Source organism: Camelina sativa, chromosome 19 (genome assembly GCF_030686135.1).
Source record: "Camelina sativa cultivar CO46 ecotype springtype chromosome 19, ASM3068613v1".
Classification (NCBI taxonomy): Eukaryota; Viridiplantae; Streptophyta; class Magnoliopsida; order Brassicales; family Brassicaceae; genus Camelina; species Camelina sativa.
The window spans coordinates 10,478,646-10,616,141 of record NC_141898.1 but is presented as its reverse complement, the minus strand read 5'-3'; the positions used below and the strand labels follow the sequence as shown (position 1 = coordinate 10,616,141).

At 36.4% G+C, this 137,496-nt stretch overlaps 19 protein-coding genes and 11 pseudogenes across 39 annotated transcripts in view; 16 read left to right on the top strand and 14 right to left on the bottom strand.

The window, feature by feature from the left end:
• The window catches only part of LOC104766017 (4-coumarate--CoA ligase 2), a 3,411-nt gene extending 2,473 nt beyond the window's left edge, over window positions 1-938 (top strand). The window contains exons 2-4 of the mRNA XM_087502676.1: window positions 1-363; window positions 473-575; window positions 663-938. The exon at window positions 1-363 is cut by the window's left edge and continues 50 nt beyond it. Coding sequence (XP_087358802.1) covers window positions 1-363; window positions 473-575; window positions 663-782 — 586 coding nt within the window. The 3' untranslated portion in view covers window positions 783-938. The remainder of the gene's footprint in view (window positions 364-472; window positions 576-662) is intronic.
• Window positions 939-6,292: 5,354 nt separating this feature from the next.
• On the top strand, window positions 6,293-12,755 carry LOC104766016 (ABC transporter C family member 8-like; annotated as a pseudogene). The gene is made up of 12 exons (XR_015591385.1): window positions 6,293-6,667; window positions 7,014-8,968; window positions 9,067-9,387; window positions 9,461-9,547; window positions 9,646-10,255; window positions 10,343-10,507; window positions 10,597-10,891; window positions 11,035-11,249; window positions 11,331-11,636; window positions 11,714-11,777; window positions 11,870-12,109; window positions 12,216-12,755. The product of XR_015591385.1 is annotated as an ABC transporter C family member 8-like (transcript).
• A 2,317-nt stretch (window positions 12,756-15,072) lies between these two features.
• Window positions 15,073-17,897, top strand: LOC147920395 (uncharacterized; annotated as a pseudogene).
• Window positions 17,898-19,781: 1,884 nt separating this feature from the next.
• On the bottom strand, window positions 19,782-24,034 carry LOC104766014 (uncharacterized; annotated as a pseudogene). Its single transcript, XR_015591384.1, has 12 exons — window positions 23,670-24,034; window positions 22,484-23,365; window positions 22,164-22,353; window positions 21,637-22,067; window positions 21,452-21,553; window positions 21,277-21,363; window positions 21,110-21,163; window positions 20,903-21,001; window positions 20,703-20,801; window positions 20,488-20,589; window positions 20,056-20,381; window positions 19,782-19,970 (listed from the first exon to the last, which is right to left on the bottom strand). The product of XR_015591384.1 is annotated as an uncharacterized LOC104766014 (transcript).
• A 3,748-nt stretch (window positions 24,035-27,782) lies between these two features.
• On the top strand, window positions 27,783-31,890 carry LOC104766013 (4-coumarate--CoA ligase 4). The gene is made up of 5 exons (XM_010489812.2): window positions 27,783-29,022; window positions 30,911-31,106; window positions 31,199-31,412; window positions 31,503-31,605; window positions 31,701-31,890. Exons 1-5 carry the CDS (start codon window positions 27,961-27,963, stop codon window positions 31,818-31,820), a joined length of 1,695 nt encoding a protein of 564 aa, XP_010488114.2. The 5' UTR covers window positions 27,783-27,960; the 3' UTR covers window positions 31,821-31,890.
• A 542-nt stretch (window positions 31,891-32,432) lies between these two features.
• On the bottom strand, window positions 32,433-34,288 carry LOC104766012 (mitogen-activated protein kinase kinase 5). The gene has a single exon (XM_010489811.3). The coding sequence runs from the start codon at window positions 33,950-33,952 to the stop codon at window positions 32,912-32,914; it is 1,041 nt and encodes a 346-aa protein (XP_010488113.2). The 5' UTR covers window positions 33,953-34,288; the 3' UTR covers window positions 32,433-32,911.
• A 952-nt stretch (window positions 34,289-35,240) lies between these two features.
• On the top strand, window positions 35,241-37,849 carry LOC104766010 (uncharacterized). Of its 2 annotated transcripts, none has more exons than XM_010489810.3 (9): window positions 35,241-35,617; window positions 35,772-35,951; window positions 36,049-36,124; window positions 36,259-36,388; window positions 36,507-36,621; window positions 36,906-36,997; window positions 37,117-37,186; window positions 37,277-37,359; window positions 37,459-37,849. In XM_010489810.3, the coding sequence occupies exons 1-9, from the start codon at window positions 35,447-35,449 to the stop codon at window positions 37,559-37,561; spliced, it is 1,020 nt and encodes a 339-aa protein (XP_010488112.1). In that variant the 5' UTR covers window positions 35,241-35,446; the 3' UTR covers window positions 37,562-37,849. The 2 variants fall into 2 exon arrangements, with proteins under 2 accessions (XP_010488112.1, XP_087358801.1); XM_087502675.1 differs by having other exon boundaries at window positions 35,352-35,617; window positions 37,277-37,363; window positions 37,463-37,849.
• A 1,119-nt stretch (window positions 37,850-38,968) lies between these two features.
• On the top strand, window positions 38,969-40,637 carry LOC147920394 (uncharacterized). The gene has a single exon (XM_087501055.1). The coding sequence runs from the start codon at window positions 39,162-39,164 to the stop codon at window positions 40,635-40,637; it is 1,476 nt and encodes a 491-aa protein (XP_087357181.1). The 5' UTR covers window positions 38,969-39,161.
• Window positions 40,638-41,218: 581 nt separating this feature from the next.
• LOC147920393 (uncharacterized) lies at window positions 41,219-46,534 on the top strand. Its single transcript, XM_087502674.1, has one exon. The coding sequence runs from the start codon at window positions 41,983-41,985 to the stop codon at window positions 43,312-43,314; it is 1,332 nt and encodes a 443-aa protein (XP_087358800.1). The 5' UTR covers window positions 41,219-41,982; the 3' UTR covers window positions 43,315-46,534.
• Window positions 46,535-46,550: 16 nt separating this feature from the next.
• LOC104767700 (casein kinase II subunit beta-3-like) lies at window positions 46,551-48,353 on the bottom strand (the record flags this gene model as incomplete). Its single annotated transcript, XM_019240614.2, has 5 exons — window positions 46,551-46,907; window positions 47,016-47,076; window positions 47,237-47,343; window positions 47,771-47,863; window positions 47,957-48,353. Coding segments are annotated over 5 exons (717 nt in total), but the record flags the coding sequence as incomplete, so codon positions are not given.
• Window positions 48,354-50,795: 2,442 nt separating this feature from the next.
• Window positions 50,796-51,756, top strand: LOC147920392 (uncharacterized; annotated as a pseudogene).
• A 1,708-nt stretch (window positions 51,757-53,464) lies between these two features.
• On the top strand, window positions 53,465-55,437 carry LOC109130818 (uncharacterized). The gene has a single exon (XM_019240872.2). It carries the CDS (start codon window positions 54,140-54,142, stop codon window positions 55,337-55,339), a length of 1,200 nt encoding a protein of 399 aa, XP_019096417.2. The 5' UTR covers window positions 53,465-54,139; the 3' UTR covers window positions 55,340-55,437.
• A 1,687-nt stretch (window positions 55,438-57,124) lies between these two features.
• LOC109130817 (salicylate/benzoate carboxyl methyltransferase) lies at window positions 57,125-59,797 on the bottom strand. 2 transcript variants are annotated; one of them, XM_087500353.1, is made up of 6 exons: window positions 59,597-59,739; window positions 59,282-59,414; window positions 58,183-58,405; window positions 58,013-58,098; window positions 57,663-57,914; window positions 57,125-57,561 (listed from the first exon to the last, which is right to left on the bottom strand). In XM_087500353.1, exons 1-6 carry the CDS (start codon window positions 59,605-59,607, stop codon window positions 57,202-57,204), a joined length of 1,065 nt encoding a protein of 354 aa, XP_087356479.1. In that variant the 5' UTR covers window positions 59,608-59,739; the 3' UTR covers window positions 57,125-57,201. The 2 variants fall into 2 exon arrangements, with proteins under 2 accessions (XP_087356479.1, XP_019096416.2); XM_019240871.2 differs by having other exon boundaries at window positions 58,013-58,405; window positions 59,597-59,797.
• A 2,729-nt stretch (window positions 59,798-62,526) lies between these two features.
• Window positions 62,527-64,388, top strand: LOC104766008 (uncharacterized). The gene has a single exon (XM_087502673.1). It carries the CDS (start codon window positions 62,573-62,575, stop codon window positions 64,334-64,336), a length of 1,764 nt encoding a protein of 587 aa, XP_087358799.1. The 5' UTR covers window positions 62,527-62,572; the 3' UTR covers window positions 64,337-64,388.
• A 21-nt stretch (window positions 64,389-64,409) lies between these two features.
• On the bottom strand, window positions 64,410-66,600 carry LOC104766007 (glutamyl-tRNA reductase-binding protein, chloroplastic). The gene is made up of 5 exons (XM_010489807.3): window positions 65,951-66,600; window positions 65,746-65,826; window positions 65,240-65,344; window positions 64,965-65,114; window positions 64,410-64,848 (listed from the first exon to the last, which is right to left on the bottom strand). Exons 1-5 carry the CDS (start codon window positions 66,320-66,322, stop codon window positions 64,600-64,602), a joined length of 957 nt encoding a protein of 318 aa, XP_010488109.2. The 5' UTR covers window positions 66,323-66,600; the 3' UTR covers window positions 64,410-64,599.
• A 4,282-nt stretch (window positions 66,601-70,882) lies between these two features.
• Window positions 70,883-73,525, top strand: LOC104766006 (protein MANNAN SYNTHESIS-RELATED 1). Its single transcript, XM_010489806.3, has 6 exons — window positions 70,883-71,303; window positions 71,715-71,868; window positions 71,961-72,031; window positions 72,140-72,225; window positions 72,313-72,892; window positions 72,976-73,525. Exons 1-6 carry the CDS (start codon window positions 71,202-71,204, stop codon window positions 73,252-73,254), a joined length of 1,272 nt encoding a protein of 423 aa, XP_010488108.1. The 5' UTR covers window positions 70,883-71,201; the 3' UTR covers window positions 73,255-73,525.
• A 103-nt stretch (window positions 73,526-73,628) lies between these two features.
• Window positions 73,629-80,732, bottom strand: LOC104766004 (calcium-transporting ATPase 9, plasma membrane-type). Its single transcript, XM_019241439.2, has 32 exons — window positions 79,941-80,732; window positions 79,716-79,832; window positions 79,582-79,621; window positions 79,382-79,494; window positions 79,154-79,285; window positions 78,972-79,061; window positions 78,818-78,887; window positions 78,607-78,677; window positions 78,442-78,525; window positions 78,276-78,353; window positions 78,122-78,193; window positions 77,944-78,027; window positions 77,767-77,849; window positions 77,573-77,681; window positions 77,445-77,500; window positions 77,318-77,360; window positions 77,153-77,236; window positions 76,904-77,041; window positions 76,754-76,819; window positions 76,567-76,665; window positions 76,321-76,431; window positions 75,982-76,149; window positions 75,665-75,889; window positions 75,468-75,584; window positions 75,262-75,360; window positions 75,001-75,138; window positions 74,780-74,880; window positions 74,641-74,686; window positions 74,423-74,557; window positions 74,240-74,347; window positions 74,065-74,156; window positions 73,629-73,968 (listed from the first exon to the last, which is right to left on the bottom strand). The coding sequence occupies exons 1-32, from the start codon at window positions 80,127-80,129 to the stop codon at window positions 73,863-73,865; spliced, it is 3,264 nt and encodes a 1,087-aa protein (XP_019096984.2). The 5' UTR covers window positions 80,130-80,732; the 3' UTR covers window positions 73,629-73,862.
• A 670-nt stretch (window positions 80,733-81,402) lies between these two features.
• LOC104766005 (GATA transcription factor 24) lies at window positions 81,403-84,237 on the bottom strand. Of its 5 annotated transcripts, none has more exons than XM_010489801.3 (8): window positions 84,050-84,237; window positions 83,017-83,325; window positions 82,782-82,877; window positions 82,572-82,705; window positions 82,352-82,483; window positions 81,924-82,029; window positions 81,747-81,812; window positions 81,403-81,652 (listed from the first exon to the last, which is right to left on the bottom strand). In XM_010489801.3, the coding sequence occupies exons 2-8, from the start codon at window positions 83,308-83,310 to the stop codon at window positions 81,578-81,580; spliced, it is 903 nt and encodes a 300-aa protein (XP_010488103.1). In that variant the 5' UTR covers window positions 83,311-83,325; window positions 84,050-84,237; the 3' UTR covers window positions 81,403-81,577. The 5 variants fall into 5 exon arrangements, with proteins under 5 accessions (XP_010488103.1, XP_010488107.1, XP_010488106.1 ...); XM_010489805.3 differs by having other exon boundaries at window positions 81,403-81,646; XM_010489804.3 differs by having other exon boundaries at window positions 82,788-82,877.
• Window positions 84,238-87,052: 2,815 nt separating this feature from the next.
• LOC104767699 (putative F-box protein At3g21170) lies at window positions 87,053-88,723 on the top strand (annotated as a pseudogene).
• A 260-nt stretch (window positions 88,724-88,983) lies between these two features.
• Window positions 88,984-95,248, top strand: LOC104766002 (mannosyl-oligosaccharide 1,2-alpha-mannosidase MNS2-like). 8 transcript variants are annotated; one of them, XM_087502662.1, is made up of 17 exons: window positions 88,989-89,207; window positions 89,302-89,413; window positions 89,511-89,617; window positions 89,690-90,677; window positions 90,797-90,844; window positions 91,054-91,215; window positions 91,454-91,566; window positions 91,984-92,049; window positions 92,198-92,369; window positions 92,912-93,001; window positions 93,241-93,365; window positions 93,469-93,534; window positions 93,777-93,884; window positions 93,978-94,079; window positions 94,227-94,307; window positions 94,409-94,579; window positions 94,705-95,248. In XM_087502662.1, exons 4-13 carry the CDS (start codon window positions 90,501-90,503, stop codon window positions 93,874-93,876), a joined length of 1,119 nt encoding a protein of 372 aa, XP_087358788.1. In that variant the 5' UTR covers window positions 88,989-89,207; window positions 89,302-89,413; window positions 89,511-89,617; window positions 89,690-90,500; the 3' UTR covers window positions 93,877-93,884; window positions 93,978-94,079; window positions 94,227-94,307; window positions 94,409-94,579; window positions 94,705-95,248. The 8 variants fall into 8 exon arrangements, with proteins under 8 accessions (XP_087358793.1, XP_087358788.1, XP_087358787.1 ...); XM_087502667.1 differs by having other exon boundaries at window positions 88,984-89,413; window positions 91,984-92,062; XM_087502661.1 differs by having other exon boundaries at window positions 89,160-89,413; window positions 89,492-89,617.
• Window positions 95,249-95,485: 237 nt separating this feature from the next.
• On the top strand, window positions 95,486-96,586 carry LOC104766001 (B-box zinc finger protein 32). Its single transcript, XM_010489798.3, has one exon. It carries the CDS (start codon window positions 95,761-95,763, stop codon window positions 96,469-96,471), a length of 711 nt encoding a protein of 236 aa, XP_010488100.1. The 5' UTR covers window positions 95,486-95,760; the 3' UTR covers window positions 96,472-96,586.
• Window positions 96,587-97,019: 433 nt separating this feature from the next.
• LOC104766000 (uncharacterized) lies at window positions 97,020-99,726 on the top strand. The gene is made up of 9 exons (XM_010489796.3): window positions 97,020-97,441; window positions 97,640-97,825; window positions 97,939-98,041; window positions 98,400-98,479; window positions 98,559-98,636; window positions 98,731-98,822; window positions 98,924-99,035; window positions 99,162-99,287; window positions 99,407-99,726. Exons 1-9 carry the CDS (start codon window positions 97,163-97,165, stop codon window positions 99,518-99,520), a joined length of 1,170 nt encoding a protein of 389 aa, XP_010488098.1. The 5' UTR covers window positions 97,020-97,162; the 3' UTR covers window positions 99,521-99,726.
• A 227-nt stretch (window positions 99,727-99,953) lies between these two features.
• Window positions 99,954-101,051, bottom strand: LOC104767698 (putative F-box protein At3g21130 pseudogene; annotated as a pseudogene).
• Window positions 101,052-101,733: 682 nt separating this feature from the next.
• On the bottom strand, window positions 101,734-102,912 carry LOC104767696 (putative F-box protein At3g21130 pseudogene; annotated as a pseudogene).
• A 3,624-nt stretch (window positions 102,913-106,536) lies between these two features.
• LOC147920391 (putative F-box protein At4g10190 pseudogene) lies at window positions 106,537-107,663 on the bottom strand (annotated as a pseudogene).
• Window positions 107,664-108,969: 1,306 nt separating this feature from the next.
• LOC104765999 (putative F-box protein At3g21120 pseudogene) lies at window positions 108,970-110,091 on the bottom strand (annotated as a pseudogene).
• Window positions 110,092-110,813: 722 nt separating this feature from the next.
• Window positions 110,814-112,170, bottom strand: LOC104767695 (putative F-box protein At3g21120 pseudogene; annotated as a pseudogene).
• Window positions 112,171-119,172: 7,002 nt separating this feature from the next.
• Window positions 119,173-121,294, bottom strand: LOC104765997 (kelch repeat-containing protein At3g27220-like; annotated as a pseudogene). Its single transcript, XR_015591239.1, has 7 exons — window positions 121,112-121,294; window positions 120,823-121,014; window positions 120,485-120,703; window positions 120,164-120,334; window positions 119,946-120,051; window positions 119,638-119,844; window positions 119,173-119,552 (listed from the first exon to the last, which is right to left on the bottom strand). The product of XR_015591239.1 is annotated as a kelch repeat-containing protein At3g27220-like (transcript).
• Window positions 121,295-121,500: 206 nt separating this feature from the next.
• On the top strand, window positions 121,501-124,659 carry LOC104765998 (phosphoribosylaminoimidazole-succinocarboxamide synthase, chloroplastic-like). The gene is made up of 13 exons (XM_010489794.3): window positions 121,501-121,639; window positions 121,905-122,267; window positions 122,388-122,489; window positions 122,579-122,708; window positions 122,815-122,907; window positions 122,999-123,087; window positions 123,250-123,330; window positions 123,499-123,588; window positions 123,713-123,802; window positions 123,898-123,948; window positions 124,045-124,091; window positions 124,268-124,325; window positions 124,417-124,659. The coding sequence occupies exons 2-13, from the start codon at window positions 121,929-121,931 to the stop codon at window positions 124,480-124,482; spliced, it is 1,236 nt and encodes a 411-aa protein (XP_010488096.1). The 5' UTR covers window positions 121,501-121,639; window positions 121,905-121,928; the 3' UTR covers window positions 124,483-124,659.
• Window positions 124,660-124,750: 91 nt separating this feature from the next.
• LOC104765996 (zinc finger CCCH domain-containing protein 55-like) lies at window positions 124,751-128,588 on the bottom strand. 5 transcript variants are annotated; one of them, XM_087502326.1, is made up of 9 exons: window positions 126,982-128,585; window positions 126,607-126,780; window positions 126,303-126,482; window positions 126,085-126,188; window positions 125,725-125,970; window positions 125,536-125,644; window positions 125,271-125,433; window positions 125,162-125,183; window positions 124,751-125,068 (listed from the first exon to the last, which is right to left on the bottom strand). In XM_087502326.1, exons 1-7 carry the CDS (start codon window positions 127,842-127,844, stop codon window positions 125,277-125,279), a joined length of 1,833 nt encoding a protein of 610 aa, XP_087358452.1. In that variant the 5' UTR covers window positions 127,845-128,585; the 3' UTR covers window positions 124,751-125,068; window positions 125,162-125,183; window positions 125,271-125,276. The 5 variants fall into 5 exon arrangements, with proteins under 5 accessions (XP_087358452.1, XP_087358449.1, XP_087358451.1 ...); XM_087502323.1 differs by having other exon boundaries at window positions 126,085-126,191; window positions 126,982-128,525; XM_087502325.1 differs by lacking the exon at window positions 125,162-125,183 and having other exon boundaries at window positions 126,085-126,191; window positions 126,982-128,588.
• Between the last annotated feature and the right edge of the window lie 8,908 nt (window positions 128,589-137,496).

Sequence of the window (137,496 nt, the reverse complement as noted above, 5' to 3'; positions counted from 1 at the left end):
CGCGAAAGAGCCGTTTCCGGTTAAATCAGGAGCTTGTGGTACAGTCGTGCGGAACGCGGAAATGAAGATAGTTGATCCAGACACGGGAGATTCCTTGCCTAGGAACAAATCTGGCGAAATATGCATCCGTGGCCGCCAAATCATGAAAGGCTACCTCAATGATCCCATGGCCACCGCTTCCACGATCGATAAAGACGGTTGGCTTCACACAGGAGACGTAGGATTCATCGATGATAACGATGAGCTTTTCATCGTCGATCGGTTGAAAGAACTCATCAAGTACAAAGGCTTTCAAGTGGCTCCGGCTGAGCTAGAGTCTCTCCTCATCACTCATCCAGAGATCAACGATGTCGCCGTTGTAGCGTATGTGAACTTTAAAATATGTTTTTTTTTTCCAACAACATGCAAAAACCATTAGGTTATTGTTAAAATTTTGTTATTTATTTCCCCAATTTATTTTCTTAATGTGCAGCATGAAAGAAGAAGATGCTGGTGAGGTTCCTGTTACGTTTGTGGTGAGATCAAAAGATTCAAATATATCAGAAGATGAAATCAAGCAATTTGTGTCAAAACAGGTTAATATATTAGTTGGTTCATTTTTTTTTTTTAGTGAATTATCGAGCTTGACGTTGATCATAGTGCATGTGTGCGTGATTCATCAGGTTGTGTTTTATAAGAGAATCAACAAAGTGTTCTTCACTGATTCCATTCCTAAAGCTCCATCAGGGAAGATACTGAGGAAGGATCTACGAGCAAGACTAGCTAATGGATTGATGAACTAAGTTTTAAAATGAGCCAATTATGTATACATACTGTATATCATATATGCATATATATATATATATATGCATGTAATATTATCTGCAGTTAAAAATGAAAACGAAACGTCTTTTGTGAGTAAAGGAAATAATTAAACTTACAGGATCATATTTTTGCTCTATGTTGTCAAGTCAGATTCCATTCTCATTTGAGAATCCATTAGAAACCCACGGGAAACTCTCCTGCCATATATATGTTAGTTTAGTTTATATGAATGTGTTGTAAATCGATAAAACAACTTTAGATTCAATCAAGTACTGATTGATGGATCTGACACAAGGTTTAAACACAGAAATATAGAGAACACATAAACAGAGAACACAACGAGATTTGGTAACCCAGTTCACTGCATTAGCAGCTACGTCTGGAGAGAAAGCAGAGTCCTCAACATCCATTATAGATCAAGAGTTACATATGTATTATGGTTACAACATACCTCTCACACTCGTCTAACATCCTAGATCGAGTCTCAAAAGAACAACATATGAAAGAAGAATAACAAGAGATTGAGCCTAGATACATCGAGAATCTACATCTCTCTCTAGTTCTGTTCACCTCTTTAGAACCGCCTGAACTAGGGTTCGGCGCCGCTCTTTTGCTCTCTCTCCTCTTCATATGTTTGACCTTATGTATTTATACTTAATACATAGTCGGTTCTTGTATGGGCTTCACACTAATATATGACCCAGTTTCTGACAGACCAAACAGGCCAATGTTAAACAAACATAGACCCAGTTTCTGACAGACCAAACAGGCCAATGTTAAACAAACATAGACAATCTTCTGCTCCACTACAACTTCCTATTTCAAGTTGGATCACATCTCAACGCATCCTTCTGTGAATAACCAAACAGAACCCTGAACCTCGACAATTCTCATGTCCATTCCTTCAGAGATAAAACCAGTACTCAAGACACTCTTGTGTCATCCTTGTCATGCGTTTGACATCTTCATAGCTTTGATCATGAGATTCCCGCTCATAAGCTATACAATAACATGTTAACAACACCAATAACATGTTCACTCAACAGATCACTTCATAAGCTAAACCACTTATGAGTTAAACAATCACGCAGTTTTCATCATGGTTTCTGTCAAACACCATATACCTGTTTTAGTGATTGAATTTCATTCTGCAACACCTGATTCTAACTTGCTATCCCTTGAATTTCAACTCTTGTGCGCACTGAGACAGAAAGCAAACCTTTACTTGAATCAACTACAGAAATATTGAAACACCCTTGTTTCAACCTGAACCAATTCTCTGATTCTAACTTATCATAATAACAAACCCTCCTTATCACTCATATAGATAGAGTGAGCCGGTTACAACTTGAGCCAACCAAATAACAACCACTTAACCAATGATCTTTAATCGACTCTTTGTACTTGTTTGAGTTACAACCAAACCGGGTTAACTCAAACCAAAAGTGTTGTCTCTCACATGTATGATCATACACCTTGACAACAACACCTTCTTGAGCTTGTTAGACATGTAAAGAATCTCAACATCCAGAAACACCACTGTATAACCCGAAATTACCCATTACAACCATATGTCATAACATATCAACATGAACCACTTCACAGGTTCAAACATCTTGGTAAAATAGAATTACCACCAACAGCTTGTGACACGCTGTCAATCACTTCAACCATGTCTCATATCATAATAACATATGATATGTCTGAGACAATACCTTAAAGCTTCTTCACATCAAACCTTAAGCTCATGATGTGTTACTCCAAGTCTGCAACACATTCACCAGTATGCAGAATCCACAAAACAACTTGGTACAACATCATAAATCTTCTCAGGCCTTCAACAACCTTTTACCAAGGAGATTATTCAAACTCCACCTTATGATGCAAACATACAACTTACAACTTCTCAAGTAGTTGTCTTCAACTGATCAACAAATGCAATTTGACTCTCTTGCATTATCATCCTTTCTATGACTTCATATCAGTTGCAAATACTTCAAGCCTTGAGATAAAACATGTTTCCATGCGAGATGCACAACAGACTTTCCTGATATGAATTACAGAGACCATACCTACAAACACATGCAATTGTCTCTAAGATTTTTGTTCAGAGGAAAAAACACCTTAGTGTTCATTCTTATTTCACAGAAAAAACCTTGTAACTTACTTCAATACCAGAGATCACTCCATGACTGAATACCTCAGACACAACACAATCACTTATGTGTCTTCAAATCAAACAGTCTTTCCTCTATGGTTCTGACTAACTCCATAGAGACTAGTGACTGAATCAAAACCTTTAAATCTCTGCTTACTAAATCATAAAATCCTTCTGAACCACATAGCAAAACTCTAGAATCAAATATGTTCCAAACACCTGAAACAGTCTTCGGTTCAACAACAATTTGTATGACAACAATAGATTGAATCCCAAAATGCATCGTTGTTATTTCCAACAGGTTACACGCCTAACGTCCTAAGGCTAGGAAGACATTCGACACAAAACTTCGTTCAATCCACTACACATAACAAATATTCAGCCAACAGTTTTGACAATCACCATATTAGCTTACCTTTGTTCAATTCACACTGACCTCTGATACACTCCATTGTGTAGATAAACACCTCATGAATGCGAATTTCCACACTCTTTTATCGTTTCAAACAATCTTGACTCATTCACATACTCTCTTGACTGCTATTATCAAGAATTTGTATACTTCTGCACAAGTCGCAATATATACCAGAGTGAGATGCCTGATACATTCTAAGACTAATCACATGATTCTTGATTAAACTAGCTTCCAACTGACATTACGAATCCAATTTAAGCTACACAATCATATTGATTTCTATCACCAAATGTAAACTCCACCTTGATGACAACCAATCTGATCAGCTACCAATTATCAATGCAACCTCATGTTTTCTCTTGATCATCATGTCAAACCGACAATGATGGCCTACTATGCAAACTTTAAGACCTTGAGTCTTCCACATCTGAATTTCACTATAACCATGTTATCTCATCTCTTTTGAAATTGAAGCCTTTAGTCATCACATCACTAATTTTTCCTTATCAGCTTTCACCATGAGTCGGTACATGTATTCACACAACTCATGTGTCACATCAACTATATCCTGAGCTTGATCAGTCTCTGCAACATCCACAGAAACCTGAACAATGACTACACACTTACATGTTATTCCAACATAACATCCATCTGTTCCTTCTACTTCAGCACTCGTGTGCCACAGAATATCAAACAACAGACCTTGTAGTCTTGAGCCAATTTCTTCATACTCTTTTCAGCTCTCTGATGATCTCCTTTAACGCCTGATCATCAACACTCTGAACCTTTCTTAGATTCACAAGAATCTAACAATTGACACTAATACTTACATCCTGCATTCAACTACACACTTTCTCAAATCTTAGCCAGACTTAAATTTCCTCAAAGATCCTAACATGTCTTATTTCCAACAGATTAACCTGAAACTGTTTCATGCTCATCTGCAACTTCTTCTTTGATCTGAACCAGAAAACCTTATTGATACTCAAACAACCATTAACACGCATAGGAGTTCAAGCTTTTATGGTGTCCTATTGTAGTAGAATCCTATTCATATGGATTGTTCAAACTTCTGAAACTCGCACACAAGCTGATCAGACCTTCAACAAACTGAATATACCAAAACACAACCTGAAACCCAGCATTGAATCTTGGATAATCCCTTGCAAAATCAATAGCCAACCTTTTGTGCTATACCAAGATTTTGATTCTCTTAACTCAAGCAGATCATCAACAAATAGAAACAACTGTTCAGAACATCACACTTTGACCTTGTGACTGTAGAGGATACAGACTTGACGTCTTCAATATTTGAGCCTAAAACAAGTAGAGGTTAACTCCACCTCAAACTAATCTCCAGTTGGTTGCGCAACCTTAAATCAAGAACAAGCTCTATGGATGAGCGCTCTTGTACCAGCCTCAAGATATATCATATAACTGATATCAACATCATCACTAGTGAATATCTTGATCTAGAACTCACATTGATGTTTAACTCTCGAGCCATTGGAGGAGACAAGTTGTAGATCCTTCAGAGTTCGTAAACCTGAAAACATCTGATCTTATCGGATCCGCTGTAGTGAATCTTCCTTCCTCCAACATCGACGTTCTAAAACCCAGAACAGCCACCATCTTCTTCTTTCATGTTTTTGTAGCACCATCTCTCTGTGAACTACAGATCTGATATAAAGCTATCACTTTCCTTCACAAATCTGAAAGCTTTCTCACAAAGCTTGCTCCTCAAGAACCTGAGGCTCTGATACCAGTTGTTGTAACTCGATACAACAACTTTAGATTCAATCAAGTACTGATTGATGGATCTAACACAAGTTTTAAACATGGAAATAGAGAGAACACATAAACAGAGAACACACCGAGATTTGGTAACCCAGTTCACTGCATCAGCAGCTACGTCTGGGGAGGAAGCAGAGTCCTCAACATCCATTATAGATCAAGAGTTACATATGTGTTATGGTTACAACATACCTCTCACACTCGTCTAACATCATAGATCGAGTTTCACAAGAACAACATATGAAAGAAGAATAACAAGAGATTGAGCCTAGATACACCGAGAATCTACATCTCTCTCTAGCTCTGTTCACCTCTTTAGAACCGCCTGAACTAGGGTTCGGCGCAGCTCTTTTGCTCTCTTTCCTCTTCATATGTTTGATCTTATGTATTTATACTTGATACATAGCCGGTTCTTGTATGGGCTTCACACTAATATATGGCCCAGTTTCTGATAAACGAAACAGGCTAATGTTAAACAAATATAGACAAACTTCTGACCCACTACAACTTCGTGTTTCAAGTTGGATCACATCTCAACAGAATGGTTTAGTTCTGTTTCCAGAATATTTATTTTGTTAAAAAGTAATGAATAACATATATTTTTTAAAAATCGCTGGATACAAATCGTCACAAACTATTATGATATTGTTAGAGAACAAGATTTTCACTTCGAAAAAGTTATACGATGAAGTCAAAATACAACAGTTTTGTCATGAACAACAACATATGATGATGATATCTTTAGAGAACAAGATTTTTCAGGTATGTGTTTTAAGTTTTTCTTATAATCAAGTCTTCACTGGGAATTTTACATATAGATTTACACCAATGCTTTATTAATTTTGTTAGTTTTTTTTTCCCGTGAAAATCTACTAACGTTTTCTTATGTGAAGTCTTAAAACGTAAATTTTATTAAAAAATCAAAGAAACAGTTCATGAAAAAAAAAAAACAGAACACTACAGCTCATAACAACGCACAAATGTTTTATAAAAACTACAGAAGATGACTAAAATTAAAAAGAGAATTAGTCCAAATGATTGAGTAGTATATTTTAAAAATGATTTTCGATTATTTATTCATCATATTTAGTTTGTCAACTAGTCCAGATTCTTCTGAATCCGCCTCGAGACGATGCGTCTGAACTCAAACCAAAAGTGGCAGATTTGTTCTATCTGTTTTTTCAGCGACAAAAATATCAGTAAACACATGTCAGGAAAACAGAGTTTTTTCCTATTTTTTCTCACCTTCCCCTCCTCCGGGCGTGATTCTCGTTTTGGATTCACAGTCATACGGGGTTGTTGGGTTTATGACAGTGACGAGAAGTCGTATAATTCGACTCAATCATTTAGATGCAGTGGACTTGGAATACGTCGTTTAGCTTTAGTGAAACAACATCAATCAACCTCTCTCACTGTTTCTTTCATAAAGGCAGAAGCTTTTTTTTTTGATTGAGCTCTGTTGCTTGCTTTGCTTCTAATAATGGTAGTTTCGATTGGTACGACTTTACCCTTTTTTCTTAATCATTGGTTCTTTGTCTTCGTGCTTTAAATTTTTCATTTTTTTTTGGGGTGGTGTTCTATGTTGTGGGTGAGGTTATTGTATGAAAAAAAAAAAGACATACTTTTAGAATCTAACGAGTTTCAATTAATATGTTCAATCATTGATTCTATAGAATCACCCTACTTGGCTTCTTGTGTTCCTCCTCTACAAGACACACACACACAAAGAAAAAAATCTGTAATTTAAACTATTTACAAAGTAAACTGTATACACACTATATATAAAAGTGTTGATGATTTGCTCATTGTTATCTCTTGCGATGGGTTTTTTGTATAGCGCAGGAAGCTTTCCATGGTGTCATGTTGAGCTGAATTTGGCTTCTTCTTGCTTCCAAAGTACTGCCATAGATATCTTGAATCTGTTTTTCCTCAGCATCTTCTACTTGCTCTTGATAGCAGCTGGTTGTGTTTCCAAACATATTGTAGTCAGGCGTCGCAAGAAAGCATGGATCTTTGTCGCTGCAGCTATATGCTGTGCTGTCACCAGCATCGTTTTTCTTGGTGTTGGGTTAAACAGTCTGGTTCATGGTGCTAGTGACGTCTATGATATCTCCTGGGCTGCTTGCTTTGTTGAAGGGATCATTTGGGTCTCACTTGCCGTTTCGATGCTTGTTAATGGCTCCAAGTGGACTAGGATTCTTGTATCTGTTTGGTGGGCGTCTTTTGCTTTGTTGGATTTAGCAGCAAAGAGTGGGATGCTTTTGCAGGGAAATGGTATCCGAATCTTCGACGTCATTACCTCGCCGATGAGTCTTTTGCTTCTCCTTTGCTCCTGCATGAATTTGAGATCTTCTTCTGCAGCAGCTCAAGACTACAGTGACACAGGACTCTCTGATCCTTTATTAACTGAAAATCCTAGAAAAGAACCGGCAAGATTGGCAACAGCTGGATTTTTCAGCATGCTGTCCTTCTCTTGGATGAATCCTTTACTCTCGCTGGGATTCAAGAACTCGTTATCCCGAGAAGATATTCCAAGTGTAGTCCCTGAGGACGAGGCTGAAGTAGCTTACAATAAATTTTCTCAAGCATGGGATACGCTTCTTGCAGATGGAAGCTCAAGTAAAGAAAGAAACTTGGTGTTTAGAGCCGTTGCTAAAGTTTACTTCAAGGAAAACATATTTATTACAGTGTGTGCACTTTTTAGAACAGTTGCGGTTGTATCTCTTCCGTTAATGCTATATGTCTTTGTGGATTATACAAACAGTGACCACAGGGATCTCCACAATGGTTTCTTCAACTTAGCTTGTCTAGTTATGCTGAAGCTAGTTGAATCCTTGTCAATGAGACATTGGTATTTTGCATCAAGAAGATCAGGAATGAGGATTAGATCAGCGCTAATGGTAGCTGCATACAAAAAGCAGCTAAAGCTATCAAGTTTGGGGAGGAAAAGGCATTCATCTGGGGAGATTGTGAATTATATCGCCGTGGATGCATATCGTATGGGAGAATTCTTATGGTGGTTCCACTCGGGATGGAGCCTTACGCTGCAGCTTGTGCTTTCTACAGCTGTACTCTTTGGAGTGGTTGGAGCAGGAGCTTTTCCAGGTTTAATTCTTCTTCTCCTGTGTGGTCTCCTTAATCTGCCATTCGCAAAGATGCTACAGAACTGCCAGACCCAGTTCATGATCGCACAAGATAAGCGATTGAGGTCCACCTCAGAGATTTTGAACAGCATGAAAGTCATTAAGTTGCAGTCATGGGAAGAGGAGTTCAAGAAAAAGATAGAATCCTGTCGTGATGATGAATTCATATGGTTGGCTAAGGCTCAGCTGACAAAGGCCTTTGGTACTTTCCTCTATTGGATGTCTCCAACCATAGTTTCTTCTGTTATTTTCGTGGGATGTGCTTTATTGAAGAGTGCACCACTGAAGGCAAGCACCATTTTCACAGTTTTAGCTACACTTAGAGTTATGTCAGAGCCTGTTAAAATTATACCTGAGGCCATTTCTGCTATCATCCAAGTCAATGTCTCTTTCGACAGATTAAACAACTTCTTGCTTGATGACGAGCTAAAGATTGATGAAATTGAAAGAAGCGGTCTAGAGAAATCTGGAACAACAGTCGACATACGAGCAGGAAACTTCACTTGGGATCCAGAAACTAAGATTCCAACTCTTCGAAATATACATTTAGATATTAAGCATGGGCAAAGAGTTGCAGTTTGTGGTCCAGTTGGAGCAGGAAAATCATCACTGTTGCATGCAGTACTTGGTGAAATACCTAAAGTTTCTGGAACTGTAAGCAAAATAGCCACCAAGACTGACTTTAACTTTGTTTTTAGTGTAGATATTTTGTCAAAAAAATGTTTCCTTGATGTTGTCCAATTGGAAAACAGGTTAAGGTCTCCGGTTCCATCGCTTATGTTTCTCAGACTTCGTGGATTCAAAGTGGTACCATCCGGGACAATATTCTCTATGGGAAGCCCATGGTAGCTGGAAGATACAATGCTGCTATAAAATCATGTGCGTTGGATAAAGACATGAACGGATTTGGACATGGTGACCTCACAGAAATAGGACAAAGAGGGATTAACTTGAGCGGAGGACAAAAGCAAAGGATTCAGCTGGCACGTGCGGTCTATGCAGACGCTGATGTTTACCTCCTTGATGACCCTTTTAGTGCTGTGGATGCACATACAGCTGGAGTTCTTTTTCATGTAAGTGAGAACATTGCCTTCAAAGAAGCCTTTCTTGATGACTGCTTCTTAATATGTTGAACTGTGACTGCAGAAATGTGTTGAGGATGCGCTGAAGGGAAAAACTGTCATTCTGGTCACTCACCAAGTCGAGTTTCTCTCAGAAGTTGATCAAATTCTGGTAAAACTTGAGTGGCAGCAAATTCTGATCAGACATTATGTCTATGTCTTAACTGTTTAATTATTATTCATTGATGATCTTGATCATTGGTGATTTAGGTTATGGAGGAAGGAAGAATTACTCAGTTTGGAAAGTATGAGGAGCTCTTAATGTTGGGGACTGCATTCCAACAGCTGGTGAATGCTCATAATGATGCAGTAACTGTATTACCTTTAGCGAGTAATGAAAGCCTCGGAGATCTTAGGAAAGGGGGTCGAGACAAAGATAAAAAACATGACGGTTGTAGAAAAAATCGAAGAAGAGATCAACACAACGGATGTTCCAGGGGTACAACTTACACAAGAAGAAGAAAAAGAGAGCGGTGATGTTGGGTTGAAACCTTTCTTGGACTATGTCCGTGTCTCTCGAGGATGCTGTCTTCTATGGTCAAGTGTATTGGGTCAGGTTGGCTTTGTAGTTTTCCAGGCTGCATCAACATACTGGCTGGCTTTTGCCATAGGGATCCCTAAACTCACTAATACAATGCTTATTGGAGTCTATAGCATTATCTCAACTCTTAGTGCTGGGTTTGTATACGCGAGAGCTGTTACGATTGCTCATCTTGGACTAAAAGCTTCTGAAGCCTTCTTCTCGGGTTTCACAAATGCAGTCTTCAAAGCTCCGATGCTTTTTTTTGATTCTACTCCCATTGGGCGCATTCTCACTCGAGTACGACCGCTTTTCCTGTCCATGAATCATGTATATGAATACATTTACAGCTCAATGTATGATGTAGTTGAATGTAACATTTTGCAGGCTTCGTCTGATTTGAACGTCTTGGACTTTGACATCCCATTTGCATTCATATTTGTGGTATCAGCGGCTATTGAGCTCGTTGCAGCTCTTATCATCATGACATATGTGACATGGCAATTAATTATCATTGCTCTTCTTGCTTTGGCAGCCACGAAAGTTGTTCAGGTACATGTTGCGATTTTACTTCTTTTTCAGTTCGTTTATGCAGCAAAGAAGTCATAATTAACATCCGCTTCTTCGTTGAAAAAAAATAGGATTACTATTTAGCCTCTGCAAGGGAGCTGATTAGAATCAATGGAACAACCAAAGCTCCAGTGATGAACTTTGCTGCAGAAACCTCACTTGGAGTAGTGACAATACGAGCTTTTGGAACGGTAGAGAGATTCTTCAAAAATTACTTACACCTAGTTGATGCAGATGCCGTGCTATTCTTTCTGTCTAATGCAGCCATGGAGTGGGTGATTCTGAGGATAGAGACTCTGCAGAATGTGACCTTGTTCACTTGTGCACTTCTGCTTATCCTTATCCCCAAGGGCTACATAGCTCCAGGTACATGAGTTATTTAACTCGTTACATGACATCTTCACAACTGGTGTCAATATAGAATGAGCTTTTGTTTGAGAAAATCTGTTATATTTATGTTATTCATCAAACTGAAAGGTTCTGCATGAACTTGTTCCTCTGTGTTGCAGGCCTCGTCGGGCTTTCGCTCTCTTATGCACTAACTCTGACACAAACTCAGGTGTTTCTGACCCGATGGTATTGCACCTTATCGAATTCAATAATTTCAGTAGAGAGGATAAAACAATATATGAATACACCAGAAGAAGCTCATGCAATTGTGGAGGATAGAAGACCACCTTCCTCATGGCCTGCCAATGGTACAATTCACTTGCAGGAGCTTAAGGTTAGAAGAAAAACATAGGTGTTACAAGATGATAGTAATAATTATGTTAAGGCATTGATTTGCGTCATTGATTTGTTTCAGATAAGATACCGTCCCAATGCTCCGTTAGTTCTCAAAGGAATCTCTTGCACATTCAGGGAAAGGACAAGAGTAGGAGTTGTTGGGAGAACGGGAAGTGGGAAAAGCACTTTAATCAGTGCTTTGTTTCGTTTGGTAGAACCAGCAAGTGGTTGCATACTGATTGATGGCATTGACATAAGTAAGATTGGCCTAACTGACCTGAGAATGAAACTCAGCATCATTCCTCAAGAACCAACTCTTTTCCGTGGCTGCATAAGGACTAACCTTGATCCTTTAGGTGTTTACTCCGACGATGAAATATGGAAGGTGAAATAAGAAATAGGAATGAGATTTTATAAACCAAAAGATTGAAAACCTTCCTAATAAAACCATATCTTTTGCAGGCTCTTGAGAAGTGTCAGCTTAAGACGACGACTAGCAACCTGCCTAATAAGCTTGATTCTTCAGGTAATTGATAAACAGTTGTGTTTCATTTCACTTCACAAATGTGGCGTTGTACTTATGTTAATCTTGTGTTATTGGTGGGACGAAATTAAAAGTGAGTGATGAAGGAGAGAACTGGAGCGTGGGACAGAGACAATTGTTTTGTCTCGGAAGAGTATTGTTAAAGAGAAACAAAATCTTGGTGTTAGATGAAGCTACAGCTTCCATTGATTCAGCCACTGATGCAATCATTCAGAGAATCATAAGAGAGGAGTTTGCAGATTGCACGGTGATAACAGTTGCACATAGGGTACCAACGGTCATAGACAGTGACATGGTCATGGTTCTCTCCTATGGTAAACAACATTTTAGTCTCTAATGAACCAGCCAACTCTGTCTTTCAATCTCTAAAACATGTTATCATTGACCAATGTATGGGCTTTTGGTGTTGGTTTTGGTCAGGTGAGCTAGTGGAGTACAACGAGCCTTCAAGGCTAATGGAGACTGATTCTTACTTCTCCAAGCTTGTTGCTGAGTATTGGGCTAGTTGCAGAGGAAACTCTGCTCAGAATCTCCAATCATAGACCTCCAAAACGTTTCTTAATTACCATATATATATATTTTTTAATGAAAAGTTAAATGAATTATCGACCTTGACGTTGATCATAGTGTGCATGTGTGTGTGAATTCATCAGGTTGTGTTTTATAAGAGAATCAACAAAGTGTTCTTCACTGATTCCATTCCTAAAGCTCCATCAGGGAAGATACTGAGGAAGGATCTACGAGCAAGACTAGCTAATGGATTGATGAACTAAGTTTTAAAATGAGCCAAATGTATACATACTGTATATGCATATGCATGTAATATTATCAGAAAAAAATGAAAACGAAACTTCTTTTGTGAGTAAAGGAAATAAACTTACAAGATCATATAATTTGCTACATGATCTTCGTATGTCATGTTATATATGGAGGTATGATAATGGTTGTATACTTTTTGTTTTTGTTGTTAATTTGGTGGAAACTTCTTAAACCTTTATAGTATGAGTGTATGACTGTATGGTATAATATGCTTGAACACAATATCAATAATTAATTTGCCTTATAGAAAAAGCTAGCAAAATAACATTCGCCCGTAAGGATTAGGCATCTTATATTATCGGGGAAAAAGACTGCAGACATTCAGACAATATATAACGGAGAGAAGATGATACACTGATCACTGATAAAGATATCATAATTGCGGTACCTAAAACTAAAAGAGTTACTGAGGTTTTGTTGTCTGCGTAAACTATACAAATTAAAACAAACCGCACCGGCCGGTTAGTACTCTTAACTGTTAGGTGAAGATCTGTGTCGCTCTTACTATCCATGAGTAATCAAAATTGAATTTGAAAAATAGATATGATAGAGAAATGACAACAAAGTCGTTGGTATTTGACTATTGGCGGTTCAATAAGTCCTATCTTTGCAAGTCTTTTACGTCAATGTCACCAAATTCCGAACTTATTTATCTATTGGTAATTCCCTTTAGTTATTTTATGACACCAAAATTTTACTAGTACTGTACATTAACAGTTTTTGGGGGTATAGCCCATACATAGGTTTATAACATATTTTATTTGAGTAGGAAACATATTAAAAAATAGGGCAATTTATGGGTAGTAGCCAAAATTGATATTTTTTAATTACTTTAGGTCATAGTGATGTTTAGCTTTCACCTTTTTACCACCATAAAAAAATTGAACATTTAAGCTCTGCAACGGAAGTCACGCAAAGCAAAGAGAGAGTTACGGTTACGACTTTGTTCGGTTTGAGTAACCATGGCCTTTGTTTTCTAGTTGCTACAGTGAAAAAATTACAATATAATAAACTAAGTTAATCTCTTTATGTCACATGACCTTAAATGCAAAAGTGAAGACAAGACTAATACCAACCTCAATTAATGCACAATATCTTTTTATTCCTTTTGTATGTATAGATTTACATAATCGAAATTTAGAAAGGAGTAAAAAAAAGATGATGAACAAGTAGGGGATTGTGAAGAAGAAGAAAGTTGATTTTTGTTTATTCAGGTAATATATGCATTAGTTAATTCAAAGTTTTATGTATTCTATAAGAACAATAATCTGTCATGAATAAGTAAATTGTTAGGTTGTTTTGTTTTTTATTTTGGAAGAAAACAAAAGGAATGGAATTTGTTTGGGTTTAATGTTTGTTGTATGTGGTATGTGTGTTGTTGGGAATTTATTTGTGTATGGGGTAATAGCCATCGCATTTAATGTGTTTATGATGCATTTATGTTGCAGGTGTGTAATGTGTTGTAAATGTTTGCTTCATATGGGCTTATTTGGTCTGAACCATGAACTGGGTCTATATTGATGTGAAGCCCATAAAAGATCCGGGTTGTATGACATGCAGGACTAAACCGACATAAGCTCTAGGGTTTCACTATATAAGGGAAGCTAGGGTTGAAGAAGAACGCGGTAAGCACAAAGACGCACTAAAAAAGCTGGTGGTACGTTGGTGGCGGCTGTAGGGCACAACGTAGGGCGTTGTGCAGGACAGATGCAGAGACGCAGGGCACAGTGTAGAGAGCATGCGCAGGGCGTCGTACTTGGAGCTTGAAGCTGTGCGCAGAACCGTGATAAAAGAGCATAAGCTTGGCTGGGGTCGAAGGTCTGAGAGCCGGACATATCCTCGTCTAGGTATAAGGTGTCTTCAGGACACTCTGATGAGAGATGAAGGTGGAGCTGCTTCTTTGGGGTTCTAGAGGTGTTTCAGGGCTATACATGGATGTGAGAGCTGAACAAGAGACAAAGAGAAGGGAAGAAGAAAAACTAGATCTATTATGTGTTTTCTTCTTCAGGTTTCTTTGTAGTTAGTAGTTCTCTAAGCTTGTATATGAAACATTGTGTGTAAACCTTGGTTGATTGATAGTGGATGTTTGTGGGAGAAGGTTCCCACAAGAGATGTACCCTCTGCATGAGGGGAACTCGTTAAATCTCTGTGTTATGTTTATGTTATGCAAACTGATCTGTGAAGTAGACGAGGAGTAGGGGCAGAGTCGCGGTATGCAGTTCACTACAGAGGTGAATCGGGGTTTGCGATTCTCAACATAATGAATATTCCTGTATTTATTGTTCTTGGTGATTGGATATGTACAGAACAAGAAGAATGAGAATTTGAACCAGAGAAAGGAAAGTTTGGTAAGTGTCTATTACTGAAACGAAACATTACGTACACGGAGTTATCGTGTACGTTATGTGAGTTGTTCAGCATTCCGGCTACAGAGTTTACTCCAACAATCAGTTATTGGATGCTAGGACGGATGTCTATCATGATAGAACGTAAACGCCCTCCTGTGCACATTGACAATCAAATGAGCTTGGAAACATTCATTGTCATCTGTAGTGGTGATGCAAGTGTAAACATGTGTGTCTCATTTTCTCTGAAAGTTAATGTATGTGTGGACACTGACAGTCATGAAAATAACAAGTTGTCAGGGACTGAAAATCCAACAACTTTGATGTTGGAGTTAGGAACTGGAGATGAACGCAAGGACGGGGTAGGGGTCGAATAGAATGAGGGTAAAGAGGATGCTGAAGAGGATGATGCAGAGTATGATGAAGAGAATGATGTAGAGGATGATGAAGATGATGATGAAGAGGATGATGAAAAGGATGATGAAGCGGATGATGAAGAGGATGATGAAGCGGATGATGAAGCGGATGATACTGATGGATCAAGTGGGGGGGGGAGTACGCTTGATCCAACTATCGAAGGTAGTGAAGGAGATGAAAAAGATTATGATTACAACAAGTGGACCGATTTTGTTGTAAGAGAATGTGGGATTGGTCATACCGGAGACGGTGGCGACAATCAACCGCCAATGGGTACACTAGGGGAGTTTAGCCGCTTATTACAGTTGTGTACGTCTAACAATGCATGTGTACGTGATGGACCACTTCAAGGGAATGGTGATATTCAAGCGTCTGAGGTATGTACGTACAATACGGATTGTGTACCTGACGAAGAATTCGAACATGGTTGTTTTACGTACACAAATACAGAAGAAACTGCTATAGGAGAAGGAAATAATTTAGAGATTGAAATTGGAGAGGCATCAAGGGTTGTGATATCTGAATCAGGGGCTGAATCAGGGTGCATATTAATCACCTTGAAGGAGTCTTACGAAGTTTTTAATGGCTTCGAAGCGATGCGAACTGATGAGGTGACTTACTCAATATTGTTGATGCTCCACTGTTTGATGATTTACTCCATGTGAGAGCAGATGAGACACAAGTTGAAATTGGAACGACAGGGGAGTCACTTTATGTTGGAAGTTTGTTTCAAACCAAACAAATATTGCAGCAGACAATGTATTTCCATGCGATAAAACATTGTTATTGTTTCCATCAAATTCGGTCTTGTCCAAAAAGATTGGAATTGGTATGCGTCGACAGAAGTTGTCCATGGCAGTTGACTGCACATGTTGTAAAAAGATCTGCAAATTTCAAAATTAGCCGGTATGTGGATATTCATACTTATGACATCGACACCCGAAAGAATTATGGTAAACATGCAACTTATAAAGTTTTTGGGGGAGGCGATCAAGAGTAGATACAATTCTACGCAAGCAGGGCCTAGGGCTGTTGAACTTCCACATCTGATATTAAATGACATGAACGTTCGCATATCATATTCGACCACATGGAGAGCTAAAGAAGTGGCAATCAAACATGTTAGGGGTGATGATGAGAAAAGTTACAGGTTTTTACCTACCTATTTGTACCTCCTTCGTAAAGCAAATCCAGGCACAATCTATCACCTCCATTCGACATTAGAAGTTGATGGTAAACAAAGGTTTAAGTATGTTTTCGTTTCTCTTGGGGCATCTATTAGAGGACTGAAATATATGCGGAAAGTGGTCGTTGTTGATGGAACACAACTTCAAGGTCGGTACAAAGGATGCCTACTAATTGTCTCAGCCCAAGACGGTAACTTTAATATATTTCCCATTGCTTTCGGTGTTGTTGATGGGGAGACAGATGCATCTTGGTGTTGGTTCTTTGATAAATTAAAGGATATCGTTCCAGACGATGAAGATTTAATGATTGTTTCAAACCGACATTCTTCAATATATGAAGGGATTAGTGTAGTGTACCCCAATGCGCATCATGGAGCATGTATAGTCCATTTGGAGAGGAATATTTCTACAAGCTATAATAGATTTGGAGTATTTGGATTGTTTATAAGCGCTGCAAAAGCTAATCGGGTGAGAGATTATACAAAATATTTTGAGGAATTAAGGATTCGGAGTGCAGAATGCGCAAAATATTTAGAGGATATTGGGCTGGAGCATTGGAAAAGAGCATATTGAATGGGAGAGATACAATATAATGTCAAGCAACACTGGTGAGTCTTTGAATAATGTCCTCACAAAAGCTAAAACATATCTGATTGTGTACATGGTAGAGTTCATTAGGGATGTTATAATGTGATGGTTATGAGAAAGGGGGAAAAGCGGCCAAGTGTAAGTCTTTGGTAACTCCTGAAGTTGATGACAGATTCTTGCAAGAGCTTCCTGAATCTGGCAAGTTTTCAGTAATTATGTCAGGACAGTGGAGTTACCAAGTGACTAGCAAGTCAGGAGAGCATTTCCATGTTTCGACCGGTGTACATGTACATGTCTTGTGTACACAAGGTTAGGAATTCCATGTGAACATGCTTTAGCGGCTGCAATACATTTTGGTATAAATCTGAAGTCTGTGGCTGATAGGTGGTATCTGCTAACCACGATTTATGCTTCTTATCAAGAACCAGTTTTACTTATTGAAGATCCAAAGGACGTTGAAATTCCAGATTATGTCTCTGAACTTCATTTTATCCCTCCACATAGGAGACGACCACCGGGAAGGCCAATTTCAAATAGGATAGCATCAAAGGGAAAAAGCAGGGTTAGTGAATTCTGGTTTCAAATTTTATATTTCGATTATATCAGTGAAATTATATGTTTTTACTAGAAGTTGCACTTTTCCAATTATTATTCTCAGAAAAAAAAAGAAACGCCTGCTACCAAATAAGTGTAAAAGGTGTGGAAGTTCAGGGCATAACAAGAAGACATGCAAAAATCCGATTTAATTTCTATACTATTCCTGTCAACAGACCAATGTATGATGTATGTTGCTAATACCATGTTTAGATGTAAATGGTAGTCCATAAAAGTGCTTGACAAGATAGTGACAAGATTGCGATATGACATCAAATTACTAAATGTTGTTTGGTGGTTGTTGTAATAGTTCTTTCCGAAAACGCTAAGTGCATCTTGTGTACCTCCAATTTTCCATTAATGTATACTATGTACGTAGTATATCACCATGTATGTCCTTGATGAGTCAATTTAGTTGTGTGTACGTACATTGGCTTATTCGACCTTCGCTGCAAAGATACTTGCTCTATATAGTACGTGTATCCTGACATTGTACGCTCCCTAAGTACGTACATAGTGTGAACGATCGCACATAGGTAACAACTATTATAAATGAAGAGACCTAATGCATTTATATGTAAACCCACTTTATCGTTTAGAACACTCCAGACATCATGACTTGCGATAAATTGTTTCTGCCAGTCCAACCGGACTTCAAATTATGTCTCAAAATTGTTTTAGTTATAAAAAAAAAATTTGTTTTTATGTGTGTTTCAAAAGAGGTTAATAATATATTAATGGTTGAGGGAAGAGAGTGCAAGTGCAACTACCGATTTTTGTTTATTCGTTCATTGTTTTCTACTTTTGTTGCCGTGTAAAAGCATTTTGTTGTTATCTCATTGTCGAGTTTGTCCACATATATAATATACATGAGAACACTTATAACATTTGAGTTTTAATATTTTAATGGTTGGGGAATATGTGGCTAGATGTAAATGATAAAAATAAAAAGTGCTTGACAAGATTGCGATATGACATCAAATTACTAAATGTTGTTTGGTGGTTGTCCTACGGGAGGCAGCAGTGGGGAATTTTCCGCAATGGGCGAAAGCCTGACGGAGCAATTCCGTGTGGTTATTGTCTACCTCCAATTTTCCATTAATGCATACTATGTACGTATTATATCACCATGTATGTTCTTGATGAGTCAATTTAGTTGCGTGTACGTACATTGGCTTATTCGACTTTCGCTGCAAAGATACTTGCTCTATATAGTACGTGTATCCTGACATTGTACGCACCTTAAATACGTACATAGTGTGAACGATCGCACATTGGCAACATCTATATAGGTAGGGTGAGCAAAGTAAATAAATATAAAATTGAAGTCAAAGTAATCATCCCTAGCATACAATTTCGGAAATTAATAAATACAACAAATATATTGCATACTTAATTAATTGGGCCAACACCATGCTCGTAGACGTCCATCGCGTACTTTTTTTGTAAATTGTCAACATCTTTTTCGTTGATTGTCAAGTAGTCCGCCATCAGATTACCCATGATCAACAGTTCTAAGAACTTCATAGCAAAAGGTCCACAATCTCCATTCCTATCGATTTGAGCTAAAGGCTTGATCCTGGAATAGATAAATGGAGCGAGAGAGTAATTGATGTCAATTACTAAGTGAAGTAGGAACGGTATCATCTCAATCACTGGCTGCATCCGGGTCTTCACAGCAGGATCTCTCGTCCCACTCAGCAACAGATCATAAATGTATACAATCTTCGTTTTAAGAAGTATGGCCACTCCAACCCAATGCTCTAGTTTCCAGTTCATTAGAGCATATATGACATCAACATCTGTAAGCCACTGCAGCCTTGGTTCGTGGTGCATCCCTTCTTCATTGACGATGTCAATGAGGACTTTTTCCCATACAAATTCTCTTTCTTCTTGGTGTTGGAGAAGGCATGGAAACGTCGTGTCAGCTCGTAAAAGAGAACGGAGTCGATAATGACGCTCTTTCGTTTGATCATGTGTTGTCCGTTCTTGTGCCACAACATTAAGGCAATCATTTCCATGTGTTGCAGATGTAGTTAAAGAAAACTTAATGTACGTACATTATGTTCAATCAAGTAGCAAACAATGTACGTATTGTTTTAGTGTACCAAATTTCGTGTACGTAAAATAACATAATTACCAGACTGTTGACCCACTGTTGAGGCAATATAAGATTGGAGAAGAAGAGGTTATTTGCCTTGCACAATCCGAAGAGGTTGTGTATCCTGCACAATATGTTTCACAATTACAAAATTAATATAAGTACACATCTACTTATTATGCTATCCGAATAATATACACAACACTTACACATCATCTCCTTTTATCAACTCGGTGAATATGGCGAATTTACCATTATCAACATCTTCCATCGGGTCGTATGAAACAGATCCAGCTTTTACCATAATGGGAAGTGAGAGTTGCTTCTCAGGTAGCGTGATCAGCATCGTTTCTTCCTTGGCTGATTCATCGACAATAATAACTGACCGAGTAACCAATTTATCTGGCGCACTGGGAATCACGTCCATCCCTGAACTGTTATCTGGTGGACCTGTAGTTTCATTTTCTACAGGTCCTTGGGGTTTGTTACAATCCTCGACTGGTTCGGCTTCCTTAAGTATTGCGTCCCCTTCGCCCTAAAAACATGTACGTACATAGATTCATAAATACGTACAATAACTTAAATATGTAATATATGTGGGTAAAACAAATAATCAAATGTAAAATATGTTAGACACTTACTTGGAGTTGACCTTCAATTGTAGTTTCATTTTCTACAGGTCCTTCGGTTTTGTTATAACCCTCGACTGATTCGGCTTCCTTAAGTATTGCGTCCCCTTCGCCCTATTACCATGTACTTACATATATTAATATATATGTTCAATAAACTTAATAAGTACATATACCCTATATGTGCGTAAAACATATAAACAAAATCAAATATGTTAGACACTTACTTGGAGTTGAACATCCATTGTGGTTTCATCTACCGGTCTTTCGGTAGTGTTACAACTGTCCGCTATTTCTCCTTCCTGCTGCAGTGCTTCCACATCCACCTATTCAAAATAAAGAATATTTTGTTGACGATGGTACCGAAGACATACTTTCTAAACCATCACAGGAGACAAACAAATAATCGAATATTCAAGAAACTTACAGATGGAGATGCTCTTACGTTTTCTTCATCACCACCCATTTCGTTACACCGCTCATCAGCCTCCACATATTTTTGTGATGCATTCAGTTGCAGCAAAATCTACACAATGAAAGGTGTATAAAGTTGCAATAATAGTACACGTATTTATAATAAATATATATTGTCAAATACTTATATTGGAGACTGATTTAGTGGGTGATACATCACCACCATCACATCTTCACCCCCGAGATCATCTCGGAAAAACCGATCTCCAAAATTCTGACAACATACAAAATATGTGTACGTACATTAGCCGCATATGATACGTATACGAATTTCACAAATCATACTTTTATTAAAATTTAACAATACTCAAGTTTAAGTTTACGTACATTAGCTGCATCATGCGGACATGGTTGGTCCATGTCACAATCGTCATTCTCGACTTCGCACCCATCAACATGACTATGGGTTGTATCCTACGATAAATAAACTAAATGAAATTACAAAATAGTTTGTAGGGAGTCATATCAAAAGCTTTATACATAACCACTAACACCCACATACAAAATTGATGTCATCCATTAGTTGGGATCCAATGACGTCATCACCACTCACAGACTGCTCCCCATGTAAATCATCCTTCGAACCATGAATATTTCCAACATCCTGTCGAAACCAGGAAAACAACAAAATTAAATATATCCAAGATGTGAAAATCTTAGAAAACTGCTGTTAGTGCTCATAGCAACCTTAGCAGTGTCAACAACTCCAATGGTAGGAACCTTGACTCTTCTTTTTTTCTTAACTAGTAATGAACTCATATTCTGAAACTTCAACCGTTGCACAACTTTTATGTTTGACTTTGGCTTCGACTTCTTCTCTAAACCCATCTTAGAACCAGCAGAAGGTTCCCTATAGTCGTTTCCTCTAACCTCCAAAAGTGCAGCTCTTATCTCTGTACGGACGAAGCTCTTCATGTTTTCATTCATTTCCACAAGCAGTGCTTCTTGCTTCCTGAAGAACCGACTGAGTTCAACCGCATACCTTTCAAATCGCTCATCATCAAAAGCTTCATCAACATTGGGCGTATCACCCACTGCCACATTATCTGCCATTGTTGTCTTTGGTTTCTTATTTGACATTGTTGTTGTTTCCCCTCGTTTCCTCTTTTGACATCCACCTGTAACTATAAAACCCAATATAAAATCATTGAAATTCTTGGCATAACAATGTATCTCGGTATCAGTTTCGAACCATAACACAATTGTCAAGATACCTGTCTCTTCAGGTCGTATTTGCTTTGGGCACTCATCATCACCTCCCACCCATTTTGCCTCATCCCATTTGTGGCCAGCATTAAGGAGATTTTCAATGTTCTCAACTTGATGGTCTTCCTCCTCATCACGCCACGAGAAGGTTGCACGAGAACAGTGCTCCTTTGTATCAACCAGCCGGCTAATAACCACCTATAGAATGATACATGTATGAAGTAAATATACACTTAAACTTGAACTTTTCTATCATCTATGTACGTATTCTATTATTTGTGTATGTATTTTATCATCCGTGTACGTATTACACCAACAACATACATACCTCTTTAGCGGCCTTACATGCGAAGATGCTTGCTTGCAGTTTAGCCAGATTATGGATCGATCTTTGAGTAAACGTATGATCGTCTTCATCAGCCGGTATTAATTTTGCAAGTGATGGGACAGTCTGAAATGCCAGCAGTTGGAGTGCAAGAGGAATTCCATGAACAGCTAATGACCGTCGCTTGCAACTTTTCACTATATTGTCAACATCTACAGGAACGTACGTTCAAATGACATCCTTACCCATGGGTATTTGATGAAAAAATCAATATTCTTGGTCATCTCCACTGTTTTGGAAGAAGTTTTGACGGGCTGAGTAAAGCAAGTGAGAACACCGTCGACTATTATTATCAGCGATAAAGCAACTTTCTTCCATATTTCCATCTCTTCGGTCTCCAACTTCTGAACCAACTCGGAGATTGTTGGTTCCTTTTTTTTCCCGAATAGTGTCTCCCAAACAGTCTTACATCCTTTTTCCTTTTGAACCACTGCTTTCACATCTCTCTTTTTTGGATATTTACCACATTCCAGACCTGTCAACATAGCAAATTCTTGTAATCCAAATTTTATTGGATGACCACCAAAAACAATCCACATCTCATGCCGTTTTTTGGCCACCAACTGATGGCAAACTAATCCATGAATAATCTTCCCAGAAAATGAAGCTTTGTTCGCAGGGATACGAAATAGCTCCCCAAATGGAGACTTTAACAAGTTTTTCATTTCTTTTGTTCCCTTCAGCACTTTTGTTATTGTAGCCGGATACTCTGGTCTAGAATATGCATTGATCGTGGTTTCGACAGGGTAATGGTCAAGAGCAAATAACCTCCTCGGTAAATCCATACTCCTTGGAGAAACATTTTGTTGTTCTTCCGGATCCATCCTACCAATAACAATTTACGAACAAATAAGATTATACGTACACACGAACAATGGACTCAAATTCTAACCAAATTTCCAACCAAATTTCCAACATGTACACAGTTAGGGTTCTACTTTGTTGCCCCGCCCCACCAAATACAAAATTATTCATGAAATTCAAAAACTTTTGAATCAAATCAATTCCCAAATTGTATTTTTCGATAAACCATTCTCGCAGATGTCGGATTACGGTAACAATCTCCATTCAATCAAATGTGAAAGTCAATCCAATCACACACCCATTTAACAATGCAATTAGAGATTACCTTCTTAATCTAATCGATAACCCAGTGAAAGAGAAGTCGCCGTTTTTCTTCTTTCACGCGAACCTTCTTAATCTCTTCTTCTTCTTCTTCTCGCTCAGATTCTTCTCGGTCTCCTTCTTCTCGGTCTACTTCTTCTGGGTCCTCTTCTTCTACTTCTCAAAGAGCTACACCCTATTCAAATCGCAGGGTTCTTCTCGCCAGAGTTCAACAACCAAAATCGTCGGAGTTCACTCTCTTCTCTCTGTTTTTCGATTCTACCGTGAACGAAGACTTCTCTTTCTCCTTTATTTTTTTTTTTAATTAAATGAAACAGTGCAACGGTTGGATATTTTCTAATTATTTGTATTCAACTAAAACAGTCCATCAGCGTAACTAGAGTTATAGGGTATAGTTATCTTTTTTTTAACAGGTGGCTAATCCCTGGAAACCATTTTTTTCTTTGCCTTCCCGTGGGAGAAAAAGTGGTTTTGGAATGGTCAGTGAAAATTACTTAAAAAAATATCCTAACATTCTTTTAGGATTACCCATCCCAAATATATATAAATATTATTTAAGTATGAGTTATTGAGAATTTAGATTACCTCCTATGCATTTTTCTATTTTTTATTCTAAAATAAAATAAATCTAAAATACAATAAAATTTTCTGTATCACTCTATGTTTTTTTTTTTTTTTTTTTTGACAAAACTGTATCACTCTATGTTATACTCTAGAAAATAATAACACTAGCTAAAAAGCAAATATAACACCATGAAATCTATATATATATATATTTTTGGAGACATTTATAAAATAAATCCTGAAGTTGACACTTATTTACAGTCATGCCATTGGCATTAAATAATTAATTTACAATAAACAAATTAACTCTACTTATATTCGATTTTTTTTATAGAAACTAAGAGTTTTAAAAGGTAACAAACATAATTGTAAATGTATACAGATTTTATTTCTTTAATTTATAAGGAGGTGAGTGAAAAGCTATTATTGTTCTTCAAAAATTTGAAAACTTATTTGATAAAATGTGACTTTTAGCTTCACATATTATATTTTACTTTCACGGGTTTTGTATGATGAGTTTTTATGGATTAAAATCTTTGAACATGTTGCGTGATCCGCCTAGCATGGCGGGTTTGGACTATAGAACTAACACTAAAACTATTAGTTTATTTCATATACTATAAATTTGTAGTCATAGTTTAGAAAATTAACTTATAAATTATTTAATATATGAACTACAAAATATTACACATATTACAATTACATTCTTAATATTCCATATATATATATATATATACACATAAAAATATACACTAACATACCATATATGCATATACCTCTGTTTAATTATAGAAAACAGAAATAAGTGTTTTAAAATTTTATATTCTATCTAATAATAAATTTAATGTAATTAGGTTATAAATTGTATAAAACGTAAGAAGAAGAAAAAATATTCTAAACAAAATTATAAATTCATTAGATAAAAGTTAATTAATTAGGAATTTGAAAACTAAATAAATTAAAAATTATTATTTAAAATACAATAATTTATAATTTAGTCTTACACCGCAAGTGAAAACCTAATATGTTTGTAATCTTAGATCTTGAGAATTGTCTACAAGGAAATAAAAGCCCAGCTGTTCGAAAATTATCTATAAACCCATAAATTTTTTTTTTTTGTTAAAGGGTATTCTATTAAAAATATATGCCCAATAGGCTATTTCCGGATATAAGCCCATACAAAATCCCCTAAGGGCCCGACCCGTTACATCAAACCGAACTAAACCAATGAAATACAAAACCGACTGGGTTTACAAATGGAACCAAACCGAATGCTGAAAACCCTAATCTACAAACGTAGAACACTTTGTAGCCGCCGTCCAACAGAGCTGCGGATGCTTACCGGATCAGGACCTCCGCTAAGCCTGGACGACGTTAGCCGAACGGAGATGGTGATCCAAGATCCATTTCCATCCCGCCACCGTAGAGCCGCATTGAGGAGGAGGAAGAGAATCGAGCTCGTCGTCGTCGAGGAGAGTTCTTGCTCAGTCGTGAGGGAGAAAGACATTAGGGAGTAGATAAAGAGACCTTCGACGGTGGCTTAGCCTCGCCGGATCGGAGTCTACCTCCCCTATCGAGACCGATCCGGCGAAACCTCCAAAATCTCCGATCCCAGATCTAACTGTCTTCCTCACCCATTCCTCGCCGTGAATCTCCTTCTCCCACTCTGAGTCGCTATACCGCCGATAGAGCTCTTACCAGTGGAATCTCGCAGATGCTTCTCCCTTCCACTGCCCCTTGATCTTGTTTCCATGGTGTCGCCGAGAAGATGCGGAGTCGCGGATGAAGCGCCATGAGCCGTAGGGTCCTCATCATCACCGGAATTGATAGAGGACCCGCCGTCGGTGCAAGTGGTTGTGATCAGAAGAGAGAAATTTTTGGGAGAGAAAAATCGCCGCGAGTGAGTATCACGCGCTCGATTTCTCTCTCAATCCCTTTAGTTTTAGAAGCGTAAACCCATAAATTGACAACAATAGATTTTGATGCCTCCATTTCATCCCTATCATATCCTTAAACTTTAATTGCATCAAATGCCTCTTCTCGCAACATCATGCCTCTTCTCAATTGTTTTATCACAACTCACAAGATTTTGGTTATTCTAGTCTGTTTGTATTATTATCAAACAGTAATCAAACAGTAATTTTAGCAAAAATTAATTCAGTCAAGTCTATACATCCAATTTCCATATCCGGGGTCCATCAAAACTAATCCACTTGGTTACAATGACTTAAGACTTTGTGCTTCAAGTTCTTGTTTTGTTTGGTTTTCGAGTACGCGGTATTCGCTTTACACGCTTATGAATAGTTACTACAACTCTTCAATCTTCATATATGTAAAATTTATCTTGTCTCAAGCGATATCAAAAGGATGGGTTACGTTAAAGGTTGAATGCATTTTTCTTATATAAGATGTACATTATACTATATCAAACTATATACTTAAATATATTGTATGCATTCCTCACTTTTTCATATATAATTAATTTCCTTAAAATGTTTTTGACCGTTGTTGTAAATTGTATAATTATTTCTTTTGATGTATTTTTAAAATTGTCCATAACAGCGATACAATAATATCCTACCCAAAAAAAAAATCCTACGTACCAAACAAATACACATAAAATGCAAATATTATTGACCAGAAAATATTATCCGTCAAAGAGGAAGTCAAAATCAACTCTATATAACTATAAAATTTCCGTACAAAACTTATTGTCAGGTTTATAACATTAATTATTACATGAAGTGTTCATTTTTTTTAACGTTTGGTTTTCCGTACAAAACTCATGATTTTCAGGATTTTTGAAAATCAAACGTTAAAAAAACATTTAAAAAATGTTAGAAAAATTACAACAAATCTATAAAATAGAAAATTTTGTTTTTAAGTAATATTTATAAGAAATTACTTTATCTGTGTTAGATATTTGATTACACAAAGTCTGTAATTTATATATAATAGGTTGCTTAGCACAATATAATAGGTTGGGCGTATTACATTTCCGTAATATGCCATAAAGAAGATGGACGCGTCACGTGTATGTCGCGTCTCACATAACGTCTATGCGCATAGTATCCTGATTTATCATATGCATATCTTTTGTGGTAAACTGATGAAAAAAACTAAATATTATGACAATTTTCTTAATGGCTCTTTGCCTCTTTCAGGTAGTTTATGAATATTACATGTCGAATTATGATATACAAGTATTATCCCCAACATAAAAAAAAACATTACTTTTAACTCAAATTTGTCAATTATTCTTTTCAAATTTATAATAACTATTTTAAATATGAAATTTCTATTTGATTGTGATATATCAGAATAAATTAATTTACATATATATTAAAAATAAATTAGTGTTAAAAATTAATTTGCGAATCTTATAACATTAAGATGCTTAATTATAGTATTTTAAATACAGTGACAATTGTAAATTTGTTTCATTGTTTGTAATGAAGAAAAGGTGAAAAAAAACTGGCCCACTCTCACCAACTACGTAGCAATAGTTCATTTAAAGACAAAATCAATAATAAGAAAATCTCATCTCGTGGAAACAAATCACTATCAATGGATCAAAAAATAAAGAAACCAAACGTACCATTCCTTATAAAAACCCATTCAAAGGGAAATCAAAAATATATGCATATACGTTACATTTAGTAAAGAAAGTTTCTCACAAACAAAGTAAAAAAAAAAAAGAAGAAGAAAGAAGAATTAGAGTCTCCACACAAATGGTGCTCCAACAACAAACTCAATTTCTCACAAACAAGAAAGAAGAAGAAGAAGAACCTTCTCCTCATGGTTTCATTTTCCGATCTAAGCTTCCTGATATCTTCATCCCTAACCACCTCCCTCTCACCGATTACGTCTTCCAGAAATTCTCCGGCGAAGGAGACGGTGACTCAACCTCCACTTGTCTCATCGACGGTGCTACGGGACGTGTCTTGACCTACGCCGATGTACAGACTGATTCAAGGAGGATCGCCGCAGGGATGCATCGGCTCGGGATCCGCCACGGTGACGTCGTGATGCTACTTCTCCCGAACTCTTTGGAGTTTGCTCTGTCTTTTCTTGCCGTGGCGTACCTCGGAGCCGTCTCCACCACCGCGAATCCGTTCTATACGCAGCCGGAGATCGCAAAACAGGCGAAAGCCTCCACGGCGAAGATGATCATCACGAAGAAATGCTACGTCGAGAAACTAACTGACCTCAAAAACGACGGTGTTTTGATCGTTTGCGTTGACGACGACGTGATTTCATCGACTGATGACGGTTGCGTGAGTTTTACGGAACTGACTCAAGCTGACGAAACAGAGCTTCCTAAACCTGAGATCTCGCCGGAAGACACGGTGGCGATGCCGTATTCCTCCGGGACAACGGGACTTCCAAAGGGAGTGATGATTACTCACAAGGGTTTAGTTACGAGCATTGCTCAGAAAGTGGACGGAGAAAACCCTAACCTCAACTTCACGGCAAATGATGTCATCCTCTGTTTTCTCCCAATGTTTCACATTTATGCTCTCGACGCGCTGATGCTTTCGGCGATGAGAACCGGTGCGGCGCTACTGATCGTGCCGAGGTTCGAGTTGAATCTGGTGATGGAGCTGATTCAGAGGTACAAAGTCACGGTGGTTCCTGTGGCTCCCCCGGTGGTTCTAGCGTTCGTTAAGTCCCCGGGGACTGAAAAATATGACTTGAGCTCGGTGAGGATGATGCTATCAGGTGCAGCTACACTAAAGAAGGAGCTTGAAGACGCCGTGCGCCTTAAGTTTCCTAATGCCATTTTTGGTCAGGTCAGTTTCTAATTCCCTTAATTTCCTCTGTGATTTCGTAATTACTTTTGTTAGTTTCTTCATAAGTCTTAATGCAATCGGACACATAGACTCTAGTCAAATCGTACAGAATCCTATAAACATAACTATAATTGAGATGAACTAAGAATGTTTGGGTGAGTATTTGGATCTACATATGTTTCATCTCAGTACTTGAGAGTCAACTGTTTTGTCATCTTCTCTTATCTATGTAGTAAGAGATACGACGATAGTTAGTACAAATACTAGCGGTAGTTGGTCAAGATTCATCGCTGTGCGCAATTGTTTAGTAACTTGAGTAAGGGATACACTAACAATTCCGTGGTCTAAAATATTTATTAAAGAAAAATGAATTTAGTGGTTCACCAAATCTAAGCTTTAAAACTATTTATGTCATTGTCCACATCTTACGTGATACCACATTTACGAATATTTTATTGGTAATTGCGATGTTAAAGTACCAATATTTTGACTTAATAAAACAACAATATTTTGGCTTTTTTAAATGAAGACATGATTTTATGCAAGACATTGATTAATTAATTACAAATCGTTGTCCTTATCTTGAGTATACAAGTCGATCACTTAGATTAGAGTTTAGTGGCTTGTGGTAGGTAAATGATTAATACTTATTTTTTGCCGAAAGATAATTCCAAATCATTCCACCAATATTATATATTTTGTTTTCTTAAAAGCTAAAAGAACCAATAGGTATAGCTTCCACGTTGAGACGACCAAATAGAAAGGTTAATTCATTATTGGTTTTTCGCCATTTCTGATAGACTTTGATACTATTAAGAACCTTATTTGGTTTAGTTAGTGGAGTCATAATTTGTTTAAACTGAGTACTACTATATATATGCTTTAGTTTGTGCTTCGTCCAATTTGCATGCGGGGCTACTGGTATAGCAAAATAATTGAAATGTAGGTAGGTGGCTAGATTTATCTAACATGCTTTTAACTAAAGCAACTAAACTAAAGCAATAATAAAGGGATTCTAGTTATGTTTTTTTTTTTAATAAGGTTAGTTCGATTTCACTAAAGTACTTAATAATTGTAGAAATTTTCATGTGAATAGTATGAAAGTCAATTCAAAACATATGATAGTAGAAATTAGTGCCAATGTGAGACTATACCAAAGGAAAAGAAAAAAAAATCCAATTGACAATTTTTAAAAGCATATCACAGAATAAAATAACGGAGTTTAGGTCACACTGTGTGTTAGTGTCTGTGGAAAAACTCACTTCGGTCCCAATGCCTAGAGGACACCTTCTCCACTTTTACTTTAAGGTTTGGCTTGGCTGTGTTGCTTTAGTCTTATAACATGAGCTTTTTTAATTCCTTTTTGATAAATGCTTTTTCTTTTTTATTTTTTCTTCTTTTTTGGTTAAAAGATACTCCACTATTCAATTATTGATAAAATGCTTTTTAATAAAGTATTCACAGATGTTAATTATTTAATAACATACATATAATTTAGTTCCATTATTAGGGAAAACATTCATTGCTCGCCTCTTTATACGAATCACCCATCCAAATCGATCTTATAGTTTATTTCTCTAAGTAGTTTGACATATTCATTTGACAAGAAACAACAAAGTCTTGCCTTATTGATAGAATTGTGGGATCATACAAGAAAACGTTAACAATTCTTACCAGATACTTTATAATTTAATTTAATCCAATAACCACGGCCAACATCGCACATGCTCATGAACCTCATTGTCCTACATTATTTTGATTATAGTTTTCAGACTGCCATTTCTCAGTTCATGTCTTGGTCAGTGGGGATCTAATTATAATGAAAAATGTCAAATGTTGTAGTTTTTAGATTTTGGCAATGACTTAAAAAATACACACATTATTTCAGGGTTATGGAATGACCGAGTCAGGAACGGTGGCTAAGTCATTAGCTTTTGCAAAGAACCCGTTCAAAACCAAGTCTGGTGCGTGCGGGACTGTGATCAGAAACGCCGAGTTGAAAGTGGTCGATACCATAACCGGAATATCCTTACCGCGGAACAAATCTGGCGAGATCTGCGTCCGAGGTGATCAGCTCATGAAAGGTAAAAAACGGTCAAATGATCATGTTGCGTCCCTTTTTGTTTTAAGAGAACATACCTTGATAGGGAGAAAAATATTGGTGCGATATTGGTAGGTTATTTGAATGATCCGGAAGCTACATCAGGAACCATTGATAAAGATGGATGGTTACACACAGGAGATATTGGGTTTGTGGATGATGATGATGAGATCTTTATTGTTGATCGGTTGAAGGAACTGATCAAATTTAAAGGCTATCAAGTGGCTCCGGCTGAGCTTGAAGCATTGCTTATTTCTCATCCTGATATCGACGATGCAGCAGTTGTTGGGTGAGTTATAAAAAAAAAAAAAAAAAAAAACTGAATCTTGTAATTCGAAACTATAGCGTTTGTTGTTTCTAATGATATTTGAATTTGCAGAATGAAGGACGAAGTAGCTGATGAGGTTCCAGTAGCGTTTGTAGTTAGATCGGAAGGGTCTCAGTTAACTGAAGATGATGTCAAGAGTTATGTAAACAAACAGGTAATAATAATTCACTTTCGGTCTTTAAATACGAAACACACAAAGATAGAACTGTCCATGTCTTAAATCAATGATTGTGACGGTTGTTTATATAGGTGGTTCACTACAAGCGAATCAAGATGGTGTTTTTCATTGAAGCTATACCAAAAGCAGTTTCAGGAAAGATTCTCAGGAAGGATCTTCGAGGTAAATTGGAAACTGAGTGCTCTAAATAGACACAAGAGAGTTTGCAAATGTATGTGTAAAATCGAACACTAAAAGTCTCTAAGAAGTAAGCGTTTGATATTTGATTTGGTTTCGAGACACCACTCTTGTAAAGTCAACAGATCCAGGAAACCTAAGGCTAAACTACCCCGAAAGACAGCAATTCATTCCCTATAATCATCATTTCTCTATTCTCTTAAGTCTTTAGAACTATTAGTCTAGAGATTTAAGGAGCAGCAGACATACCCGCAATAAAAAGCGACAATGAGAACTTATGTTATGAGCCGCATTTTAACTTAACCTCCTCTGCAAGCTTGAATGCATAAAGAAATCAGGTGAATTAAGCAGCAAATAACCTGCAGAGAAGGAAGCAGCCCAGCGGAGAGGTCTAACGTGGTTGGAAGTCGAGACCAATTGATTACCTAACAGATACTTCGTCGCGCTTGCAACAGAGGTTTATCTTCTGATCCCATATCTGTACTGATATAAGTCGAACGTTATAAAGATGCTACAATTAGTTCATGAAACGAATAATCGCATTTGCATACACCTTGAAGAGAGAGATCACACCAAAAGTGGAAACTGGTAAAAAAGATCATCATATATGATCAATCAAAAGGTACTACTACTAAACAAGCTTTTCAACTATTACCGCAATAATTAAGAGTATAAATGGCAAAGCAAAAAAGAAAGCAGAAGTCTCTATTATGATTCACAAGACAGAAACTATAAAAGAAGCATAAATAAAGGGCAATAAAAGAAGCTTTGTTAATGAGAGAATTAACAAATCGAAGATCCTCCATAGTCCAATTTACTTCCTGATATGAACAACAACCACATGCAAATCCATAAGAATTCATCTCGTCCTTAATCCCATTTCTACCAAAACATTCTTCCATTACCAAAAAGACAAAAATCAAGCTTGAACAGCATAATAAAGAAGACTCAATAAAACCCTAAACACAAACTTGAGTTTCCTTCCCTGACGAACCATACCCCAATTCACACAAACCACATTGTTCTACTCTTTGCATTAACTTCCTTTGGGGGCATGCAAAAATTGTCAGGAAAAATATGTGAAAAAATTTGAAAACAAGAAAAGTTATTGAGGACGAGGCGGTGGCAACATTTGACCGAGATTAGGACCACCGGTTGATTTAAGAATGAAAGGATGCTGCAAAAGCTGTTGAGCAGACCATCTCTTAGGAGGATCACTCTGTAAGCAACAAGAAACAAAGTTACGAAACTCCTGAGACGCCGTGGCCGGAGCTTCAGGTGGCTGAGACATACAAATAGCACACATTAGACTCGCCCAATCACCTTGTCTACTCACAGCAAAAGGAAACCTCCCCAAGTAAAACTCCAAGATGCTAACACCTAAACTCCACACATCTCCAGCGTAACCATCGTAACGGCCATGGTTCAAATCAGTGTTGATCCTCTCAGGACTCATATAAGCAATAGTTCCAACAGAGGAGTTACAAGGATCCATGGTCTGAGCCAAGATCCGGCTCACTCCAAAATCAGCAATTTTCACATTCTTGGCCGAGTTTATAAGAAGATTCGAAGGTTTGATATCACGGTGAACGATGTGACGGCGGTGAAGATAAGCTAATCCACTAAGAACCTGATGAGAGAGATCAGCCAACTCCTCTTCTTGCCACACGTGAGCTCCTTCGAGAGATCCTTGATCCATGAACTCAAGCAAAACCTGGATCTCGCCGTTGTGATCAAACATGTTGTGACATTTCACAACGTTTGGGTGATCCACGCTCCGCAAGATCTCGATCTCTCTACAGATCTGGCGTCTCACGGTGTCTTCGTGGTTCCCGTATATCACCTTGAGAGCGAAAGGGAGCGATGAAGGACGGTGGATTACTTTGTAAACCGTTCCTCCGGCTCCGCTCCCGATTCGGTTTACGCGTTCTAGCTCGGATAAGCTTCTGGCGGCGGAGATGTTTGTTGATATGGCGGATGAAGACGCCGGAGCGGAGGAGGAGGAAGAGGAGGGAGGTGGGAGAGGGAGAGGTACGGCGAGAGCGACGTCGCGGTGTGGGAGTGGTAAGCTTAAGTCAGGACGTTTGCGTAAACGGTTCTTCATAGGTGAAGAAGCTACTCCAGGAGGCGATTGAATCGGTTTCATTGCTTTTTCTTTTTTGGTTTTTTCAGCAGAGAGGAATCGGAAGTTTATTATATAGTATGAAGGAGTTCGATTCTTTTGTCTTCGTCTAGGGTTTGTAGTTTGAATCGTCGTCGTCGTCGTCGTTGGAAAGGATCAAAGGAAGAATGAAGAGGAAGAGAAGGAAGAAGAAACTTCATTAGAAGAAGAGAAGAGATCGTGAAGAAAAAGAGGAGAGACAACAATATCGAGGGAATAGGTATCTCTACGCGCTTAAGGAATGAGTGTGGGAGACACTCGCGGAGTTTTTGGAAGCACTTGTGTGGCTCTGTGTTGTAACACGTTAACCATGTTTTTTCTTTGTTTTTTGGTTTTGGTCTTCTCTATTTTATAATATGGCCCCTGGGGGGCCATTAGTTTTGGTTAATTAGTTAATACAACAATATGATAAACCAAAGCTAATTTATTATTAGTATTGGGTTCACACACTTCACATTGCTAATTTGTTTTGGTTTTGGTCTTGAAACATTGCTAACGGCAGCATGATCATCATATTCATACATTAGGTTTTTGTTCACCTCTTCCGGAGAAGGAGTTGTTAAAAGCAAGATTTAAAAAAAATGATTTAATGCAGTTTTTTATTATTTTGTCAACAAGATTTAATGTAGTTGATAACCATAAAAGCATTAACAATTCATCAAGTGACCATTAAAAAAAAAAAACTCAGGTTACGATATGCTATATTAATTGGATTTTGGATTATGCTGTCCATATTTTAATGGGCGCTTGAAAGGATTTCTTTTTAAAAATAATCCTATCCGTGGTGATATTTTAAGTTTCTTTATAAATTATAATTGACATATTTTCGCATCTAAATCGTTGTCGACGGTTTTGACTTTTTTTCTCTCTAGCTCTTCCAGTCACCATCATTTCTCTCCATAACACTCATATCGTTCTCTCTACCGACTCTACGGTTCTCTATTTTATGGCCAAAGCGTTATTTGTGTTGTATTCAAAAAAGTATCTCACTTTTTTTGTAATTAATTTTATCCAAATCATCAGAAGTAACCGAATCATACCGCTTTAACCGAATTTACTTTAATTAAATCAATTTAAAAAAAATCAAAAGTTATTATTTATATTGATGGTAAAATAGTTAACTATAAAGTAACCAAACATTTTTCAGTTAAATTCGACAAAATTTTAGAAAACCCAAATAAAACGGGAAACTAATACTGAACTGACCCGAAGAATCGAGAGAGTATAGGTCCTTCATATGGTTTGCCGTGTGAGTCCCAAAAAAAATATTTTTGCCAACTAAAGAAAAAAAAAACAGAAAAAAATAAAAAGTTGCACACAGTGTTGTTGTTCACGTGCGGAGCATGTGACTTAAAAAATAAGTCTGCCAACTATGCGCCGTCGTCGATTCTTCTTCTCTCCGCACAAAAATATTTAGAGCAATCTCTCTCTCTCTCTCTCTCTCTCTCTCTCTATCTCGTTAATTAGGGTTTCGATCTCATGGCCGGCGCCGGAATCCACCCTTACCACCAGCAATGGCCAGCGGCAGGGGCACCGCCTCCTCCCGCCGCAGTTTCCACAGCTGCTCCACCACATCCCCCGCCCGTTCATCACCATCATCCTCCTCCTCCTGTTTTAGTTGACAACCATAATCGTCCTCCTTATGACGAGGTTACAACTGTCTCTCTCTCTCTCTCTCTCTCTCTCTCCTCTCTCTCCCTCTCTCTTTCTCTCTACATATCGGTGATTCTTGTGATGTGCTGTCGAGAAAGTTCTTAGCAGTTATGTTAGTTGGAGTTAACGATTTTGAATCTGTTTGTTTCAGCTTCGGACAATCTTCATCGCAGGGCTTCCTGATGATGTAAAAGAGAGAGAGCTTCTCAATCTCTTAAGATGGTTGCCTGGTTACGAGGCTTCTCAGGTGAATTTCAAGGGAGAAAAGCCTATGGGTTTTGCTCTTTTCTCCACTGCTCAGTTTGCAATGGCAGCCAAAGATACCCTTCAGGTCTCTCTGCTTCTTATCATTGATTGACTCAACTCCTTTTTTGCCTTTTCACTTTGTGACTTATATTGTTTTTTTTTTTTTTTTTTTTGCCATATAGCATATGGTGTTTGATGCTGACTCGAAGTCTGTGATACATACAGAGATGGCCAAGAAGAATCTCTTTGTTAAAAGAGGTTAGCTCTATCTTAGCATCGGTCATGTTACTGAAACAATGTTTGATTCAGTTTTGTGCATTTATATGAGGATCTCATCACGCTCTCCCCCATTGGTAATATTCTCACCTTTGAACTCGATTGTTATTGTGTAGGAATTGTTGGGGAGTCAAATGCTTATGATCAAAGTAAGCGCCTACGAACTGGAGGTGACTGCACACATTCTGTGTATAGTCCATCTCCTTTCCACCCTCCACCTCCTCCAGTGTGGGGACCTCCTCATGGGTGAGGCCTTTGCTTCTCTTTCGTATTTCAGATGCGGTGTAGAAACTGAACGATGTGTATTTGGTACACGGTTCTCTGTTAAATTGCTTAGTTGACTACAAGATAAAATTTGGTTCAGGTATATGGCACCTCCACCTCCACCATATGATCCTTATGCAGGTTATCATGCTCCCCCTGTACCAATGCCTGCGCCCGCACCTATAGCAGCTCCTAGTTCATATGTGCCTGTCCAGGTATAGTTGCTCTTTTTTCATCTTTTTATTGATAGGTTTTGCTATATTCTACCCGGAATCCATGTTGTACTTGCCTATCCTTGCCTAATATTTACAAACTCGAAGTTCATTCTGATTAGCGCACATGCTATACTCTCTGGCAATTGTGTTGTGGAACAATAGTTGTGGCCTAATTTAATGCATTGTGTACTGAAGTTTCTGATTGTTTGATAAAATTTGTTCCCTGTTTGATGTATATTTAACTGATATATGTCTCATGCTGTTTTCTATTTTTTCAATTGCAGAATATTAAGGATAATCCACCTTGCAATACCCTATTTATTGGTAATCTTGGGGAGAATATTAACGAAGAAGAATTGAGAAGCCTCTTGAGCGCGTGAGTATCTGTTTGCTTTGGTGACACTCCTCCTGTCCATTTCTTTCCTTTAGATCTTTGCTCTTTTGTATCAGTGTGTTGTTAAGAGTTATGTGGTAAGCTGTACTTTCATTTTGCAGGCAACCTGGTTTCAAACAAATGAAGATTCTGAGACAAGAAAGGCATACAGTTTGCTTTATTGAATTCGAGGTTAATTCTGAAACCTTCACCATCTGTGGGTATAATTGCCAGACAATATTCTTCTAGCATATTGTTAAATTGTTCTATCTGGACTTGCAGGATGTCAATAGTGCCACAAATGTTCACCATAATTTGCAAGGTGCTGTCATTCCAAGTTCTGGTTCAGTTGGCATGAGGATCCAATATCCTTTACATATCACTCTCTCTCTTCTTGTTTTTATATTCCAATATGCCCAGTTCTTTTTTTCTTTTCTCTTTGTTTCTTCTTAAACCAATGATACATATTCAAAGAATCCATATGGGAAGAGAAAGGAAGGTGGCGGCTATTCTTTCTATCCTTCTCCGAATGCAAATGGAGCCCAAGGAGCTCTGACATATCAGTAGGCCTTGAAGGGGGACGTACTCTCTTCTTTATCTCGCAACAACTGCACGAATAGGATGCATGTTGCTGGCAGTCCGCATTGCATCCATTTTCATTCTCGACATTTTTAAGCATTAGCATTGCTTCTTTGTCATGTGATGGATGCATATAGTGTGACCTCATCAACATAACATGTTTCAGTTCCTATTAGCTTTGCTACATGCATTCGCAGTGTGGTTTTTGATGATTGTTTTGATTCTGTAGGAGTTTGGTTTGCCATTTATTTATCTTATTACGGCGTTGACACATCACTTTGTGGGATTCATTTTCATCATTCTGATCGATTCATCCGATGAAACTCCAATTGCTATGTTAGCTAGAAAATAACATAACATTACATTAGATCATAACATGATAACATCCAGAGGCCTCTCATCAGCTTCGTGTCACTGCATGGATATGGAATGTTGCTCTCATGATCGATTTATCCTAATGAAACTCCATTTGCTATGTTAGCTTGATATAACAAAACATTACATTAGATCATAACATGATAATTTCCAGAGGCCTTTCATGAACTTCGTTTCACTGCATGGACATGGAATGTTGCTCTCATGATCTATCACATCGGTGTCATTCAGCATTTCCCATGTCAATCAGCTCTGTTCTTACTTTGGCTGATGAACAAAGCGCATCCATTTCGTCAGTTGTTGAGTTGACAGCTAATTTAACATTTGAAGATAGGCACGCCATTACATTGTAAGTTAGTTGAGCAAACATATAGACATTCCCAGCTCTGGCGTACCTTATGCAGGGACAATCAGTAAAGAGAAAGCCAAGGCTCTCGAATAGAGAAGTGTTTCACCTACCAAGTTGAGGTAAGATCATCTTCCGACGTTCAGGAACAGAGCCAGGAGTTCCTAAGAGCCTAGCATTTTTCAATGGAGTCTACTGATCCAATGCAACTATCTCTTCTCTAACTGATGTTACTGTACGGCTTTGGGCTTACTTGACTCTGGATGTGAAGTCAGAAGAATTTAGTGACTCTTCTTATTGTGCTTTCTTTAAAATGAGCAGAGTTTCTTCTCCATTTTCATAAAGAACATTGTTTTAAGCTTGTTTTATGTTTTGTTTCTCTGAATTAGAGCCATGGTTCATTTGCAGTAAAGAAAGGTTAGGTCATAGTTAACACAAGAGACAACCGAAGAATAATCCATAAATTGTCTTACGCATGAACCGTGTTTTTTCATTATTAGGATCGGCGAGTCTCAAACTTTCTTCGTTGTAGATAACAAAGAAAAAGATTTGTGCAGAAAAGGGTTTTTACATTCCTTATCCAACTTTCAAAAAGATTTGTGCAGAAAAAGAATCTGTATATTGTAGCATTTTTCCTTGTCAAGAAACTTAGTAACATTAGAAGACTTGATATAAATGCAAAGGGAAACGCATAATAAGTATAACAACTTTGCGTGAGGAATTTTAGAATGTATTAAAAACAAGAAACATTTGCATTCGTTACCAAACCCTATATACAGTATATTATTATAAGCATGTAAGCGTACCAATACTCTCAAACCATCTATCCATCATAATTTCATATATCTTCTTTGTTCCGTTTTAGCCATGGATTCTTGCAAGTCAACCCAGCAATATGCTCCTCATCTTCTCCTTTGCCTTTTTGCAGAATTTTGGAATGAGGAAGACGAGTTTCGCTGGATACAATTCAGAGAATTACCAATTCGTTTGCCTATTTTGTCCGATCCCCAATACGAATCTTGTCACATCCGTCCCTTAGATTGGTGCAACAATATAGAGGGTACATACGACAATATTTCATGCTGGATTTGCGAAAATCCGATAGTCTGTAGCCCATTTTATTCATGCAAACTATGTTCTATTGGCTTCCACAAAGAGTGTATCGAGCCGATATCAAAGCATCCATACCATCCTAAACACTCTCTTCGGGTGGTTCAACGTATTCATGGTTTTTACTCACGTAAGACATGGTTATGTTGTTTAAATTATAGTTTTCGGCAATATGTTTGCTCTATATGCGACTCTACTATATGTGACGACTGCGCGACAAAGCCACCACTCCTTGTAATAGATAATCCAAAAAGGCATCAACATAGGCTCTTCTACTTTCCTAGGAAAGCATCATCGATTTGTGACGTTTGTACCTCAAGTAATCATAGATCTTTGATGTATTCATGTCTTCAGTGTGATTTTCTAACCCACAAAGATTGTGTCCTCGACATGCCAAGTATCATAAGCATATCGCGTCATAAACACCGCCTCTCTTTCAATATTTTGCTTACTCCTGAAAAATGGTTTTGTGGAGTGTGTCGTAGAAAGATAGACACAAATTATGGAAGATATACATGCGTAAAGGGTTGTAGTTTTGGGGTTCATTCTAGATGTGCAACACGAAAAGATGTATGGGATGGAAAAGAACTTGAGGGAAAACCAGAAGATGCATTTGAAGATATTAAGTCATTCGACGAGGTAAGTGATGGAATTATTCAACATTTCAGTCATCAAAATCATCATATGAGACTCGACGATGAGACCAATAGAGAATTTGACGAGAACAAACGTTGTCAGGCATGCACACTTCCTATATGTGATGATATTATTTACAATTGCATGCAATGTGATTTTATTCTCCATCAAGACTGTGCATATCTTCCTCGGAAGAGACATCATTTGACTCATCCTCATCCCCTTAGTCTACAAGTAGATCATCAAGGTGATTCATTCAAATGTATAGCTTGTAATCGTTATGGCAATGGGTTCGCATACGTGTGTTCTAAAAGGGATTGTGATTCTAAGGCGTTCACAACTGAACTGAATTGTGTTTATAAGTTAGATGTATGTTGTGCTTCTATAGTTGTGCCATTGGATCATCCGTGTCATCCACATCCCCTATTTCTTACATTTAAACCCCTATCTCTAGAAGTCTGCTCGATTTGCCAAAGACTTCGAGGGCATCGTCTTAACTGTGAAGAATGTGGTTTTATTTTGTGTTTTAGATATGCCACTTTTCCCAATAAGTTTAGGTACAAACATGATGAACATTTTCTCACTTTTTTTTCATGACAAAGACGCTAGTCACAACAAAAATTGTATCGTATAGTTACGAAAATTTGTGTAGGTATAACGCGTTTTACTTAGCTAAATAAAATTTGTTACAGTTTTGAGACAAAAATGATTTGTAATTATTTGGTCGTCGCAAAATTTCTCTTCATAACAAATTGTCGCAAATTGCCACAAATTAGATACAAATTAATATGTCGCAAATTGCTACTAATTGTTATATATATATATATATATATATATATATATATAGCTATTTGTTACAAATTGCAACAGAAATATGAGTAACACCTAGCTTCAAAAAGCCACAAAATTCCGTCGATATGTTTGTGGCTTAATAGTAACAATGGTAAGGATCAATTTTTGGATAATTTGACAAATTAAACAAAAAATACCAAAATTTTATTATATTTATATACAACAATAATACAAAATATCATTACAAAGTAAAAAGGTAATACTAGAAGTTCAAACCTTCGAGAAAAGTAAAGAATATCTAAAAGTAACAATTCGTAAGGAGTAGTGTTGAAGCAGACACATTTTTGTCATGATACAACTTTGGAACTAATTTGCTCGGTAGAAAAAAAAGTTGGAGTACAACGGACAATATTTTCCTCATAACAAACACTCCTTTCTTCTCTGACCCGATCAACCAATGTCATGGCAGCAATTTTCCGTGGTTGTGTACAAACAATCGACTCACCGGCATCAACTCTAGAATCAGCAAGGAACTGAACCAACTGAGTGCTCTTCCCTGAGCCAGTTTCTCCAATTAATATTGTTATCTGCAAACACCATGATACGATTCACCAAGCTTATTTCACGAAGCAGAGAAAGTTGCCATCTCAGCAGGAATTAGCCGTTGGAGGAGCTGACGTGGCCGCGAGTGGAACTCAAATCGAAGACTCTGAATGAAGGGGAGGCTTTGCTGTTAAGCTTTTGGGAATTTGAATAAATAGAGGAGGATGAACTCGAGACTTTTTATGTTGTTTGTTATTCTGGTTTTAGCCTAGCGATGTGCTGGAAGAGATCTATGTTGATCTATTTGTAATCTCGTTGCTCATACTCTTGTGTAGCGATTCCTATTTCGGATTTGTGAGTTACAATCTCTGTGATTCATAAGTTCAATCTAATTGCATATCGTATTCTGTTTGAGAGAGTTCTTAAATCTATCATTGGTGCGGTGAGCGTGGATCGAACACGCGACCTTCAGATTGGGAAACTTCCGATTTACGCTGAATCTTCTCACCAGGCTCAGCAGGTTTCGTATTCTTCAGATCCCTATGTTCGCGAGAATCATGATCACTTACCGTTAGAGAATCGTTCGAGTTTGCTTCGTAAGATTGAGATGCTTGTGTTTAATGGTTCTCATGTGTATGATTGGTTGTCTAAAGTGGAACGATTCTTTCGTGTGGGTCGCTATTCGGATCATGATAAATTGGATCTGGTTGCTTTGAGTTTAGAGGGAGATGTATTGAAATGGTTTAATTGGGAGATGACTCGCCGTGAGTTTCATTCATGGGAAGAGTTCCGGCGTCGTTTGTTTTTACGCTTTGGTGTCGCTCAGGAAGACACTCCAGGAAATCGTCTTTTTGCTATCAAGCAAACAGGAGCGGTGTCTTCATATGTGACTGAATTTGAGGATTTATCTGCACAAGTTCTTGGTTTAGATGATTCGCACTTTGAGCAGATTTTCTATAATGGTTTGAAACCTGAGATGAAGGAGGTTCTGAAGATGAAGGAACTAGTTGGATTGGATAATCAGAAGGCTATTGTGTTGTGTATGGAAACTAGCTTGTTTTGTCAACTGATAAGTGACAAAGCTAGCAAGTCCTTGGTTACACAAAAACCGTTTACCTCAAAACCGGTGACTACGTATACTCAACCACGTCCCTTGTTGCTACAGAATGATGGAGGTCAAGGTGCGATACTTCCGGTTACCCCAAAACCTGTATTCCAACCGCGACAGAGGCACACTGCAGAGGAGCTCGATGCAATGCATAGCAAGGAAATCTGTTTTAAATGCAAAGGGAAGTATGTGCGAGGACACGTATGTCCTCTTAAAGAACTGCAGATTTTGACAGTAGTCGAAGGACTCGAACTAGAAGTGTTGGATGAGGAGTCTTGTGGCACAGAAGTGGAGCAGTTTAACCAAGAGGCAGTCTTATGTTGCTTATCTCTTAATTCATTCATTGGTCGTCACTCTCCTAGGACCATCAAGTTAGTCGGGTGGATTGGTAGGTCGCGAGTGGTGATTATGATTGATTCTGGTGCCTCACACAATTTTATCACCCCAACGGTAGCTGCTAATTTGCGTTTGAAGGTGTCAATGGATAGTAATATGGAAGTGTTGCTAGGCAATGGTGCCTCGGTTCATGGTTCTGGTATTTGTAAGGATGTACAATTCCAAATATCTGGTGTTCAATTCAAGACTGACTTTGTTTCCTTGGAGTTGGGTGGTGTAGATATTATTTTGGGTATGCAATGGTTGGAAACACTTGGTACTTGTGCTGTTGATTGGAAGAACCAGGAATGGTCTTTTGTCTATGATGGCAAGCCAGTGAAGTTTGTGGGAGACACGTCTTTACATGCTCCGCCACTATTGATTAAATCTTTTGCAGTATCTACTCAACCACGGGGTTTGGAAGGAGCCTGTCACATGTTAGCTTCCGCACCCTAGCTTAATGCGCCAAAGCAGATTCCAGCAGCGATAGCATCAGTGTTGGAACACTTTGCTCCTGTTTTTGCGTTACCAACATAATTACCTCCGTTGCGAGGTCAAGAACATGCGATTGTTTTAAAGCAAGGGGTACATTCCATTACGGTTCGCCATTATCGGTATCCCCATGCTGCAAAGGAATTTATGGAGAAAATGGTGGATGACATGCTGGTTGCGGGCATCATCCGTCTGAGTAGTAGTCCATTTTCAAGTCCTGTCTTGTTAGTAAAAAAGAAGGATTCTTCTTGGAGGTTCTGTGTTGATTACAGAGCTTTGAATCGGGCTACGATACTGGATAAGTATCCTATTCCTGTTATTGACCAACTCTTTGATGAACTTCATGTTGCTGTCATCTTTTCAAAGATTGATCTACGATCCGGTTATCACCAAATCAGGATGCGTGAAGAAGACATTGCTAAGACTGCATTTTGCACTCTAGAGGGTCATTATGAGTTTCTTGTGATGCCTTTTGGCCTTACTAATGCACCAACGACGTTTCAAGCTCTGATGAACAAGGTGTTCAAGCCGTTTCTCAGGAAATTTGTCTTGGTCTTTTTTGACGATATTTTGATCTATAGTGACAGTTTGGAGTCACATTTGGAGCATTTAACAGTGGTGTTGAAGGTGTTATTAGACAACCAACTGTTTGCTAATGCAAAGAAGTGTTCGTTTGGTGAAGCTCAGGTTGAATACCTCGGTCACATTATCTCTGCTGATGGTGTAGCCACGAATGCAGCTAAAACTGAGACTATGCTGAGTTGGCCAGTTCCGGCGAATATCAAACAGTTGCGTGGGTTTTTTGGGCTTGACTGGTTATTATAGGAAGTTTGTCAAAGGTTATGGAACCATTGCGAAGCCATTAACTGAATTACTGAAGAAGGATCAATTTGCTTGGTCAGAGGCGGCTCAATCTGCTTTTGATGCATTGAAACAAGCTATGGCTTCAGCACCTGTTTTAGGCCTACCTGCATTTGATAAGAAGTTTATTTTTGAGACTGATGCTTCGGGAACGAGAGTTGGTGCTGTCCTGCTTCAAGACAAAAGGCTGTTGGCTTACTTTAGTCACCGATTGACAGCTCGTGAGCAGCTCAAACCGGCGTATGAGCGGGAATTAATGGTTGTGGTAATTGTTGTACTTAAGTGGAAACACTACTTGATGGGGAATAAATGTGAAATCCACACGGACCAAAGGAGTTTGAAGTTTCCCTTGGAACAGACAGAAGTGAATCTCGAATATCAGAAATGGTTGACAAAGTTGTTGGGGTTCGATATTGATATTGTGTACAAACCGGGGGTGGAGAACAAGGCTGCGGATGGACTTTCTCGTATTCCTCACTCTACTTCCACCTTGTTATTGGCTATTACTGTTCCCTCAGCGATTCAAATGGTTGATCTTTACCGTGAAATTGATGCTGATGCTACTATTCAAGGTATCATTTCTCAACTTCGTAATGGTATGTTGTTAGGGACTCATTACCATGTGTTGGACGGTCGTTTGTGGTACAAAAAACTTTGGTAATTCCTAAAGGTTCCAGTTTGATTCCTGTTCTTTTACATGAGTATCATAATAGTAGTAGTGGCGGTCATGCGGCTGTGTTGAAAACTCTTAAGCGAGTACAAGAATCTTTTCAATGGGAAGGGATGCAGAAGGATATCCAGAAGTATGTTGCGGCTTGCTCTATTTGTCAGACTCATAAATATTCTATACTGTCTCCAGCGGTCATGTTGCAACCCTTACCTATCCCTAAAGCTGTTTGGGAGGATGTTTCTCTTGATTTTATTGAGGGCTTACCGACGTCGGGAGGTATCAATGTTATTTTGGTGGTGGTGGATAGGTTAAGTAAAGCAGCTCATTTTCTTGGACTTAAACACCCTTTTAAGGCGTTGGATGTGGCTAATAAGTTCATTGCAGAGATTGTACGTCTCCACGGGTTTCCAAGGACAATTGTGTCTGATCGTGATAGGACCTTTTTGGGAGAAGTGTGGCGTGATTTCTTTCGATTGTCAGGCACAAAGTTGAAGTTTAGCACGGCGTATCATCCACAAACTGATGGTCAGACAGAAGTACTTAATCGGTGTTTGGAGACTTACCTCCGCTGCTTTGCTTCGAGTCACCCTCGTACGTGGCAGCGTTATTTGGTTTGGGCTGAGTTCTCTTACAATACTTCATTTCACTCAGCGATTAAGACTTCTCCTTTTAAGGTGGTCTATGGCCGAGACCCCCCCCCCCCCCCGCAGTTGCTTAAGTTTGAATCGGGATCTACTGAGAATTGGGATTTGGAGGTTCAGCTGCGGGAACGTGACTTGATGTTATCTCACATTCAGCACAATTTGCAGCGGGCGCAGGACATTATGAAACACAATGCTGATAAGAAACGTCGTGATGTGGTGTTTGCTGTGGGTGATTGGGTTTATCTGAAGTTACATCCGTATAGACAGATGTCAGTGGTTCGTCGTACTCATCACAAGCTCGCGGCTAAGTATTTTGGTCCTTTTCGTGTGGTGGAACGTATTGGTATGGTGGCTTACCGTTTGAAGTTGCCTGATGGTTCGAAGATCCATGATGTTTTTCATGTTTCATAGATTAAGGCGGTGGTGGGTGATCATCGGCAAGTGCAGTTTGTTGCTCCGCCTGAGATTGTGGAAGAAGAGTTGTTGATTCCTGAAGCTATTATGGATGTTCGGTTTGATGAGGTGGGTCGTCGCGAGTTTTTGATTAAGTGGCAAGGTCATGACTCAACGAAACACTCTTGGATGCTTTCAAAGGAGTTTGTGTAGATGTTTCCTTCTTTCCAGCTTGAGGACAAGCTCGTTCTCCGGGGGGAAAGTATTGATACGATTCACAAAGTTTATTTCAGGAAGCAGAGGAAGTTGCCAGCTCAGCAGGAATTAGCCGTTGGAGGAGCTGACGTGGCCGCAAGTGGAACTCAAATCGAAGACTCTGAATGAAGGGGAGGCTTTGCTGTTAAGCTTTTGGGAATTTGAATAAATAGAGGAGGATGAACTCGAGACTTTTTATGTTGTTTGTTATTCTGGTTTTAGCCTAGCGATGTGCTGGAAGAGATCTATGTTGATCTATTTGTAATCTCGTTGCTCATACTCTTGTGTAGCGATTCCTATTTCGGATTTGTGAGTTACAATCTCTGTGATTCATAAGTTCAATCTAATTGCATATCGTATTCTGTTTGAGAGAGTTCTTAAATTTATCACACCATTAAAATTAATTATTACACACTCAAACACAGATTCATTTAAATACAAAGAAAACTGAAACTTAGCAGAAAACATGAACTACTACTAGACAAGACACCATCATAATAACTCAGATCACTGTGAAATGATAACATATATACAAGTTAGGTTATAAGAGACAAAAGATGAAGACAAATCTTTTTCCAGTTGCAAAGGGTTATATATGAAAAGAAGGAAAATATATAACCTGAGTATCAAATATATCAGAGTCACGAGTGGTCTGATACTGATCAGATCCCTCATTCAAGTCAAGTTCTTCCATACGGGTAGAACAAGCTTCCAGCGACTGCTGAGAGGCCAACCTGCATAAGAGCAGCAACAACCATTACCATCGACAATAAAAGCTATCTACTATACACATGGCATCAATGATAAAAAGAAAATGAATTAATATGTTGATGTCGACGGACCCATGGCAGTGGTAGTCTTTTTCTTTCTAGGATTATAAATAAGAGTCAACTTCGGCTCTGGCTGTTATAAATTATATAAAGATGTTCTAGTTAAGAAACAAATCAATCAATAATTAAAAATAAAATAAAATTAAAAACCCCTAGCGATAACAGAAAATTAATTCTCAATTCCGATTTGCAAAGGTAGACTATATGTATATGAGAAGGAAGAAGTCAATCACCCTATTCAGCACAGACTGAAGCCAGTCCTGATCGAGAGAATCCATCCAGGCCTGAACCAACTGAGTGCTCTCTTCCCTAAACCAGTTTCTCCAATTAATACTGTTATCTGCAAACACCATTAAAATGAATTATTACACACTCAAACACAGATTCATTTAAATACAGAGAAAACTGAAACTTAGCAGAAAACGGAAACTACTACTAGACAAGACACCATCATAATAACTCAGATCACTGAGGATCTGATTTCCTGTAATCAAGAGTCAAAGACTTTGAATCGCACATTTAGACACTAGAAGCTGATTCTCAAATGTTCCCAAGCTGTCAACGATAACTAGAAATGCATACGAATTTCAAAGATCACTGAAGTCAAATTTGAGAAATTTTAGAGATACATGTTCACCATGAATCCGCTTCTAGTGTCTAAATTTTAGAGATACCTGTTCAAAGATAACCATCCTTAATGTCGTAAAGCAAACAAGGTAGTCTAAAAGCACCAAAACCTAAACACAAGAGTAAAAAGAAACACAAACCATTGCAGCCATTCTTTTTAGTTGTCAAAATGTAACAGACATGAATAAGACCTGATTCCACCCTTTCATTTTGTTCTTTTGTAAACATCTCACCTAAATAAATCCCCCAAAAGAATAAGATACCCAGGCCAAAAGTTTCTAACTTTTAGAATGTGGTTTAACAAAAGGAAGAGGGGTCACACTTACTGTTGGAAGATTCGGCATCTAAAACGGGATTAAGAGCATTATCATAGTAAGGAACTTGACCACTTAATCCACAAAGATTGAAATCATCTTGAATATAATCTTCATCGACTTCACAGAAGAAATCATTGCCTCTCAAATTACAAAACCAAGAGATCCACGATGTATCATCACCTTCCGTTCCACTTAAGAACAATGCAATCAAAATCAAACTACCACAACAAAAGCCACATATATGAAAGAATGAAGGAAACGACAAACCATCGGGAAGCTGAGATTTAGCAGTGGAGGTAGATGTGAATGAAAAAGGATCTTTGTCTTTAGAAGTGAGAACCCTAGATATGGTGGAAGCTGAAGACTTCTCTAGTTTCTTATTGATACATCGTCGATTCGTTACCGATCAATAGCTCCACCAAGGATCTCCGATCTCGACAACCCACCACCACCACCACCTCCTCCTCCACTAGGGTTCCTTGTACATCATTTGATTCCTCCAGAACGACAACTCAAAATTTGGAGCTTTAGATTCTCAAAGTCTCAAACTTTGATAGATATAGGAGAGCGACGGAGAAATCGAGGGGTTTTTTCTTTTTTAATTTTAAGTTTATATAAGGAGAACATATTATTTTACAAATTATTTACTACAATTTGTGACGATTTCTCTTGTATGCACTAAGGTTACAACATATTTTGTCCTTAAATTTGTAGCAAATGTGATACAAATTTATCTCTGTATCTATTTGTCATTATCTAGCTACGTTTAGTAACTAATTTGCAACAACACTTATTATCTAATAATTTGTCACTAATTTGTAACTTTGTGTAGTTAATATTTGTTATTAACTTTTCCGTAGCAAAAAACCGTGGCAATATAATCAAATTTCTCTAGTGAGTGGTCAATATTGGTGTGATGTTTGTGAAAAAGAAGCAAATCTGAAGTCTGGGATTTGTATTTGCAACGACTGCAACTTCATAGTGCATATCAAATGTTTACTTGGAGAGGACTACATGTATATGATGCATGGTGGAAGAATCAAATGAAATGAAATAAATTATGATATTCTTCCCAATAATCGTTTTACTCGCAAGATTTGTTGTGAATGCCAAAATTGGTGTGAGGGGAAAATAGCCTTCAAAGTGGATACATAGTGTGTTATGACTATCTCTAGATCCCCTATATTAGTACTGTTAAAACTAAAAATTGTTCTTTGCCTACTTTATTTTCCCTTTCTTTGGTTTTTCTTTATAACAAATGTTTATTTGGGACATCCACACATATATGAAGTTTATAAGAATCATTGCAATTCTCATGTTGGACCGTAAGGTCCAAACAAACCTGGTAATAAATTAAAAATAAAAACTAAATGTAAATTTAATTTCATGTGGGAACATGTCTTTCTAATAGATTTTAACACGCGATTACACCATTAAGACAAATTATTTGTAACAAACAAAAAAAATACAATTTTAAATTGTACTGATGAAAGCTCCATGATACTCCTCGTCTTCGATACCTCTAGTTGAAAGGGCTTGTGAGTCGAAGCGGAGCTTGCCGTCAAGAAGTGTCCGAAGCCGTTGAAACAGAGCATCAGAGTGAAACAGAACATGTTTTCAGTGGAATAATCTACTTATTATTTTTTGAATGCAACTATCAGCTTCTCTAATTGATGTTAGTGTGAGGCTTTAAGCTTACCTCGACTGTGGACATGAAACCAAAAGCGAGTTTAGTGGCTCTTCCCCATTTTCATGAACTTATCAGTTAGAATACTTGCCAAATCTTAAGGGTCTTCTTTGTTTAGTTAAATTCTGAGGTATATTAGTCTATAATGGCCTTGTTTTTTTTATCGTGTTTTATGTTTTGTTTCTCTAAATTCGAACCATGGTTCATTTGATGTGAAGTAAGGTGTGTCATAATGAATACTTAATTAGACAACAGACAACCCAAGAATCCACAAATGATTGTCTCAAGCACGAAACAGAAGCTTTATATCATGGATAATAAAATTTTGGACAACGTTGAGGAAAAATATCAAACTTAAGGTGTGTTTGAGCGCATAACTGTCAAGAAACAAAGATAAAGTTGTGGTTAAGAAGAAGAAGAAGTAAATTGTCTAAAAGCGAACCAGAATCAAATGTGAACTCAGAAAGACTCGAATTCTAAGAACATTTCAGAGTAACAATCCCATGACTAACTAAACACAACTAAAATGGGAATCTGGGGAAGTTAGCTATATGGTTCTCATATAGCTAGCTGGAGTTTCTTCCAAGAGGGTTGTAGAGAAGGCTTTAAGTGTCAAATTCAATATTCATCATCCAGAAGTACTCCTAAGTGTTTGTATATTTAACAAACTCAAGATCCAACAATTTAAAAATCTAAAATAAAAGTTTGGACTAAACCATATAATAAGAAGAAGCATGTGGAGGAAGACGAGAGAGTAACGTAACGTAAAAAAACGAGAGAGATTTGAGAAGAAATCAAAAAGGATAACTCAGACGTAATCAGCCCACTAGGCCGTTTTTAAATATGGGCCCTATTTAGCTTTTTCAGAGCTTTTCCCTCCTCATACGGGAGATTACTACATACATAGTTAAAGTGTTTTGGAGGAAACTTGATAGTTGAGAAACATATTCGTTTTCTCATCAAGCAAGTCTTCTTTTTTTTGTTTTTTATTCTTGACCAGTAGAGTTGTATTGTACAAGACTAAATAATGTCACATTCTTTAGCCTTTTCCTAGTCGAGAAGTAACATATTAAAAAGTTAACAAAAATTGCAAAAGGGTGAGGATATTTTGAATGTATTACAAGCAAGCAAATTTTGCATTCGTTTCCAAACCATATATTTATGGGATGTGCAACACGAGAGGATGTATGGGATGGAAAAGAACTTGACCGACAACCAGAAGATCCATATGAAGACATCAAGTCGTTCAATGAGATAAGTGATGAAATCATACAACATCTCGGTTATCAAAATCATCATATGAAACTCGACAAAGAGACCAATAAAGCATTTGACGAGAACAAAAGTTTTCAAGCATGTACATTTACTATCTATGATGATATTATTTACAGTTGTCTACAATTTGAATTTATTCTCCATCAAGACTGTGCACAACTTCCTTAGGAAACAACACCTGACGCATCCTCATCCCCTTAGTTTACAAGTGGATTACAAAAACAGTTTGTTCAAATATAAAGCTTGTTATCGTGAAAGCAACAGTTTCAAGTACTTTTGTTTGGAAAGGAAGTGTAAGTATGGGTTAAACGTATGTTGCGCGTCTATACGTGAGCCATTGGATCATCAGTGTCATCCACATCCCTTGTTTTTCACAGCTAAACCACAAGCTAAACAAATATGTTCGATTTGCTAAGTACCTCAATGTTATCAACTAAACTGCGGAGAATGTGGTTTTGTTTTGTGTTTTAGGTGTGCTACTTTACCCAACAAATTGAGGTATAAGCACGACGAACATTTTCTCATTTTTGCTTACGATAAAGATGCAATCGGTCAGTATTGGTGTGATGTTTGTGAAAAAGAAGCATGTTCTAGATACGGAATTTATGTGTGCAATAATTGCAACGTCATACTGCATCATGAATGTATTCTTGGAAAAGATATGCATCTCATGCCTGGTGGAACATTCAAATATTGTGAAGAGAACGTCAATATTATTCTCAATAATCGTTTTACTCGTAATATATGCATGAGTTGCCATAATCGTTGTGAAGAAAAAACAGTATACAAGATATGTGCTAGAGAAATTATATTGTGCTCTTTTGGTTGTCTACAATATTATTGTTAGTATAATATTGTTCAATGTGTTCTTTTATTTATTCTTGTTTTTTTTTACTTCATAACAAATGTTTATTGAATCATATATGAACTATACATTTTACAAGGATTTTTTTTTTTCTAATTTCAAAACTATTTAAGGATGATTGAACCATATGTAATATTGTGTAACATCTTATTGCACTAGAGAGCTCCTAAGTCTCAATAGCCATAGTAATAAATGAAATGATGACAAGTCTTACTGTATAGAACAAATAATATATTGAGAGGCAAAACAGATCCAAATGTGATCTGGTGAACAAAGAATAATGGAGATAAAAATCAACAGTATTGTTATTTTTATTCCTAGTGAGATGGTACCACTAATTACTTAAGAAGTTTGGCCTTGTTGAAATCTGCGGAACAATAGCTCTTTTCTACTTCAACATTGCATGATGATTTTGCTTCCTGCTCATATGTTACTTCCATTAGAAATAGAACCCTTAAATCATGTACACCTCGTGGTCGTGGAGAGTGGAGAGTGGAGACTCCATACTCGACGAGGTAGAATCCAAGCCTATCCATCCATTTCATCTTTGTTGGTAGTGTTCTTCCATGAAAATTTTAAGATTATTTCAATTTACTCTAAATTGGCTCTCTCACAAAAATAGAAATTGACCCTTATTAAAACTCGTAACAGATAAAACTGTTAGAAAAGAACATGTTCATTAAAATGAGTTCAACCTAATTATTTATATTCTTTCTGTAGTCTATAATTTCTTTTTCCTCCCTTTTTTTTCATTCACAATTATATATTGAAATCAAGTTAAAATTTGAATCTATTTTTTTGTATAAATTTTTGTACATTTTAAATTTACATCAAATGTTTTGATGATTTTTCTGGAATATTGGTAGATCAAAAAAGTATAGACTAAAGTGAAACTTTTTGGCAAAAGTTATGACTTCTGAATAAACATATATTTCTAGATGTAAATAATCTGAAGTGAAATTAAAGTATAGTATTTTAATAGTTTTGATCCTGAGATTGGTAAAATACTGGACAAGTTAACTTAGATTAAACATAGTTTAAGCACTGCCCACAAAGTCCAAATCCACGTATATATCTTTATTGCAGAAACGGAAAATATCTTCTATATGTTATCAGTGTTAATATGGTTGACAATGTCTTCAGCAACATCTCGAAGAAGATCAGGGCTTGCATTTATATAATCTGATAGCGCCACACCCATATCATGTCCTAGAAAAGTTTTTAAAGGTTGTTATTAATTAGAGTTTCATTGATATACCAAAATTTTCTTCTTAATTATTGAGAGGAGATCAACGGATATAAGATAAAATTAACTGTCACTAGCTAGTAAAAATGAATTATCGAAAGGTTAAAGTATTAAGAGAAAAACTAACATGTCAGACAAAGTCTTCGTTTTCTCATCAAGCAAGACTTCTATTTTGCATCTTTGATCAATAAAGTTAATGTTTTTCAGCTTTTTAATAGAAACAGAATATGGAAAAGAACAACAAATAGAGTATACATACAGTAACCTTTTTCTTCCATAAAGTAACGTTAGAAACTTGATAGAAATGAGAAGGGAAACACATTTAAAGTAGAATATTGCGTAAGTAAGTATTCTCGGCTAGAAGTATTAGAATATATCACAAAGAACCAAATGTTTGTATTTGTTAGTACCAAAAAACTCTATATATATTATAAACATTAATTGTAGGGCATACCAGAATTCTCAAAGCATTTCTCCATTATAAATTTCATTTTCTTTTTGTTTCCTTTTCAACTATGGATTATGCGTCAAAACAGCTATATGCTTCTCCCCTTCCCTTTTGCCCTTTCGCACGATATACCAACAATGAAGAAGAGTTTCAATTGATACATTTCGGAGAGTCACCAATTCATTCTGATGCCGAATACGACAAGTCTTCACAATTATCCTCACCTCACTTTCGTCCATTAGATTGGTGCAACAAAATAGAGGATACATACGAAACCTTCTCATGCGGGATTTGCATGAATCCCATAATTGACACCCCATTTTATTCTTGCAAAAAAATGTCTTTACAAATTTTCATCATTACATGCCATTGGCTTTCACAAAGAGTGTATCAAGCCGATATCGAAGCACCCATATCATCCTAAACATTATCTTCGATTTGTTTATTATCCTGATTGGAGTGGTAATGATAAGCTATGCTTTTGTTCAAATTTTAGTGCTTCCGTTTACAGTTGCTCTTTATGCGATTTTACTATATGTCAACCTTGTTATAGAAATCCACCACTCCTTGCAATAGACTATCCAAAAAAGCATAATCATACCCTCTTCTACTTTCCTAGAAAAGGCTCATTGACTTGTGATGTTTGTGCGTTGAGTGATCACAGGTCTTTGATGTATTCATGTACTCAATGTGATTTTCTAACCCACATAGATTGTATCTACTTGCCACATGTCATAAAAATATCGCGTCATGAACACCGCCTCTCTTTCACTTCTTCACCTACTCCAGGAAAATGGTGGTGTAGAGTGTGTCGTGGAAAGGTAGACATAGATTATGGAAGGTATTCTTGCTTGAAGGGTTGCACCTATGGGGTTCATTCTAAATGTGCAATACGGAAAGATGTATGGGATGGAAAAGAACTTGAGGGAACACCAGAAGATGCATATGAAGAAGATGTTAAGTCGTTTAATGAGATAAGTGACGGAATCATACAACATTTCAGTCATCAAAACCATCATATGAGACTTAATGTGGTGACTGATAGAACATTTGACGAGAACAAATGTTGTCAAGCATGCACACTTCCTATATGTGATGATATTATTTACAATTGCATGCAATGTGATTTTGTCCTCCATCAAGAATGTGCACATCTTCCTCGTAAGAAACAACATGCGACACATCCCCATCCCCTTAGTTTACATGTGGATCATCAAGACGGTTGGTTCAAATGTGAAGCTTGTGATCGTAGAAACAATGGTTTTGGATACTTGTGTTGTGAAAGCGAATGTGATTTCATGTTAGACGTGTGTTGTGCTTCTATAAATGAGGCATTGGATAACCCGCATCATCCACACCCATTGTATCTTACATTTAACCCTGAAACTTTGCAATACTGTTGGATTTGCCAAAAATTGGGAGCCATGCGTCTAAATTGTGGAGAATGTACTTTTGTTTTGTGTTTTGGTTGCGCCACCTTGCCAACTAAATTGAGGTACAAACATGATCCACATTTTCTCATATTTGCTTATGATAAAGACGCAAGTGGTAAGTATGTGTGTGATGTTTGTGAAAAAGAAGCTGATCCAAAGAGTGGAATTTATACTTGCCATGAGTGCAACGCCACATTGCATATTCAATGTTTACTTGGAGTTAGAGAGGACATGTATATGATGCCTAGGGGAGAATTCATATTCCGTGAACTAGATGTTAACGTTCTTCCCAATAATCATCTTACTCGCAACATATGCAGGTGTTGCCACAATCGTTGTACGAATAAAGTAGTCTACAAATTATCTGATACAATAAAATTATGCTCTCTATTCTGTATATATGAATGGTGGCACAAAAAGAATTATTCTACTATATGATTTGGTTTAAAACTTGAACGTAACATTTATTTCCCTATTTTTAGTACGAATAAAGTTATTTCTATTCTTTTGTGTTCTTTTGCTTTCTCTTTATAAACGTACTTTACTAGACATTTTTCATTCATTTCCATATTCGTTGTCAAGAAATTAAAAACGACATCATTTTATGAAATACAATACTCGTTCAAATCTTTATTGACCCATTTTCTAAATTTTCACACATATTAAAATAGTTTTTTTGATAATAATTATAATCTTGTTTTATTGAAACTTACTTGAGTGTTTTTATAAGATAAAATATACTGATGTTCTAGAGCGATGCTCAAATCAAATCTTTTGATTATGGGTCAAACCCTTTGATGCAGCGCATCTTTATCCGTGGGCTTATGTTGTTTGCTTGCGTGGGCCGGAAGTAAACGACATATGGGGAGTTGAGTTTATCTTTCATTTTGTTTATGTTTTGTTTGGATATTAACATATCCTAAGGTTTGTTTTCGTTTGGATATTAACATATCCTTTGAGTCGGGATTTGGGTTTATCGTTTTGTTTTGGTCAAAAGCTATAAAAGCTTGGTCGAGTCTTTGTAGCAAGTCAGGTTGAAGAAGAATAAAAGAAAAGCCAAAAAGAGGCAATCTTAGGGCCTGTTTGGTTCAATTGCAGCGTTCGCGATTGCATTTGCGGAAACGGGTGGTTGTGATTTCAAGCGTTATTAAGCGTTTTGAATGACTGGTTTAGAGTTTTAAAATGGATGCGTTTGCGGGAGTTTACGACTGGTTGACCAGCGTGTGCAATAGCGGTTAAAACATAATAAATGTAATATATAATTATATAAATGTTTAAAAATACCAAAAAATTTATTAAATTTGATTTATAATTAAAATTCATTAAAAATACTAAAATAATTATTTAGAAAACAAATAAATTTCATATTGACATACTTATTATTTTATGCATTTGGCTTCTTACCAAAACTTTTAATCAAGTAATTTGATAAATAACAAAACATGTGTTTTAGATCGTAGATCTTCTTTTTTAAATCTCACACACTCAATAAGTTCCGTGGGACAGTATTTTCATCGGTAGTAATGATGAAACGAGAGGATAGAAGAGTCACTCGTGATTTGTTTTTATATTTTTCAAAAAATAATCTTATTATTTAAAATTTCTGATGAAATGTTATATTAATTTAGATTTTTTTGAACATATGTGCGATGTGCCATTAAATTTACATCAAGTTTTCTGGGTTATTGTTAATTGAAATCTTATTTTCTACAAATTGTTTATTTTTTTAATATTTTCAATCGTATTCATACTTCATATTCTATAATCCTTAATGAATAAAATAATTAGATAAAAGATATATAAAAAATATTTCATTATCATTGATTTGTTTCAAGTTAAAAAAAAAAAATCAATTGCAATCGGCTGCAACCGCATACGCTTGCGAGAAGCAGCTTTTGGAATTAAGTGGTTTGGAGCGATTATGAGCAATTTGGAGTGATTAGGAGCGGTTTGTATGATTGGTACCAATCGCTAGCAACCGCTACCACCTGCAAACGCTGCCTTTGCGGGTGATAGCGGAAGAACCAGTCAGGCCCTTAATTGCCCAAAAACGCTTGTGCCAACTGAGGACTCTCATCGTTCTGTCTCTGAGATCAACGTCCTTGATCCCATCGTTTCTTAGTTACTCTGTTTGGCTTCCGCCTCTGCATTACCCTTCTAAGACAAAATTCTAAAATTCGCGAGTAGATTGGAAATGATTAATTGTAATTTAAAGCGATAAGATTATTCATTAATTAAGGAATTTATTTTCTCTTGATCCGTAGAACTGTTCGACTCATATACAGACTACATAACAAAAGTTAATTCCGAATCAATGAAATGACTAAACTGACAGACGTTTTGTTCTTGCAGCTAGCATGCTGCGACACATGATGTGCATATTTCTCAAACAATGTATCGATGTTAATGGCATCTCCAAAGTGAGCTACGAGCAACGTTTCAGTCACTGCTCTTATGCAACTAGCTTCTTTTTTCCCTGCTTGAGCTCTATGTGATTGGAAGCTAAAATCTTCGTTACTATGACCGAGATCAAAAACATGTGTCTCCAAGTCGTTTATTTTGAACGATCCTTCATTTTCAACAATTTCTTTCACTTCTTCTTTGTTGGGATCATAAAACGGCATGTTGAACGAATTCACCTTTGATGCACTCACAAGACCCTATAAAAAGATCAAGACAAAACGGAATTACCGAAACCATCTGTTTACATATTTAAAATTATTTTCAACAAATTAATGTGAATATCTAATGACTTCCTTACCTCGAAGACAAGGTCGCACAGAGAATTGGATAACAATGTCAACCAATGACAACAATCTCTATATAGTGGATCCTCAAGAGTGTTTCTACCGATTAATGTGAGAACCATGCGTCCATTAGATACCATCTCTTCAGAGCGCATCCTCAGAAACGTCGTAAAATCTCTTTGGAATTGATTCAAGTAAGCCTTGTATTCACTTAGAGGACTTGAACTTGTTATGTAGACTCTCTTCTTCTCCAGTCCGTCGGGAACCTTACAAGTCAACATTTTCATTGTCATAATCTGTGTACTATTATGATGAAATTATTTTTCTATAAGTGGAAAGTTATAACAAAGTACTTATAAAAGACCTTGGAGAGGTAATGGTTACTGTAATTTGAATGAATGAAATGGAGACTCTTGCGTGGGAAAAGCCTTGAGTAAAAGGAACCAGGGACTCCAGAGACAAAGCATGGTATTTTGCTTGTGAGCTTATCGTTGAAGAAAGTTATGAACGTGAACGTCGTGTTGAAATCATTACCAGGGAGATCGTTCAGACAACAATCTATCTCGGGTGGGTTTTGGTTCCATTCTTGACATAACAAATTGATTGTGTTAACGATCTCTGATATCACCAAGAACGTGTTTTGTCCTGAAGAACAGCCCAAATCGGCTAGTTTAATACATTTAGGAAAGCCCAAGTTTGTCATCATTTCTTTGGTGTTTTTAACCAGGATTGCTTTGGTCATTGATAAAACTCTTCTCTGAAAATAAAAAAACAAAGGAAGAGAAAAATTAATTAAAAAATCTTTTTTTTTTTCTCTCTATATAATTGGGAATGGCCCAAACCTAAGTCATACTAATTATTTAGAAATGAATAATGAGTGATTTTCTTAGTATCCCACATGTACAAATAATAAATCCTACTATGTTAATTGAGAAGTACAAAAAAGAAACTAACTTTAGAAAGTGTAAAAATTTACATTCAAATGCCATTAGAAATTGTTAAATAAAGACTAAAATTGTTGAGGGTATTAAAGATAACTAATAATCAACCATCTAATTATCTTATTATTAATCAGAAAAAATCGCGGATTACATGGATACTCAATCGACTTAAATTAAATACATATCCATTTACCAAATCTGTATCCTCTTAACAAAAATATTCTCATAAGATATCCTCTTAACAAAAAAAATCTTATGAGAATCATTGATTATTTCCTTAATTGAAAATAATATATCTTAACTAACAATTATATTCATTGTTACAGCCTCCGTGTTTTATTGACAAAAGTTTCCAATAAACATTTTTAAAATACAAAAAATTATTATATAAGCAAACTAATTTAAAATCACAAATTATTATAAATAACATAATAATAAAATTAGTGATTACAAATAAACATATAAAAAAAGTTCTGAACCGCGGATTAGTACTTAGTGGTAAAGTAAGAAAAGAGCTTCCTCTTGCGGTGCGGTGAGACTTTGTAAATATTTGGTATAGATAACGAAATTAGCGCGGGTTCAAGTGTAAATAGTTTGAGTATAGAATATATATATGTAAATATTGAAGTATTAGTTTGTGAATGAATAAGCCTACGAAAGAAAAAAAGAAATATATAGAAGATGAAAAGAACCTGAAGAAGAGAATTGGAGGAGTAACTATTATCTCCATCTCCTCCACTCATACTTAAAATACTCACAAATGGGTATTTACTTCTTGTCTCTTCATCGTCGATATTCATTTCATTTTCACTCTTCCCAGTATACCTGCATTGATCGCATGTATAGACAATACATATATAAATATATATATATATATATATATATATATATGCTCATCACATCTATTTCAAATCAGCATATACAATCATGCATATCTATATATATATATATATATATATATATATATATATATGATGTGAATTGAAAGATGAATTTGTGAGAAGAACCTTGAATCCATTTCTCGCAGTACTACTTCAAGAAAATAATTAGCTAAAAATGAGAGCTTTTTCAATATGTTATGTTTTTGAGGGAGGCTACTTTATTTATAGAGGTGGGACTTGTCTTCAATGTGAAACACACGGAGTTGTTGCAAAACACAATCCTCCTATAGTCCTATCCAATCTTTATAGATATCTCTTTCTCAGAATTATAGCTATATATAATAATAGAACTTTCATAATAATTCTTCAAAAAAAATATTCCCTTTTTTCAAAAACAATCTAACCATCGTAATAATTCTTCTATTTTTTTATTTTTTTTAAAACTCTTTTTATATCTTGAACCAATGTATTATGCGGGTCCTGCTATTAGTTTGTGTATGGATGTCGACGACATCATGTCGCAAAAGAAGAACATGAAGAAGAGAATTGGAGTGAGTGTTGTCTCCATCTCCACCCTTCATACTGATTAGAGTAGTCACAAAAGGGAAAATGCTATTCTCTTCATCGTCGGTACAAGTCTCACCAACTGCATTTTTGAATCCATTTCTTGTATTAAAGAAGTATTTCAAGAAAACATGCAATAATCTTATGATGATTTCAAAGATCTTCCTAACATCAGACGTGTATAGATTGTCTGAACTGTCAACCATATATGCTTTAGTTCCATTGCGATTTCAATCATTTTTATCTATACTCAATCATGCATGCTGAATAGTAGGGACCGTCCTAATAGCTACCATACGTTTTCTATCTTTTTTGTTTTTTTCCTTTGCTACTTGCTGCCTTTCTAGTATGTCACTTTCGACCACGTTTTTATAGTATTATTATTATAGCTAGATAATCCGCACTACACTACGATATATTTTTATTTATGTGGTTAGATTTAAGATTTATAATTACACTCTCTTTTTGCCAATAAATATTTAATTTATATATAATTATAGTCTTTTGTTTAGGCAGTGAAAAAGGGATTTAGTTTAAACAGATATTTTTATCTTGAGAGAATGGAGATTTCCCTGCATTCCTAGGTTGTCCAATTTCTTTGCAGTTCTGGATCTGCAAAGCCACCACAATCAGAAATGGATTTTAAAACTTCACTCTTTGATTTAAGTTCCGTTATATAATGATTCTAGATGAATATATATATATATATATACATATTTTTACAACGTTTGTTAAACAAGATTGATGGATGAATCACATATCCGGCCATTCCTTTCTCTATAATGAAAGTTTATGATTCCTTTAGAACCTGCATTATAGAGATGCATCCACACCAGTATAATGAAAGTTTATGATCTTGAGTAAATAGGGATGCATCCACACCAGTATAAGAAAGTAAATACATCAAAGTAAATGATAAGCATGAAAGAAATAAGATTAGTAAGGTTTACTTATAGATCTCTTCCTCTACTCGATTACAAAACATCTAAAATAATCCAAATGTAAATCCTTGAATTTAATTTAAGAATCCGGAAATCCACTTCTTATAGGGGCTAATGATTTTCACTGCCAATTTGATTCTTTTTACCCTCCTCCGTGAACACATTGCACATGCCATTGTTCTATAACTTAAGTTTGTGCCTAAGCTAAGGGGAAGACGTCTTAAAGACAAGATATCCGTAACAATTTATTAAGCATCATGATTGATGGTTATTCTAGGTTACCATGAATGTGGCAAGCCAAAAGATCAATTTCATTAGCAAGTGGAGGCTAAACTAGTTCACATCATAATTCTTTAGACATGGGAATGGCTAGTACCTTCTTAAGACGATGCTTAGTCATAGCAAGCATGATGTCATATCATCGTAGATTGATTATATGGCGACGTATTAGTGACTTTTCAGATCCAATTATTCATGACTTTGCTATTCTTCTCAATGATCATCTGACTCGCAACATATGCAACAAATGCCATAAACGTTGTGAAAAAAAAATAGTTTACAAAATAGCTAGAGATTTTTTGCTCTCTGAATTGTCTAGGTTGGCGGCGTGGCATAAATGTATACTTTACACTTAACAACACTGTTCAGAGAAAGTAGAAATCACTATCCAACACCACTATATTAAAATCTGAAACTACACACTCAATAGCTCCTCAAAATACCAATAAAAAGCACTATGGGGACAGTGAAAATGGCTAGCGTCTAAGCTATATTCGAAAATGAATATAAATGCAAGTCTTCTTTTACCATAAGAGATTCTACAGGGTAGTTGGACAAGAAACATAAACAGGTCAATCAAGAACCCTTATCGTCCAAACAAAGTACAATCATAAACAATGCACATTTAGGTAATACTCCAAGACTGATGGTGATTCATTACAAAATCATACTTCTAGAACAATATCGTCTCCAGGTCGACTAATACCTTGTACCCTACACTGAGGAGTCCTCATTCCACATTGCTCTAACTGATTCCATAACCAAATATCAATAAAAGGATACGATTCTTATCTGATTCTCAGAGACGAACCTATGTGATTCTCAGACTTGTACTCGGCCCACTGGGCTTTTCTAGATATGGCTCAAATACGTTTTTCACGTGTCTAGCTTTCTTGAACACACTGGTGTTGCCATACGATATTCGATATTTATGTCACTAGTAGTATAACATGTCAAGACAAGTCTACGCTTTCTCATCAAGCAAGAAAGACTTCTCATATGCTTTGTTGATCAAGTAAAGTTAACTTTATTTTAAAGAAATGGTGTACAAAAAAAAAGAATAAAGAATACTAGATTACTAGCTACTACACTGTAACTGTTTCAATATCGACAAGTAAAGTAATATTAGAAAAATGCAAAGGTAAACGCATAAAGTATATAGCATTGGTTGCGTAATGAATTTTAGAATGTATTACAAACAAAGAAACGTTCGCATTCTTAATTCACATATATATATATATAAAGACGTACCAATACTCTCAAATTAATCATCTTTATATCCATCATAAACTTCATATCCTCCGTGTTCCGTTCAGTCATGAATTGTGAGTCAAAGCAGCAATCTGTTCATCCTCTTCTCTTATGCCCTTATGCAAATTTTAAAAACAAGGAAGACGAGTTTCGATGGATACATTTCAGAGAGTCACCAACTCTTCCCAATGCCGACAAGTCTACATTATCATCTTTGTCACACATCTGTTCCTTAGATTTGTGCAACAGCAAAGACGGTACATATGACGAGTTCTCATGCCAGATTTGTGAGAAACCTTTGGTCGGTACTTTATTTTATTCCTGCAAAGAATGTCTTCGCGAATTTCCAATTGCTTTAACCTACTACCACAAAGAGTGTATGGAGCCGATACAAAATCACCCGCATCATCCGAAACATTCTCTCCGACTTCAAGCTAATTATTCGAGTAAGATATGCTTATGTTGTTGTTCAGAAGATTTTTATTGGGTTTACGATTGCTCTATATGCGATTTTACTATGTGCCCATATTGTGCTAGAGAGCCACCACTCCTTGCAATAGACCATCCAAAAAGGCATGAGCATACCCTCTTTTGTTTTCCTCGAACAAGCTCATTGATTTGTGACATTTGTGGGTTGAGTAATACTAGGTCTATGATGTATTCATGTCGTCAATGTGATTTTGTAGCCCATAAAACTTGTGCTTACTTGCCATCCATCATAAGAATATCACGTCATGAACACCGCCTCTCTTTCACTTCTTCGCTAACTCCTGAAAAATGGTTGTGCGGAGTGTGTCGTGGAAAGATAGACACAAATTATGGAAGGTATTGTTGCGTCAAAGATTGCAGCTATGGTGTTCATTCTAAATGTGCAACCAGAAAAGATGTATGGGATGGAAAAGAACTTGAGGGACAACAAGAAGATCCATATGAAGATATTATTAAGTCGTTCGATGAGATAAGTGATGGAGTCATACAACATTTCAGTCATCAAAATCATCATATGAGACTCGACGATAAGACCAATAGAAAATTTGACGAGAACAAACGTTGTCAAGCATGCACACTTGCTATCTGTGATGAAATTATTTATAGCTGCATGCAATGTGAGTTTATCCTCCATCAAGAATGTGCCCATCTTTCTCGTAAGAAACAACATGCGACGCATCCTCATCCCCTTACGCTACAAGTGGATGATATAGAGGATACATTCATATGTAAAGCTTGTAAGCGTGAAAGCAATGGGTTCGTATACTTGTGTTGTGAGGGGAGCTGCGATTTCATATTAGACGTACGTTGTGCTTCTTTATCCGAGACATGTGATCGTCGATGTCATCCACATCCCTTGTTTCTTACATCTGACCCTCAAACTTCACAAAGTTGTTCGATTTGCAATAAACTTAGACGCCATCGTCTAAACTGTGGAGAATGTGGTTTTGTTATGTGTTTTAAATGCGCAACATTACCTAATAAGCTAAGGTACAAGCATGATGAACATTTTCTCATTTTTTCTTATGATAAGAAAGTAAAGGGTCAGTATTTGTGTGATGTTTGTGAAAAAGAAGCTGATCCGAATAAAGGGATTTATATGTGCAAGGATTGCAATGTCATACTGCATATTAAATGTTTACTTGGAGATAAGGTCATGTATGTGATGCCTGGTAAAAAACTCATATTTCGTCAGTTAAAGATTGATATTCTTCTCAATAATCGTCTTACTCGCGACATATGCAGCTATTGCAATAATCGTTGTGAAAATAAAGTCGTCTACAAAATATTTGATAGAGAAATATTATGCTCTTTTGTCTGTGTGTTGAATAGTAAAACTTAATGTAAATAGTATATCTACTTTTCTCTTCATAACGAATGTATTATTTGGGTAATAATACTGAACTAGTCAAAGATAATTGAACTATCGCATATTCATATCTCCTATTGGACAAAATCTTACATCATGTTTGGTGCATGCCCTATTTACTCAGAACAAATACTTATCCAAGAGATACAACAGAGAGCCAACGCCCAATTGTGGCCTACATAAACTGGTAAACAAAGAATAATAATGTGGACAACAACAAAAAGAAGTCAATACCGTTACTGTGCTCCCTTGAGTGCTGATCCCACTACTTGCTTAAGTAGTTTAACCTTGTTGAAATCTGCAGGACAATAGCTTTTCTCTACTTCCCAAGCGAGCTGTGACATTCCATTAAAGGATGATTTTGCTCCCTTTTCATCTGTTACTTCCATCGGAAATGGAATCCTCACATCATATACACCTCGTGGAGACCATACTCGGAGGTCGAATCCAAGCCTATCCATCCATATCATCTTTGTTTCTGAAACCTGGTGTGAATTGAAAAATGAATGATAATCCTGAATAAACAAGTGAAACTAGTAGCTTTGCTCCTGAGATTGAACATTCCTTTAGAGTATTTGCATAGCATGCTGAATATACTAACCACAAAGTCCAGATCCACGTATACGTTGCAGAAACGGAAAATGTCTTCCATATTGTTAGCGTTGATCTGGTTGACAATGTCTTCTGCAACGCCTCGAAGAGGATCAGGACTTGCATTTTTATAATCTGATGACGCCACCCAGATTCCATCCTGTAAAAGTTTTTAGACGTTATCAGAGTATCCATGAGATGAACATGTTCTTTGTTCAGGAGGAGATGAACGACATAAGAGAGAATTAATTGTCAAAAGAAACTGATAGAGCTTGCAATTTCTACCTCCATGAAGTCTTCCATTTGGAGTACACGGTCAACTGCAACAACATATAAACTATCCTCCTCAACTTCTTCCCCAAATTTTTTCCTCCATGTGGCACTGAGACGCTACAGCAAACATGGTGACTTCGATTCAATTCAAGTAAAAGCACATGAAGAGGACAACAAACCTAGAATCGTACAATCAGTGTTATGCGAAATAGCCAAACTGGTTTCCACAAACATCTCCTAGAGGCTACCGAAACCAACACCCCAATCTAAAAACTACACACTCAATAGCTCCTTCAAATACCAATAGAAAGCACTATGGGAATAGTGAATATGGCTAACGTCTAAGCTATGATCTAAAATGAATATAAATGCAAGTCTTCTTTTTACATTAACAGGTCAATCAAGAAACCTTATCGTCCAAACAAAGTATCATAAACAATGCACAGTTAGGTAATACTCCAAGACTAATGATGTGTTCTTTGGAGTGAGGTGAGAGATTTTAGTAAAAAACCTCATACCTTTAGAACAGTATCGTCTCCAGGTCGACTAATACTACCTTGTATCGTACACTGAGGAGTCCTCAACCCACATTGCTCTAACTGATTCCATAAACAAGAATCAAAAAAGGATATGATCAGAAGAAACAATAACCAAATTCTCAAAAAGGAGTAAACTTTGCAACTTTACAAAGAAGGAATTGAGCATAAAGAGATGAGGACGGACCTGAACATGAAGAGCAGACCTCTTGTCAGGAGAGAAAGTGCGGTTGAGGCAAAGAACAGGAGTGCCATCTTGGTCAACGGCGAAGCGAACACCAACGCCGAGAGGCCAGCCGTCGTGGGTCAAAGTGGATAGAGTTCCGACTGATGAAAGCTCCATGATACTCCTCGAAACCTCCGCCGGAAAGGGCTTGTGAGTCGTCGAAGCGGATGTCGCCGTCAACGGAGTAGCGGAAGCCGTTGAAACAGAGCATCGGAGCGAAATTGGACGAGATGGGTCTCGTTTCAGAGAGATGAATTCGCGTCTCTCGGTGGGTTTGGCGAAATTAGGAGATGGGAGAAGAGTGAGAGCGAAGGATTGGGTTTGGAGTTGCATTTTTTGGTTTGCTCTGAGAGAGAGATAGAGAAAAGGACTCTGCTTTGTATTTGACGAAATCAAGATAAACAAAAAAAAAACTTCGAATAGAACAAAACCGGAGACTCGGAACTGTATCGATGTAAACCGAAACAAAATTAAAAACCGGAAATTTCCCCGGTTATTGTATTTTTATAATATGGAGTTCATCTTTACACTTCACACTACACACAATCATGAGTCATGACCAACAAATCTTCTTTTTTTTTTTTAAAACCAAAAAAACTCTCAGAAAATGTAGCTTGAAAATAGGATTTCATTCATTATTTATTTGTTGGAGTTATTATTATTCACTAGACATTTTTGTGTGTTTGCTTATATGTGTTTCCAAACTCATATACAACAACAGTATGCCAGTATATGATTGGGTAGGTGTATTGACGTGTGCATTGGGTAAAAAAAAAGAAGAGAGTTGCATCAAAAAGTTATGAAGTGGTGTAGCACACTGTTACGCTACCATTCAAGAATCAATCAAGTGTTCATTGTGACCACCTCATAAACTTAGAAGACAAGGAATGAACAAAAAAGAAAACACAGAAGGGAGAGTCATGCATGAATTTATAATCATTGTCATCGATCAGCATGTGTTTTTCCTGATGTTCCACCAAATTTTTCTCTGTGTAAACCAGCTTTTGTAATTATGAAAACATAATTATGGAGACATGACTAGTGGTTACTATTAGGCCTGAACAGTGAACACAACTCTGAAAAATCAGTTCAGGTCGGTTCCAGATCCTCAAAATTATCAGATCTTATTTTTGCTTTACTTTTATATTATTAGTTCGGATCGGTTTGGAATTTTACTAAACCCATTCGGTAACAGGTATCCAAATATACTTGGAATTTAACTAAACCCATTATTTTTCAACCTATATTTGCATATTAGATTTGGATACAAAATAACGAATTCAAACTACACGGTACGTTCCCACTCATTCTACTTTTTTATTCGATTAAATACTGAATTTTTAGATATTTTTGAATATTTTCGGATTCCATTCAGACAAAAAAATAACAGCAAAAATATATGGATTTTAGCCTAACCAAAATTTTAAAATACTCTAATGGTTGTTCAACTCAAATACTAAAACCATCTCCAATGTGTTACTCTATTTTTTCCAAAAAAATAGAGTAACTCTAAAATAGAGCATTGTTTTCTCCAATGTATTACTTTATTTTAGAGTTGAAAATAGAGTTAGTCTAAAAAAAATAGAGGTAAAAATAGAGTTACTCTATATATAGAGCAATCCTATCATTTTCTCTATTTTAGAGTAAAATATAGAGGAGTTTTAATCTTGGGAGCTCTCTACTCTCCATCAAAAATTCCCAAATACTCTTTTCTAATATCTAATTTTGTTTCGATTTATTTTAAATCAGAAAATAAGAGAAAGACTTCATAACCCCTAAGAATTTCTAGGATTTACGACTCAACCAATCTAATCGGATCTTCAATTACCCGAATTCATTGTGTTTGGGTTGAATCCATCTCAAACGATTAACAGTTTTTTTTTCTCTGAATTTTCTGGAAATTGTCCTCTTTCACACAATATAAAACCCAACTCATTTTCTTCTTCATTTTCTTCATCTCAAACGATTAACAGTTTTTTTTTCTCTATTTTCTGGAAATTGTCCTCTTTCACACAACCAATATAAAATCCAAATTTATATAACTTCATATCAGTTTCTAGTTTCTTCTTTTCGATTGAATTTTGAATTTTCTTTGTTCTCAAAATCGTGTACAACTAAGAATCTATTAGTTTATATTGCAGGATTTATGAGATAATCAATTGTTTTATAGGTTCGTACAAAAAATCTGAGCAACCTTGGGGACCACATTCGTTTAGATGCGGTATAATTGATGAAAAAGATGAGTAGTCACCGAATCCAATTGATTTTGAAGAAACAAAGCTAAGATAATGGGGATTCAACGATATATCTCTTAATTGTGTATAACTATGTATAACTTGATATAACTATGCGGATTTTGTAACTTAGAACTTAGAAGTTTTAGAAACTAAAAGGTACAACTTCAGAGAACTTGGTACAACTTCGTAAAACATGGTACAACTTTGTAAATCTTGGAACAACTTCGTATCTTAGTTGTACGAGTTGTCCTAGTTGTACTAGTTGTACCACCAGTTGTACAAACTCAAACCAAAACTCAAATTCTCATATACTAAATCGAACATATAATTATCGAATATTGGTTTGACAAAAAAGAAATATAATATTGAAACTGAATCTAAAATCTTAGATCTGAAATCGAATCTCAAATTATCAAAACCTAATAAGTGGGTAAATAAGGATAAGTTGGAAAGAAAATTAAAACTGAAAAAATGATTTTTTTTTTTTTATTTTTAGAGAAAATTTGTTGAAATTTGTGGGAAAACGTGGGTCACATGGCGCCGTCATAAACTGCACATGTACATATGGCGCCGCCAAACATGACATGTGACGCCGTAAAAAACACACACAGTTGTTCCTAGTTTTCAAGTTGTACCGACATATACATAGTTGTACTTTTTGAGATTTTGTTGTATAATCGGTTATACTTAGATTTAAACAAAACATTTTTAGTTGGACCCAAGATTTTAATAGTTGTATGAACATTTCCCATGTTTTTATGCAAAAATATTTGTCAAAAGAGTTTTATTTGTGTTTACAATGTAATGGGGATAACAATAAGAAAGTCATCTTAAAAATATAAGTTCTTTCTTGTACAAAGGTGTAATTGATGAAGACTATTATATAAATTTTGTTTAACTAATGTAATTTAAGAAGATTTGTTAAATGGTTATATTTAGTAAGTGCATATGAAAATTTATAAATTTCTAACTAATTTCAATTTACAAAATTGCATATGAAGATTTGTTAAATTGGTCGTAGTTGTACCATTACAAGTATCAGTTGTACTAAATTGTACAAAACGAATTGAATCAAAGATTAAATAAAACCTATGTTTTTCCTGAAAAATAAAAATGAAAATTAAACTAGCATATAATGACTTGTAAAAGAAGTACCAGTTGTACAAATTGTCTTTTTCTTAAGAATAATAGTTGTACCAGTTATACGATTATACTACTTGTAATCGTTATACTCAGTTTTTCTAGTTATGATTAATCTGCAAATTGATTCACGGACCAAAAACACTAGTCTACCTATAATTCACTAGGAATCAACCACTATTGTCCATTAAAGTGTCTTAATCAACCCAGAAAACATGTTACCCACCCAATTTCCATTAATTTCTAATACTAGTAGTAGTATCTAATCTAATTGAAATCTGAGAATTTTAAATAAAACATCGAAATTTCTTAATGATTTAATGGATTAAGACGTTAGAAGTGGATCTAATCTATAGATTAAAGCATCGATTTCAATGGTGGAAAAATGGCTGATTTGTCATGGACAAGGTGAACATCACGGGAAGAAGAAGAACGTGGGATAGGTGCTTGATTTTTTTTTTTTTGATGATGATGATGATGATGGGTAACGTAGAATTCCTTGATTGGTTGAATATTTCCCTTCTCATTGGTCAAATTTGTTTTTTTTTTAAAATTAATCAGTTCAATTAAAATTCGGTTTGAATCAGTTTGGTAAGGGTAAATTTGGGGATTGAAAATGTCATTAAGAGTAGAGGAGTATAGCAGATTAAAGGAGAGTGTTCAGAATGATTTGTGGAGAGTAGAGAGCTCCTGAGAATTTAACTCAATATAGAGTAGCGTTGGAGCAAATATTGCTCTATAATAAAGTTTTGACTTTAAAATATAGTGGTGTTGGAGATGCCCTAACCTCAAGTAACACCCGACAGGCCTGATGATGATGATGATGATGTGGTACGTTGGAACTGAAACTGAAACGATTAGTACAATGTGTGATTAGCAAAAGTTGAGCATGAACTCGTACGTGGCCTCTAACGAAATTAAAGCTATATGCATCATGACAGTTACTTTTGACTCGAAGTTTAGAGTAATGTAATTACGCAATTAGTCTCATGTCAATCAAATGATATGTTTAAAATGTGTTTCAAACCTATCTGTATTTTGTAATCCCTTCCTTTATCATTTGTTTATAATTTGTTTGTTAAATAATTACTCTTATCTTTATATAAAGGGAATTTTAGTATATTCTTACTTTATCATCAATGATAGAAAGTATATTATGTATCGTTACCGACTCCCTCTTTTTAATGCGACTAGTGATGAGTCCGTGATTTAAAGATTTTTTTTCCATCAACCACATAGTTGGTAACATAACCCTAAACTGATTTACGAAACTAATAAACATTAACAAAAATGTAAAACCAATTGAAAGAGCTAAACGATTTTAACAGTCACAATTAATTTAGCTAAAATAAAAAATTGACTCTCATCTTTTCTGAATACAAGTGAAAAGATTAATAAAAACAAAAGAGTCGCAACATGTGTTTAAGAAGAAAAAAAAAAATAAGAATGTCGTATTAGTTTGACCGGTTGAGTGAAACCACCGGTTAAAGTGTCTACCAAGGTTCACGGCAGAAGTGTCGGTGGCTGTGTAAATGTGTAAGATAGCGTAAAAGACTTCAATCTTCAGCAATCAACACTGACAATAACACTCCCTCGAAACAAAAAAGGAGTGATCTTTTTCGACAAACATTTATTGTAAAAATAAAATAAAAATCCAAAAGAGAAACTGAGATTTCATATTTGAGGAAGATAGATTGTCTCTATCTGCCCCACGACACAACTCAACAACACCTCTCTTTGTTGGAGTCTCTTTTTCTTCTCTCTCTCTCTCTATTTTAACTCATCTACTACTACTACTACTCTGTCTTTGTAAGAGAGAGAAGGAGTAAGAAATTATGGGTTTTGATTTGAGGCAAGTAGTTGCTGGTATTCTCACCATTACCATGTTTGTGATGCTTGGACAGATGCTTCATCGAGATTACTTTGATTCTCTTCAGGTTATTAAACTTCTTTGCCGACAGTTTTTTCTTTTGTTCTAATGTTGATACTCATTTCAGCTTAGTTCAAGTGTGTTCTGTTCGATTTCTCTTCTTCATTGTTTGTGTTGATGCTTCTCTTACATGCGTTTTAAAAGCAGATCTAATACAATTAGTTCTAGTGAATTTTTTTTGCTTGATTTATGCATTAAAACCAAAACTTTCCATTTTTAGATCAAATGTTAGATTGCATTTTGATCATAAGATACCTAAATTAGAGAGTCAACAGTTTTTTCCAGCGGGTCACTAGGACATGATTGATTTCATCTCTTTTGGTGTAAACTAATAGTGAAAAAGGTTCAACCTTTTCTTTTCTTCTGTTGCTTCTTAACTCAAAATCCCTTCTTTTTTTTTCTTTTTTTTTGTTTACAGGAGAAAGCTCAGGGAGATGCACAAGATATTGAATTTGAAGGATCTAAAGTCGCTGTGAAAGATGGTCTTGTCGGAACCGTTGACGGCAATCGTAATGGACCTTGGATGGAAGATAACACTGATCTGAATCCTTGTTGGCCAACATTACTATCCGGTTTGTGTCTTCTGCAGTTTTTTTTTTTTTTTTTCTTTTGCATCATTGATTCTGGACTATTGAGTATTGACGAAAGGATTTAAATGTTGCAGATGAAGCTGTATCATCTAAAGGGTATGTTACATTCTCACTAACCAATGGTCCTGAGTACCATATCTCTCAGGTATATCAAAACTCTGGTCTTCTTTATTAGTTTCCAATCTTTAAAACATTTTTTTTTTCTTCTTCCTGTCATTGTTTGTTGTGGTTAAAGTTTGTTCTCTTGTTTTAGATCACTGATGCTGTAATGGTGGCAAAGCATCTTGGAGCAACTCTAGTACTTCCTGATATAAGAGGAAGCAAACCTGGTGATGAAAGGTTAGTGTTGTTTTGTTGTATGTTCATGACATTTTTGGTTTACTGATTTGTTTCTTAGATTTCTATGCAATTTAACTGCTTTATCAGGAGTTTTGAAGATATCTATGATGCGGATAAGCTAATTAAAAGCTTGGAAAATGTCGTTAAAGTTGTGAAACAATTGCCTGAAGAAGTCTCTCTAAGGAACATGGCCATTGTGAAGGTTCCTACCAGAGTTACAGAAGATTACATTAAGGAGCACATTGTTCCCATCTTCAAATCCAAAGGAAACATTCGAGTCGCATCATACTTCCCTTCTGTAAACCTGAGGAAATCCTCACAAGATGGCGAAACTGATCCTGTGGCGTGTTTAGCAATGTTTGGGTCATTGGAGCTGCAACCTGAAGTGAATGCAGTGGCTGAATCAATGGTTGAGCGGTTGAGGACACATAGCCGGAAATCAGGTGGCCGTTTCATAGCGGTAGACCTTAGAATCGACGTACTTGAGAAGAAAAATTGCCATACAACTGGTGTTGGAGGGTCCAAGACATGTTACAATGCGCAAGAGATTGCTTTATTCTTGAGGAAGCTTGGATTTGCTAGCGACACAACTATCTATCTGACTCAGCCAAGATGGGACAGTAGCCTCAATATCCTTAAGGATATCTTCCCGAAAACGTTCACAAAGGTAAGTAGACTTCCTCATTGTTTAGTCCAAGAAAGTGTTTTACACTATTGTTAATCTTGATTTTGTCACTTAACTAATGGCAGGAAGCAATAATGCCGGCAAGTAAGAGATCAAAGTACCTTGAATCAGAGAGTTCTGAGTATGAAAATGCTATCGACTTCGACATAAGCTCAAGAAGCGATGTCTTTATTCCAGCCATATCCGGTCTGTTTTATGCAAACACAGTAGGCAAAAGGATAGCTTTAGGTAAGCCTCAAGTGCTAGTTCCTGCAGAAATCTCAGAGACATCTGGCCTTGCTACAGATTTTATCTCTCCGTACATCTCAAAGAAGAACCACTTGGCTTATTCATGCTTTTGCTGACCTTCTCGCATTTGTAAAGTAGTCTCCACGCATACTTCCTCGGAAGGCCTTCTCAGTTTTCATCAAGTGTAAGCAATTTAATTATTCTCTTGTTTTTATTTGTAAGTTTGTTTCAATCTAAGTTGTTTTTTTTTTTGCATTCTATAAATTTTGCTCTATAGTGCGAAACACATAAATTGTTTGTAAGATTGATTTAGTGTTGAGGGTTTTTAGTGAAGGAAGAAGAAACATGTGAACTAAGACAAGGATGTGATCTTGCTTTTCTCGAAAACCGTGTTCATTTTTCCTCAAATCTAGTGGTAATCACACAGAGAATCCTCCATGTAAATACAACACTTTTGAAACCAAACCAAAGACTAAGCCAAACTCTCTCGTTAGTACAACCACAAATCCAATTCAATTCACAGTTGCATTTTTACATCATACAAAAAGAAGAAATAGGTAAAGGGACAAAAGAATTGAATCATTGCAGTATACATTTGAAAATATTTTTACCATTAAAAAAAAAGAAAGAAAGGTTAGAGGTTTAGGCCATTGTCACAGGTTATATATCTGTTATTGCTTCTGTAGTTCCAGTATTGAGGACGGTGAATCTAGTTTTTGTTGTTTTACGCACTCGTTGAAGCTTTGTATTTACGGAACGGTTTCTTGAAGTAGACGCTCAACGGAGTCTTGGGCACAGGAATCAATTTCCCAACAATTGCAAGTGGCCAGCTGCATAGGAAAGTAAACAAATTGTTCATTTATAGTTCTGGAAACACAGGAATCCTTCATAAGAACTGAGAACAAGTTTGGAGAAATTGGACCAACCTGACCAATCCAATGACAATAGAAGCAAGCCATAACTGCCAACTTAGTCTAACCGTGTGGGCAAACTTTCCGAGGAAAGTAACGATGAGTATCTGCATTTTTCAACCAGGAGTTACTATCAAAGTCTCAAAAGAGAGGAAACACAATTCAAGGTGGCTTTGTGGGATTGTCCTACCTGAAGTATAAAAGTGACTCCAACAATTGCGACGAAGAGAGGGTTCTTAGACACTCCTCGGAAAACATTCATTTCATCAGGTTTCCTTGCATTGAACTCGTTGAATATCTGGAAGACTTGCAAGGTTAAAAATAACTCCATAGGTTATAAGACTAGAGATGAAAGAAGAGATGATTTGCTTACTTGACACATGACAAAGGCATTGAATATCATAGTGTTCTTTACTTCCAAAGCATGTGCATGGTTGTCGTGGTTCAAGCCAAGAATGCCTAAGCCTGCAAAGTTGAGAACTAGGAGAACGGCCACTTGATAGAATGACTGCGACATCCCCAGGATTCAATATCAAATATTTGCAAGCTAGAAAAAGTATTTGGTGAAAAAATCAATCAAGAGAAAGTCACCTGAACAAGCAAGTTCCTCCACATGATGTTTGTAATAAGAGGTTCCCTGCAAATCCAGAAAACAAACCATTACGAACCATACGACTGAAACCACACATACCTAATTTTGTTTCACTAATCATGGACATGATGTTTATACCTTCTTCCAACAGGGGTTCTGTGCATAAGATGATCAGTTGGTGGCTCTGTAGCGAGTGCAAGTGCTCCAAGAGTATCCATAATAAGGTTAACCCAAAGTAGCTGAAACAAAAAACACCATTCTCGGTCTTTTATCCTCCATTTTTTTACCGTGTCTTAATAGTTCAACCATTCATAAAGCATCAAAGTTCATCCTCGAGAAAGAGGGGAGGATTAGTTTACCTGGACAGCTTTTAGAGGAACATCACCAGAAGACATTGCTGCTACAACATTGATTATCAGTGCTGCAACATTCACAGTAAGCTGAAACTGTATGAATTTCTGAATATTTGCATACACAGAACGACCCCAGCGAACAACCTGGAAGAGCAAACAGAGTTTTGTGATTAGAAAGGCATCTAAAGAATAGATGTTGAAGTATACACTCCAAAATGAAGGATAAGCTAAAAGATCATATTTCTCTAATTGCTATAGTAGACTAACCTTTACTACTGAAGCAAAATTGTCATCCAAAATAATGATGTCAGAACTCTCTTTCGCAACTTCTGTTCCTGATATACCCATAGAGAGACCTATATCTGCCTATACTCCAAAGCAACAAAACAAGAGTCATATTTGGAAATAATAAAACACAATATCAGCTGTTGAAGAACTTTTTTATCTTATGAGAACGATAGAGGGTTACTAACCTCATGGAGTGCAGGAGCATCATTAGTACCATCACCAGTGACAGCAACAACATCTCCATTCTTCCGTAACGCTTGAACAAGTAAAAGCTTGTCATTAGGCGAGGACCTACCCATAACCTGCATTTTTACACCCTATGTTAGTGTTTGAAAGAGAAGCAGTAAGGTCATATGATCATTGAATTTTTTTATTGTCATACCGTTATTTTCTTAGCTACTTGTTCTCTCTCTTTTTCAGATAGTTCACGGAACACTTTTCCTTCGATGATAGTAGGCTCAACAGCATCTGTATCTGAAGAAAGTATACCACACTCCAAAGCAATTGCTTTTGCTGTTTGAAGATTGTCACCAGTCACCATTCGTACCTTAACACCAGCACTGGTGCAGATTCTCACTGCTTCTCTGACACCAGGACGACAAGGATCCTATATTGCATAGATCAAAATTTAAAAGCATCACATAGTCAACTCATAAAACAAACCAATAGTTACCAAAGAAAGGCTTTCAGAAAACAAACCTTTATTCCAACGATAGCAAGCAAAATCAATTCATCTTCTGGTAAATCCCATTTATCCAAGTCCTCTTGTTCCTTGGGAACTTTGTTCAGCTCTTGTGTTCTGCATGCAATAGCAACACATCGCAAGCTATTTTTCGCCATGCTATCGATAGCAACCCTGAAAAATTCCTGCAAAACAAGTTTCCAGACACGAGTGTTTTTGAAATTTTGAGATGAAAGGCATAGTGTAGTCACACATTTGGTCTTCCTAGGCTAACTGCAGAGAGTGTCCAAGTGAAATTGTTAACACCGTTTTTATTTCAAAGAGATTGTGATTTCAAATTCTTTTAGTAACCTCACCTTCTGGCTATCAATGGACTGAAGAGTACCATTTGAGTCCATGTATTGTGTACAGCAAGCCAAAACTATCTCTGCTGCTCCCTTCCAGTGAATGAAAACTTCAGAATCACCCTGCAGTGATTTAGTGTTTAGTTACTGATTTTTCAGAAGAACATAGCGGTGAGCTGAAGCAGCAGCTTACTGCAATGCCTCCACAGTAAGAAAGTTCTGTAATTTGAAAATTGGAGAAAGGATTAAAGCAATTACTCGAAGCACAGCAACACCTCCACGCTTTTTCTCTGAATTGAAAGGGAAAGCATGGATGATAGCAGACTCCGACCTGATGGTCTCAAACTTCATCCCCAACTGCACCAATAGCTTCTTTTAAGTATATTGCCCATACGGAGGAAAAATATTCCAAAGATGGACACAGAGTAAACAAAACATGTGATACCTTATACGCCCAAGACAAGATAGCCTTCTCTGTGGGAGATCCAGAAATCTCCACCTCTCCACCATCCTACATAGAGTAAGGAACTCAGAATTTTCCTCGTTTCAGTCCATAAGAAGATTCAACAATACTGTATCAGAGTAGAGAAACCACCTTGGGATGAAAAATGTTTCCTGTAGTGTTCTGTGCCACTCCTTCACTTATTAAGGCAACAAGTTTAGGATGGAGTCCAGAGGGGTTGTCTGCTACATCCATCTTTGATCCTCCAGCATAAGTCTCAACCACAGTCATCTGAAATTTTTTCAAGGAGTAAAGTTAGCTACCTAGAAGGTTATGATGGTTTTCATGTCAATGAAGAAGCACCCCATAACGCTGGTGCTGAGTTTCACTGGAGACACTGACCTGATTCAAAGTTAAAGTTCCAGTTTTGTCACTGCAGATTGTTGTTGCTGATCCCATGGTTTCACAAGCTGAAAGCCTCCTAACCTGTTAAGCAATTGAAAACGTTGTCAGAAAATAACCAGGAAGAAAGAATTACAGCTGAGAAACACATGTCAAGATTCTTACCAGAGCTTTGTCTGCCATCATCTTTCGCATTGAGTAAGCCAAACTGCAAATTTGGAGTCAAGAAAAGGTAGATCAATACAATGTTGCTAGTGATTTTCTGAGTGGGATGATATTAAGTAAGACTTACGTGAGGGTAACTGCTAAGGGAAGTCCCTCAGGCACAGCCACAACCACAATAGTAACCTAAACAAGAGCCAGAGTTAATTCACATGTCTCTCTAATAACATAATCTAAATTTGTGTGATTACTACTTACAGCGATTGTAAATATCTTAACACAATCATCTACGATGTCACTGATACTTGTCGTTCCTTTGATAAACTGAGTAGCTCCATTAGTATCTTGGGTAGTTCCGGTAAAATATCTGAAAACAAAACTCACGATTATAGCCCACAACATGGCATAGTTGTAAGCCAAGAGATTAATTGATCAAAGTAAATGAATATTACCTCACAAGAAGAGCCACCAGGACAACAAGAGCCACTGAGAGCCCAACTATGCCGATGAAGGTTGCAAGACCATTTAACCGCACCTGTACAAAATTACCAAAAAGAACTGTTAGGCTTCTTGAGGACATTGTAGAGACCACAAACCCAATAAACAAGTGATCAATCAAGATGATATACCTGCAAGGGGGTTTCTTCACCAGTGTCCTCTGAGATACTTGCCATCAACAGTCCCCACTCAGTGTTGATTCCAACACCAGTAACCTGTTAAAAGAATCACAAAGATTAACTATTAGGAAGTGTGAACAAATATGTGAAAACATAAGTAACAAAAAGGACAAAAGCCTCAAAGATTTACCAGCATGTTACCGACTCCATCAGCAACTTTACAACCAGACATTAGAAAAGGGGACTTTTGATCCTTGTGAACCTGCAACAGAGGTCTGTGTTAGCAAGTAAAAAGAGAAAATAAGCATAGAATTGCACAGGCAGAGCCATAATGATGAACTCACAATCTTGCTTTCACCGGTCATGCTAGATTCATCAATAGCAAGAGAATGACCACTAATCAGCACTCCATCCGCGGGGACCTATATGAATACATCAATACATAAGGCCAAATAGTCATTTAATTCTGAAATTACGGATGGAATATAAAGACAAAGTATATATACATACCTGGTCACCTATTCTAAGAGGTATAACATCTCCGACAACAACGTCATAGATTGAAATCTTCACTGTTCTCCCTCCTCTCATGACCTGTAAGAGTTTTCGTTTTATTTAATTATCAGCGCAAAAACATATGATTTCAAAACAAAAGTAAGATGGTAAAGCAAGCACCTCCAGTTGTATATTTCGTTTTTCATCGTTGAGGTTTTGAAACTGAAGAGATTGGCGATAGTCACTAACAGCTGAAAGAATCAAAAGATAAAGCGTAAAGAAAGATTCCATCTTAAATGGATGAAGAGCAAGATTAGGTATGTTTTCAATAATTTGTCACAGAACACAATTGTAGGCAGAAGACGAAAGAAGCATGTATAGATATATATACCTGTAACAACAATGACAAGCAAAACTGCAAAGGCAATGCTTCCACCATCGAGCCAACCTTCTTTCAAACCCTGATAATGAAGTTATAACCAAAAGAATTCAAGTGTGTTCCTAATTTTGAAAAACTAAAAGAACTTTACAAAAGGAAAGCATACCTCTGTCTTGATTCCCAATGCCAATGATGTTATAGCCGCTATGATCAAGATGATGAGAGTTAAATCTTGCCATGCTTCCCAGAGGAACATCTTTTGGGAAAACATAAAGTTAAAAAACGTATGAGTTATCCACAAACTGATGAGAACATCATCGATGAAGTTATAAAAAAACTTTCACTTACAAAAAAGTTTTTGCCCTTCTTCTTTGGGTAGGTGTTAGATCCAAATGCATTCTTCCTATCTATCACCTCTTTCTCATCCTCATTGATTCCTTGCTCCAGATTTGACTTCAACTTCTCTGCAACACCTTTGACCTAAAAGATCATCATATTTAATGTCAGTATTATCAAATCTCCCCGTGCATAACACACAACGAACCGCAATAAGAGAGTCTTGAATATATATCATACCCCTCCATGTTGCTGCAAATTGTTCATGTTCTGGTTCCTGGTCATTGACACAAGTTTTTCGAGATCAATGTCAAAGTTACCAGTTGAAGCTGCTGGTGTTGATGAGCCAAACGCTGCATTGATCCCAAAAAACAAGTAAAGATTAATAATCATAGGAAACCAAAAACAGAGATATTGACTGAATTTATGTGAGATCATACCAAGTTGTTGTTCCCCAGCCAATTTAAAAAGCAATGCTGCCTGAGTCATAAAAGTAATAACAGACGTGAGATCAAGATAACAACAAACAAACAAGATTGTTGTATATGAGCAGAAGAATTATAAATATAAATACCCTAATGACTTGAGCGTGTGCTCTGATCATCCTCCTTCGATTATCATAATGTTCTTCTTTATTTAGATCCAAAGTGTATCGAAATCGACGTGATGCGTTCAACACAAGAGCCGCTTGCTGCACAATTGATGATGGTCACAAAATATCAAATCAAATGTTACAATTCACAAAATCTTTAGGCAAATCAAAGAAGAAAGAAAGAAAGAAAGATATGTGTATATATACCCTCCAACGACGGAGAGATTCGACGGAAGCGTTCTTGGTGTTATCAATGTCAAAAGGATCATTAGGATCATGTTCGAGCTGTTCATGATCAGAATGATGTTCTTCAGTTTTAGCAGAACCAGCTTCCATATCGTCGTGACGACCTGACATTGACGTCAGAAGCAATCCATTGCTGGACGAAGTGCTCATTCTTCCTTGTTGGTCTGATCACGTCCCAGGCTTCTTCCTTCTTTTCAAAAATAAGGAAGAAAAAGAGAAAAAAAAAAATGTAACGCAAAGAGAGAAAGCAAAAAAAAAAAAATAGAAACGACCTCCTTCCTGTTTTATGGATTTGGTCGTTATGAAATGGTGTGACGGAGAGAGAAAGGTTTGCCTAACTCGTAAGAGAGAAGAAGAGAAAGGCAACAAAAAATAAAAAGAAAGAAAAGAAAAAAAAAACAGAAACAGAAACAGAGACACTCTCTTCTTTCTCTTACCTCCCTGTCAATCACAGAGAAAAAAAAGAAAGAGAAACTAATTTTGAGCTTTTCTAACAAAATAACCCAAAAAAAAACAAAACAAAACTAAGAAGAAAGAGAGAGAGTTTCAATGGAATGAGTTCATTACTATTTTTGGTTTGGTTTGGCAAAATTTGTGGAAAGTTTGTTTTTGTTTTTTGTTTTTTTATGGGAAAGAGAGAGAGAGAGAGAGAGCACAATGAAGGAAGAAAGAGATTTTCCCGGGAAAGAAGAACATGGTTGCATCTCTTTACCATTAAATCTAACATGGTTGCATTATATCTAATCAGTCTCTATTTTATATTCCTTTTTTTATTAAGAAAAAAAACACATATTATTCCTTGTTCTCAGATCTATCATCTCTACTCTAACTATATTTTTGTTTGTTATTTCTTGCCCAATTCATTGGAAACTATTACAATTAAAAAAAAAAAGACATATTTTTTTTTTACGTAGAATATGTAAATTTCTTTTACTTTCGAAACACGAATATGCAATTTTTTTTAATAATTTGTTTCAAAGATTTACAAATTTTTCACGTCTTAAAAAAAATGGATTTGCTACAAATGACATAAAATGTTCACCTCGTATCATGTTAAAAATGGTATACTCCCCAATTATCTTCATTCCTTAATAAATTCTTTCTAATCAAGTTTTCCAAGAAAGATAATGGAAAAAAAAAAAAGAATTTGAAAAGAATAAAACAATGTGACAGAGAGAGAGAGAGGATAGTGAAGTTGCTGAGAAAGTTCGTATTAACCTGATGAACGTGTGTACGACAATAAGGTCACTTGTGTTGCACGACATAACCAATCATTGTTTCGATCTTTATATATTAAGATTCCATTTATCTACTAAGTACGCTTGTTATTTAAATAGCATTGAACTAATTAGAATCAAAACACACTGGTGAGAGAGGCTGAGCAAAGTGATTTTTATCTTTTTATGATGAGTGAGCTTCTAAATAAGTGAAGAGCATCTTTTAATTTGTAAGGATGAAAATGTGTCCTCAACGACTGAGATTACAACAGAGATTATGAACCCATAGAAACCCTAAACCTAACTCAGATTCGATTCCATCATAAAGGAAATGATAAACAAATGTTTCTGTTGAGATCTTTTCTTACTTGCAATGGTTTCTCAGTTTTCACTGTGAGTTGTCATGTCACCAGCTACTCCGATAACTTGATCAGCCTCGAGATTTGGATCCTGCAACTAAGTGATTGAGAAACAAAAATAAATGTATGTCATGTCCTCCTCAGAGCAAATCAAACTCCATCTCTATGGAAAACTGAGGTCGCTAACTCACCTCATTCACAGGCAGATTCTGGGGCGTTTGAGGAGGAGGGACTTTGGATAAATCTCTAAGAGTCCCCTGATATTATATTGTCAAAGGCAATGTTATGGTTAGATTTATAGTCGGATAGATAGGCTAGATCAATGACTCAAAAAGTGATCAATTTGAATAAAGAAATCATTAGCTAACCTTGTTTGCCCACATTAGTCCACATGCATTACAAAGTGTTCTTGGCCCTGCAGGTCCACGTCGCATCATTGGAGTTGACTTCTCACTTGTTCCACAGTGCCGACATCTTAACATGTTCACAATAAAAAAAAATATAAGAACAGAGATAAGCTTTGTCAACTTTAGTAGACCAAGCTCATCTACAATGACTTGCAACAACATAGTCAGCTCAATTATTGTTATCCTCTAACAACTAGTGATGCCATGATGACAAGTATACGTTCCAGAACTGAAGTATATAAGCAAAATTTATGGAAGTGAACGTCCTAAAATGGTTACCAAATAAATTATTTCCATGTTCTAGAATCTAGAGTTGATTGAGGTTTTATAACGAGTTGGCTAAAGGTTAATATAACTGCTATGAGTAATTTAAAGCATTTTCAACTTACAAAATCTCTGGCTTCTGAGTCTCACTCCCTTCTACGGCCCATCTCTGGCTTGACCCCCAATCTGATCCAGTGGATGCAGAATCATCATTGCTTGACTTAGCCGATGTGAACTGACCTCTCTTACGCTGCATTCTGCATGAGACAAACAAAACCTTAAGTACAAACAAGAGGTATCTCAAAAGCTTACAGACACAAATCCTAGTAGTTGACATAAACGTACCTCGAGGCTACCTCTTTCCTGACTACGTAGCGAACTGTCTTATCAAAATTTCTCTCTTTTCGTTTCTCCCTAAATCTGATCAAAGAAGCTAACCGCTGCGGGACACTAAGCCTTTGAGGAGTACCAGATAGACCCTGGTTCATTTATTAGTCAGCCACAAACTCGATACATAAACTAAATTCCCATATATGGTATTAAATCTATTATTACCAGTACCCTATTGTTCTGATGAGGTGATCCATAGGATGGCGGGAGTGTCTGTGGTGGTACTTCACGTCCACCAAGTAACAGAAGCACAGCTTGAACCTGCATTAAAAATATTAAGCAACACTTCAATAAGCGGGGAAAAAAAAAACCAACCAGCTGGATACCTTGACCATATATATATATATCCATAACTAAACCATCAAAGAACCAAAAATTAGTAAAAAAAATTAAAGTGCACCTTCTCAGGCGAGACACGGTCGAAAACATAAACTTGTCCCTGGAAGGACAACGTCAATTGATCTCCATTTTCAATACCACGGTCTACAACTTCACCGCGATTATCAGCTGCGTTTCCAGGGTGAGTAGGAATGTCTGTCTCCACTCCTTCATCCATCCCACCATCAGAATGGTCATCCATCATACCGTTTCCATTATCGATATGGTGCAAGCCCTGGTGTTCATAGTGCACATGCATTGGATCCTGTGCTACGCCAATGTGCATTCGACCATTATTTCCACGATGTCCATTCATGGTCTTTATTCGTCACTTTGTTACCGATGACATTCAAAGAAACATTAATATTAATTTAAGACTCGAATTTTCCTCAAGCCAGATTGTCGAAGACAGGAAAGGTTGAAGAAACTCAGAATAGTCCATAAATTATCACATTAAAATTGAGTTTGCAATACAAAGAAACTACTTAAAGAGAAAGGAAGCTCATTAACAGTAACTCGATAGTCACAATACATTCCCTACTTCAATAAATATTTTTGGGTTCTGACACAACAAGCTCTAAAGATTCTTGAAGTGATCTTTTAAGCATTTTTTAACAGAGAATACATCAGCACTGAAAGTACAAAGGGAGTTTTCTTTCAAAACAAAGAGTAGAAGAAACTAAAATCTGATCTCGAGTAACAACAATCAAAACACCTTAAAAACCAGTAACAAAATTACAATTATAGCTTCACGTCAGCGAGAGAAACACAGAACCTACTACACTACATGGCATCAATCAGATCGAATTGCAAAAAAAAGAGTCTCCTTCTTTCACGCTCTCTTTTAAGTCCAAAGTCCCAACCTCTAAAGCAAAAGAACAAATAAGACAGAACAATTCCAAATCCCCAGTAATAACTACTTCCAACAACAACCAATTCAACAAGTCCAAACCTACACATCTATCGCCCAGTTCCTATATCATACATACAAAATATTTCTCACTTCCACACGGGAAACCAAAAAAAAAAACTGAAATTGAGGTTAAAATGGGTACCTTATTGTTCAGAGCAATCAAAGCGAGAAGGATGAAGAACCTTTTCAAAGCTATTTCACGGGAAACAATGAAAAGAATTAGAGGATTTGATTGTACAAAGAACGAACAAGGTTTAGGGAGACAAAAATACCAAAAAGGGGTAAACGGAGACGAGAGCGAAAAGAAAAAAAAAGGAATAAATAATTTACATTTTTCCTAAACACGTCATCGTTTCTTTATAAGCCCAACGGCGTCGTCTCAGTAGAAGAAGGCTTGAGGCTATTTTTTTTTCTTTTTTTTGACCTCATCCTTGATTGGTTTAATTTTTTTTTTAACCTAATTACACATTCTTACACTACAAACAAAACAGTTGGTTTAATTGATCACTTAACCGGATTAACCCACTCATATTGAACTGGAATTTATCTAAAATTGGTTTCCTAGCTTAGCAAATCTATACTAGCTATAAGCTTCTCAAGCCGTCTACATAAGATTTTAAACAACCTATCGGGATTTGACATGTCACTAATTAATATTTTATACAATCTCCAGAATTTATACACTTTTAAAGATTAAAAAAAATATTAAAAAACACCAATAATAATTAGCCACCTCACTAATTAACAATTTTAAAGGCGTCCATCTAAGCTTCAAAACAACCAATAGTGATTAGCCACCTCACTAATTAACATTTTTAAAAGTCTCCCGAATTTATATATTATTTAGATTTTTAAAGAAAATTAAAAATTAAAAAAACCACCAATATTGATTAGCCACCTCACTAATTAACAATTTTAAAAGATTAAATCTATATAATAAAATATTTGTAAATTTCTCCAGAATTTATATATTATTTATATTTTTAAAGAAAAAGAAGAATTAAAAAAACCACCAATAGTGATTAGCCACCTCACTAATTAACAATTTTTTAAAAAATGCCAGAATTTATATATTATTTAGATTTTTAAAGAAAAAGAAAAAGTAAAATCTATGGAAATAAAATCTATATAATAAAATATTTACTGAATTTAAAAAACCACCAATAGTGATTAGCCACCTCACTAATTAAAAAAAAATGTAAATTTTCTTTTGTCAAACATGGAATATATGAACTTACATTCTTATTTTACAACAAAAGAATATTAACATAAAAATATTTGATTAGCCCTAGATCTTTTTCCACTATAAATAATAATTGGAGGTCATGTGATGGGGCAATCCTGTTAATTACAACGAGAATGTGGTCGGGGTTGGTGATTTTAGCGATGGGAGGAATCTTTATGGATTGATAGAAGAGACGGTGAAAAATTGTGTATTGTCTATGATCAAAGAGATGATAAATGGTACAACGGGATATATGATGATGGTTGTAATAGGTGGGTTTCCTGTAGGTGGTGCTCCTGCTCTAGGTGTGTTAGCTTGATGCTAATGCCGTTGATGAATCTAGGGATTGTAGGTAAAGAAGCAGGTGACGAACGGTGGAGGAGACACTAGATTCTGGACTTTGGAGTGTATTCGAGGAGATTAGAATTAGTTCAAGAGCATATTAGATCCACAATAAATGATTTAAAGACATTGGCCAATATAATGGAGGATGGTGAATAAAGAAGACTTTAATGGGGTTTGTTATAAGATCTACGTTATGCGAGCAAGTTGAAGAAGGAAGAAGAACATGAGTGTTGTCTTGTGGTATGGTGGTGAGGTATAGTATTAGCAAGTTTTAATATAAACTAATAATCTTAGTACTGAAAATTACTGATGGTGATGAAACTTTTATAGGTTTTTTTTTAGTAGTTTTCTTGATTGAATTTTCTTAATTTTGTTGATTATGGGTGAATGAATGCTAGGTGGGTTGTGCATAAATTTTTTATTAGTTTATTAGATTATAGTTTTTTGTAGAGTAAAATAAAAAATCAAGGAAACTCTCGAGGCATTTATATATAGAACAAGCAAATAATGTTTATATCATGATGCATGTAATATGATATTATATCTAATAAATGTTAACTTGTCTTTTATGGAGTTCGATCTATGTATTCCGAAGACATGTCAAGTATAGAATCTTTGGTGCATGTGATCAGCGATGTCTTCTCATTACATGTTGCAGTTGTTATATTTATTTGATGATCAATTTGTGTAATTTTTTATCATATACATCAAAACACCGTGATAGAAATACATTATGATTGGGGCAACCAGAACAACAACCATATTTGCAGTTAGCTGCATATCTCCTATAGAATGAGAAAGCATATGCGCATATTGAATTAAGATTTTAGAGACGAATGTTAGATGTTTTAAACAAAATATTTGAAAACGCAAAAATAAACAAAAAGCATGGATCAGAACATTAATAAACAAAATGTTCAACTCTGTCTTGCACCTTTAAGACTTCACCATTCAAAATATATGGAAATAAAAGAAATATTTGAAAAAAGAAATTATTTCTAAATTTTATTTGTATAAATAAATAAAAATATGATTAAAAGAACATTTGTATTATAAAAAACCAAAACTAAAACACTATAATATTTTTACATACTACATATCAATGTATAGCTATTTAAATTATTATAAAATTTACAACAATTTTTAAAAAATTAATACAAATATACCTGCGCATAGCCCGGGTTAATAACCTAGTAAATTAAAAGATACAAATGAAATCATTTAAATTCTAAACTTTTAGTTTAATTAAACTAATACACTTTAAAATACTTCTTTTTTGGTCAGAAAAATCTAATAATACTTAATGAAAAAAGAAACAATTTTTATTAAGGATTGAGCTAAATAAATAAAATGAGTACAACTACATTTACATTGAATTTTTGTTGAATCTGCATTTAATGTTACAACAAATATAACAAAAGAAATCATCAATTAATAATAAGAATTCAATGTTGAGAAAAAGAAAGCTATAATAAGAATTAATTTTACCAAAATATTCATATATTTACAAACTAAATAAAGAAAAGAAGTAAAAAAAAAAAAAAATCTGGGTGGTCAGAAAGATAGAAGATTTATTTTACTCTATCTCTTATAGTCTTAATAACTATAGATGATCTTACCATGTTTATATAGTCTTGATTATAGTTATTGACCATATATATATAGACTTCATATATATGATCTTCCCATAGTAGTTATAACTATCTTGATTCTCTCTCCCTCTGCTTCCGCTTGCTCTTGTTCTCTCCATTTGTGGCTTTCTTTGAAAGTTAGTTTAATCACAGTAGTCGTGTGTGTCAGATGACGTTCAACAACCTTCCAGAGGATTTGGTAGTGGAGATACTCTCTAGAGTTCCGGCTGTATCTTTGGCAAGGTTACGATCAACATCCAAAGGATGGAACGATTTGATTAAAGATGGGAGAGTACTTGCTAAGAAGCACTTTGCTTATGCTCCAAGGCAACCTAAGGCTCTCTTGTTGATTGATAACAGGGTTTATTCAGTGAGTAACAATCTTCTTGGAGTTGACAATAACGTTGATGCTCCATCTGTTAATGTAACATGTCACTTTAGCCTAAAAGATCCTCTTTCTAATAATTCTTCAGAAGAAGTTGATATACTCGACGTCTTTCACTGTGATGGCTTGTTACTATGCAGAGTCAAGGACTATAGACTGATGGTTTGGAATCCATGTTCAGGTGAAACCAGGTGGATTCAACCCAGAGATTCATACAAGAACGAACACTGCTATATTCTCGGTAGATCCTCTTGCAACCAGTACAAAATCTTGAGGCAGGATCGCATCGTTTCTAACCAAGAATTGAACGAAAACGTAACCAGAAAGTGGTTGGAGGGTATCCTTTTTATCCAACATCGTCATGAGTATGAAATCTATGACTTTACCTCTAATTCGTGGAAGGGTGTTGGTGTGACCACCGACTTGTTCATTCCTGAGAGTAACAGTGGCATGTCTGTAAACGGAAGTACTTACTGGTTTGATAGACGTGAAAAATTCTTAGTAAGTATTGATTTCTCAATAGAGAGATTTGGAAGTGAGCCTCTCCCAAAGGGTGATAGTCCTTTTAGCTTTATCAGTGACGACTGGACAAGGGCAACAACTTTGTATGTTATCTACTCATTCCACATACTATGTGATGGAAACAAATGTTAACTTATGGATAGCAACGAAGAGTGAGAACACGGGAGCAATGTCATGGATCAAGTTCCCAATAATAATCGAGGAGTAGGTCTACGCTATCGTTATCATTTTAGAGAATACGTGAGTTTCTTCGCTTCCCAGATGAAGGAGAAGGCTGTTGTAGTTTCTTGTCATAGACCCAACCGGCACTCCAAGAACATCATACATATGGTGGTAAATGGTGAATTCATAGAATTGTGTCATCATGGTGCAAAACCTACACATGAATTATCTCCTACCCCACTTCTCCTCATCTATGTTCCAAGTTTGGTTCAAATCCAACATGGTATCTAGTTCTTTGGAGGAGGCAAAAAGGAAAGCACCCAGTCAGCTAGTGCATGGCCTAGTAATTGTCACACTAGTCTATGCATACTATGCATGATATAATCCAACTTTTGGTATTTCGCAAGATATATATGTATTGCTAATTTAATTATGACTTAATGTTGGTTATTTTTTATTTATATATAGTTTGATCTTGATTATATAAAAAAAAAATATTTTTCTTCTATCTGAACACCACGACTAGTGTGAAATAGAAAGATCCATTTTCATTTTTTATTTTGGGTCAGAGAAAGATCCAGTTTTTTTTTCTTTTTCCAAAAATATATTATATATGAATTGAGAGATACACATTATTACACATAATGCTAGTCTTTCCCTGTGTATTAAATTTATTAATTTCTACAATAATTGACTAATTTCTTTTGTTTGTTTTTGATTTTTCTTTATATAGTTTTGGGACACAAATCGGAGGATTAATTAAATTAAATTACATAAAGGTTTTATGATTTTGGTTTTGAGGAATTATTTTGATTGATGATTACAAGGAACCCAACAGAAAAATAGAGAAAGCAGAGAGCGAGCGAGCTAACTTTCCGTGCAAGAAACAAAGTTACTTAAAATAGAAAAAAAGCAGAGGGCTAAGCTTTGTCTTCACTCCTCATACGTCTACAAAAGCTTCTTTCTCTTCATCTTTCTGAGTAAGTTCGCAGTTTGCTCATCCATCCTTACGCTAACGACGACGATCCTTGTATGTTAAAGCTCCTTTCTCTCTTTATCTTTCCGAGTAAGTTCGCAGCTTGCTCTTCCATCTTTACGCTAACGACGACGATCCTCGTCTGCAGAAGCATCTTTATCCGATCCTTTATCTATCCGAGTAAGATCGCAGATTGCTACGTCTTTCATCCTTACGCTAACGACTAGCTAGGATCATACGCAAAAAGGATCTTTATGTGGGTGAGCGCTCTTGATTCTCCACTATAAGTACCTAGCTCTTGATTTTCGTTTTCTACACACAAAATTATTTCTAATTAGCTTTATTTGATAACATGAGTTCTTCTTCGGGTAGCAACATCGTTGGGGATGCAGAAGCTGTTCCTGCAGCTAATGATGGCGGTGGTGGCGGAGTCAACATTCGGCTATATGAAGGCCACGAGACAGGTAGATGAATCTTGTTTCGGTTTGCTTTCCTCGCGCTCCTTTCTTACTTTGTTTTGGTTTTGACATGGTCAGGGAGATCAGTACAGTCTCGTTCATTACCATCATTGTCTAATCGACCGCCTGAACAACAAGTAAACGATAACCACTTTGGGAGAAGAAAATCAAATCACAGCTTCTTGATTTTTTTCTTTTAGTTATCTTTTTAATAATTTCTTCGATCCTCCTCTCTCTCTCTTGGGATCAATTAGTACTTAAAAAAAATAAAAATAAATTACTACTTTTCTTTTTCTTGTCTGACGATTACTTTGTCAATATGCTTATTTATATTCTGGTGTGTTGTAATACGTCAAAAAGAAGAAATTTGTGAGTCGATGATGACCTCATCCCACTTGTTTTGTACGCTAGTATCTCTTTGTCCTCCACCCACAATGTGTATAAGATGTTGTAGCATGTAAGATGTAGGGGACCTTCATGTTATTTATCTCGGTGTTCGAAATTGGCGTGTGAGAGAAATAAAAAAAGTGGTTTAAAATAATATTCTTCTTCTTCCCTAGAGTCGTTAAGTCACCCAAGTTTTGTTTTTGTCTCTCTCATTGACTTGACTCATTGTTTAAGGAAACCACAAAACCCAAAAACGAAGTCACCATTATCATTACCAAAGTACCAAACTCCACCAAATAAACAAACCAAACTCTAAACCAAAAAACCAACTTGATTCAAACCGGATCAATTCCCTCTCTTTACTCTCATCCGATCTCTTCTTCTTCTTCTTCTTCTCCCTTTTTTTTTTTTTTTTTGTTTTTAATTCATGGTTTCAATCTCTTCTTCTCCTTTTCGCAATTTCATCACCTCCGAGATCTGATCTGTTTGAGAATTGAGAGAGATGGCGAGGAATAATAATAATAAACTTGGAAGTGGTGGTAGTAGTCATGGGATATGGAAATATTTCAACCCAGCATTTTATCTCCGTAGACCAAGACGTCTTGCTTTGCTTTTCATCCTCTTCGTCTTTGTTTCCATAATTGTTTGGGATCGTCAATCTCTTGCCCGCGACCACCAGGTACCCTTTTATTTTCTTTCTTTCTTTAATCTGAATAGTCTCTCAATCTGATTTTTTTTTTTTAAAGGAGGAGTTTTTGAGTTTTATGAAGTTGCCTTTTTATGTGTGTTTTATTGCAGTTTGAAGTTTCCAAATTAAATGAAGAAGTTTTGAGGTTGCAGCAGATGGTAAGCTTATTTTTCCTTTTGATGTATACCCCAAAGTTTCCTCCTTTTATGCGTTTTCTTTTAAATACACAGTGGCCGATATTGATGTGGCATTTATGTTTCTTGCCTTGTTGGGGTGTGTATCTATATATGAGGTTTTGCAAGACTTTGATTGACTTGTGAGTTAATTTCAATCTTGAGAAACTTATACGGTTTTTGTATTATCTTAGTTGGAAGAGGTTAAAAACGTCAGTGAGGATGTGTCTGTGAAGAGTTTGAAGGATGTCCAGGAAGATCCAGTTGATGCCCAGCGAATGCAGAGAGTTAAAGAAGCTATGATTCATGCTTGGAGTTCTTATGAAAAGTATGCTTGGGGACAAGACGAGCTTCAGGTACAGTTTTTATGTTTTTGATCAGTGAGTCAGTGACAATGTTGGTTTCTACAAATTTGGTGCCTTTTTCAAATTGAATGGTTAGCTGCGATGCTATTAGGTTTGTATTAAGTTTCAACACTTTTTAGAGGCTTGCAAGTTATTGTGTTGTTCAACTAGTTAAGCTGAGAACAATTTATGCTTGCAATAATATATGTCTCTGAAGCTATTTTGTTTCCTTTTTTTTTTGCACTATCAGCCCCAGACGAAAGATGGCGTTGACAGCTTTGGTGGTCTGGGAGCAACTATGATTGATGCATTAGACACTCTCTATATAATGGGTCTAGATGACCAGTTTCAGAAAGCCAGAGAGTGAGTAGATTTCTTCCATCCTAGCCCATTTTTAGGAAGATTCTTCTTCGCATGATTGTTATAAACAGGCTTGTCCCATCTTATTGAGAAAAAAAGTTGGTATGCTATTGAAATCCAAAGCTCTTAAATTCCTAAAAGCTATCATAAAACGAAGAAGTGATAAAATAAAATAGAAAAGGCTATTGAATCTTTGTAACTTGTCTGTGTGCAAATGTTCACTTTTGACTGTAGCAGGTAGCCTGTTTCAAGATAATATAGAAATTGTTATATTTTTCGGGCTATAACTGCAACCTCCTATGAAGAATCCTGTTTCTGAGCTATCTATATTGTTTTCTTCTCCACTAATTGAAGTTCAACTCACAACTTTGCCGATACATCTTTCCCAGCCTTCATTTGGTTATTGATTTTCATTTGCAGTTGGGTGGCAAGCTCATTAGATTTCGACAAGGATTATGCCGCCAGTATGTTTGAGACAACCATAAGGTTCATTTAACAGGTTTACCATGTTGTTTTCTTTCCTGTACTAAGAAGAGGCATCTTGTTTAGGTTATTTGTTGTGTGGTGTTGACAGTGTATGTGGAATGGAAGTATAGAATCTGCGCTTATAGTTTTTATCTTTGTTGGCTTTCAGAGTGGTAGGAGGGCTTCTCAGTGCTTATGATCTTTCTGGGGATAAGATTTTCCTCGCAAAGGCTACTGATATTGCAGACAGATTATTGCCTGCATGGGACACTCAGTCGGGTATACCATATAATATTATCAACCTGAGACATGGAAATGCTCATAATCCTACATGGGCGGGGGTAAGTCCTAGTCGTTTAATGCCTATCTGTCATATTTCTTGTCAACCCATTTAAAGTCTTATGCATTGGATGCTTACTTAGTGAATATATATTTCCTCTTCTTGTCTTGCGAATTTTTGTATGCCTGGGAGCTATTTAGAGATAGTGGCCACAAGCTCCGTCAACAGAAGATGACTTTGTTGTCTGTTGATCTCTCTAACATGTTTCTAAAGTAAATTCCTAGTAGGCCAATAAAACTTTGAGATTTATAAGTTCCAATCACTTTCCTAGATGTTTCAGCACTCGCCAGGAACAAACTGTTCTGCTTTTCAAGTTATGTGACAATTAGCATTCTGTTTGCATGTAGACTGTTTTAGAGTTTTAGCTGTAAATATCATGATGAACGTAAAGCTTCTTCATTTGCTAGGTATTGATTCACTAGCAAGCTCATGTTTAATGTTTAATGTTTATGGAATGGATACCATCTGATCTATTTACGTGTGTTCAATTAAGTACATGTGGTCTTTCGGTTTAGTTGATTGCTTCCTTCTCTCTTGTACTAGAGAGACAGTATTCTTGCAGATTCTGGTACTGAACAACTCGAGTTTATTGCCCTATCCCAGAGGACGGGGGACCCCAAATATCAGCAAAAGGTGCATTTCTCCATAACTTGTAGCACGAATGACTTATACTACATATCCATCTGCTTAAGAGATAGTTATAATTTTCAATGAACAGGATTACATATTTCTTAGCTTATTCTATATATTTGTATTATATCTTACTTAGGTATTAAAGTTGCCCATAGGTCAGGAATCGGGGTACATATTGTCTAATTCATAGGAAATAAATTGCAACTCAATGGTCGACCTGTTTGTAACTCGTGTCTCAGGTAGAAAAGGTTATTTCAGTGCTAAATAAGAACTTCCCTGATGATGGTCTACTTCCAATCTATATAAATCCCGATACAGCTCAACCATCGTACTCCACCACGACATTTGGTGCCATGGGAGACAGGTATTTTCCAACTTGATTGTATTTTATACTGCTGCTCGTCTGATCCCTTCTGGTTTGGCTTTGGTTTGATAAGTGACGGTGTGACTGCTAATTTTTCATACAGCTTTTATGAATATTTGCTCAAAGTTTGGGTGTTTGGGAACAAAACTTCAGCAGTAAAACACTATAGGTAAGTTTAATTCTAGTCTATTGAGTATATATATGTATGTATTTCTTATAAATCAAATGGTAAACGTAACACTGGAACATTTGAAAACTGATTAAATTCACTCAGCTAATTTCACCCAGCTTCCATCACTTTTGTCTTTCTGCTTGATATCTGCTTCTGTTCTTTGCTGGTCTTGTAGTTTCTACATCTTTTAGCCAAACAATAATAATTAGTACTGTTATGGATTGAAATCTTTGCATCAGAGATATGTGGGAGAAATCAATGAATGGTCTGCTTAGCTTAGTTAAGAAATCAACACCTTCTCATTTACATATATCTGTGAGAAGAGTGGAAATTCTTTGATCGATAAGGTAAGCCCGTCTAATCAATGTTTCCATTGTGATATGTGAAAATTAATTTGCCTGGTATCTCCAGTCTTATGTTCTGTCTCATCTTATATTCAGATGGATGAATTGGCATGCTTTGCTCCCGGAATGTTGGCTTTAGGAGCATCTGAGTATAGTGATCCTGCTGAAGGAAAGAAGTTTCTCTCACTCGCTGAAGAGGTAAGTAAACTTATGGCTTGAATTATCTTTGATCATAGCCTCATAGGTGCTTCAGATCGTTCCGAACTTTCTGCTTTTAAGCTGTTAAACTGATTTAGGCTGTTGGAGCTATATAGCCTTGATTGATATTTTCTCACGTATCTGCAGCTTGCATGGACATGCTATAATTTTTACCAATCAACACCAACAAAACTGGCTGGGGAGAATTATTTCTTCAACTCTGGGAATGTATGTCATTTGTCATTTTCTTTGTCTTTCCCAAAAACATTGTTTATTTTATGTGTAATTTGTTGTTTAGTCTACAATCCACAAAAATGATGATGATTCAGGACATGAGTGTTGGAACATCGTGGAACATCTTGAGACCAGAAACTGTTGAATCACTGTTTTACCTCTGGCGGTTAACTGGCAACAAGACATATCAAGAGTGGGGATGGAATATATTTGAAGCGTTTGAGAAGAACTCGCGTATAGAGTCTGGATATGTCGGTTTGAAGGATGTAAGTTTTCCTTAAGACTCCTAATTAGATCCTGGAACTGTTAAAACTTTGATGAATTGAATTATACCATTCCACCATCCACACCATCCGATGGTAGATTCTAATTTTCTTTCAATCATTTCCAGGTTAATACAGGCGTTAAGGACAACAAGATGCAAAGTTTCTTCCTTGCTGAGACGCTCAAGTATCTATATCTCCTCTTCTCGCCCACAACAGTCATTCCTTTGGACGAGTGGGTATTCAACACAGAAGCTCATCCACTTAAGATTAATAAGTCCCAAAACAACCAGGTAAATCTCAAACAATCCAACCGCGTGCTGCAACGAAAACCGGCATTTAGAATACGCCAGAGGAATTACGGTCGGATAACAAAGAAGTAAAAACTCCCTGGAGAAGTCAGTCACATTGTGAATCTTTGGAACCAGCATTTGTGATTGCGTAGGAGAGGGGCTCTATGGATATATATATTAACTGAGTAATGTAATTTAAGCTCGGCTATTCAAAAAGACCCTTTTACTTAAGAAACCATTTTTTTTTGAAAAATTTCAAGATAGACACTTTTGTTGTACAAGTTTGAACCAGAAAACCCAACACAGGTTTACAACAGTTTACAACAACCTTGTGTTTTTGTATCCTTAGTCACAAAATTAAAGAGTATTATTTATTTTATTTTTTTATATATTATTGGTTAACGTATATGAAAAAGACTGAAGTAATGAAGAAGAAATGTAATGGAAGCAACCAAGAAAAGAAAGAAGAAGAAGCAATTTGCAAATTGCAATGAATGAGACCAAGTCTCTGAAAAGACTCAAGTGTTGACTAAATCTCCACGTCACACCAAAAAGAAGAAGAATGACATGGCGGCTACTCTAAATATGACCACAGATTCTCACCAGCCTCAAAAAAGACCTCACGACACGTTGGTTTTTGAATTCTACAAACACCATACATTTCATTTCCCAATTTGCTATAATAAATTTTATAAAAAAAATCTGAGTCGTGTAAATGTTCTCTGGTGTGAACTTTAGGTGGTGAAGAGACCACTCTCATCAACCATGAACCATACATAAAAACTCCACCGCTCTTCTCTCCCCCAATCATTTTACACATCTTCTTCCTTATATCTCTCTTCCCATATCATTCCCCATTCCTACCTGTGATCTGAGTCATTGAGAAGGAAGATGGTGAGCTATTGCGAGCTTTGTAATGCCGAAGCTGATCTCCACTGCGCAGCGGACTCTGCTTTCCTCTGCCGTTCTTGCGACGCCAAGTTCCACGCCTCAAATTTCCTCTTCGCTCGCCATTTCCGCCGCGTCATCTGCCCAACTTGCAAATCCCTCACTCGAGACTTCGTCTCTGGTCCTCTCCTCCCTTGGCCTCCACGAACATCTTGCTGCTCTGAAACATCCTCTTCGTCGTCTTGCTGCTCTTCTCTCGACCGTGTCTCAACCTCCGAGCTATCTTCGACGACGGGTAGCGTAAACCGAGAAGCGCGTGGAAGGGAAGAAAGAGTGAAGAAGGCTAAGAAGGCCGGTGTTGCGGTTACGGTCGCGGATGGTGTTTTTGTGAAGTGGTGCGATAAGTTAGGACTAAACAGAGATTTAACAAACGCCGTCGTTTCGTATGCGTCGCTCGCTTTGGCTGTGGAGAAGAGGCCGAGGCCGAGGCCGAGAGCGAGAGCGACGAATAGATTGATCTTAGCGGCGGCGTTTTGGTTCGGCGTCAAGAACACGATGACGTGGACGAGTTTAAAGAAAGTGGAAGATGTGACCGGAGTCGCAGCTGGGATGATACGAGCGGTTGAAAGCAAAATGGCGCGTGCGATGACGCTGCAGCTTAGACGGTGGCGCGTGGATTCTGAGGAAGGATGGGCTGAAAACGACAATGTTTGAACAAAAATATTGACGTGGGTCCTCCCGCATTATAAATTTTAGGACATAGCGATTAGTTTAAGTTTGTGTTGTTGTGTCATTTGACTTGTTATAAATTCTTTTTCAACGTTTAAAATGGTCTTTAATGAGATGAACCAAAGTGAAATCAAGATGATATAAATTTCTTTAGAAGAGTTTAAACGTTTAAAATCAATTTCTACCTTCTTAATCCAATAGTCATTATCAGGTTCCTTGAGTTCTGTTAAAACTTAAAAAAATCGTGTTTCTAGCTTTTTAACAGAAGATATAATTCTTGAATCTTTGAGAATATATTATATGTTATTTATTATTATCTCACCAAAAAAATTACAAATTCAAAGTAAATTATTTTTTCTTGTTTTAAGTAAAATTCATTATTATCAACAACAACAAATAAAAAAAGAGTAGAATAGAGAGTAATTCCTATTTCCTAAAGTAATTATAATTTCTGTAATCTTTATCTTTACAAAGAAAAAAAAAGTAAAAAAAAAAAAAAAGAAAAACCCTTATTTGTGGTTTTTACAAACCCTACTCTGGAAAAGTCCTAATTCCTTAAAGCTGTGTACTTTCAACAAAGTCGACTAAAAAAAGCATCTGGGGCATAGTGAAAGATCGGACTCTTCAAGCTACTACAATCTTATTCTCTCCTCTCTTCTCTGTGTTGAATCCCACCATGGAAGCTCTCTTTACTTCAACACACATCCCCAATTTACAGACGAGGCCTCTCCTCAAATCTACACTGCCCACTTCTTCCCAGTCGTCTTCGTGTTGGTTTCGTAATTCGCTACCCAAAAAGCAGTTCACGAACCTGAGAATCACCAATGGATCAAGTCACGGGCTTCGTGTACAAGCTCTCTTACGTAACGAGACACCAAGTGAAGGCGAAGATAATAATATCGCTGAGAGTAGTGGGTTTGGTGTTTTTCCTGAGGATGTTTTCTCTTTATCGCAGGTACTTCTACTCTCTTTGTCTTGTGATGAAACAATTCAACGAAAGTTATAAACTTTTTGTTGTGGGTATGCAAAAAAATTCAGCAAAAGGTTACAATTTTGTAACAGAGTTTGTGTATATATGAGTTTGAAGTAGATATAGTTTATTGGATTGGTTGCTTTGGCATAAAGTATTAATAGATTGTAATGTTGTGTGAAGGAAAATCTCAATGGTGAAACTTCCCATAGTGTAATCGATGTGGAGGCATCTCTTGCTCATCCTCAGGGTGGTGGAGGAAATCGTGCTGGGCTTTTTAGAACTCCAATATCTGGTGGAGTTCAAAATGCTACATCAGCTCATGCGTTACCTCGGCCTGCTTTAGCTGTACGGAACTTGTTGGAACAGGTAAAAGGGTTTGTCTTTTAGATTGTTGTATAGTTGCTTTTACTTCATAATGATAAATGATAAGTTCTCTATCTGTCTGGTCTTTACTTTTTTTTTGTTTGGTATGATTCAAGGCTAGGTTTGCTCATCTATGCACAGTGATGTCCAAAATGCACCACCGCAGGGGAGGGTATCCATTTGGCTCATTGGTTGATTTTGCACCTGATCGTATGGGGCGTAAGTTACTGAGCCTTTCTTTCTTTTTTGACTGTTTCTACTGTCTGTTTTTGTTGCACGCTCATTTTTTTCTTCAGAATACTGGTTTAATGATTTACTAGTGGACAATTAGTTCCTAAGTCTCTAACTCCCACTGTAGAAACTTTAACTTGATTTGGATTTTGTGGGGACGAATAGTAGGAACTGTGCTCAATATTGTTTTCCTTAAATCTCATTAAAGATGTAGGAGTGTTTTTGGGTCTGGATAGTTTTGAAGGCAATGCTGAATCTTATAATGGTACAATTAATGTCTTTGAGTTTGTTGGCTGAGATATAATAGATGCTTATTTCTTGAATGGCGTTTACTTTTTGTTATCAGATCCAATATTTTTATTTTCACCGCTGGCCATCCACACACGAAATCTGTTGGCTGAACCTAGATGCAGTCTCGTTGTCCAGGTAACATTTGGCTATTGTGTTTTAATTAAGCGAAAGGCTTTTCCTTTTTGTTCTGTAACCTGAAATTTGTTTCTGGCAGATACCTGGATGGAGTGGCTTATCGAATGCAAGAGTGACATTATTTGGTGATGTGTACCCATTGTCAGAAGATGAACAGGTTGGTGTCTAGCTACTTTTTTCCCATTTCACTTCATGGTTCTCTATGCATTAATCTGTCTGAGTTGTAATATCCCTGGTTGTGGCTTTGGTAGGAATGGGCTCATAAGCAATATATTGCAAAGCACCAGCACGGGCCTTCCGAGCAGTGGGGAAACTTTCACTATTTTAGAATGCAGAACATAAGGTCTGTTACAAAACTTGTGCCTCCTAAATTACCAATACATGTAGGATGATTGTTTATTTCCTATTACTTATCCACTTCATTCTCAATGTGACAATTGGCAGTGATATATATTTCATTGGAGGCTTTGGCACGGTGGCTTGGGTTGATGTCAAAGAGTATGAAGCTTTACAGCCAGATAAGATAGCTGTTGATGGTGGTGAGGGGAACCTCAAGGTACGTTATTTCAGATCCCTTTTGGTCGCCTTAGAGACTCCGATAACTTGTCCCTCATTCTTGGCCTTTTGCAATCTGGATTGATTTGAGTGTTGTCTAACGTACTTCCCCTATAACTTATGATAGGAACTAAATGCCATCTTCTCGAAACCGCTTAGAGAACTACTGTCTACTGAATCAGAGGTGGATGACGCTGCTCTCATTTCGATAGATAGCAAAGGAATAGATGTAAGAGTTCGCCAAGGTGCTCAGGTAAAATAACATCGTCCAAAACAGTTATCTCCAGTTGATGTTAAACGCCTTCATGGTCATGCACAGTTACTCTCAGCTTTATCTTTCTGTATTGAATTTGTATGTTTTTTTTTTGGCAGTTTAACATACAAAGGCTAGCATTTGAGGAAGGTCATGGTGTTGAGACGCTAGAAGAAGCTAAATCTGCACTATGGAAAGTGTTGGAGAAGGTGAAGCTGAATTTGCAGAAATGACAAAGCCCCTTTTTCTCTCTATACGGGTCTTATAAATTAGTAGGACCAATAAAATGTTTGTTTGGTTCCTCTTTTCCTCATTTTGACTTAGCTGAAATTTTGTAGTTTTCTATGTTTTGGCCTCCTTTTTGTAGAAAAAGAAAAAAGCACAAAATTGGGGGTTAAGGAAATATGGTGTTGAATGAAAATCAGAGTTTTCTAATAAATATTTTGGGCGTTACTGATATTTTCAAAAGTTTGAAATTACCAAAAGCCAATAAATATTTTGGGTGTTTAATACCTCAGCACCACCTTGGTTGGGACATACATTGTTCTGCATACGAAAAGAATTAGTTGGCATTCAAAAAAAGAATTTGAATCGTTAAAGCATAAATTAGTGGGACAATCATAATCACACACTAGCATCTTCACAGAAACGAACACTAGATACACCTTATTGTATTTGAACCAAAGTTGGAACATAAGTGAGGAAAAATGGGCATTTAGAATCTGCACCATGGTGAACCACTTGTATGATGAGTATATCCTCTCCTACAATGTGTAACACGCTTTTGGACCTGGCTTCGTAGCGATACACGAAAACGTTCTTCTCATGGTCATCCAAGACTGTCATCACATCAATTCGTAAGTAAAAACGATAGGACTTGCTCCATGACACGGCTCCGGTACTCTGATCCATCTTAGTTGCTATCCATACCTCAGAGCCATAAGTTGAAAACATACAAAGTTGTTGCTCTTCTCTAGTCACTGATAAAGACATATCATAATAAGAACGAGGTGTACCCGTGGGAAGAGACAGTCTTCGAAATCTGTCAGCTGAAAAATCAAAACATAATAAGAACTTATCAAACGGTGGTCCGGATTCATTAGTAGCAAGCCAGTAAGTATTTCCTTTCACAGACAAGCCACGTCTCCGACTCCCAACACTTGGTATGAACCAGCCTTCAGTCTCACCAACAAACCGCCACGATTTATAGGTAAAGTCATAGACTTGGTACTCAGTTCGTACTAGGATATGGTCTTCATGTCGCTGCATCCTCAAGAATTTGTAACATGAGGATCTGTGATCGTAGCCTAGAGCATAGAAGCCTGATTCTGTGTAGGAATCTAGGGGTTGGATCCACCTTGTTTCACCTAAACATGGATTCCAAACGACCAGTCTATTGTCTTTGGTGCTGCATAGCAATAAGCCGTCGTAGTGAAAGACGTCACGTATATCAACTTCTTCTGAAGAGTTGGGATCTTTTAGGCTGAACTGACATGTTATCTTTACAGATAAATCAACCTCTTCAATTCCATGGAGACTGACGTTCATTATAGAAAGCTTATAATCAATCAACATGATAACCAGAGACGGCTTTGGAGCATAAGCAGAGTGCTTCTTAGCAAGTCTCTCATCATCCTTAACAAGAGTGTTCCATCCTTTGGATGTAGATCGTAATCGTGTCAGAGATATAGCAGGAACCCTAGAGAGTATCTCCACTACCATATCCTCCGGAAGATGATTAACTGTGTTTCTCTTCTTCATCATCTTTACTGTTTTCAGAAATTAGGGTTTGCAAGAAACAGAGTTTTGAGACCAGTTTGAGGGAGAGTTTTTTTCTCATAATTTATGTTTTTCAGAGTGTCGTGACATCCACATGATTCTAATGTGGGCTTCGGCCCAGATCATGTTGCTTTAACGCCAAGTCTTAGGTTTGAGGGAGAGTTTTTTATGGTGGTGCTTTGTTCTTAGCCTATAGCGACCTAGACCATTCCTGAATTAAAGTGGCTCGAGTTAAGAAGCTAACAAAAATTGTAGTCCTGTCTTGCAAGTTTAAGACCTCTGATCTATAGTTTTTTGATGATGCAGGCTTAAATTTTTCTGTTTTCTTTATAAAAGAGCAGGTGTTTTCGTACACTTAAAAAAAGACAGATAAGTAACTATATTCATGAACTCATGATTAAAACATGTTTTGTAGTCATAACCAAAGAGTTGTAACTCGAACTTGCTACAAAACCTGTGTTTTCAGTTGTGTTCTGTGTAGTGGCTGAGCTAGTTGGGCTTAAAAAAATGCAGAATGAACTATCAATGTAGGAAAACATGAAATGGATTTTACTGAATAACCTATTAGCTAGTGAGGTTTAAAAAATTCAGTCCATCGGTTTTTACCATAGCATCTAAATAACTGAACGATTTCGCCAAAGAGAACCGTCTTGGTGGTTTCAGAATGCTACTCTGTGATGCCTACAGTTATGCTTCGTTTATCAAGAGAGATACCTTGTTGGATTTGAGCCAAACCTGGAACATAAGTGAGGAGACGTGTGGTAGGAGACTTTGCACCATTTTGATCATCCTCATGCATGTATTTATCCTTTCCCACAATCTGTATAAAGTTTTTGGAGAACACGGAGTTATTACAAGACAATACAACTTTGTTCTCCTGGTCGACCAAGAAACTAGTACTCATCCCAATACAACACCGAAAATGGCTTCGGAGATCGAATTTAGACACTGTTAGGAACTTGCTCCATGAAATATCTCCGGCACTCTCCATCTTAGTCGCTATCCATACCTCAGAGCTCCAAACAGCAAGCAAACAAAGTTTTTGCTCTTCTGATCTAGTCACTGATAAAGCCACATCAAAATAAGAACGAGGAGCATCCTCGGGAAGAGGCAGACTTTGGAATCTCTCCGTTGAAAAATCAACATTTAGTAAGAAAACACCTAGTTCTCGTCGACAATAAGCAAGCCAGTAAGTACTTCCCTTCACAGATATGCCAAGACTCTGAATCCGTGGTATTGACCAGCTTCCAGTCTCACCAATGTTCTCCCACAATTTGGAGGTAAAGTCATAGACTTGGTACTTAGTTTGAGTTGGGACACGACCAGGATACATCCTCAAAATTTTGTAACAGGAGGATTCGTAATCGTAACCGAGAGCATAGTGGTTGAATCCCTCGTAGCTAAGAATGGGTTGGACGATCCACCTGGTTTCACCTGTACATGGATTCCAAACAACTAGTCTGTTGTCCTTGGTGGTGCATAGCAACAACCCGTCGCAGTGAAAGACGTTACATATATCAACTTCTTTTGAAGAGTTATTAGAAAGAGGCTCTTCTGAAGAGTTATTAGAAAGAGGATATTTTAGGCTGATTTGACCTGTTACCTTTGCAGATGGAACATCCTTCTTGTTGACTCTATGGAGATCAACGCTTACTAAATAAACCCTAAAATCAATCAACATGATCAACAGAGGAGGCTGCCTTGGAGCATAAGCAGAATGTTTATTAGCAAGTCTCCCATCTTTGACCAGAGCGTTCAATCTTTCGGATGTCAATCTCAATCGTGCCAGAGATACAGCAGGAACCCTAGAGAGTATCTCCACTACCAAAGCCTCTGGAAGATGCATTGTGCTCGAAAACGACCGTTTCTAAAAAGGATTAGGGTTGAATACTAGTAAACAAGGGAGATGGGAGGTTTTGGACCTAAAACAACATTCGAAATAATTGCTCTCTGTGTGTGCCGCACTGATTCACGTCCTAGATACAGCTGACTTTGGGCTTCTAGGCCCATGGGACAAGACAACCATAATCTACTCTCATCTAGGGGCGTCAATCGGGCTGGCCCGGCCCGATCCGGCCCAAAAACCGTAAAACCCGCATATGTTTTAGTCTGGCCCGACCCAAAATATTTCCGAGCCTATATTTCAAAGCCCGAGTCCGGTCATAACATGGCTACAAGACTTTTTGAGTTTTTTTGGGTTTATCTTACAGATCAATAATTCAAACTTATAAATCTTAAAAAGCAGTGTTTAAAGATGCAATGTAAAAAAAATCAATCAAAATTTTAATAATTCATCTATATTCACTACAACCAACTTGATTTAAAAGAAAAAGTTTAAAACTAAATAAAATTTTATACTTTAACCAAATAAAAAAATAAATAATTCATATAAAATATCATAGATAAAAATTTTAAAAGTATTAACCAAGATTATTAAGTAAATATGAAAACTATGATTAGAGTTTTAAACTTTATTTACAATAAATCACTAATCAAATATTGCAATCAAATAAAAATGTTAACAAAAAATACAAATATTAAAAGGATACATCCACCTATATTGGACAGGGTCTCCCAATTCAGCTTCGTAGGGAAGATGTATAGGCAGGTGCTCCATCACATCAAAAAAGGATGGTGGAAATATCTTTTCCAAATTGCAGAGGATTAAAACAATGTTCTGTTTTAGAATTTGAAGTCGACTTGTTTGCAAAGTTCTCGAGCATAAGTCCCGGAAAAATGCTCCAACCCCTACAATATTATATTTATTCAAACTTCATCACAATTACTCACTTCATATATATATATATATATATAGAACTTTAAATAATTAATTAATATACCTGATAACGCAAGGTGGATATTCCGGTCAAGGAGTTCTGCAAAGATAAATGGAAGTAACCGCTCCATGAAAACATGTCAGTCATGGCTCTTCATGCCTGAAAACTTTCCATTTTTCATATCAACACAACTAGCTAAGTCTGCTGAATAGCCATCTCGGAATTTCACCGAGTATTTCACACATTCCAATAAGCTTGTTCTGGCTTCGTCTGTCAATGTATAGGGCGGGAAAGGTGCTTTACCCCTACTATCAAGATGTAAGTGTGGCCGAGAACAGAACTTTGCTATATCCAACCTTGACATGACGGAATCTTTTGATTTACCTTTCACACGCATAAGAGTGTACATGATGTTGTCCAAAAAATTCTTCTATGTATGCATCATATCAATATTATGTCGGAGATTAAGGTCCTTCCAGTATGGTAGCGACCATAAAATGCTTTCTTTGTGCCAGTTATGGTCCTTTCCATATCCATGCATCTTCCTTTCATGACCATTTCCACCGATGTCCTTGGTTCTTGGAGGATTTACACAATTCAACCGCTCAGAATAAACTTGCTCACCGGTCAAAGACTTTGGTGGATACTCTCTTGTAGCGTCTTTTCCCTTAAAGAAGTCTTTTTTATTCCTCCTCAAAGGATGATCAGGAGGAAGAAATCTCCGATGACAATCAAACCAACATGTCTTCCTTCTATTCGGTAGATAAAAAACTTTATATCGTCCATGCAAACTGGACAAGACAATTTACCATGTGTTGTCCATCCAGATAACATGCCATACGCAGGAAAGTCGCTTATCATCCACATCAGCACTGCTTTTAGGTTGAAATTTTGGCCCAAGGACACATCGTATGCATCGACTCCGGTAGACCACAACTCTTTTAACTCATCAATAAGAGGTTGGAGAAAGACATCAAGACTAGCTCGCGGATGGTTTGGACCAGAATTCAGAATTGTAAGAAACAAGTACTCATCATCCATGCACATACCAGTGGGTAAATTATATGACATCAATATCACTGGCCATAATGAATGGTGACGAGACATCCCAAATGGATTGAACCCATCAGTACACAATCCCAAATACACGTTACATGGTTCTTCAACAAATTGAGGATTTTGTTCTTGAAAATACTTCCACTCCGCTGCATCAGACGGATGACTCATTTCTCCCACCTTTGCTTGGTGTTCGGCATGCCATCGCATTGCTGCTGCACTCTTGTGACTCTGATACATTCTCTTCAATCTATCACCAATAGGTAAGTACCACATACGGCTATATGGTACTTTGGTTCTACGTCGGTCATTCTTAGGCTTCCATCTTGGTGCATCACAAAACAAACATTTTTCTTCCTTTTTGGCATCTTTCGAGAATAACATACAATTGTTTATACAAACATCAATTGTATGATATGGGAGTCCTAAATTGCGCATCAATTTCTCTGTCTCGTAATGAGAACCCGTAGCCTGGTTTCCCTCTGGTAAATAATCACTCATCATTTCACATACTGAATCCACTAACTTTTCACTCATATTATAATCTGCCTTATTTTGCATAACTCTAGCAGCTAAAGATAATTGTGACTGACCTTCACGACAACCATCATATATTGGATTTTTTGCACTTTCTAACAGATCATAGAATTTTTTTGAATGGTTAAGTACTGGTTCTTCTACACTCTGATAACCCCCATCCCATTGATAGTTATCATCATAACTCACATTAGAAGGAAATGCATCATTCACCATATCCACATATCTATCTTCTACTACATTACCCACTTCCTCACTCCCACTAACAAATGTCGGATCAACAGTACTCGTTCCTATATCCATATTAATATCTTCCCCATGCTTATATCAAACATAATAATCTGGCATAAACCCATAACTAAAAAGATGATTCCAAATTCTAGTCCCTAGAAAACGCTTCCCGTTTTTGCACCTACTACAAGGGCAAAAAAACTTACCCCCGTTTTCTTGTGCAAAAGGCTGGCTATTTGCAAAATGCATGAACTGCTCCATCCCGCCTCTGAACTCTTCTGTAAAATTTCCCTTCACCTCATCGATCCTCTTGTACATCCACTCTCGGAAATTACTATAATTGTAACTTCCTGACATTATTATAAATCTCTATATATGATCTCTTTTTTTTTTTGTTGCTTTGTGTTTCTGTGAGTGAGAAAAACGATTAGTGAACTTAGTTTATATAGACATATTTAGTGACTAAAAAGTGACTATACTACGTAGTCACCAAATACAAGTACACCTACTTCGAATGCTAAAAGTGTGTCTATATACACATGTTAAGCGACTATTTAGCGACTAAATTTTGCGACCCGCCGGAAATGTCGCAAATAGTCACCAAATTTCCTACTACTCAAGCAACTATCATTTAGTCGCTAATTTAGCGACTATTTTGCGACAGAAATTTGCGACACGCCGAAATAGTCACAAAATAGTCGCCAAATTAATGATTATTCTCATTTCATCGTTTTTTTGTCGCCATTTAGCGACTAATGTAGCGACTAAATTAGTTAGTCGCAAATTAGCGACTAAATAAATAGTGACTATTTGAGAATAGTCATAAAGCTGTCGCGAATTAGTGGGTATTTAGTCGCTAAATTTAATGACTACAAATATAATCGCCGATCGTAGTCGGAAAATCCGTGTTTTCTTGTAATGATTGTTGGTTGGATTTGAACAAAACTTGGAACATAACTGACGACAAGTGACCATGTAGTTTGTGCATCATTATGAGCCACTTGTATATATTTGCCCCCTCCCACAACATGTAAGAAGGTGTTGGGGACCCCACGCATACTGCTACACAATAAAACTTTCTTCTCCTGGTCGACAAAGAAATTCATCCCATTAAAGAAGCGAAAGCGCTGATGGAGATTGGCTAAATCCAATGATAGGAACTTGCTCCATGACGCAGCTACGAGTCTCTCAATCGTTGTTTTGTTCTCCTGATTTACTAGCGTCTTACCAATCTTAGTCGCGATCCATACATCTATATCGTGTACTTTGCCACTTTGAGTAGCTAGCAAACAAAGTTTCTGATCTTCTCTAGTCACTGATAAACTGATAACTTGATGAGAAAGATAATTACCCGGAAGAGACACACTTCTAAATGTCTCTGTTGAGAAGTCAACACTCAATAAGAAATCCTCACGTGGGTTGTTTTGCGAAGAAGCTAGCCAGTAAGTATCTCCCTTCACAGACACGCCACGACCATTCCACCGTTGTATTAACCACTCTTTAGTCTCACCAACAACCTTCCACGAATTAGAGGTAAAGTCATAGATTTCGAACTCAAGTAAGGTTGGCTCCAAGGAATTATGCTGATCCACTCTCAAGATTTTGTACTTGTTGCAGGAGGATTTACCGAGAGCAAAGTAATCGTTTTTCTTGTAGGTATCTCTGGGTTGGATTTTTCATGTTTTAGTAACAAGCCTTCGCAGTGAAATACGTTACGTATCTCGACTTCTTCTGAAGAGTTAGTAGAAAGAGGATCTCTTAGGCTAAATTGACTTGTTACCTTCACCTTGCTGCTGCTGTGAATTCCATGTTGGAGATCGACACTCACTAAACAAACCCTGAAGCCAATCAACATAATAACCTGAGACTGCTTCTTCGCAAGTATGTTATCTTTGATCAGAGCGTTCCATCTTTTGGATGTCCATCGTAGTCGTGCCAGAGAAGCCAACGGAGCCCTAGAGAGTACCTCCACTTCCAAATCCTCCGGAAGATACATTTTCACTTGAGATTTCAATGAAATAATTAGGGTTACATATATATACTTAGAAAACGAGAGGGAAAAGAGAGGTTTAAACATTCAAATCGGTTGCTTACCATGAAAGTCCTTTGTTCTTCGCTGCTGCTGCCGCTTCACACGCTTCTTAGATTCAGCCAACATTTGGTATTAGGAGAAGCGTCGTACGGCTTCCAATGTCTTAAGATTACTCTTTAATATAAGAAGAAAAAAGTAACCGACGTGACGTTTCGAAATGTTTGTATATTTAAATTTCGAAAATTGAATTGGCATTATTTTAATTTTTTTTCCTAATTGATATAACTGGTCGAAGAGGGGTTATTGATCTTGGAATTAATTGGTTTGGAATGATTCTTTGGCTGAGGCATGAAGATCTAGGCGAAGAAGAGAATTCATAAAAGTATGTGTCGTCACTCGTCACTGGTCTTTTTGGTTTTATATATATAAAAGAAAACAGAATAGCTATACCAAGACAACTACCTGATAGCTTGTTGGATTTGAACTAAACTTGCAATAAGTGAGGAGAATTGGGCATCTGAATATATCTCCATCTAATTCATTCTCTTGTCTGATGTATATATCCTCTCCCACAATGTGTAAGACGTTTCCCACAATGTGTAAGGCGTTGTAGTCAGTACGTAGGGTCCAAGTATATGTTAACTTGACAGACTAAAACTTTCTTCTCATGGGAGATGAACCCTAGATAGACCGCTTTTTAGAACACTAAGTATAAGTAATTACCTTCACATACATGCAAAGAATCCACTCCCACTCCGCCGAGACATAATATGGATTCAATCTTGACACCAAAGTTGTGTTGGAAAGTTGAAATTTTGATATAACTTGTCTGGTTTAGTTAACAATATTCAAATCCCCATCAACATAGAAGAAAGATAAATTGCAAAATATGAACTTTCAAAGTAAAAAATCATCCATGAACTCAAAAACCAACTGAAAAAGGTTTATTTGAACGTGCAGGCCATCGGGTTTACATAACCTTTGTATTCAGGTTGAATCTAAAGATCTAGTCAACCAGAACCATATCTTCTTGGTTTCAGGATGCCTTTTCCATGAATCATGGACCATGATGCCTCCCAATGGTTACATCTTCTTGGTTTCGAGTGAGTCATAGATATATAGTACTGTTGAAATAAAAGTGACAATATATTGCTCGTTTAACAAGAGAAAGCCATCCAATCCACGGTTCAAAGACATTATTTTGGGATTCAAAATAAGCAAACCAACTTCAACTTGCGCAGGATAAAAAGACAAGCCTCTTCCAAGAAGACTAGATACCTTGTTGGATCTGAACCAAACTTGGAACATAAGTAAGGAGAATTGGGTATATCATATCTCCAGTATATTTATACACTTTTAAGATGTACAAATCATCTCCCACAATGTAAAAGATGTTGTTGTAGGCCTCATGCTTAGGTTTACACACGAAAACATTCTTCTTATGGGCCGAGACAGTTAAACGAATATGAGAGTGAAAACGACGGAACTTGGTCCACGACATGGCTCCGGTACTCTCCACCTTGGTTGCTATCCATACATCTGATTTGTTTCTTTCATCAGAGTCAAAACTGGCAAACATACGAAATTGTTGCTCTTCTTTAGTCATCGATAAAGCCACATAAAGAGAAGAATGATTAGCATCGGCGGGAAGGGACAGACTTTGGAATCTCTCGCTTGAAAAATCGAAACTTAGTAAAAAATAACGATCATGTGGTGGCCTGTCTTTACCAAGAGCAAGCCAGTAAGTAGTTCCCTTGACATACATGCCACAACTCTTACTCAGTTGTATGACCCAGTCAGTAGTCACACTTACACTGCCCCACTTATTAGAAGCAAGGTCATAGACTTCGGACATGGTGTGCCATCTATCATTGGCAAATTGTTGCATCCTCAAGATTTTGTAACAAGAAGATTTGTCTCCGTAACCGAAAGCATAGTAGTCGAATTCTTTGTATAAATTTCGGGGTTGGATCCACTTCATCTCGCCTAAACACGGGTTCCAAACAAATAGTCTATAGTCCTCGGTAATGCATAGCAATAAGCCGTCGCAGTGAAAGGCGTAACGAATATATACTTCTTTTGAAGTAGAAAGAGGGTCTTTTAGGCTGAATGGACCTTTTAACTTTGCAGATGGATCAACGTTGTTATTCTTAATCCCATGGAGATTGATGCTCACTAAATAAACCCTAGAATCAATCAACCCGAGAACCAGAGAGGAGGAGTGCCTTGGAGCATTAGCAAAGTGCTTCTTAGCAAATCTCCCGTCTTTGAACAGAGCATTCCATCTTTTGCATGTTGATCGTAATCGTGCTAGAGCTACCGTAGGAACTCTAGAGAGTATCTCCACTAGCAAATCTTCAGGAAGATATACTGTGCTTCTCATCTTCTTCATTTTTAGAGCTGAAATAACTTTGATAGGTCCCAGTCAGAGTCGTAAGAACACAACAAAAGATTTCTTTATTTAATGGGTAGTTTGAACTACTCTTCTCTAATATTTCTTTTGGTTTATATAGAAGAGGACTATTGAGTCTAGGGGGATAAGGATAACATCAGGAGATGACACCAAGAAATAAAAAAGAATATCCAAAGCAACTTAAAACTGAAAAACAAAACACCAAAACCTAACGAACTCCACCGCCGCCTAATCGTTGTAGCGAGGATTAGGCCTCCTAACTCGTATGGACCTATCTCGTCGTTTGAGTCCATCAAACTTGGGATCGAAGTTTTTTTTAGACCTAAAACTTATACCCTCGCACAAAAACGAGTGTCGTTTTCTACAGATCTTGTAACAAGAAATAATTCATCCTCGTGACCTAAATCAAGGAGAGGATTCATCATCGGGTTGTGGGTCAAAACGGGTTCTCGGGACGAGGAACTTTCTAACTGGGCCAAGCTTGAGCCAAGTCAAATTTAAGCAACACGAATGAGTTTGTTGAAGCAGTAAAGGAAAAAACAAAAAAAAAAAAAAAGGGAAGAAGTAGAGAAACAGAGTATTTGGGAAGAAATAATTGGGATTTTGTTCTTCCTCTCCTTTGTCATCCATGCTTCCTTGTTCGTCGAAATGTATCAGCAATTTCTCTTTTGTCGAAGATACGTAGTTTCAAAACCTTTTAATTTGCAAAAAGTAAATCACTCAAGATATATCACAAAAGTATGTGTCGTCACTGGTCTCTGTTTGGTTTTATATAAAAGAAAACAGAATCCAAGACCATGCACTACATAGCTTTTGTGACATAAATACATGGATAGAGAACGAACATAAATTAATGTGACAAAAACAGATCACTAGCAAGCTAGCCTCTTCCAAGACCACGCTACTAGATAGCTTGTTAGATTTGAACCAAACTAGGAACATAAGTGAAGAGAATTGGGCATCTGATATCTCCATATTTATTCAGTTGTGTGATGTATATATCCTCTCCCACAATGTGTAAGACGTTTCCCACAATGTTTAAGGTGCTGTAGTAGCGTCCAAGTGAAAACGCCTTATGTATATATCCTCTCCCACAACGTTCACACACTAAAACTTTCTTCTCATGGTCGGTCGAGACACTTATATAAATCATAGAGTGAAAACGATGGGACTTGATCCATGATACGGTTCCCGTACCCTCCATCTTAGTTGCTATCCATACATCTGGGAAGAACCCCTCATCATTATCAAAGTCACAAGTAGAAAACACACAAAGTTGTTGCTCTTCTCTAGTCACTGATAAAACCACATGTTTCCCACGGGGAATATTAGCATCCGCCGAAAAAAACAGACTTTGAAATATCTCTCTTGAAAAATCAAAACTTACTAAGAAACGATCATCCCCTCGACCATACGCAAGCCAGTAAGTAGTTCCCTTGACATATATGCCACGACTATGAATCGGTAGTATGTACCAGTCGGTAGTACTCACACCAACACTGCTCCACGAATTAGAAGCAAAGTCATAGACTTCGGACATAGTGTGCCTTTGGTAATCAACATATCGAATATGCATCCTCAAGATTTTGTAACAGGAGGACTTTTTATCATAACCGAGAGCATAACAGTCATATTCATTGTAGGACTGTCTAGGTTGGATCCATCTGGTTTCCCCTGAACATGGATTCCAAACAACCAATCTATTGTCTTTGGTGCTGCATAGCAATAAGCCATCGCAGTGAAAGGCGTTACGTATATCAACGTCTTTTGAAGAACTAGAAAGAGGGTCTTTTAGGCTGAATTGACCTGTTAGCTTTGCAGATGGGGCAACGTTGTTATTGTTAATTCCACGGAGATCAACGCTTACTAAATAAACCCTAAAATCAATCAACATGATAAACAGAGGAGGCTGCCTTGGAGCATAAGCAGAGTGCTTCTTAGCAAGTACCCATCTTTGACCAGAGCGTTCCATCCTTTGGATGTAGATCGTAATCGTGTTAGAGACACAGTAGGAACCCTAGATAGTATTTCCACTACCAAATCCTCTGGGAGATGCATTGTGCTCGAAAAAAATACAAGGATGACAATATGACAAGGTTATAAATATTATATAATATGACAAGGTTCTTCTTTACTTTTTATGACAGGATGACATATGACCCTCTATTTTTATGACACATGTCCTCAAATCTCTTTCAATTATTATTAATTTTTATATTTTCACACATAAATTATGGGAAAAAAAAGTAAATACTTTTAATTGAAAACAAATATGTTAAGAATAACACCTAACATATATCCATTGATTTATAAACATGTCCATCAAATTAAGAATATAGGTTAATATAATATGACAAAGTTCTTCTTTAGTTTTCATGATAGGATGACATATGACACTCTATTTTTATGACACATATCCTCAAAAAAATTTTATTATTTCTTTTCCAACGCCCTCAAATCTCTTTCAATTATTATTAACTTTTAAATTTATCACACATAAATTACGGGAAAAAAAAAGAGAGTAAATACTTTTAATTGAAAACAAACATGCTAAGAATAACACCCAACATATATCCATTGATTTGTAAACATATCCAGCAAATTAAGAATATAGGTTAATATAATATGACAAGGTAAAAAGAGAGTAAATACTTTTAAATGAAAACAAACATGTTAAGAATAACACCCAACATATATCCATTGATTTGTAAACATGTCCAGCAAATTAAGAATATAGGTTAATATAATATGACAACTTGACAATGTTCTTAACATATGACACTCTATTTTGATGACACATGTCCTCAAATCCTTTTCAATTATTATTAACTTTTAAATTTTTCACACATAAATTATGGGAAAAAAGAAAGTAAATACTTTTAATTGAAAACAAACATGTTAAGAATAACACCCAACACATATCCATTGATTTGTAAACATGTCCAGCAAATTAAGAATATAGGTTAATATTGGTGAAAAAAGTGATAGGTTAATAGATTGGTTTGTTTTCCCAACGCTGGACCCTTTTGGTCATCATAGACGTTGCAGCCACTGTTTCTCTTAGATCATCATCAATTTTCATTTGTCCCCCCTGTTTTGCCATCAAAGTAATTTGATATGTAAAAAAACCATACTAACGTTTTCTCATCCAAGCGTTATTTACTTATTTTTATTCACGTATTATTTTCTCATTTATCTATATATATCTATATATACATTTTTGATGTACATTTTGGGTTTTACCCTTTTAGTGTTGCTTATTTAAAATTTTATTTATAAAATTGATCCCTACATCTACATATTTGCAAAACATCAATAAGTAAAATATGGAAAATCAAATTCAATTACACTAATAAATATACCTAAAATATCGACAAATCAATTATTTCCTAAATTATCTCTACGCATTTGATTTATAATTTCCTAAAAAAATATATTTTTATAAAATCTTTACATTTAACATCATATTCCTTTTACAAAACCGATTTCAAACGATTATCTCTCTCTTCTCTGTCGAACGAAGCGGCGAGAGAACAACCGATTGATCTAAAATCGGAAATAATCAATGGATTCACGTCGAATCCTTTGATTTCTCCGACTTAGATCTTATGGTTGGTTGGTTATCCGGAGGCGATGGCTTCCAGATCGGCGAAACCGTTAGAGCTGACGGTTTGTTTGTCACGACAAACGACGGTGGAGGTTTCTATATGGTGGGACAACGACGGCGGCTGTTTCTAGTGGTGCCCTGAAGCTAACGGCGAGGTCCAAACCCTAACGAATCTGAGAAGGTTCGTTTCTCATTTATGATTGATTGCATGTGTTTTTAATTAGCCTCGGGTGGTTGATAATTGGTAGGGATTCGGATTAATCCGATTGATTGTTAGAATGGTTAAATGTTTGTGTCGATTTGACTTATTAGGTGTAGATTATGAGATTAGTTTGATGTTTGTGCCGATTTGACTTATTAGGTGTAGATTATGAGATTAGTTTGATGTTTGTGTCGATTTGACTTATTAGGTGTAGATTATGAGATTAGTTTGATGTTTGTGTCGATTTGACTTATTAGGTGTAGATTATGAGATTAGAATGGTTAAATGTTTGTGTCGATTTGACTTATTAGGTGTAGCATATGAGATTAGTTTGTTGGAATGGTTAAATTTTTTGTTCTTAGTAGTCGAGTTGTTTTGTGCGAGTTTGTTAGAATGGTTAAATGTTTTGTTCTTAGTAGCATATGTCATTGTTTTGTGCGAGGTTTTCATCAACTGGATGTAGCGGTTCAATGGTGACGTGAAGGGAAACATGAAGTGGACACAGCGTTTGTGTTATCTCACTTGAAAAGGTATGTTACTCTAGATTGCAAATGTTGTTGTTAGGTATTGTTTGAGTAGAATGAGTAGGTTTTTAATGTTCTTGAAGTGTTATGTGTGTGTTTGTGTTAATGATTGTGAGCCACATATTTAGTATTAGAGTGATGAACCGTGTGTTGTTGTTTGATGTTTGAATCATTCTGAGAATCTTTGAGACATTGTATAAATAATTGTGATCAAATGAGTGCACCATTGATGTTTGATGTTCGAATCTTTGATGTTTTGTTAGTGTTTGGGATTAAATTTGTTAGTGTTTGATGTTTGAATCTGTGATTGTGAGAATCTTGTTCTGTTTTGTTTTAGTGTTTAAAATTTTACAAAACACGTTGCTCATTATAATTCCCTCAAGTGTTGTTGTGTTATATGCTAAGTGTTTGAGTTTGAGTTTAGGGTTTAAAAAGTTTCAAAACCTATATGATTGTATTTGAATTTAGTATTGATTTCAAGCATCAAATTTTAGAATACTTTTACCCATAGAGATTTACTGAAAAAGTGTCATTAACATTTCTACTCAAAGAGATATACTGAAATACTCATTACCTTTTTACCCATAGAAAAGTATATCTCTTTTCTACTAAATACTCATTACCCTTTATCTCAATAAATCATTGTTTTAAACATAAACTAACCTTGAGCTCAATATAAACCCTCAATGTTAAGCATTGATCAATACCATTAATTTTTTCTTGTTCAAACCCTATTCGTTTACATCAACTTTCACTAACAAAGCAATGGATCCTAGAAACCCTTATCGTTTTTCAGAGCCAAATTCTCAGCCCTATTTTGTTAATCTTCCGAATTCTCAAAAAGACTCCAATGTTTCTGATAATCCGATTCTACCAAATACATTCTCTTCTCAGCCTATCAACTTTACCTTGCATTCTACAGATATGCCAACAACTATAAATAATATGATGGACATTCGAAATGATGTTCATGATACACAAATGCATGATCGTTTGGAAAAAGACTTGATTGAGCATATCTGACAAAAATTTGGGACAACCGCACAATAAATCTTATTCCGAATTTTGTTTAATATGTTTAATATTTCAAATTTTGTAAAATATGTGAACTATTTTGAATTTTGTAAAATATGTTTAATATTCCAAAGTTTGTAAAATATGATTAAGATTCCAAAGTTTGTAAAATATGTTTAAGATTCCAAAGTTTTATGTAATATAAAAATTTTAATAATTGTTTTGTCATTTTAGATTATTAAAGTTTGATAATTACTAAACATAAATTAAAAAATTATTATTTAAAAGATTGAGCAACCTTTTTTGGGTTATCTAGTAAATGAATGATTTTGCAAAAATACTCTTAGGGTTGCTTTACTTAAATTAGTATTAATTATATGATTAATTAATTTGTGAGTAACTTAGGAGAGGTACTCCACTAATGATGCTCTTAAGTTTTTATATGTGGATTAACATAAATTTACAAAATAAAGTTATTTTTCTATTTTAAAAAGAAAAACATATCTTTAAAAATAATCTAAAGTAAGAAAGAAATTTATGTCGATTATACTCTATAAGGATTATGTCGATTATATCGATTACACAAAAGATTATGTCGATTATACTCTACACTATAAGGCTTCTTCAACAAGCCTAAAAATATTTTCTCAAAATTAATCCCATTATTTAGTTTTCAAAAGGAATTACTGAATATTATTTCAATATTAGATAATCTTTTATAGAAAAAACGTTTGATGCTGAAATCTTTGATTTGTTTAAGATTTTGGAAACAATATTGAAAAATTAATATTCTAAAATAAACTTCATAAAAGAAAATTTAAATGCTTACGGGTGTGATATAGCGGGTTTGAGTTTACATTAATATGATTTTTTTTTTACAAGTTGTCTACACAAAATATAGTCTGAAATACAGCGAGTTAAACGAAAGATGTTATGCCATCATCATTTCATTATTTTCAATATTAGATAATCTTAAACAATCAAAATATAGTTATACAATTTTAAAATTAACAATCAAAATACAGTTATACAATTTTAAACAATAAACAAAATACACAAAATTGATAAATATAAGAAACTTAAAATTTAAAATTTTTAGTTAAAAAATTATCTCGCAGTGTACCGCGAGTTAAAATCTAGTTTCTATTAAAATTGTCATATCAGTTTCCCCAAAAATTCAACTTAATTGCATTGTCATTCTAAAAACTTAATTACTGTTTTCTCTCCGTTATATTATAAAAACTTAATTACTGTTTTCAGGTTACAATTTACATACATCATATTATATTAGACTGTTGTATACAGTTAAATGGAGGACGAAATACTAAAAAAAAACCTAAGGTACGCTCAGCGCATATTCATCCATATTATATGCTTGAGACTCATATATTATATTCAACAAAACAACCGCTAATCATAACTTCTAATTATCTCTACATTTCCAAGGTTTGGTCTCAAAAATTCAATGTTTTTAAAACTTCATAGAATCCAGGAAGCAGCTCAAAATCAGCGTCAAGAAGGATCAAAAGTGATACGCCCAAATTCGAGGATCACTTAGCCGGATTAGAAAGGATAAAACTCGCCAATGTGCAAGGTGCAACAAGGGAGATTTGATGGATTGAGGGGTCGCACAGCAGTTGCGGAAAGCTGCTGATATTTCCCACTCCAATCGCTGCTAGATATGACACACTAGTCCAGCAAGAGGAGGTTGTTGTTTGGATATTACAGACCAAGAAACAAGTGTTCTAGACAAAAAACAATGAGAAAGACTCTTAAAATGAAAAAAAAGAAAAATTGATTTATGATTCTCAAATGAAATTACATGTGTTTATATAGGGATAATAAACTTGGTAACAAGCTCAAGTATTAATTTTTCTTGAAACTAAAAGACAAGAAATATAGATAGTTGGATGAAGACCCAACTCTTGAAGTTTGTCTTTCCAGGATGTCCTTCCTAAGGTGAGTTGAACTCCATTTTCGTCATCCCTCTTTAACCACAAAATCAAGTGATTATTTTGGGCTTTTTTGGACTTGAATTAGGCTCAAAGTGGAGTGGACTTGATAGTTAACATCCCCAATAGAATTTCTCATACTCTCTTTGGCCATAAGATCTTCAATTAACCCATTAAGTGTTTCCTTGATCTTCTTTGACTTTGACTTTTTGATCCAACTTGTTGATGAGAAACAACATGGTCTGTACCATTTCTTTACCTTGGATTTAATAGAAACAACTCCTGATTGCCAAACACAATTCTAGAAGCTCCTAAACCAATTGGACCTAAAACTCTTTAGGTGAAGAACTAGATTGACCTCCTTTGGCAAATGAAGTGTATTATTGTATTCTGTGGGCCAAATCTTCTCTTTCTGAGCTTGTTGGAAACATAAGAGATCCATTAACATCCTCCAAGTGGTTTCGTACCGGAACTGTTTCTGAGTTGGCCTGTGTAACACGATCTTTTCCTCAAACGCAAAACTAGGACTGAGATAGATCCACTGACTCGAAATATCCATATCTTTCACATATGAACTGATATTAATGTGATTCCAATTCCCCGTGGTTATGGAATGGATTAAGATTTCAGAACAGTTTGGTTCATACCTTGAATCCGTTTGAATTGGTCGGAATCCTCTTTTGAATACTCGTAGGTCCAAATCGCGTAGCCATGAGTTCACCTGAGTTGTAAAATGAATAACTCCTTCATCTGAACTCTGATTGGACTGATTCCACCTCGAGATATGCTCTAGATGAGGTAAGAATGTATCCCAAATAGAAGTTTGGCTGGAATAGTTGACCTTTGACTTCGTTCGTGGTGAGCAAGATTCAAGGATCGTCTTGGATGGTCTCATGATCATATCAAAAAGCCTCGGTAAAAGAGTAAGTGAAAAGATCAAAAACACAGTGAAAGGCCGGGTGGAAAACACTTTGCAACAGACAAGGACTGCAAGAGAAGCTGGACAAAATGCGAACAAATTCAGTCGTCTTGTGTGAGTATAAGACTAGAGAGAGAACAAATCTGGGACCAAAATGGCAAAAAAGGAGAAACAAATATTAGTGAGAAAATAAATTCCATGTGTTTTCTCTAGAGTTGGAATTTGGGAAGAAAACAAAGAAAGAGGGAAGACGTCCAGAAACAAGTATTTGGGAAGAATAAAATTGCTTCCTCTCTTTTGTCATTCGTGCTTCCTTGTTCGGTTTTTCCATTATTTTTGTTCCTTGTTCGTAGAAATGTATCAGCAATTCTTCTTTTGTCGAAGATACGTAGTTTCAAAACCTTCCAATTTGCAAAAAGTAAATCATTCAAGATATATCACAAAAGTATGTGTCGTCACTGGTCTCTTTTTGGTTTTATATAAAAAAAAACAGAATAGCTACCTAGCCCGCTTCCAAGACCACTATAGTGTTGTTAAATATCAATACATGGATAGAGAACGAACATAAATTATAAAAAAGAAAACGACATATCAATTACATGGATAGAAAACGACTGTTTCTAAAAAGATTAGGGCTGAATACTTTAGTAGTAATAACTTTATTATCAGGGCTGCGAGGAGAAAAATTGGAAATATTTTGGAAAACAATTATATAAAGTAGCAATACTATATATATATATATATAAACTCTCAATCAGTGGCTCTGGTTCTCTTCCCCTTTGCCTACTACTCCAAAGAACCTTCTTGCTTTGAACAAAACTTGGAACACAACTGACGACAAGTTTGGACCTAAAACTTTTCCTCATTCATAATTCTCACACCATAATGGGTGTCGTTTCTAAAGATTTTGTTTACAATATACAAATGCTCCATCAACATATAGAAGATAAGGTACAGCAACTGTTTGTGTAGTGGGATGAATTATGCTCAAAAAAATACTAACTTAAAAAGAATGCTGTAACAAAAGGGAGTTGATTTTTTTTGTCTCTCTTCATGGATCCAGTATCAGTTTGGTTCTCCACATCTCCGCAATCACCTTACGCGGTGCAGGATCATCTGGCCCTTTGTCTCGTTGCCCCGAGGTGAAGTATAACTGCCCCTCCCAATACCCTACCAGTGTAGTCTTCACACGGTATGGCAACTTTCCAATCACATACCATTTCTGCAGAGAACATAATTCCAGCTACTGTTTACACTTTTTAATAGGATAGAGAGGTTTTAAGCATGAATGTCACTGGGTTTTTTACCATTGTATTCAGGTTGAACTGGAAGATTTCACCAACAAGGACCATCTTTTTGGTTTCAGGATGCTTCTCTGTAGTGCCTCCAACGATTACAATGGAGTTGTTAACAACTTTCCAAGCAAATTCAATATGGGGATCCGGTTTTGGCATTGATGGCATAACTTTCCACTTCATTTCCTCATCCAGCATGTAGACGTCACTGAATACAACCTAAAACCACCAAGGTGAAAAAAGGACACATGATGTTCATAAATTGCAACACTTGAGGAGTCATGAATATTTAATCAAACATGTAGTCTATTATTGGATACCTCCATACGTCGTGAGCATTTGAAGATGGGAGATCCTGGTTTAGCCATGAAATCACCTTCTTGACCTCCAATGACAAAAAGCCGGTCATCCACTACTACGCATGCTCTATAAGTCACACAAGAACAGTCAAAACTCAAATTAAAACGGAGGAAGGTGTATGAAGTAGGCAAGTAGCTATAAGGATTAACTACAAGTACAACAGACTTCAACAGAGAACCTGTGAGGTCCTCCACGAGGGATTGGAATTTCACTTCTCCACTCTTTTTCCAATGCTTTCCCATCTTTTACTGCTATACTCCAGTGTTCAACCCCTGGTGTATGCCGATTCTCCTTGCTTCCACCCATCACGTGGAGTCTACCTCTCCAAAGCTGAGTAGCTGGAGCATACCTGAATGTAGACAAACTTTGTCACTCAGTTCCTCTCAATCATTTAGCATCGCAGAAGATCTTTAAGCAGCAAAATGATATCAAAACGAGTTAAACCGCCATTTCTCAAACCCCAACATCATCTGTAGGAATGGCATGTAATCATCCTTACCTAGGAACTGGTAAAGGAAGGAAGTCACTCCACGAATTTGTATCAGTGTCAAGCACAAAAGTTTTAGCTAAATTGAGGACCATATTGACCAGTGACAATGTAGATGTATCTACCATCCGTTACCATCCCTAAATGTGAATGTGCCATCTCTTTTGGCATATCAAATCTTCCTCCCCATGTGTTATCTACGAAATTGTATATATCAACATGGGAATGTACCTGAATGTCGAAGACACAAAGAAATAGACAGCTCATCATAGGTCAGAAACCACCAAATACTACTGATCAAAGATCTCTTTTTCTTTTTTTCTTTAAAGAAGGATATATAAGAGGCTTACAATATCAATGGTGCCGTATCCAGCAAACACATATAGAAAATTCCTAATCTGAATTGCAGCTCCATCTAGACGAGGCACAGGAGCAGCTGACATCTTCCCCCATTTAAGTTCAGGAGCAGCTAAATCTTGAAACGTTGCAGAAAGCTTTCTTTCCCTAACTTTATCGTTCTTCTTCTTCTCAGTATTGCTTCCCTGAAAAAGCACCAAAAGCAGACGCAAGAAGTGAGAAACTGAGCCTAATTATCTTATGTTTTGAGATCCAATTACATGAACAAGAGACAGCATTTACATTGGAATTAGGAGGGAGTTGTCCGATCACGGTGGTAAAAGAGGAGGGAAGAGACATCCCAACCGAGGAGAAAGGATGAGAAGAAGCCCAAAGGAAGTCTCCAACAAGTCCCGCAGCTAAAAGCGCGAGGCATGAAACTAACACAACCCTCCCGCAATTCTGCTTCCCAGCTTGCCTCGCCATATCTCTCTCTCTAAATTGGCATCTATCTCCCTTCGAGGGTTTCACAAACTTCAAGCAAAGGTTTAACCTTTTGGTTTAAAAAAAAATACAAATTTTGGTGTTCGGAGGTTGCAGAGGTGACGGATCTTGATCCCCGAGAGGGCAAAGCCGTGTTTTTGTTTCTTCTCTCTCTCTCTCTCTCTCTCTTGTGAAAAATAAAATAAAATAAATAACATTCAGGTTTTAAACGCAAACGCAAATTCCGAGCTCTGTGTTTCTCCCTACTTATCGCCGCCGGCTTCTATTGTCTCTCTGTTTGTCAGAACTGATTCCGTCGCGCTCCGGCTTTAGCTTATTTGGTCAAAGGTTTTGGCTTTCTTCCTTTCTCACATGTTCGGTTCTCATATTTTCACGGTGTTTGTGTTAGCTGTGGTGTTACTCGTTTCGCTTATATGTTATCTGCTCTTCTTCCTTTCGAGAGTTTATTTTGGACTATAATCCTGAATTTATGGGTTTCGTTTAGAATCCTTCCTATCTTCTTGTTATGCCTTTGTAAGGCTGGCTGGCTGCTTCTGAAATGGAGTTCAAAATCGTATAATTTTTTAAGATTTTGTGGTTTTTTTTGGTGCAGGGGTTTTAAGTGTCTGTTTCTGGAATGGCTCAGTGTGTGAGGTCAACTCTAAATCCGTTGAGAACACCCCACAGCGTGACTAGGACAGTGTCTGTTAAAAACCCAGCTTTTGCATCAGTCTCGTTCCTTAGAACATCACCGGAGTTCAGGAAATACCCAAAACCTTGTTCATTGGTTATGTCTTGCCAGGGGAAGGCTCAAAACCAGCAGGAGGAACGATCACAACTGTCGCTTGACGATTTAGTCACGAGTAACCGGAAAGGAGAGGTTCTTGGCACAATCAGAGACTCGCTTTCTAATTGTCTCTCTGAGACGAATCTTCTAACGACTGTTCCTGGTCTGAAATCTAGAATCAGGGGAAAGGTTAGCAATGTTTCCTTTTTGTTTCATATCTTTCTGAAAAGACCAAGCTTGTGCTAGACCAACACAATTGTCGATTTTAGGAATTGAGAACTGATCAAGATAGTAAAATTGATATTGTAGGTCAGAGATATTTATGATGCTGGTGATTATCTGGTTCTTATTACAACTGATCGGTTGAGTGCATTCGACAGAAATCTTGCTTCAATTCCCTTCAAAGGCCAGGTTTGTCCTCTATATTCAAAGCTCCACAGTGTTGCTGAATAATGGAACAAACTGCAATGAATAATAAGTTTGTGGTGGTTAACTTTCAGGTTCTTAACGAGACAAGTTTGTGGTGGTTCAATAACACACAGCATATAACTCCAAATGCAATTGTTTCCTCTCCTGATAAAAATGTTGTTATCGCAAAGAAATGCGCTGTTTTTCCCATAGAGTTTGTTGGTTAGTGCGTGTTGGATCTAGATATAGAGTACCTTGTCAGACGCTTCCCTATGCAGCCTCTATTTGCTTTAGTTCTAAGCTGTTCTCTTATGTTTGTTATTTGTAGTTCGAGGATATGTGACTGGAAGTACTGACACGTCTTTATGGACGGTGTACAATAAAGGTGTTCGGAACTATTGTGGGAATGAGCTCTCAGATGGTACGGTTTCTTTTATTGCCATTTATTAGTTGTCTTCTTCTTTAAGTGCATCTTAGAAGATCATTCATATGCTGATTACTAAGTTATGCAGGATTAGTAAAAAACGAGAAGCTTCCTGCTAATATACTTACACCAACAACTAAGGCTGCGGATCATGATGTGCCCATCTCTTCAAATGAGGTCTATTAACCTGTTACAGTAAATGTTTATATAAACCATAAAATAAGTTTTTTGAGTCATTAGGTTGCTCTTTCTGTGATCTGCTTAGCTGTAAGACAAGAATATATAAGCCACAATTGTGTTGTTCTGTGTTTCTTCTAATTCTTCAGATGATTCTTGCAGATAGTTGAAGGTGGATTCATGACTCAAGCTGAATTTGATGAAGCAAGTATGAAAGCTTTGAGCTTGTTTGAGTTTGGGCAGGTTAGTTACAACTCCTCCATCGAAAGCCATAGACTATAGTGATTAATAATCTCTAAATTGCAGACCACAAGATATCAGTTTCTTGATATATTTTGCTAGCTTCGATATTGAAATGTTGTGCTTTGTTGGAAGGTCTAATAGATTTTAATTATATCATGCTTGCATTAGCGTGTTGCCAAGGAACATGGACTGATACTGGTAGACACAAAGTACGAGTTTGGAAGAAGTAGTGATGGCTCAATCTTATTGATTGATGAGGTCTGTTATCTTTTCTCTTTATTTCCATGTCTGTCTCTCTTCGAATGCATAGTTGAAGACATATCTGCACAACTGCCACAATCACTGATTAAAATCATCATCCACTTGTACACATTGTTCATAGATTCATACACCCGATTCCAGCAGATACTGGCTTGCAGGCTCATATGAAGAGCGCTTCCAAAAAGGCCTGGAGCCTGAAAATGTTGATAAGGTTAGTGATTTTGCCTGTTTTTGCTCTCAGTCAGGTTTCATTGGGTTGTAGTACTTTGTTCACTCACACGTTCTCTGTTTTTTATTTTCAAATAGGAGTTCCTAAGATTATGGTTCAAAGAGAACTGCAATCCGTACGAGGACAAGGTATGCTTACATCTTCACAATGTAATTTTCATTTTTCCTACTCTATCTGAGAACCCTGCTAAAATTCTTGGTGTCTCCATCGTCGGTAATTTTCAGGTCCTGCCTGCTGCTCCAGCAGAACTCGTGACTGAATTAGCTTGGCGGTATGTATTTTGATCTATAAATTTTACTAGAGGATTGTTCTATTACATGTTTTCAATATGAAAAGAAACATTGTGTGTACATGCTTTGTAAGATCGGACGTTCACTGAACTACGTTAATTTTTGCTAGTAGTTTTGGTATTAAAAAAACTGATGCAAGGAACCGTGATGATGGCAGGTACATCTTCTTGTATGAAACTATCACTGGATCAAGAATTGACATTGTTCCGACTCAGGTATGATCCCGATCAATCCCAAAATCTCTACTTTGTATCAACCACGTTTAATCAGAGTTTCAAGTGTATTGATCTATAGCTTTGTTGACAGGAACCGATACATGACCGAATCTCAAGAAACACAAGCCAAGCACTTTCATCTCTCCGTCAACTTTGATATTTGATTATAACCTTAGCCAAGGATGCAGAGAGCATAAACCTGTTTCTTGTTGCATTATTGTTTCCGATTGTTGTCGTAATTGTTTTGAAATTAAAGACAGCTTAAGTTTAAAGAGCAGTCTTACAAATGAATAAAATTAATTGACCGAACCCTAAAAGAATCCATTTGCTTTCATTCTTGACATAAGGCTTGGTTAATTAATATAATATTATATATATAGTTTGTATCAACGAAGAAAAAAGATCATATGAAAACGAACAAAACAAAGACAAAGACATTCATCTATATTGACAACTGATGTTCAGAACCAGGATTATAACCCAGTAGAAAGGTAACAATTATCGATGAACAGACGGAAAACTTAAAACTTGAAGGTTTTAGTCACTATATAGTTCTGCCTATCAATGCTTTGTCGAGGTTAGTACTTAGCTGTAATTTCTATTGCATATTGGCATTCCACAACTGCCTTTTTCCAAATATGTAAAATTCTACCCTTCTTTCTGTTCCATATTATAAAACCGGCTTTAGCTTCTACATATAGACAAAATACTTCTACTTGCTTCTTTTATCAGTCTCTACTTTTCTGCAACCAAAGAAATTAAAACCACGTAGTTAATACCAACTTAATTTTAGAGAACCTTCAAGTTGCAGTCTGGCTTAAAATGCCTTTTCATACTTTCTTTCTGCTTCTATCGAACCTGGAAAGATCCAGGAAGATGTATTAACAAGTGTTAACAATAGTTATGCGATAATGTGACTGAATCAAGAAGAAAGTTTGCACATACCAATTGCTAGGCTGATTGAACTGACGAGGCTGCCTTATTTTCTGTAGTAACAGAGAGAGTAGCACAATTCTCTTTCTCAAACTCGGGGTCTTGAATTTCACCAGTCTTCGATGGGGAAGCAAAGAAGCTATCAGGCAGCGCGTTCTCCAGACTTCTCTCTTGCCTTGAGCCAAAATAATAAAAGAGTGGATGTGTAAATCATTCAGAAACGACTTAAAGCCTTGAAAATGATCAGAAACCGTTTTTATTATCTTAGTAGACATACCCGTTGTTGAGATGGTAATTGTAACCACGTTCTTGGCTGATGTTATGATCAGTATCACTCAGAAACGCTCGATTTGCTTCAGACTGAAAATGTCCTGAATCACCATTACCTGCTTAGAGGATAGATAGGAGGGCGAAAGTGAATAAAAGTTAGATAAAGCCAAATTACATGCAGGGGGATTAGAATAACCTTCGATGACTTCTTCACTAGTGTTTTCTGATCGAAATAGCAAGCTTTGATTGCCACGAGAGGCAAAATGAACGGGGGAGCCAATAACAAGACCACGCTGGTGATGGAGAAAGGATTCACTGTCCATGTCGGGCAACTGCAGATTCAGAAATCTTTTCCTCTGAAATTCTAGTGCTTGTTGCAGGTCAGCTGCCTGCTCAGCTTTTCTCCTCATCATCTCCTGTGTGTTAGAAAACATCCTTGGTGCTGGTAGCAAACAAAACAAGACTGGTCTTAGAAGAAATACCAAACAAAATAAAGAAGCGATTGAGCTTTGATGAAACCATATCCAATCAAGCGTAGGAAAAAGATTCAACTAACCGAGGTGACAGTCAAAGAGATCCCTGGAATCCATTCCAGATGGACTTGAACCAGGAGAATAGTTTCCTCTCTCCATCTGCTGCAGCATTTGTTGCTGCTGCCTTCTGCTATTATATGATAAAAACGATGATAAGAAAAGGAAACATGGGAAAGAAGAAGAATGTGGGAAGGAGAGAAAAAAAAAAACAGATAAGGCAGGAACAGAGGTTTCAACATACTTTTCAAGGATTCTTCCCTTCTCCTTGTATGGTTTGACGAGCACACGTGAGTCACAGATGAAATGAGGATTTCCTCTGGCCAATATGATTCTCACAGTTTCAGAGTGGACAAAAGTGACAAACCCAAACATTCGTTTCTGCTGGTAGGGGATCCTAACATCTTGCACTGGTCCAAAATTGCTACAAGAAAACAAGAAACATGATTAAACAGAGACAGGCTTACGTTAATAGACATCCACCAAACTTTTGATGATGCAAACACATAAAAAGCATTGACCAAAAAAATGTATTTTTGAAACATTACCCGAAATAATTGGAAACATCTTCATCTGTGAAGGAGCTGTCAGCTGGAAATGTCAAGTAAATCTGTTTAGATGCAGAGTTAGATTTATCTCCCATTCCCATAGACTCATCCCTTTCATGCCGGCCTGGACTACCATACCAGTAACCCTCTTCCCCAAATTGTCCTGCTCCTGATCTGCAAATACAAAACACCACCAAAAAAAGAAAAGTATCAATTTACATATCATATAAGCTAACACAAAGATTTCTTCAAACATGATCCACCGCAACCAACACATTTTTTTGGGGTTAAATCTGAAGTCTTTACCAACCAAATACACATTCTTGAGAGAAAAGAAAAAAAAAAAAAAAAAAAAAAGCTTCATTTCATAGTTACCTGTGCGCATTACGCTGATGCAAGAGCAAACTGAGACCTTTTTCATACGACATTGGAGAACCAGAAGCCGCCAAGTACTGAGCAGCGGCCATTCGCTGCCTCTGAGCCATCTTCATCCTCATCATCTCCTCTTGCTGTCTAGAAACGTAATCCGGCGAGCCAAAACCACCAGGAGAATCAAAATCATCACCCAAACCACCGGGTTGGAACCTGTTGTAACCGCCGCCGCCAAATCCGGGTTCCTCTGAGCCGAAGCAAGCATCACTGGCTGAGAAACTCCTCTTATGCAAATGCGCATCTCCACCATTGTCAGACGAGAAACCAAACGGATCCACAGATTCGTCCTTGTTCTTGGAAGAAGACTCGTTGAGAAACGACAAGTAGTTCCCTAGTTGCTGCTCATCGAGTAAATCGCCGTTTCCAGTAGAGTCACCAGCAGCAACAGCAACAGCACCACCATCTGAAGCAAAAAGAGACGAACTTGCTTGAAACGGACTCGAATTCATGTTAGGGTTACTTCCGAGTGAGCCAGGGGTGGTGTAAGAAGGAGACAGAGGGTTTCTAGAAAACTCCATAAACCCGTTTCCGGTTGAAGACTGAGACAAGGAGTGACGGTGGATGTTAATGGGCCTGGAGATAGGGTTCAATGGGGACGAAGCAGAGGAAGAAGAAGAAAGACCTAAAGCAGATTTAGCTTTGAGACAAACGGACTGTAAGAAAGTGTCGGGTCCAAGAGCCAAACGCATCAAATCTCTATTACCCAAGTCTTGTAAAAGCAAGTAACCAATGATTTTGGATGCGAAATCGGGTTCTAAAGTTCTGATCTTTGTGAAAAGTATCGAAGTAGGATCTCCCGGATCCATGATGGTCACTCTTAAATTTTCTCTACTTTTTTTTTTTTTTTTTCTCTCAGAGAGAAAGAGAGAGAGAGATTGAAGAAGGAGAAGAGGCTCTTCTTTGTGTTTTTATGAAGAGAGAGTTAGTAGTGGGTTACTCAAAAAACTTGGTTTTTTTTTTTATGTAGCGTTTAATGTGATGTTTTTTTTTTTTTTTTGGGAGATTTTGATTTGAGTATGATTTTGTCTTCTAATGAGGATTTATTTATATAAGAAAAAAGAAAAAAAAAAAAAAAAAAAAAAAAAAAAAAAAGGGAGAAACTACTTTGGTAATGTTGTTCTTTCTTTTCGGGTTCTGTTTTTTGGTGTTTTTGGTGTTATCGGGTTTAGGGTTTTTTTTTTGAAGTTTGGTCGAGACTAGGAGCGGGATTATAGTTAAAATCGAATTTGTTTTTGGCTACAAAGATAAATTCTTCATTAAGATTTTGTTTAACAATATCTTTTCTTGACCAACCGAGAGGTTATTTACCATTGGATGCATGATTGTGTTGGTTTTTGATAAGGATGGGATGCATGGTTTCTTCTCTATACTCTCTCTCTCTCTAGTTATATTTTTTTCTTGTCAATTGGTTGAATTTTATAGTTTTATGAAAATATGTTGTGATTAAGTGACTTATTTATATATACATAAAATAGTTTTATACAATTATGTCTTCTAGGTTTTTTTCTATGTTTTTATAAATCTTCATCAATTAATAAGATTTACACGTTACGAAATTACTCAACTTCAACCAGATTTATAACTAAGTTTAATAAAAAGATGTATTATTTACATGTCCTAGATTCAATTATCTTTTAAACTAACATATTAATTAGTTTGAGATTTAAGATACAAAAAAATTATGAAATATAACTCTTCAAAGATATTTGTGTATCCCTACACTTTATAGTTTATTGTACATTGATTTTACGTGTCAAAGTCTTATTTACTCAATTTGTGAAAAATTAAAATTATTTAAACAATTATAAATATTAGTTTATCTATTACATAATTTATAAACACAATCTAATTACATTATTTATAATTACATAATCTAATACATTGATTTTCCATGTCGCATGTTATTTCGTTTCTGCCACAGGGAATGGACTGCAATCTGAAACACATATCTCAGCAAAAACAAAGTGTTATTTTCGCGGGGAGTTTTCGTAAGGAAAGCTATAATAGTCTCCCAATCTGAAGTTGGTCGTCATGAGCTTTGAAGTCAGTCCTTCCAAATTTCCATCGAGTATGAGCATTGAAAAAAAAGATGGGTCCTGGTTTCTTGCGGATCGTGACAGAGAGCACATGAGGCGTCTACCCTTGTTTGCCAAGTCTGCATTCGGCCGCCTGTAGTCAAGCGGTTGAGCATTGTTTGCCAGACTATAAGCGAGTATTTTGGCTTGGCTTGCGAGAACCATATCCTGTAAGCCCAGTTTTTTGTTTCTTTTGGGACCCGAATGAACTCCCATGTTTCTTTTGTGCTAAAATCCTGTTTGTATTGATCTCGTTTTCCTTTCCAAAGTGCAATGTGCTAAAATAGTCAACTCGATGTCTCCTTTGTTTATGAGTTAGCGCAGCCACAGTGGCATGTAAGTCGATGCCCACATCTATATACCCCCGCTGACCTGCAACATCAATTAAACGTCTAAGTGGTGACCAACGATCATGCCAAAAGAAAACATTTTTCCCATTCTGTATCTCATACCGCACAAAATAGGTAGCTACGTCGCAGTACTTCAGTAATTTTCTCCACATCCATGAGCCAACTGCAGAATGGATAAAGTGGAGAGCACAAAGTCCATTGAACTGGAGATGTCAATATGCATTGCACTTCACGGTGTTAAGGTGTCTTTGTGATAATCCTTTACAATCTCTGAGGCCAAGAGTACATTTTCCATCAAAGTCCATCTTTAACAAAACCTGATTGGTTTTCAGAAATAAAATGTGGAAGTAGCCGCTTCAGTCTATTTACGAGAATCTTAGAGATCACCTTATACATCATATTGCAGCAGCTTATTAGCCGGTAATCTTACATCTCTCTAACCTCTTTTTTCTTCGGTATAAGAGCTAATATGGTAGTGTTCACTCCCTTAGGCAGAAATCCATAGTGAAAAAAAAAAGATTGAATAAAAGCAACAAAATCTTTTTTCACAACCGACCATATCTCCTTGAGAAATTCTATTGTATAACCGTCTGGACCCGGACTATTATCAGAACACCCGCCATCCTCAAATACCCCATATGCTTGTTGATACTCAGTGAACAAAGCATCATTCACTAGTACCCTATCCAATTTCTTGCAAATAAGACCTGAATATCTCTTATTACACTAACTATATAATGGACCATGGCCCTGCATATCAGTAAGTGAACAACATTGCACCAACTATTGAAAATATCTCATGCCCAGAGGCACTATAGGGTTCACTTCATAAACAGAGTGCTCATCTCCCTCTAATATCTCATCGAAATCACCATAGATCATCCATGGTTTATTTCTAAACATGGGTGAGTCATGATGAAGTTTCAGATCCTCCCACAAACCCTTTCTCTCCTCCACAGTAGTTGCCGCATACACAAAAGATACAAAAAATTCATGCTCTGCATCTTCCAGTTGAACTGAACAAGTGACTACTTGACCGCTTGTAAAACAAGGGGTTAAGCGAACACTTTGACTGCTCAACCCTTCATCAATACAGCAACACAGTCAATTGTTACTGCCGTCATTGCTGCATTAACTATCATAGTTGTATCAGACGGAATATCGTCTGTCTCCAGCTCCACATCGTTCTCCACATTTCGTACTGCATTTTCTTTCTCATCATCCTCATCCTTCCCACTAAGAACATAGTAAGAATTTGACAAAAGAGATATTTCACCATCAATAGACTCCCAATGCTGCTTACAAGAGCTCGACTTATACCCTGATTTTTGTGTCCACCACACCAACTGCAAGTGTTGTGTTATGTTGGACCATCTCTCTTGAGCCGACTCTGTTAACCGTAGCATTCTCCACATGTTCTAGCTCTGTCTCCTTCTGCATACTTGGGCATTCCAGAGAGACTTTTGTGTTACTTACTTTAGCGACACGACAAGCCGAGATCATGTGTCCCCATTTCCTACACCTACTACACTGAGGAGGTAACCAAGGATATGAATACTTGACAACCACATCTAACTCATCTTCCTCTTCCCCAAAGAATAGATACTCTGTAGGGAACTCCTTAGTTTAATCGACTTCCACTAGGATTTGAGCTTCCTCAGAACTGACACAAGTCTCTGTTTTGGGATGCAACCATATTTTCTTACCCACCGCTCTAGACAAGAACTCCAGACCCTTGTCAGTGTACATGGTGGGAGGTACATTCTTCAAAACTACCCACAAAGGAATTGATTTCATTGCCGGTTATGCCTCCTCCGCAAAATGTGTCCATTTTATAGAAGCATATGTATCCCCACAATGTTCCACATACCTCTATTTAAAACTTTATGGCTGATCACTTCACTACGGATTCGAAACTTAATTGTTTTGTCATTGACAGCAAAAACATCTATAAGAGAAGATGTATCTCCCAGCCTCCAAATTTTGTTGACGATCATATGAATCTTGCCCACATGTGTGGCCTTTGTGTTTTAGAAATTTCCCTACCAAGAAGTCTTCCCATATGGGCTTTGCATCCACAAAAACATCCCTAGGAACCACCACTCGTTTCTTATCATCCACCTCTGAGACAACAAAATCTTGTTTTGTAAAAGTATTCTTCTGCACCGCTTTTAACCAGTCCCTCTGATTCCGGAAGCCAAACCATCCAATTTAGACAATTGGACCTCAAAGAGCCCTTGCTCCCCACTCTTAACAACCCCACTTGCAGAACTCTTCTATACATAATGCTCATCTCCCTGCACTGAACTCCTCTGGCTCACAGCAGCAGTCGACGAAATTGCCAACCCCATCGCCGGGGAAGCAGACTCACCTAGAGTTGATGACGGATCCGCCCGTATCATCAGAATATGGCTAAAACAATCCAAACCCTAATCGTCTTTCCAATTGCGTGCCACACAAGCTTTCCAAAATTTCCCAGTCCTTTATACTTATATCGATTATGTTAACTTATAGCTTATAGTCGCTGGTCTTTTGCTAATCTATAAGCACACAGTTATTTAACCATTGGATGTTTGATCTTTGGTTTGATAAAGGTTGAATGCATGGCTTTGCATATTTATATTCAACTAGTTTACTCAACTTAGGTGTTATTAGTTATTTATTTCTACTTTTAAATTTTAAATTGAATTTTTGCATGAGGAGATTAATGATTTGTAAAATTCAATCAAATTTATACGTTCTTTAAAATATTTATTTTAATAAAATATGTGTTATTAGGTTAGTGATTACGACAAAAAAAAGTTGGTGATAACGACAAAAAAAAAATGAACTTTCCAAAATATTTGGGTATCCATACATTTGAAAGTCGTTTGAGCAATTTCGGTTTACAAGTGCTATCTATTTATGGATGTTTAACGTACATGGATTTTAATGTGGAAAGACAAAGAGTTGGTTTGCTCTGCTATGGTTCTATGTGTCTTGTCTTGTTCGAATAATTTGGAAAAGAAAAGTTTATCGTTATATTTTTGTCGTCTTGTATATCATTTAAAATTTATGAAAAGTTAATATTAATAGATTATTACGACCAAAAAAAGAACTTTACAAAATATTTGGATCCACTCGAAAGTCATTTGTGCGATTTTCGGCTTACAAGTGTTATCTACTTATGGATGTTAAACGTGCATTGATTTTAATGTGGAAAGTCGAAGAGTTAGTTTGGTCCGTGATGATTTTACGTGTCGCGCCTTGTTCGAATAATTTGGAAAAGCAAAATTTGATGTTAAATTTTTGTCGTCTTGTACATCATTTAAAATTTGTGAAAAGTTTATGTATTACAAAACTATTGTTCAATTAATTTTAATAAATAAATATTTTCTAAACTGTTTAACTAATGAAATATGTGTTATTCAAACGCTTGAATTTAGGTGACCTTTTGGTTGTAATTTTTTGAGTAAAAATTTAGTATATAAAGAAAAAAATAATAAAAATTAGCTTTTAAAGATGATTAAAAAAAATTAGATAACTGTTTGGTGTAATTTCTGATGTTAATTTGTTTCTGTTCTCCAAATTGATTGAGTTGGGTGTTCGTTTTCCTGGACTTAATGCTCGTTACGGTCATGTAGCTACTTTGTTTGATACCAACATCTATCAGGCTTTGTCTATTGAAGGGTGAAGGTAAAAGCTTATGGACAACTTTACGGTGCATAGAAATTGTTTCAGTTATTTGGTTATCTTCTCAAGTTGGATTTTGCATCTCTGTATGACGGTTTGTGGTTTTCCGATTATTCAAAAGCTCTCCGGAAGAAACTTAACATCAAAGATACTCTTACAACTGAAGAGAACAACATTCTTGTTTAAAAACTCCATAAGAAACTCGAAGAATTGAGGAAGTTAATTTTATAAGTTGTATTCAACATATACCTTTATGGAATCTACTCACACTTTTGAAATTTTTGAGATGATTTAAATAAATCTATAACGCAAGATCATAACTTTATATATATATATATATATATTAAGTTATGTCATATTTGAGATAAAATTATTTCTAAAATAATGTACAACTTATAAAATTTATTGGTACCATGAATTCCTTGATTCTGTTTATTTTCAATTTTTCATCATCTCATGTATAAAATACAACTTATAAAGTACATTAAAGAGATTGCTAAATTAGTAATTAGGTATTCATCCAAATGTGAAATAAAGATTAAAAGACTGAGAAAGTACATCACTAGTATTAATTTTTCTTTTTCACCATGTATATACTGTTCATATGTAACTGTTTTACTTTATTTTATTATATCTAGAACTTTATAACAATATCAAATAAAAAATAATTTTAGAAAACTCTAGAACTTTATTCTACTATGAAAAGTTGCAAACCCCGTTTTGTATGTGACACCGTCATATATTCTTCGTAACACCAATGTAACTGAAAGAAATTAAATAATGTTTATTCTTGTTAGAGAATAAAAACAAACGTATCATTACTTTTTAACTTTTTACCGCAAAAAACTGAAACGGACTTCTCTTCTGCTTCGATAAGGGCGCTTTGTTTTTTTTTTAACTTTCCCCTGAATCACTCTAAAACCCGCGCGTGACATGAATATTTCCACAGTTGGAAATGTACGGGTGCTTAAGGTACTCCACATCTGATCTCCACCGTTAAAAAGTGAATCAGAAGTTAATGTCAAAGATTTTTGCTTTTTTACTTGGGACACGTGAGGGTTCTCAATGGTCACAGTCACAGTCAATTTGACCAGAGTTCGTATTATTTTGTTGGCAGAGCCATGCATCAGACAATTATGATACAAAAAAGTTAATGCTCTTCATGGAAAACGAGATTTATCAATTTGCCCAAAACAAAACACCAAAAAAAAAAGTGAACGTTATTTTTTATGTGGTTTTTGCAATGAATATTTTTTTTTATTTAAGCTAAATAAGATTTTTAAAAACTGGTATTATGTATTTTCCGGAAATGGATAAAACAATGATGACTATCGAGGACCAGTATCTAACATTTTAAAACTAAGGGTCCGAATGGTAACCGCGGTTTTGGTTGTGCGGGGAAAGCGGTATTACAGTACGGTACAGTTCAACTGCGGTACGTGCAGAATAAATATATTTGCGGGACACTTGCGGTTTGTACAAAATAAACGGTACAGAATAATGTTTGATTGGTGAAAACAAAATTGCGGTTTTAGAATAAGCGGTACAAAATAATCAATAATTAATATAATTGTAAATTACTAATTGTTTTGTGTTAATGAAAAAATATTTCAAACCTTAAATACAAAATAATATTCTAAACTATTATGTAGATATATTTAATGCAAAACTAAAAACATTATTTACAATTTATTAACATTGTGCTATTTATAACATATGTGAATTTATTATTATTTGTAATTTATTATTATTATTTATTTTGTAATTTATAATATATAATCATTTACATTAACCTTTATACTTTTAATCCATTAAATTATTTATCCAACATATTTTCCATGATTTTATTTGACAAAAATTATTATTTGTAAATTATTAAAATTCTGTAGTTATTTCCTACATATTTGAATTAATTATTATTTAATTTGTTATACATAACTTATTAGAGAGAAGATAAATGTATTTAGGGTAATCCATGTTTTTGCTTTTATATATCAGTATTAAAAAAAAATTTAAAAGATACTTTAGTACTTTGTACATCAAAACCGTTGGATAATAACCATAGGTAGATGTAAAAGCGGTCCAAGGCATAAACATTTAGACAAAACCGCAAATCATTGTTATTATTATTTTTTTTTAAAAACGCAAATGAACAACTTTTGTGTGATTGGTAACTTTAGTGTGGTTTTGACAAAACAGTATTAAAAACAGCGTTTTGAATGCTTCCATTCACTGTCTAAACATGGGGCAATAAGTTTTAGTATCCTAGGTGTATGAGTAGAGGTGTCACATCATGAATGCCACAAACAAATCATGTTTACATACTTTTGTTCTTTTGGGCAATTTTGGTCTCTCTCTAGTCTAAAGCTGTTTTCCAATGTAAGCTAAATCTTTTTTTCCCCCAAGATTAGGGATAAAATTATCAAACATCAATAAAAGGCCCAAGAAAGGCGCAGTTAAATCTTGTTACTTTTCTAAACAGAGCCCAGTTTCCGGAAAATATGTTTGACAAAATAAAATAAAAACAGTGGTGGCCCAACGATGTATGGGTATGTTTTTGGTGATTCTTTACGTTGTTGGTTGCATTTTAAACCTATAGAAGTGTATGTAAGTAGCATTATTACATCACATATAGCTAACAAATAGGTGTTGACAAATAATACATCATTCCAATCAATGATAGGTTTCATTTTTTGTTAAGTAGGTGGGTGTCGTGGTCTATGATACTGTGTCAATATGCATATGTGTCTATACACGTTTAATTTCATTTTTGATAAATATGGGGTCCTCCTTAGTTGTTATCTTTGATCGGAAGGTTTTCACTTCATTGTTTTGTTAACGTTATCACATTTCCGGCCCTGTCGTACCATATGCTAAATAAAGGTTTGTCATAACAAAAATTTTACAATAATGAATGGAGAAAGCATATTATATAGCAAAAATGAATGTAACCATATATATAGTTAAGCATATGGGCTTCAACTACGCCCTCGCATTTAATTATATCTTCCATTTCTTTCTTCATTAAGACCTGTGACTCTCTGTTTGTTTAATACTTCCATTTTTCCATTTCCAGTTTTTAATTGTTTCTTCACAATTTTTTTGGAAAACAAAAATACGTTATGTTCTTCGTGAGTTCGTATGCTTACTAAATACGTTAGGGAAACAAATGTAATTAGAAGTATTTTCGTTAATTTGGTCCCCCAAGTAAGATTTATTTTGTTTTTGGTAAAAAGTTAAGTTTTATACCAAATTTTCTATTTTTTTTTTCTGTATAAAATAAAGATAGAAAGCTAGAAAGGAAAGCTAATACATTGGAAATAAAGAGCTAGAAGCGAGGTAGGGGAGACAGTCGATCCTGTCAGGGAGATAAGACGGTTACGAAGCGTGCGATCTACCATGGCTTGCAGCGTTGATGAAGGGGTGGAGACGTTGGTGAAGACTCTGGCATTGCGTTCTCGCTACAGAAAGTAGTAACTGACTTGCAGGATAAGCTTGAGGAGGATAGACGCCTAAGCTTGTGGAGGTTGCCGAATCTGAGAGATCCAAGTAGAAATCTCGCTCAAATGTGGAGGAGGGGATGCCCAAATCCGAACAGCAAAAGCTTCCCAAATCTCCTTTGAATACACAAAAAAGATGTTTATGGGTTTCAATCCCAGAAGAGCAGAGGACACAAACCGGAGATACATTCATTCCCCATGCTAGAAGTCTGTCTGTGGTAGGTAACCTGCCTTGAAGAGCCAACCACGTGATAAAAGAATACCTCGAGACCGCTGTTTTAAACCAAACCGTCTTGCACCAAGGTACTTGAGCAGAGTGAGATCTTAATTGCTCCCAAGTAAGATTTTTGTTGGAGTTTTAACTATTTTACGCAAGATATACGTACATAATGAGAGGAAGACTTCTCAATTTCCGTATTTTTGTACCGACAATTATAGTAAGTAAGAACAATTAAGGATATAACTTCATTCTAATTCAAGTACCATTTCATAAATTAAAATGCAGTAGAGTTCAAGCTGCTCTGCTAATATTTGTGAACGTACGGGATCTCTTATTTCACCATGAGAGTTTAGACTTTAGAGAGTATATGTCCGATGACTACAAAAAATAATTAATGTCATAACTTATAACTCATAAGTAACAAAGCTAACTTCAACATGTAAACACTACAAGAAAACATGGTGAAATTCTACCAAATTTCCTACTAAAATTTTAATAATACAAATTTCCTACTAAACATTTACCATTATTTTACGAAAAATAATTGTCGTAGGAAATTAGTATGAACTTTTTTACAAAATAAAATCGTGAGAAATTCGTAAGTAATTTCCTACGAAATTCTTTCAAAATCGAGAATCATA

Excerpts from the sequence above, each read along its gene's own strand:
- LOC104765998 (XM_010489794.3), top strand. The coding sequence starts at position 121,929 with ATGGCTCAGTGTGTGAGGTCAACTCTAAATCCGTTGAGAACACCCCAC. Across the intron at positions 122,709-122,814 it reads TTTTCCCATAGAGTTTGTTG|TTCGAGGATATGTGACTGGA; the intron begins GTTAGTGCGTGT and ends TGTTATTTGTAG. Across the intron at positions 123,088-123,249 it reads TGCCCATCTCTTCAAATGAG|ATAGTTGAAGGTGGATTCAT; the intron begins GTCTATTAACCT and ends TGATTCTTGCAG.
- LOC104765996 (XM_087502325.1), bottom strand. The coding sequence starts at position 127,844 with ATGGATCCGGGAGATCCTACTTCGATACTTTTCACAAAGATCAGAACT. Across the intron at positions 126,483-126,606 it reads GATGTTTCCAATTATTTCGG|CAATTTTGGACCAGTGCAAG; the intron begins GTAATGTTTCAA and ends GTTTTCTTGTAG. Across the intron at positions 125,645-125,724 it reads TAGTGAAGAAGTCATCGAAG|GTAATGGTGATTCAGGACAT; the intron begins GTTATTCTAATC and ends TCCTCTAAGCAG.
- LOC104766012 (XM_010489811.3), bottom strand. The coding sequence starts at position 33,952 with ATGAAACCGATTCAATCGCCTCCTGGAGTAGCTTCTTCACCTATGAAG.
- LOC147920394 (XM_087501055.1), top strand. The coding sequence starts at position 39,162 with ATGGATTCTTGCAAGTCAACCCAGCAATATGCTCCTCATCTTCTCCTT.
- LOC104766008 (XM_087502673.1), top strand. The coding sequence starts at position 62,573 with ATGAATTGTGAGTCAAAGCAGCAATCTGTTCATCCTCTTCTCTTATGC.
- LOC104766001 (XM_010489798.3), top strand. The coding sequence starts at position 95,761 with ATGGTGAGCTATTGCGAGCTTTGTAATGCCGAAGCTGATCTCCACTGC.
- LOC109130817 (XM_019240871.2), bottom strand. Across the intron at positions 58,406-59,281 it reads CCTCCAATTCTCTTCTTCAG|AGAAGAGTTTTATCAATGAC; the intron begins GTTCTTTTCATC and ends TTTTATTTTCAG. Across the intron at positions 57,562-57,662 it reads TGTGCGACCTTGTCTTCGAG|GGTCTTGTGAGTGCATCAAA; the intron begins GTAAGGAAGTCA and ends ATCTTTTTATAG.
- LOC104766007 (XM_010489807.3), bottom strand. The coding sequence starts at position 66,322 with ATGCAACTCCAAACCCAATCCTTCGCTCTCACTCTTCTCCCATCTCCT. Across the intron at positions 65,827-65,950 it reads GGTCTGCTCTTCATGTTCAG|TTAGAGCAATGTGGGTTGAG; the intron begins GTCCGTCCTCAT and ends TTATGGAATCAG. Across the intron at positions 65,345-65,745 it reads GAGACGATACTGTTCTAAAG|CGTCTCAGTGCCACATGGAG; the intron begins GTATGAGGTTTT and ends TGTTTGCTGTAG.
- LOC104766013 (XM_010489812.2), top strand. The coding sequence starts at position 27,961 with ATGGTGCTCCAACAACAAACTCAATTTCTCACAAACAAGAAAGAAGAA. Across the intron at positions 29,023-30,910 it reads CTAATGCCATTTTTGGTCAG|GGTTATGGAATGACCGAGTC; the intron begins GTCAGTTTCTAA and ends ACATTATTTCAG. Across the intron at positions 31,413-31,502 it reads GACGATGCAGCAGTTGTTGG|AATGAAGGACGAAGTAGCTG; the intron begins GTGAGTTATAAA and ends TTGAATTTGCAG.
- LOC147920393 (XM_087502674.1), top strand. The coding sequence starts at position 41,983 with ATGCTTGTGTTTAATGGTTCTCATGTGTATGATTGGTTGTCTAAAGTG.
- LOC104766000 (XM_010489796.3), top strand. The coding sequence starts at position 97,163 with ATGGAAGCTCTCTTTACTTCAACACACATCCCCAATTTACAGACGAGG. Across the intron at positions 97,826-97,938 it reads TACGGAACTTGTTGGAACAG|GCTAGGTTTGCTCATCTATG; the intron begins GTAAAAGGGTTT and ends GTATGATTCAAG. Across the intron at positions 98,637-98,730 it reads CATTGTCAGAAGATGAACAG|GAATGGGCTCATAAGCAATA; the intron begins GTTGGTGTCTAG and ends TGGCTTTGGTAG.
- LOC104766006 (XM_010489806.3), top strand. The coding sequence starts at position 71,202 with ATGGGTTTTGATTTGAGGCAAGTAGTTGCTGGTATTCTCACCATTACC. Across the intron at positions 71,304-71,714 it reads ATTACTTTGATTCTCTTCAG|GAGAAAGCTCAGGGAGATGC; the intron begins GTTATTAAACTT and ends TTTTGTTTACAG. Across the intron at positions 72,226-72,312 it reads AGCAAACCTGGTGATGAAAG|GAGTTTTGAAGATATCTATG; the intron begins GTTAGTGTTGTT and ends CTGCTTTATCAG.
- LOC109130818 (XM_019240872.2), top strand. The coding sequence starts at position 54,140 with ATGTATTCATGTACTCAATGTGATTTTCTAACCCACATAGATTGTATC.
- LOC104766005 (XM_010489801.3), bottom strand. The coding sequence starts at position 83,310 with ATGAATGGACATCGTGGAAATAATGGTCGAATGCACATTGGCGTAGCA. Across the intron at positions 82,878-83,016 it reads ACCGTGTCTCGCCTGAGAAG|GTTCAAGCTGTGCTTCTGTT; the intron begins GTGCACTTTAAT and ends TTTTTAATGCAG. Across the intron at positions 81,813-81,923 it reads GACTAATGTGGGCAAACAAG|GGGACTCTTAGAGATTTATC; the intron begins GTTAGCTAATGA and ends ATATAATATCAG.
- LOC104766004 (XM_019241439.2), bottom strand. The coding sequence starts at position 80,129 with ATGAGCACTTCGTCCAGCAATGGATTGCTTCTGACGTCAATGTCAGGT. Across the intron at positions 79,286-79,381 it reads ATTTGCAGCAACATGGAGGG|GTCAAAGGTGTTGCAGAGAA; the intron begins GTATGATATATA and ends ATGATCTTTTAG. Across the intron at positions 73,969-74,064 it reads ATTGTCATTGGATTGGTCAG|CTGGCCACTTGCAATTGTTG; the intron begins GTTGGTCCAATT and ends TTTCCTATGCAG.
- LOC104766002 (XM_087502662.1), top strand. The coding sequence starts at position 90,501 with ATGGCGAGGAATAATAATAATAAACTTGGAAGTGGTGGTAGTAGTCAT. Across the intron at positions 90,678-90,796 it reads CTCTTGCCCGCGACCACCAG|TTTGAAGTTTCCAAATTAAA; the intron begins GTACCCTTTTAT and ends GTTTTATTGCAG. Across the intron at positions 91,567-91,983 it reads CAGTTTCAGAAAGCCAGAGA|TTGGGTGGCAAGCTCATTAG; the intron begins GTGAGTAGATTT and ends TTTCATTTGCAG.
- LOC104766010 (XM_010489810.3), top strand. The coding sequence starts at position 35,447 with ATGGCCGGCGCCGGAATCCACCCTTACCACCAGCAATGGCCAGCGGCA. Across the intron at positions 35,952-36,048 it reads CAGCCAAAGATACCCTTCAG|CATATGGTGTTTGATGCTGA; the intron begins GTCTCTCTGCTT and ends TTTGCCATATAG. Across the intron at positions 36,622-36,905 it reads GTTCATATGTGCCTGTCCAG|AATATTAAGGATAATCCACC; the intron begins GTATAGTTGCTC and ends TTTCAATTGCAG.